Genomic DNA, 144179 nt, shown 5'->3' on the forward strand with positions numbered 1-144179 from the left:
GATCTTAATACACATGGGAAACAATGGGTGACCCTGGAATTATTATATGGAGCCAGCCAGGTGCCGCAGGTGGGGAAATGGATGGAAGATTTAGATTGGTGCATGTTTAGAGAGAGATCTGTGTATGTAGCTAGGGGTCGCCCAGGGAAATTGGAGAAATTCAGGGGTGTGTGGAATTCCTATAGGGGAGATATATGTACTCCTCCAGCTGTCAATGAAGATGCTGTAGCGATGGAATCCCATGATCCCTGAGTACAATTCTTGATGAAAATTATAAGATATGGAAATGTATGAATAACTTTTGCGATTGATTGTCCGTCACCTGATGCTTTTATTTTTTTGACTATGTTAATAAAAAAGATTTTTTTTTTAAACTAATACACACCACACTGAACATAAAAGACAGAGAAGCTTGCCTACGTGTTTACTAATAAGTAACTCAAGCGAAATTCTATAATGGCTGCATCTACGCAGTATGACGAGCTGTCGCTTGGAGGGAATTTCTTGTGCATGAGCAGATGCTATTAAAATGGCGGCTTGAAAGCTCACATGCTTGGCATCTGCTTTGATGAAACTAACACAAGCTATTTTATTAATGCTAATTCTGGGAAAGCATTAATAAATGAATGGGATTAGAGTAGAGATAGGTGGTGTACAATGAAAGCATTTATTTTTTAAATTAACATTTGTCTTTTTGACTTTTTTATTAGTGCATATTTGGGCCTTTTGTATGAGTCCAGAGTCTGTTAACCACCTGACCTCTACACATGCTTAGTGAGATTGAGCCGGAAGAGTGACGCCATCCAAGGACACAAAAGATACATACCCCGGGAACTAGCATCGAAGACTCCTGAATGAATAGACATGCATGGAAAATGTAACATTTGTTTCTAATAAGATGTGAATATGGGTGGGGATTAAATAATTTGAATAAAAAATTAAGGGGTTGGATTTATGTGAGGACGCACCTGACACGCATGCCACAGACCCCCAGACAGGCCAGTTTCCCCCTTAACTTTCTCTGTCTCCACTTCTGTATTTACATACCTTCCCAGGGTACTGTATCTTTAAGACCCCGGAACTACAGGGTCAGGTGGCAGAGTCACGTGGGCACACGGAGGCCAAAAGCGACGACGCGGAAGAAGTACATCGTTCACCAGGACCGGGAGAGGAAACCAGCGTAATATAGGAGACCCGAGTGAGGACCTTCCATGTGCTGCCACGGGACATCGGGAAAACCAAAGCAGAAGACGCAGAGGGGATCAAAGGACACCCCAATGTGGGAGGAGCTACAGGAGGAACAGACGGGCAGCCAGGCCCCACCTGGCACCGCAAAGACGCCAGCCACGGCCTCGGGCGGTCGCGGCTAACAAAGGTACGGGAACGCTTTGCGCTTCTGTGGGGCTGCACAAGTGGGGAGAGCAGAGAGGGTGGTGGTGGGGGAGAAAGCGCTAGTGCGTAACGAAGCGGAGCTTACTACCGGTGTAAACCACACAACACACTGGTGATGGTTACGGTGCACTGGCTTCCCCCCCCCACTGTCTACACCCCCTGGCTTCCTGCGACACAACCCCAGAACCTAGACCCCTGTCCTTACAACCCGTTTTTTTGTTTTCATTTCCCATTCATGTACTGAGTCACCGGCAAGACTCTGGAGCGTGCAAGGATACGACAGAAGGACCCTGTAAACCTAATGTGCCATAGGCAAGGGTAGTAACCCACCAGGGAGTAAGTATTAAATGAACATGAAAGGGAGCTTCCCCAGAGAATAGAAATTCAAACAATGAGAATCAACCAAGAACACCCGCAGAAAGGCTGTAATATTTTTAGAAAATGTATTATAAGTTGATCTTGTATGATAAAAATATTTAGACCATGATTAATAAAGGTCAGCTTCTAATATACAAAAATTCTTTAGATTACGAAGCCATAAGTAAACATTAGCCCAAATATAATAAGAACAATAAAAAAAACATGACACATCATTCTTTCATTCTAGCAATCATCCACAGGCTCTCAATCAGTCAAACCATATCTTCACACTCAATAAGAACATTAAGAACGTCATGCAGTGGGAAAAAGCGCCGACGTTTCGGACACACAAAGTTATTTAGAAAGATCCTTCATCAGGGCGCATGTATCTAATCCATGGATATATGTGGTCTTGTGAGATCCAAATTCATAATATATGGACAGTGTGAAAGTCCGTTCACAGTTTCAAATTTGGGCTGACAAAGTAAATCTCTGAATATGTTGTAGCTGACCAATCTTGGGAACACACCTATTATCAAGTACACTTCCAAATATGACCAATATTCTGAGGATGATGGCTTGCGGGCACCAAAATATCTACCATCTGTAGTAGATATAGTCACAAGCTCGAAGAATTCAAATAGGTTTTTCGTGTGGTCCAAATATATACGTGACCAGTGGGGTTAATTAGACACCTTGGAGAGTTCAGCTATTCACCTCCTGCTGTATATATAGTTGTAGATTAAGGAGGTCAGGTGTAGTTTTGATTGGTTCCCGGAGTCTTAAATGTGAAAAGAATCCACGTACTGAGATATGGGAGCTCTGCTCCTGTCGGCGTGTGGCGGTATGAATGGAAAGCAGAATGCTGGAAGTTCGTAGGTATAGTTCTGTTTCAAGTCGCGCTGTGTCCTAGTGTCTCAGGAAAACGCAGGAACTGGATAAATCCAACAGGGGTCAGCCTCCGATAGTGTCCATGGCCGAGGTAGCAAGACTCTGGAGCGTGGCAAGAACCTCCTAAGAGACTCCCAGCTGGAAGACTACAGAGAGAACAAGACCCCTACAGTTCCCACAATTCTTTTGTGTCAACCTTTAATAAACCCAAAACTCGTGAACCCTTATAACTTTGTCCTGGTCTTCTTCTCCACCGCGCCACAATTTATGAACAAAAGACTGATAGATTAAGATGAAAAATAGGCATGGTGTGATGATCTTTCCCCCTAGCCTGCCCTATCAGAGTTAGTATTTTTAGGATATTGAAACATTAATTGGAGGTACATGAAGATCGAAGAGTATAAGTGAAGTAGTCTTAGTCAGTTAGACGGAGATTTGCTGAATGCTGCAGAGCTCGAGACGCTGTTGGAGTGATGAGAGATGCTGATGAAGAATCAAATGCAAAACCATGTATCTGAACTTAATTGAATTTAGAAGAATATCGCGGAAGAATCTCGAGGAGGAAGAGAGTGTCAGAGAGGGGTGCTCCGCAAGCGTCAGTGTTAGAGAGGTCATCTATCCTGTCCTGATTCCAGTCCTGAAGCCTTGGTCACCTGAACTTTCCCGGGAGACCCTTCCCAGCTCCTTGGCAAGGTGGTTGATTTTCACCCTATCCTAGGTAATCAATATGTCTGTGAATATGTAGATGTTCTTTTCTCTATATCCTCTCCTTTCTGAGCATATGTCATTGCCAGATATAAAGTATCTGCTAGTGACAAACACATAACATAAACAAGTGCATAAAACACAGCATAAAGTTCCCTTAAACAACTTTATTTATAGGGAGGTGATTATATGCTGCTGTGCTAAAAAAGGCTGGTAGCTATTCATGCATACCATTACCTATTACCAGTGCCGACATGTTTCACTGCTATAACAATTTAAGCAGTTTCATCAGGGCTGCATTCATATGCCGCCACTCCACTTTTGGACACAAGTTCTGTGTGCACCAGAGTCAGCTAAGTTAGTCATACCAGCCGCTCCGGGATTGGAAAGGATACAGGGGTACTCCAATAGTGAGCTATCACCTTCACTTATCATTAAGTTTTCGTGTTACCGTCATGTAGACGCTTTTCCTTCTCCACCTGTGGTAAAGTTGGTTAAGGGAACTTTATGCTGTGTTTTATGCACTTGTTTATGTTATGTGTTTGTCACTAGCAGATACGTCTGCTTTCCACTGTTTGTCACAATTTTTGTTGTTTGTTTTGGACACTTCTTTCCTTTCTTCTAATTTTCTTTGAGAAACAAGTGACTACCGATGATGAGACAGGGGCTTGTCTGGAAATTACATACCAGTTACCCCGTTGGTGGTGTTTCAGTGAGGTGTCACTTGTTTCTCACACATTTTTTCTAAGGAGAATTCAGTCCAACACTACTGTGTGGACACCTGTGACTAACCTATTTAGGTCACAACACTTGTTGTTCTGTGGCACTGTCAAGGAGAATAGGTTTTTCTTTTTAATGATAACCTGGGTTGAGTGCAGTGCAGTATCTCCTTATAAATTGTATAAGAGAGCGATAGGTAGCAGTATATATTGACTGCCCTTGTTTAAGTCACTGACAAGCTTTGACACCCTTGTACTGGGTCTTTTGTTGTGCTAAATGTTGAACAGCCAGGTTTTCAGTTTCTTTCCGTACTCTTGGAGGGTGGGTGTAGCTCAAAAATGCAGAGGAAGTGTGTTCCAATATTTGGCGGCCCCCTGGGAGAAGACATGCCTGCTACTCTTGCTTTTTTGGATACAATGGTTTGGGACAGGTGGAGGAACGTGGAGAGTAGTTGTTTGGTGGGTTGGTGGAAGTTAGCTCTGTGGTTGAGGTAGGTGGGGCCCGAGTTGTGGGGCCTTTGTAGGCATTGGAGAGTAGTTTTAACTTGCACCGTTTGTTTACAAGGAGTCAGTATGGTGCTCTGAGGTGGGGGTAATGGGGGCTCATCTCGGGAGGTCGACGATGAGTCTTGCTGCTAAATTCTGTATGATCTGGAGTCTGTTCAGAAGTTGTGTGGTGATCCCTACGTAGATGGTGTTGCCATACTCCAGGCAGCTGGTGATGAGTGCCTGGGTGACTGTGCGTCAGTGGGGAGTCATATGAACATTTTCATCAGCATGTGGAGGATGTGAAAGCATGCTGAGATGGTGTTTATCTGCTTTCTCATTGAGAGCTTTCTGTCAATGGTGAAGCCTAGGTTTCTTGCTTGTTGTGTGGGTGTGGGAGAGAAGTCCCAGTTAGGTTGGCCACCAAGTTTCATTCCAGGAAGGGGTGGTGCCCTCGAAGATGAGGTCCTCCACTTTGCCTATGTTGAGCTTCAGGCACTTGTTCTGCATCCAGCTGGTGATGTCATCCAGGCATCTGTGGAAGTTTGCTTTGGTGGTAGGATGTGCAGAGAGGGACAGGATAAGCTATGTGTCGTCAGCATAGGAAATGATGTTCATCTTGTACGTTTTGACCAGGGCGGCTAGAGGGGCCATGTAAGTATTGAACAGCATTGGTCTTAGAGGTGATTCTTGGGGGAGTCCCCAGAATATGTCTTTTGGGTCGGGGGAGTGGTAGGAGCTTTGGATTCTTCCTGTGAGGAGGAAGCAATCCACTTGAGATCTTACCCTTGGATTCCCTTCTGGTGGAGGCCAAGTAAAAGGGGGGAGTGGAACACGGTGTCAAAAGCTGCAGATAGGTCAAGTAGGATCAGGGCTGTGGCTTCTCCCCTGTCCATGAGAACTCTGATATCATCATTGGCAGGGATCAGGGCCGTCTCCGTGCTGGGGTTTGTGCAGAAACCTGACTGCAAGGGGACTAGGAGTTAGTTGGTTTCCAGGTGGTTGGTTATTTGGATGTTTATAGACTTTTCTAGGACTTTGGGTGGGAAGGGGAGTACGGATATCGGCCGGTAGATATTGAGCTCTGTTGGGTCTGCAGAGGGTTGTCTTAGGAGCTGATAGACCTCTGTGTGCTTCCAGGTGGCTAAGATCTTGGCGGCGTTGATGGAGGTGTTGATGATGGTTGTGAGTTCCTTGCTGATGGCATTGACTCTCTTGTTGAACATGTGATGGGCAGGTATCTTTGGGGGCTCCTGAGTGTATGGAACCTATGTTATGTTATGTTACAGTTTTTTTAAAGCGCGCAGCTGCCCCAGCAAAGAGGCGTCCCGGGTCTGACAGATCTAACTGGCACAAAGATCTCAGAGAGCTCACTCAGCAACTATCACAGGCAGTGTTGAAGGAAAGAGGAGGGCTTCAATTGCTTTCCTGAAAACCAACAGAGCCTCCATCCCCCGGATAAGGGGCGGCAGGGAGTTCCATAGTTTGGCCGCCATGTATCTAAAGGAGCGGCCACCAATGCGGCTGAGCTTAATCCGTGGTACCGCCACCGGGTGTTGTCCTAGTGAGCGTAGGTTACGGTGAGGAACATATGGGGTCAGAAGGGTGCATAAGAGTTCTGGGCTTCCCAGTTTGACAATCTTAAACACCAGACACAAAGCTTTAAACTGAATCCGGGCGGAGATAGGGAGCCAGTGCAATCCCTTGATGGTAGATCTGACCGAACATCGGCGGGGAAGCCCTACCAACATCCTGGCTGACAGGTTTTGAACTTGTTGGAGCCGTTGAGTCACAGCTTTGTTGGCCCCTAGGAGTAGCACACTAGCGTAGTCCAATCGAGACAGAATAGTGGATTGAACAATAAGCTGTCGCAATGCTGGTTCAAAGAACTTCAAAAGAGGGTTAAGGCCTCTTAACAAGCCCATACACGTGGCAGCCACTCGCTTAGTGTGGGTCTGATAACTAAGCGAGGAATCCATCCAGACTCCTAGGTTCTTAGCTAAGGTCTTAGGTATAGGCATAGTTCCTAAGGAGTCCGGCCACCAGTGCGCATGCCATAGGGTGGTGTTTTTCCCCAGCAGCAGGACCTCTGTCTTGGTCGCATTGAGCTGAAGGCAGTTGTCTGCCATCCACTGGGCCACCGCTGTCAGCCCGTCTCTGAACCTAGTGGCCGATGTAGATGGCCCCTCAGCTAGAGTGATCACAAGCTGGGTATCGTCAGCATATGATATCATCGTTAGGTCCCAGTTCTTTGCCACAGCCGACAGTGGCTGGACATATAGGTTAAAGGTGGCAGTGGACTGGGGTGTGAGTGGGTCCCACATAAAGATGGTGGTTAGGATGTGGTAGCTGTTGATGGCCGGTCATTCGAGGATGGCTAGAGGTGGTTGGGGGTCAAAGTGTTCAGATATAGTTGCGATTTTGTTGTGGAAAAATTCTCCAAGGGAGTCGCAAAGATCCTGGGAGGGGTTGATGGTATTCTCAGTTGCTGTTGGGTTGGAGAACTCCTTGAAGATGTAGAAAAGTTCCTTGCTGCGGTTGGAGCTGCCTTCCAGTTGGGTGTTGAGGACGTCCCACTTGGCGTTCTTCAATTGTGAGTGGTAGTTTTTAACTATGTGTGTTGAATTGTTCTCTGTCAGTTTTAGATTGCTGGTGCGTCAGATCCTTTCCAGTCTTTCACAGTTCTGTTTTGAGTTCATCTGTGAACCAGTTTGTGTGGGTGTGGGGTCTGTTGGGTTGGGGGGGGTTTGAGGGGTGTGACTTTGTCAGCTCAGGTAGTGATCCAGGAGTTGAAGTATTTGATGGCTTCCTCTGGGTTGGAGGAGGGGCAAGGCAGCGAAGAGTTGAGGGTGAGTGTCCAGAGGTCTTCTGTTACTTTCCTCCAGCTCCTGTGGGGGGTGCTGAAAGGGGGCTGAGGGTGGAGGAGGTGTAGAAGTGGATGACTGAGTGGTCGGTTCAGGTGACTTCGGTGGTGTGGCTGTGCCTGATCCTGTTGCTGGCTGAAAATGTTGGGTCCAGTCTGTGTCTGAAGATGCAGGTGGGGTCGGTAACTCCCTGGGAGAGTCTGAGGATGTCCATTATATCTAGGAGGTTAGCAGTGTTTGTATTGGATCATCTTCCAGGTGGAATTTGGGATCCCATAGAAAGAGCAATTCTGTAGAGTTGATGGCAAGCGGAGTGATGACATTTACGATAGCCTTGCAGAAGGCAGGGCAAGGTATGGTATTGGGGTCTGTAGGCAAGGTTGCCTCTGATGGTGGTTTTGCAGTTGGTATTGATCTGGAAATTAAGGTGCTCCCTCATAGGGGTTGCATTGTCTGCTGTGGCAGTGCAGTTGATGCTAACTTTATGGATGATGGATATTCCACCTCCTGCTTGTAGGTGCACTTGTGGTAGATTATATTGTATCTCTGTGGTATGGCGGTGGCGAGGTCGGTGCAGATGTATTGACCATATAAATGGTTTGGAAGCTATGAAAACTTATTTAGAGACAAGACCAGCAAACTATTTGAAACATGAGATGCTGGATGAGTTTGCTGAATTTATTCTTCCCAATAATTTTTTCAGAAACCAAGATTGCCTTTACAAGCACGTTAGAGGTATGGCGATGGGGTCTCATTTTGCCCCATCATATGCAAATTTGGTCATGGGATTTGGTGAGAGAAGCTGGATGAAGACACAGGATCTGAGAGCATATGATGTTCTTTAATGTCAAATGTCAGATGCTTTTATATAACGCACTTATCACCAAAAGATGTCTCAAGGCGCTTTGCAGAAGAAAGGCATTGACCTACCAGAGTGGAGACACATCACTGGGAGGTTTTATTTGGGAAAGAGCCACATCTTTAAACCCCTTGGAAACTCCAAATGATTGGAGAGGGACTGGAGATAAGTGGGTAACTTATTCCATAGTTGGGGGGCCACATATGAGAAGGATCGACATCCGTTCCTGGACGTCCGGACTCTAGGCTGAGACAGTAAGAACTTAGAGCTGGAGCGAAGGGCTCTGGGCGGGGTATACCAGGCTAATTTTTTTGTTAAGTAAGAAGGGCAGATGCCGTGAAGGAGTTAATGAGTTAAACTCAGGATTTTAAATTGGCATCTTTGGCGCACGGGTAACCAGTGCAGTTTTTTAAGAGTAGGTTTAGAGGCAGACCTAGGAGGCAGACCCAGCACTAGTCTTGCCGCCGCGATCTGAATATTTTGTAATTTTGTCAGCAGATTCTCATTTATGGAGGCGAACATGGCGTTTCCATAATCAAGCCTACTGACGATCAGTCCCTGGACCAGGGGCTTTCTGGCTTCAGGTGGGAGCCATTTGAAGATTTTACGCAGTTGCCGAAGTATACCGAAACAGGTCCCGGCAATCTGGTTGACGTGAACCTTCATGGAAAGATCCCCGTCGAGCATGATCCCTAGGTCTCTTACGGCTTCTTTAGGCTCAGGACACGGCCCTAGATCCTGAGGCCATCAGTCCTGAGACCAAAAGGTCTTGGCCTTGCCGAATAGTAAGATTTTGGTCTTACTGCAGTTGAGTTGAAGTTTGTAATTACTCATCCAGTTCTTAATGTGGATCATACATTGTTTAAAACTGGTGCAGGTTTCCTGGGAATTAGATCTACAGGTAATGAGTACCTGAGTATCGTCTGCGCAAGACACTGTAGAGAAGCCATAGGATTTTATATTATGAGCCAGAGGGTAAAGATAAAGGTTAAATAATAAGGGACTATGGATCGAACCCTGCTGGACTCCCACAGAAAGAGGGATAGTGCCGGATATATGAGAGTTCATCCTGATATAGGAATAACGGTCCTTGAGATTGTCCGAGAACCAAGCCAAAGCATTGCCTCTGACACCAACCTCCCACAACCGGTGTTTCAAAATACTGTGGGAGATGGTGTCAAAGGCAGCGGAAAGATCCAATAATACCAGAATGGCTGATTCGCCCCTATCCAAGGAGAGTCGGATGTTATCCACTATTTCTATTACTGCGGTTTCGGTGCCATGGGCGGCACGGAAACCCGACTGTGATGAGTCAAAAAGTGCATGGGTTTCAATGTAGGAAGGCACACGTTTGTTTACCAAATATTCAAGAGCCTTGCCAAAATAAGGTAGTAGGGATATTGGTCTGTGATTGGAAGAAATAGAAGGGTCGCTATTGGGCTTTTTAAGAATTGGCCTGACCTGCTCCAATTTCCAGCTACTAGGGAAGGAGGCACTCTCAAAAGAAGCGTTAAAAATGCTGGTCAGACCGTCAGCCAGCAACGGGAATAGCTCACTGCACTTACGGGGGAGCAGGGGATCATTAGGAGATCCTGACCTAATTTTTTTGAGTGCCAATAGCACTTCTGCTGGCGAAGTGGGCTCCAATTATATCATAGATGGAAGATATGTAGTTTCAAGAGAGGGCTCAGAATTAGAGGAAGCCTCCCCACTTAAATCCACTTCTTTTTGAGGTGAGGAAGGAAATGAGGAGTATATTAGTTGGATCTTACTGTGGAAATAGGAGGACAGTGAGTTCACCCACTCCAAGGAGGGGTCAAATTCTGATTGCTCAACCTGCGGAGTGGTAAACTCCTTAACTATTTTATACAGTTCTTTGCTAGATTGGGAAGCCTTGTTTATTCTTTGCTTAATATAAAGAGATTTGGCTGCCTTTATGTGTTTCATATAGTCAGAATGGATAAATTTGTACTTCTTGCGGTTTTCAGGCGTTCTGAACTTCCGCCATAGTCTCTCCGCCGATCTACAATCCGTTTTCTCTCGTTTCAGGGTCTTGGTAAACCAAGGTGAGGCGATTCTTTTCGAATTAAATTTTGTTTCCGGAATAATTTCATCAAACGTATTTCTAATAGCCGTTTCTAATTGCATGGCCATTGATTCAGCATCATTAGGACTGTTGTCTTGCGGCTTTAAATACATCTGAAATGCCTCGGGAGTCAGTTTATGCCAAGGTCGGATAAGTATGGATTCTTTATGGGTGGCAGTCCGTGACCTGGAAGGTATAGGGAATTTAAAATGTATTAAAAAATGATCCGTCCAGATCATCTGCAGAGGGGGGGTCACAATTTAAATCAGTCATATTAGAAAATACTAAATCCAATTAATGACCAGCTTGATGGGTGGAGCCTTGAACCCGCTGAGTTAGTCCCAGGGTTTCCAAGGATGATATTAAATGGCAAGAATCCAAGTCATGTGATAGCTCAGCATGATGATTAAAATCACCTAATAAGATAAAGTTATATGTGGCCAGCACATGGGAGGCTAAAATATCCAACAGATTGTTAGTGAATTCAGATTTACCTCTTGGGGGTCTATATACCAGGGCTGCTTTGCCTACCACTGCCATGTTGTATTTTATGTTAATTATCAAAATTTCAAGCGTGTTGCTGGAAAGCGAGTAATCTCTAAGGGGGCCTTTGCGGCTACTGCGATGCCTCCCCCTCGTTTCCCAACTCTATCATGCCTAATCAGGTGGTATTCACTGGGGAATCCCTTGGCAATATCAGGGGAGACCTGGTTGTGGAGCCACGTTTCTGTAAAGAAACAGATGTCAGGTTTCTGATTTCCAGTAGACACCAAAGCTCTAAGGCATTTTTAGGGATAGATCTTGTATTGAGATAGAGAGCGGTGAGTAAATTAGGATCCGTATTTGTACTAATATTACTTAGTTCCCGCGGACACTCAGGCCTAATTTCCTCCGGGCCCCTACGCAATAGGGAGGAGACAGCCATCCAGGCCGAATCATTCCGAAAAGGGGTGGCAGTAGAACAAACTACCTGGGATTCAACTAAATTATATTGATTTAAAGAGTGCAGTTCCTACCGGTTGTAGCAGATCATGATTTGATATATACGGACCACTTAGGCACCATAAAAGTTAAAAATCAACCAGGGGTTTGGGTGGCGGTGGCTTACTGGCGCGGACGGTCGAAGACGGGCTTGCCTTTGGCGCGCCTTGGCGTGCCGCTGCGCGCGTCCGTGCTGTGTGGTGGTTTTAAGTAGGGAAGGGGTGGGCAGCTCTGATGATGCTGCTGGTGCGCCGGGTGCTTCCTGTCCCTCCGTGCAAGCGGCACAAGCCGTGGCGGAACAGGGACCAGCACAAAGAGGACAGCAGGTAGGAATTAAGTGGTTGTAGTCACGCAACACATTTAAAAATGCACATGATAAGATGTTAACGCGCTCGTGGTCACCGCAGACAATGTTTAAAATACAACAGGTAAAACAGCTTGTTGACCTTCAAGTAATTGCAAACCCCGAACCCACTCAGTAAACAGCGCTAGGGCCTCATTTATGAAAGCCTTGCGCCACCGGTGCGTCACTTTTTCCCATGTTAAAAGTGACGCACCGGCGGCGCAAGGCCTTCATAAATAAGGCCCCTAGTGCCTAACACAGCTAGGTTGGCAATCTCGCTGCGCCTTTGCAGTTTTATAGACAATGTCATTTTGATTTGGAATAGAACTATGGAGAATCTTACATTGTTTAACCAAGCACTAAATGGCAATGCTGTAAATGTTGAACTAAGTTTGATGGACAGCAAAGAGAGCATTAATTTCATAGATTGTACTCTCTTAAAAGATGGAAGACTATATTGTAAGCTATACAGAAAAGAGACTGCGACTTTTAGCAAATTGCATGCTACATCTTCATATCCTAACACATCTAATTATTAATATTTCCTATGAAGAGATGCTACGGGCAAGAAGGTTGTTCAATACGGATGACAATTATAAAAAAGTCAATGATATGAGAGAATTTTTTTTAAAGCGGCTACCCTCACTGAACACATAACAAAGTTATTAAAAGAGCAAAATAGGTCAAGAGAGAGTTTTTAATAATAAGTAAACTTGGAAAATGTGCAACGAATGTTAGAGCAAACCTTGAAGAGAATGTCAAACATCGTGGAGTTGTGGCCAAGCCATAGAGTCCAAGTAGAGGATTCCATACAAACAACGCCACCTTGTGGCCACAGTGAATGCTGTACACCTATCTAACGGGAGTTCGTGTATACACAGCACTATCTGGTGGACATAGTGAACATTGCGTTTGGATATTTGTCTAGTTAGAACATCAGTGATATATATATTTTTCCCACCAGTTAATAGTGACTGTTGTGTAAAGGGGTGCAGTAATTCAGGTGTCTACTCAACATGAGCATCCGTCTGTTGTTGTGCCTCCTTCATTTTTAATGCTACAAGGTAAACCATCCATTGGGTGGGAGGACTGGATAGAAACATTTGAGAACTATATAGTAGAATTAGGAGCTCAAACTTTTCCCCCATCAGGAAAAAGGCGTTACTACCTGGATGCTTGGGCACGGAGGGTCAGCAAATTGTTAAGTATTTGCCACAAATGTATGAAGACAATGGCCATGTGATGGAGGATGTGTACAAAGAGGCTAAGTTACGCCTACAGGTGCATTTTGCAAAGACATTAAACATAGTTTTGCAACTGCACAAGTTTTAGACGCAACCACAGAGGCCCAATGAATCCTTTGATGAGTTTGTGGCGAGGTTGAGAGAAGTGGCTATGAATTAAAATGTGGGCCCATGATGGAGGAACTAATAAGGGCCCTATTAATCGTGCATTGCAAAATTAAATGGGTCAAGGAACATTTATGGGCAGCCTCGGATCCAACTCTAAAGGATGCTATAAAAATAGCAAACATTGTTGAAGAATTGGAGAAGTGTATGATGGAGATGCAAAAACTAAGTATTGCAAGCAACATGGAGGTGTCAGGGGTTGATGATGAGTCGGAGTTGGTAGCTATGGTTAAGGAAAAAACAGCACCTTCAACCACTTCTTTCAACAAAAATTGAAGTTTTAGACTAACACTATCCTGTTCTCAGGACACCCCCGCGCCGCGCGGCCACCAGCTGTAGCGTGGGCGTTCCTCCCCGCTGCTGTCCTCAGCCTCGCTGAGCGCGCCCGATGACCCCGCCCCCTGCTGTAGTAGCGTGATTTGTGTGATTCTTGACTGCATTATTTTTCGTTATTTGGCCTTTTCTTACTGTTCCCATTCTGTTGTTGGCTGTTATCATATTGTATTGCCTCATTGTTGTTGTGTGCCGTTTCCCTCTCTGCCCCCTGTGCCCCCGCCCCGCTCTCCTCTTCCCGCCGCCGTGCGTGCGGCCACGCCCCCTTTTCCTTCTGTACCCTCCCGCTCCCGGCTGCTCCTCCCTCCCTCCCACTTTGCCATAAATGGCGACCGCGCATACGCCCAGCATTGACGTGCAGCGGGCGCGCTGATTGTGCGCCGAAGGTGCACCAAAGGCAAGCCCGTCTGCGCCCGTCCGCGCCTGGACCGCGCCCAGCGCCCAGACCCCTGGCCCACGCAGACACCAGCCCGCCCGCCGGACCTACGACGCCACCGAACTCAACGCACTCAACACCGGCCAGATCCCTGGATGCTACCGAGCCACCCCGAGGCGCACCCACGGACCATTCAGCTGCCACTCCTGCAAGTTCTCCTGCATCCGCACCTGCACCGCACCAGCACCCACCAAGCCGAGAACCAGCAGCAACCACCTGAAGTGCATCCTGCTCAACACCCGCTCCATCCACAGACATGCCGTCGAGCTCTGGAACCTCCTCGACACAACATCACCAGACGTCGCCTTCATCATGGAGACCTGGATGAACACCCCCTCAGCGCCCGACATCGCCATCGCCATCCCAGACGGTTACAAGATCATCCGGAGGGACCGCGGCAACCAGACCGGAGGTGGCATCGCCATCATCCACAGGAACACCATCCGCATCACAAACAACTCCCACGACATCCTCGCCACCGCCGAACACCTGCACTTCCAGATCCACACTGACTCCAGGACCACCCTCAGAGGCACCCTCATCTACAGACCCCCAGGACCGCGCACACAATTCAGTGAAGACATCGCCAAATTCATCAGCCCGCACGCCCTTCCCTCCACTGACTACATCCTCCTCGGGGACCTCAACTTCCACTTGGAGAACAACAACGACCGCAACACCGCCACCCTGCTGGACAACCTCGCCACCCTCGGTCTCAAGCAGCTGGTGACCACCCCAACCCACTACGCCGGACACACACTCGACCCCGTCTTCTCCTCCAGCAAGGACATCACCTTCAGCCACGCCACCGGACTCCACTGGACGGACTACAGCTGCGTCCACTTCAGCTACAGAACGAACACGATCCACCACCACCAGCAACAGGTTGCACGCAGAAGATGGAACAAGATCTCAGCCGACCAGCTCGCCGCCTCATTGAGCCAGGACCCCCCGCCAGCTCAGCGAACCCCAGCCAGGCCGCCATCAACCTCACAAAGTGGATCAGCAACTGCGCAGATGACCTCGCCCCGCTGAGGACCCCGCCCAGCAGACCCGGCAGCAAGAAAGCTCATGGTTCACCGACGAACTCAAGAGCTCCAAGAGGAACTGCCGAACCCTCGAAAGAGCCTGGCGCAGAGACCCAACACCAGACAACATGACCGCCCTCAAGCTCGCCATTCGAAAACACCACCAACTGATCCACACCACCAAGAAAACCGCATTCAAGGAACGGCTGGACAACAACGCCCACAACAGCAAGGAACTCTTCAACATCGTCAAAGAGCTCTCCAACCCCAGCGCCAGAAACAACAACATCACCCCATCACAAGACCTCTGCAACTCCCTCGCCTCCTACTTCCACAACAAGATCCCGGACATACACAACAGCTTCAGCACACAGCCAGCGCACCCCACGACAGCACCTGCACCCCCCACCACCACCCTCCGCGCCTGGACCCCGATCAACACCGAGGAAACCCTACGCACGATGAACTCCATCCACTCCGGATCTCCAACCGACCCCTGCCCTCACCACGTCTTCAACAAGGCCGACTCCGTCATCGCCCCCCACCTGCGGGACATCATCAACACCTCCTTCGACACCGCGACCTTCCCGGAGAGCTGGAAGCATGCCGAACCCAGCGCTCTACTGAAGAAACCATCAGCGGATCCCACCAAACTAAAAAACTACCGCCCCATCTCGCTCCTCCCGTTTCCGGCCAAAGTCATCGAGAAGACAGTCAACAAGCAGCTGGCCGCCTTCCTCGAGACAAATGGATCCCTCGACTACTCGCAGTCCGGCTTCCGGGCCAACCACAGCACCGAGACCGCCCTCATCGCAGCCACTGACGACATCCGAGCCCTGCTCGACAACGGGGAAACAGCGGCCCTCATCCTCCTGGACCTCTCCGCGGCTTTCGACACTGTCTGCCACCGCAACCTAGAGCAGCGCCTCAGCAACGTCGGAATCCAAGAGAAGGCACTAGAATGGATCATCTCCTTCCTCGCCGGAAGGACACAGAGAGTCCGCCTCCCCCCATTCAGATCAGAAGCCACCAAAGTCATCTGCGGCGTCCCTCAAGGCTCCTCCCTCAGCCCCACCCTCTTCAATGTCTACATGAGCCCCCTTGCGGCCATCGCACGCCAACACAACCTCAACATCATCTCTTACGCCGACGACACCCAGCTGATCCTCTCCCTCACCAACGACCCCGCCACCGCCAGAGCCAACCTACACGAGGGGATGAAAGACATAGCCGAATGGATGAAGAACAGCCGCCTGAAACTGAACTCAGACAAGACAGAAGTCCTCATCCTAGAATCTTCGCCCTCCGCCTGGGACGACACCTGGAGGCCCCCTGCCCTGGGCAGCGCACCCAAACCAACAGACCACGCACGCAACCTGGGCTTCATCCTGGACTCCTCCCTCTCCATGACCAGACAAGTCAACGCCGTCTCCTCGTCATGCTTCAACATCCTCCGCATGCTACGTAAGATCTTCCGGTGGATCCCCACCGAGACCAGGAAGACGGTCACCCAGGCCCTCCTCACCAGCCGACTGGACTACGGCAACTCCCTCTACGCCGGAACCACTGTCAAACTCCAGAAGAGACTCCAGCGAATCCAGAACGCCTCAGCAAGACTCATCCTGGACATCCCCCGACACGGCCACATCTCCGGACACCTGAGAGAATTGCACTGGCTCCCGGTCAACAAGAGGATCACGTTCCGACTCCTCACCCACGCACACAAAGCCCTACACAATCAAGGCCCAAGATACCTCAACAACCGCCTCAACTTCTACACTTCCACACGCCAGCTTCGATCAACCAACCACGCCCTCACCGCCGTCCCCCGCATCCGAAGAGCCACCACCGGAGGAAGGTCCTTCTCCTACCTCGCTGCCAAGACGTGGAACTCCCTCCCGACAGACCTCCGCCTGACCCAAGACCACCTCGCCTTCAGGAAGCAGCTCGAGACCTGGCTGTTCGAGCAGTAGCGGACCCCCCCTCCCCAAGCGCCTTGAGACCCTCTGGGTGAGTAGCGCGCTATTTAAATACTGTGATTGATTGGTTGATCCTCACAAAGCAGGTGGTCCTCACGTTATTGATACAGAAGCGGCAGCAATTTTCGTTTGGGGGATTCCAAATCCTGTTTTGAATTGGGAAAGGATTGCCATTCCTGTGGGAGAAAAGGACACTTCGCTCGAATGTTCAAAGCAAGCAAAGGAAGCGTGGCATTGGTTGAGCACCATGCTGATACTATGGAGCCCAGGATTCTTATGGTGGACTCTGGGCATGCTGAGGAGTTTTGAGGACTGGAAGATCCCAAAAGACAGTCCCGTCCTAGAGCAGACATTCTAGTGGATGGTCAGGTGATATCATTGATGGTTGACTCTGGCTCCTTGTATGCCATCATTATCAAGCACCTGTTTGATGAAGTATGGCTTGACAGATTATTGAATACCACAGATGTGGTTCTGAAGTGGTAGCAAGGAGCCAACATTGGTGTGAGGCTTTTTTTTAACATTAACTTTGATTTTCGGCAAAGGCATACAAAGGGTCAAATCTATGTAGCGAGTGAAGGGCCGCCTCTTTTAGGTTGGGTTCAAAAGTATGATTTACACCTTGTTGTGAATCCCAGCGTGTCTGAACAGGTCATGGTGGTGGATGAGGGTGATGCGAGTTAATTACTGTTGGGGTCTGCACCAATTTTCAACAAAGATTTGGGGGTAGCGAAGAAATGATTCCCGCAAAATAATCTTAAAGAAAGATGCCGTGCCAGTGAGGCACTGTTCTAGGAAGGTTCCAGTTGCCATGAGGGAGGAGGTAAAATAAATACTGGATCAAATGATTAGTGAGGGGGTTTTTGAACCTGCAGAGGCTACGCAGTGGATATCTCCGGTTGTTATTACTAAAAAGGCTGATGGGTCTCGGAGGTTTTGTGTAGACCTCTGCAGTTTGAATCAGAATGTGGTGTTGGATCGGTTTCCTCTTCCTAATATTATGGAGCTGATTTTCTTATTGACAGAGGGGAAATATTACTCTAAACTAGACCTTAAAAGTGCCAACCATCAGGCAATATTACACCCAGACTCTAAACACTTAAGTGCATTTGTCACTGCTGAGGGTGTCTTCCAATTCAACAGACTACCCTTTGAGTTGTAATCTGTGGCAAGTGTGGTTCAGATACTAATCTCTAGTGTGTTTGCAGGGGTTAAAAACTTTGTTTATTTCCAAGATGGCATTTTGCTCTTTGGAGACAGTGTTGACACACATAATGAGACGTTGTGTGTGGTGTTGGGGAAACTGTGTGAGGCTGGTTTAATGTTGTGGAAATTGAAATTAAAATTTTTGGTGATCTAGGGTATCTCATTTGAAGTGAAAGTGTCAGATCCACATTGAACTTAGTGAGTGCCCTCGTAAATACAGAAAACCCTAGCGACAAGGACAGTTTACATTTATTCCTGGGTATGGTATAATACTACGCTAAGTTTGTGAAAGATTTTGCTACAAAATCAGAGCCATTGAGAGAGCTGCTCAGGAAGGGAAGAAAATTTGAGTGGAGGCTTGCACAGCAAAGAGCGTATTATGGAATAACGGGTGAGATTATTAACGCAGAGGTTCTGGTACCATTTCATTGCAACTTTAAGACTGTTCTTACAGTAGATGCTAGCGCTGTTGGATTGGGTGCTGTTCTTTAACAGCTCCTTGGCAGGGTGAAAATAACAGTAGCCTTTCCGTTCCGCTCTTTAACTCAAACCAAAAGGAACGTTTCAGTCATTGAGCGGGGAGGCCTTGGGGCAGCTTGGGCCACTAGTAATTTTCGTACCTTCATTTGGGGCCTGAAGATAATTCTCAGGACTGCTCAAAAACCTTTACTTAAGCTGTTTGCACCCAAAGGCATTCAGATTTGTGTGGGGCGTTTGGCCAGGTTAGCAGTGAAGCTGCAGGAGTGTGATTTTACTGTGGAATATCTACCTGGGTGAAGAATAAAATTGCTGATTGTGTGTCCAGGCTACCGGACAAACTGGGTGAGGAGGGTGACCTTCAATCAATTAATCAGGAATAAGTAGTAGTAGGTGTTGATAATGTCTTCGCTGAAATGTAGAGTGTTGTATCGAGAGAGGAATGGTTGGAGTCCTTGAATGAAGATGAGGAGCTTAAAGCAGTAACAATGATGATTAGAAGGGGGTGTGAAGAGAAACTGCATAGTCTAGTGTGGCAAGGCAATATGCTAAACTGTTACAAGAACTGTCTGTAAATGAATCAGGGCTTGTTTTCAGGAGTGAAACTTTCATTTCCTCCGTAGTGGTTAGGAGCAAATTAGTATGTTTAGCACATGAAGGCCAAATGGGACAAACATTCACCCCTAAGAGGTTGAAAGAGAATTTTTGGTGGCCCAAAAAGGATGTTGATGTTGAGTGCAGTGTTGAGAAGTATGTGAAATGTATGAATTCGGAGAAGAGGTTGAAAGTTGGTGTGGGTGCCCAAGTCCCTCATATGCACATGTCCGATGCAGATGATCAGCTTGTATTTTATTGGTCCTTTCTATTTTCTGCCTGGGCATGAACAATTTGCGGCTGTGGTGATGGATGAGAAGTCAAGGTGGTTTGAGGTTGTGTTCATGAGAAATTTAAATAAAAAATCCACTATTGCAATGTTGGAGGACATTTTTAGGAGGGAAGGGATACCGGAAAAACTAGTTACGGATAATGGCACACGGCTCCCTTCAGTTGAAATGAGGACCTTCCTAGAACACTTAGGAGTGCAGAATATGTGCACCTCCTTGTTTATCCCCAGGGCAATGGTCAAGTATAGAGGAGGATAAACAGTTTGGTAAAGGGAGCCATGGAATTGGCTGGTAAGGGAGGTTTTGTTGTGCAAGTTGCGATAAACGACATGATGTGGGCATACTGTACGACACTCAATGTGAGTACAGAGAAATCTCCCTTTGAATTGATGAGGGGTAGGAAACCGGGAACAACATTGTTTTCTTCTTGGTTGTGGAAAGGGAGTGACAAGCCTACATTGAGTGCAAGGATAGGGGTGGCGTAATTGGTGTGGATGATTGAGTCAAAGTTAAGCCGGCTGGTGTGAGACCTAGTTTGTCTAAGTTTCAGGGGCCGTCCAAGATGAAGGTTCTGGGCCCAAATTGGGTAAGGTTAGACAATGGGCAAGCATGGAATATCAGGAGGGTTGCACTGTTTTAAAGCAGTGGAGAGGTGGAATCATCATGGTTCACAAGGGCAAGGCAGGTTCCAGCTTGCTAGGTTGGGATGGTGAAGAGTTCCAGGGGACTTTAGCCAATGGCAGTCAGGGTGTTCAGGAGCAGGTGCTCTGAGCGGTTTCAGATGGGAGAGCTGAGAATGGTGAACAACCAGTAGGGGCACGAGGTGTGGTGAAAAGATATTCCAGGCCTCCCAAATGGCTTGATGATTTTGTGTGTGAGTAAGTGGATAGTTTGGGGCACTTGGCTCTATGGTGTATGGTGTCTGTTGTGTGTTGTGGTTGTTTTTTCCAGTTGTTACGGCCAGTTATTTTTGTCCTGTCCCGTTGGATGTGTTTGGAGCTCCCTTCATCATTCATGTGTCCTGTCCCTGCAGTGTGTGAGTTGTGTTCCTTTTGTTACATTGAATATGTATTATACAGTAGTCTGTGTTCTATGGGTCCGTTCTGGGGGAATGTAGGGGTGGGTGACATAGGAGGGTTCCACAGCGGTTGGCAGTTAGAGCTGTGGGGTCCGGCTGTGGAGAAGCAGGTTTTCTCTGCACGAATAAAGACAACTCTTACAGCTAGCATGAGTGGATGTCTTTTATTCAAGAAGATGTACTACAGTAGAGTGATGGTTAAGTAAGTCTTATGTGGTGAATGAAGATGTAGGTTCAAGACTGACCATTGATTTGGTTTTATTTTAGTTTTACTTTGAAATTAGATATTAGATTAAAACAGCTTGTTCATGATGCAATATTGAGTTTTTAGTTGTTTAAGGTCTCTGCGGTTGAATTGTGTCACTCCTGAGTTTACTTTATAGGATTATGTTTGAGCAGTAACAAAAAAGTTACAGTAACGGTTAAGTAAGTCTTATGCGAGGAATGAAGATGTAGGTTCAAGATTGACCATTGATTTTCTTTTATTTCACATGATTTATCAACTTGGAATTTAGATGTTAGAATCAAACTATTTGTTAATTATGCTTTATTGAATTTTTACATGTTTTAATGTCTTGTGATTGAATTTTGTAATTCTTATGTTTATTTAATTATATACCTTTGCTGTGGGACAGTCCCTTTTTCCAACCATAGAGTTGTACGAAGCTGACATGCACGTGGTGACCTCAATTTTGGTATTGTCCGATTATATAAAGTTGCCATTTTGTAAGGTATTCTTTTGCTGATACACTGATGGTGGAACAGCATTATACTGGTTACCCTTCTCGTTATACTAAGTGAGGAGCAGTCTCATGGGGAGAGAATGACGTTTTAGTTCTTATGTACATTCCTTCTAGTCAGCACTTAGATTTGTTAAGGTTACTATTTATTTTATATTTTGTTTTTGATCTTATAAGTGCCTTTAATTTGGAACTTGAGTACATCACTGCTATTTGAGAAACTTTCTTTGAAAGTACAAAATTAGATAATTATTATATCATGCATTGCGGTGTGTTTGAGTGTATTTGATCAATATGGTTTTTAACCATGGCATGTATGTAACTACACATATGTCTTAAGAGGAAGCATACTAGTGTATTTGGTATGTACTGATGTATTTTTTGTAACCTTATATTTGACTATGAGTTATGCTGTGATATTTGATATATATAAAGACAGTTACATAAAGAATGTTATCAAAATAAAGCACTTTTACTGTGATACTTGATGGAAGTAAATGTAATTAATGGAAAAAACATTCTTAAAGTAAGATTTTTGAGACGTGAATTTTTGTTAGCTATATTATCTGAATGCCCTATATTTATTTAGATAGAAGAGACATTCTTGTTTTTTAATTGTGTGTTTAGACTTTTTAGCAGTCTTTTTGAATTGCTCAGCTCTCTTGTGCCATGTCTGTATATGCCGCACAGTTTGATTTAGTTGGGTGCTTGGGAGTGATATTATATATTGATGGGGAAGTGAGACCTGTTTTAGTCTCTCTTACTTTTTTGAAGTATCCATGAATTCATAAGATGTTGTATATATTTGATTTGTGACAGATTTTTACTTTGTTTTTGTCATGTACTGGACTGCTTCGACTGTTATATAGGCCATGAGGAAGCAATTTTTATTGTGAAACACGTGATGGCGGATTTGTGCTTGGAAAATACATTTTTCTTTTTGCCCCTCCCAATTCTTTCTGTGTATGAAATTATGAAACGTTAATTCATTTGTACATGCTGAGGCACGAGGCAGCAGTAGCGATAATATAGAAAACATATTTTTATGTCGCTCAGAGGTCATAGATACAGTGCTCTGTGACAGTTACTCCAATATGCACCCTCAGGTTTATCTCTTACCCAGACATCCAGGAAGAGGTTAGTGGGGAGGTGGAATTTTGACAGTGAATATCGAGGAGCAGCTTTTCATGGCTTGGTAGTTGTAGAGCTCAGTAAAGCCCTAGCCTTTACCCTTGCCGAGGACACTTCCAAGGACAAGACCAACCTCTATCTTGTCTGTATCACCTACTATTGTTCAGATCCTCAATCAAATAAGATGCCTTTTTGCCAAGAGCATTCTACCTCCTCTCCCTATCTGATTTACAAACGTTGCCATTCTTTTCAGAGTCATGAAACCCTTGTGAAAATGTTTTTATTTTCTCATAGGCTTCTCTGCCTTAGCCTGTGCTAAACAATTGTCCTATTGTGCTTAAAAAAGAATTATGACCCTTTTAATCAAAAGGTGTTATAAATATACATAATTAGAATCAAACAACATAAAAGATTATAGACTTATATTCATTAATAGTCCCAATACTATTGAAAAGAGACTGTACTTACTAATTCTTTATGTGAGCCTATACTGCTAGGCACACTGCTCTACTGGGGCCATGTAGTATTCAAAGAAGTTCAATAACTTATAGTTAAGTTGTAGCTTTAATGCAGGAAGAAAAGCACATCCATGTACTTCAGTGTCTGGTAGAAGAATGACATAAAGGTACATCATAGAATTCTAACAGTGCACTGTAGAATACAGAACTCCAGAATTCAAAAGGATACACAAGATATGAAGGCATGCAAGAACGAGACATTTAAAGGGAAATACCAGATACTAAAGGCCACTAGCGCTTTAAATCTAGGGCCATCTGTTTCTAGGCATAGGTAGTACATTGATGGTGAAGGCACAGACACAGTCATGTGTGCAAGTGTTGTCAACATCCTTGAGATGATTAGTATGAACACAAGCCTACAGCCAACTAGTTGTGCTCGCATGTAGACAGTCTGGAGTATGGGTTCCTCAGCAAGTGAAGAGTGTTCAGCAAGTCATACGCAACCTGCAGAAAAAAAATCCACAAACATCTAAAATCTGAAAGATACCTGTCACTTTAGCTCCTACAATCCACTGAGAAGACTCAGGGTATAGAACCAGAATGAGCTGCCACTACTTTATTAAGAATGCAAGAGAGTTCCTATCACTTAGATTCTAGTTAAAATGAAATGCATGATCTTAGCGACCACTGAGGTTCTCCTAGGACAATAGAATGTACAACAAGTTGCTGTCCTTTCACCGTGTGTTTATACAACATTCAGTACATAGACTCAATTTATATGAACCTGAGCCGCAATTTTTATTATGCGACACCACATACATCTGAATGGGCCTCTATCTAGTCACGCAGGACATTTTCCACAAATTACTTCTTACTCAGCCGGGAATCTTTTGATCATGCAGGATAGAAAGAGATCTATGTCGACCTCACCCTGGACCAGTAATATACAGGATTCACCAAATAGAGGGCACCGATCTCTGCCGAGTTCCTCTATAATACAGAACACAAACACTTGCTATAGTTGTCTCTGCTGGGTCACTGTGATGCCTCTATCTTACAGGATACTTCTTGCATAGAACCTACCTGTGCCTGTATCTCTATATTTGCTAAATACTACATATACACATCATCTCATCTGGGGCACTGCCTACTCTATTACACAGGATAATTGAAATACACACCACATCTATTTCTGCATTAGCAATACAAATTTAAGAGTGTGTGTTTTTAACTTAATTTGCTTTTTCCTAATTACGTGGAAATATGCAAAAAATCTGGGAAATTCCACAAATTGTAACACTGTCAGTTGGCACAGTATTTTGGTTGCAATATGTGTTTTGCACAAAAATAAAATAGCACAAAAAACACAACTGCAGTGAACTGCAGCCACTAGTATTCTGGTCATTAACATTGTTCTGGGGCACAATGGCGTAATAGCAGGAACTCCAAGTAACAATGGAACGTGACAATATTAAAGATTATAGCAGCATAATGGACATTTAGCCAGCCTAGAAAAGTTGTGAGTACCTTATAACACTGTTGATGCCCTTAAAGGCTGCTGCACAGATTTCCGGAGGGATGTTATTACAGACCTGTGGTCCTTGGAAATGAAACACCTTTTACCATTAAAAGCGAACATAAAAGCCAGAGCAAAGAGAAGTTTGCCAGCAGCTCTGATGGGACGAAGAGGCGAGTAGCAATGTACTTTGGATAAGCATGTGAGATAAAATACACACACTGCTCTGTACCCAAATCTGTACAGAAATCTTGAAATGACATTTCAGCATCGAAATTAACCTTCAGTTATATTTTTTACCTTGTTTTAAAATGAATACTGTCAGTGTTTGCTACCAACACTAACATCAGAACTTAAAAATTACCACCAATGCTGGTAAAATAGTGGTGAGGTGGCAACTCAGGGGCATATTATCAAGGGGGTTGATCTCCGCTTTTTTGGCTTTAAAAGCCAAGAAAGCGGAGATAAAATTATCTCCCTATTGCCTAGCTGTCGCTAACACCAGTTAGCGACAGCTAGTAGGAGATAGAGACCATCTTGGGCCCCGCTTTGCATGTCAGTGATATTTATCACTAATGACATGCAAAGTGGGTGTGCCAAGATGTTAGCGACTGGAAACAGTCGCTAACATCGCTATCTCCTATTACCAACTTTTGGAGATATTCGCGCTAAGCGCGAATATCTCCGAAAGCTAACACCTGCCCTGAGCAGTTCTTAGCCATGTTATCCAATGGTAGGTGGATAACATGGCTAGGAGCATTAGCTCGGTAATGCATGAATATCGCTGACTTTTCAGCGATATTCATGCATTATTGCCGATTTTTATTGCATTTGCGATAAACCTTGGTAATACCAAGGTTTATCTGCGATAAAAATCGCCGCAGCTCGGCAATAATTTTTTTATCTCTAACCAAGCAATAGCGATAATTATCGCTATTGCTTGGTAATATGCCCCTCAGTTTGGCTGTATTCAAAGAGGTTCTTTGACAGATAAAAGTGGCATCTTATATGTGCTAATTGGATAAGGCTGTTGATCAATGGCTTGCTATACAGGTTTGTTCCAGAGGCAGGTTTAAAACTTAGGGGCTGGGCAAGAGGCATTAGCCTTTCATCATTCGAAGTTTAAAAAACTTGTGGGGCTCTAGACTGAACTGCAATGGCACTCTTCCTCTTACACCACATCCCACACACACTTTCTTCTTTTGCTCCCGCTTCACCCTACCAAGTCCATTTCTCCTATTACTGATGCAGCGTAAAAGATGATCATGCTTTACCCGACACATAAACGAATCTTGACAACGAAAACATAAATATGCACTTTGCAAAAGTCTACAACATTGAAACTGAGTGAAGTTCAGCACCATAAAAATGTGCTTGACTAGTGAGATACAGTAGGATTCTTCAAATAGTGAATTTGAAATGTTTAGTGACGCAGTACCATGTAATCTTAACAAAGATATCAAGAAAATGAATGATGAAACTTAGCATTTATATAAACTTCAATTGTAGATCTCCATAACAAACATGACAGTCGAGCAATTTATGCATGCAATAAGTTAGATGATTGAAACTTTCAGTATATGTGCCTAACATTATAAAGATCATTTAGGCATAGAAAAGATTTTATTTGAATGATTTTTATAAATAGTTTATATGTTGCTACTTTTTTTAATTGTGATAGTAGGCCACAATTAGAGTTGAACATTTCCGTGTAAAAATCAATGACAATAATACAAAATGCTTATATATGACATGTGTAATGTATTTTGTTAAGCTTGAACTTAGGAGTTTATTTTGGTAAATAAGAAATGTTAACTTTAAAAAGCATTACATTGATTTTTTCATAGCTTTGTGCAATGGACTTTGATACGTTTCTTCAAATGTTTCTTTACTTGTTCTTGTTCATGCAACATTTTTTAAGCAACAAGAGTTCTTCTTATTGCACCTTTGTTATGAATGGTGGGAAGATGACATTTGGACTATATCCATGGATAGAAAAAAAGTAAATAAGTTCTTTCTCAACTACACTGTGAGGAAGGACTGGATAGTTGTTTTTCATGATGAGCATGAGAAAGTATACTGAAGTATCAATTTGAACCTGGAGAACAGAAAAATCATCACTTGATTATCAGATCATTGTGGAATGACCATAGATGTCATAATGAAATACATCTGAACTATGAAGAGTGACTTTCCTAGGAGGAGGGAGGCTTCTTGATTCCCACTTTCCTTGCAGCCTGGCTGCCAGTAAGACTTTCTCTATTATGCCCTTTGCCCTTGCTGATGAACTTGCCTGTTGGATAATTTGGAGCACTTTGGTGAGAGACTAGACTTGAACTTTCCAGATTTATGCTCAATTCCCCTTACCCATGCCTGTGGACTTGTCCCCTCTGTGGACTTTAACTTGAGCCCTTTGCCCATGCTAAGCAAACCCTTGTGAAACTACCCTCCTGCCTTTGCTGGTAGTAGGAATCACTAATGATTTGAACCATACTCTTACTGATTCCCATATTTAGCAAGAGATTTACTTTGGCTAGATGTGTGATTTTATATTTTAAGCTGTGGGACTAATGACTGAGCTTCTTAAAATGTTACTTATATGCATTGATGTTGGATCTTTAATGCAATAACCAAATTATCTAAATTAGTCTAAGACCTTTATTGTTTCATGATGCTCTTTCCACAGAAACTGTGCCTGCATTTAATTGGTTTGTAAATGCCTAATAGAGAGAGTCATGGATTATTTTCAGAGCATCCAGTTATTTTGCTCTTGTTCTGTGTAGCCGCAGGAGAACTCTTTGGTTGAATAATTCTTGTCGGACTAATCTTCTTTAGGACGTTGGGTGTTCCAATTGGATAATCTATTTCTAAAGCATGGTTCTAAGAGTAATATATTTTGAACCTTATCATCAATTTGTGAGTTGTCTACCTACTAATGGTCCTCAGTGGCTGGTGGACAGTGGGTCATCCTGATTTCTCCCCCTCACTATGACAGAGAAAGATCCATCGGTAGATCATTGCCTCAGAGGTGAAGTATAGAATCTGAGTAAAATTCCTACGCTTATGGGCCCAGTAGGAGTGTACAGTTAAATATGAGTTTATTGCTTTGGCTGCAACAAAACTAGGTAGCAGAGGACAGTTTTGTCTAGTGATGTGAAGGACACAGTGTTTCCAAAATAGATTTTCCTTGTCCAGTCCAAAAATCTCAAATCCCATGGTGCAGCTAAAGGATTCATGGAGTACTGATGGATTCGGATTACTTGTAGGAGCAAAGGAGTGTAAGTATTAATAGGGATTCATGTTGTGATTGCTTTGGCTTAGATTGCAGTGTTTAAAATGGCTGTCTGATGTTATGGAGCAAAGTTGAAAAAAATGTATTCACTATATCGCTTAATGCACAGAAGTTGAAATTGCTATCGGGTCTATTTGTGGCCTAAGATCGCAGTTGATACACCTACGTGGTGGTCTTAATGTAGAAGACACTGAGGGGGTCATTATGATTGCGGTTTTTCCGCATCCTCGGGCCGGTGGAAGCCACCGCCGGCCCAGAGGATGCGGAAAAACCGCAGCGGACTGACCAAAGACCCACCGCTACATTAGGATGGCTGGTGGGTCCTGGTTTCCGTCCGCAGCTGTTCTGCCGCGGTTGGCTTACAACCGCGGTGGAAAAGCTCTAATATGGTGACGTGTCTTCCAGACACCGTCCACCATATTAGGATGGCCTGTAAATTATGCTTTTCCGCGGCGGGTTTTCCGCCGTGGAAAAGCATACGGAACTTCACTGCGGGGGCCCGTTGCGGGCCCCCTAGGTGAAGGGGGTGGGGGGTGCACATGGGGGGTACCTATGGTACCCCCCTGCATTTGCATGCAGAAAGCGGCAGGCACCGCGCGGTGCCTCCCTCTTACTGCATGCAAATGCAATGCGTGCATTTTTAACATTGCCGCGGGTGCAGCTTGAAGCCGCACCCGCCGCAATGTTAAAAATAGAGGATGTGACCGCCAGGGTGGCGGTCACATCCTAATTGCACAGGAGGGAACTCCGCATGCCATGCGGAGGTTCCCTCCTGCTCTGGGGTCGTGGACGGACGCAAGTCCGTCCGCGATCCTAATGAGGCCCTAAGTAAGTTGTGTTGTGGTGTTTGTCATGAGAAGTTGTCAACAACATCTTACGGAATTGGGACTTCCTTTTGAGTGCTAGTGGTAAATGATTGGTATAGTTTATAGGTAGTGCACAGGAAATAACTATATCAGTTAACCCGCTGGTTGAGTTTTCATTTGAACTGAAGGGGAAAATAGGTATGAAAATAAGACTATTCCTTATTACCTTTGAGTGGCATCTTTCCTTTAGTGGAGCAGAGAGTTTTTCGTTGAAAATGCTTGCATATTGTCTTGTGTATTTGCTTAGAGAACACGCTGAAGAAAAGTAAGAATTGGTGAGCTACTGCAAGGAGCGAGATTGACATCACAGTGTGTCGCGCTGTGATTGGTCGGTTGGTGTAAAGCTGTGCTGAGGTTTACCACACAACAGAAAGTTGAACTGTTATTAGTTGTGATTGCGGAATTAGGGAATTGTGGGAGAATTTTATTTTCTGATTTTGTGGAAGACATTTGTGAAATACGAAATTGAATTAAATGAAGTTTTTCAAAGCTTTATGAAAAAGAATACAAGGAGATGTACCATACCTGTTAGAATAGGAGAAGGTGTACGGCCAGAGAGTACGCCAGGGTTCATCGTATTGATGGATAAAGGATTACATCCCTGTCTTTGACTTAAATATTAGCACAAAAGTACAGAGAAAGACGAGGCTCTACAGTTTCCTCGTTATGGGACATTTACCTTGAGAATCATTGAGAATTTGAGGAGGAAATAAACAAAACGAGACCACCTCAGAGACCAACTCAGTTTTCAGGCATTAAATACTTGGGAACACCTGGCTCATCAAAAAGAGAAAGAAAAGTATCAGGGAAGATATAGAACAACCATAAATCAGTATGCAGAAGCTAGATGGGATGCACAGCAGAGAGTATGGAGAGCAGATGCTATTCAGGCAACAAAAATGTACCCCTTAATACCTGTTGAAGGAGAGATTATGGGGAAACTGAAAAGAGATAAGGAAACTTAGTGTGACAGAAAATAGTGGCATAGATGACTATCTTTTAAATTAATTATTGTTGAATCTTCCACCAATATCCAATGAATCTCAGAGTGAGAATATGTTAAACAGAAATACAGTAAATGTAAATTGATACTTGTATAGCGCACTACTCACCCGCAAGGGTCTCAAGGCGCTTGTACGAATACCGCTGTGGAACCCATCCTGGCTTTCCCTGTGAGGCTTCCACTCCTGGGCACCCCCAAGGTGGAGGCCAGGCATCCTTTTAGCGTTGTGGGGGCCACTGTGGAGATTAAGCAAGGCACCGAGGTGAAAATTATCAGGTCTGTGGAATTTTGAGCCCAAGACCCGCCGAGGCGGGGAATTGAACCCTGGTCCCGGCCAAGACCTCTGCATCAGGGTCTGCCGCTCTAACCATTGAGCCACACTTCTACACTACAGTTAAGATTCCAAATTCCCCTGTTATGCCTGAAGTACCGAAAGAAACTACACTGTTTTTTTCTATAAAAAGGGGAACCGAAATACCAGCTCCACTGAACCTTTTTTAATTGAATGTTCCAGATGCTTTAACCATTCCTGTTACTATTGATCCTGTTGTACCTCTTCATATATCTGAGTTACAGGTAAATACTGCACATACTCTGACTATACAAGCAGGAGTAAATACTGCACATGGTATTCCATTAGATTTGACAACTAGGTCTTTGCTTCAGACACCAAAGGTTCTGACTCAAAGGAATACTACTGATATTAAGGAATCAATGTTTTAATCAGACACAATGTAATCCTAGAACGGTTCAGAGGTTGCCACCTTTTTATGTCCCCAGTAGCACATAAACCTCCTCAGATAAGTTACCATGCTACTGAAATGACTGCAACACTGGGAATTTCAGTTCCTGATAAATCCAAATTAAATACGCAACCTGGATCAAGTAGAGATTTGACTAACGGAGATTTGAATTCAAATACTATAAAAGAAACATCTGGATTTACTCCACAAGAAGTTAATGATTGGCTCAAAAGTTTTACTATAAGCCTGGGTGGAGTTCATGGAGTTCTGCTACGAGGAATACAGTGAAGTGCAAAAAAAAAACTTCTGCTGCGCTACGCGGAGCTCCGCAAGCAACAGAGTGTGTTAGATAAAGGTCGGATTTTGGCTCGCAGTCCCCAGCTTGATGTTGACAAGTGTGGGAAAAAGCTCTGCAAACTCCCCATAACACGGAGTGCAGAAAACTCCGCAAACTCCGCAAGCGTAGTGGAGTTCACCGCCCAGACTTAGTGTAGTACCCAATTAATAATCAAAGTTCTGAAACTGTTACAGTCTCAGTAAAGGGAAAACATTAGATATGGCCAAGTTAAAGGTAGAGTTAGAAGAAATGATTTTGGGAGCTCTCAGTCCATCTACGTTACATGCCTACCAAGAGGAGGAACTATTATTCCTTTGTAAACATATTACTAGGCGAGCTAGACAGACACATGAGAAGCTAGTTGAATTGGCTTAGAAATATGAAACTGATGTTCGGAAATCAAAGGTTTTGCAAAAGACAAACATATTAGACTTCAGCTACAAAGATTTTGCTAACATGAGGTCAGCTTGAATGAAATTACAGATTAAAGAACTCATGACACTGATCAAGAAGTGGAGTGAGAGAGAAAAATGGGAAAGTGTATGGTCAAAAAAGAGGGCAAATCAGAGTAGACACCTCCAGTTGTAATTGATGGAGGAGTAGGAGAAATACAAATGCTTCCTTTGAGGGAGGTACCTGGTGGAGTGTACGTGCATGTGCCATGGACTAGAGCTGATATGTTGTCATTCACAAATAAATTCCAAAATTGAGAAATAACCAGATGGAATGGTACAGACAGATTGAAAGGTTTTTGAAAATGTTCAAAAGTTCTGTGGATAGATTTGAATACTCAGATTGTCACTGTGATTCCTGGAGATCTGTGGAACAAATGTAAAATGTCTGTAGATTGGCCTGAAACAGAACCAGAGAGGAATCCTAGAATGGGTGCCCCATCTCCAGTGGTATTGAAGAAATATCAGCATGTGATTACTTTACTAAAAACCAAGACTGCTCCTAAAGAAATTCGTTAAAAATTGAGAGAACAACCCAAAAACCTAAAGAATCCGTTCATGCTTTTTCGAGAGATTGACATAAGTTTTCAGACTGTACAGTGGAATGGAAAATGTGGAAGAAAAAGGTGTGGGACATTTTGTTTACAGATTCATAAATGGTCTGTGACCTGAGATTTCTTCCATGATTTATCTGCTTTTATTATGCTGGCAGAATGGACTGATTGATAAGATCTTAACTTATGCAAAGTACTGCTAAGATGAATTAAAGGTGAAACACAAAAAGTTGAAAGAGAAATTAATGATAGAACAGATGAAAGCAGTACAAAGAGGTTGAAATCGTTTGGGTTTTGACAACACAGTCCCAGCACAGGAAGTATTTAATATGGGTTCTGTAATGCAGGGTATTAATGGTTTTGAGCAGCAGAATATCCAATTAAAAGGTAGAGGTAGAGGTATTCCTGAAGATTTTAGAAGAGGTGTTAATTTTTCAGCTTTGAAAGAAAGCAATCCTTGTCACATGTGCAGAAAATGTGGGCATTGGAAATGCAAGTGTAAATTTAATGTGAACAATTTTGGAAATCAGATACAGAATGGAGGGTATACATAATCTGAGGAAATAACATGGTCCAGACACAACAGACACAAAGACAGAGTTCAAAATCCTAATACATTCCACTCAATGCAAGTATCTCAAGTTCCGATGTTTCAACAGAACTTTCAGGTACAAAGGTACAATATGAATCAGAGTCAGCAAATACATAGAAATTATTTCCTAAGTCAAAATGCATCACAACAGTGTTTGATTCAAACAGACGATTTTGATCCGGACCCGTCAGCTTGGTGGTGCCTGATGGGGTAGGAGGATTGCGTGCTTGGCACAGCCTTAGAGGTAGACCTGAGTGGTCCATGTGAAGATGGAGAGGTCAACGGGAATCATGTCTCATTCCTTGTTGACATGGGTGCTACCCGCTCTACTGTAAGAACAGCAGAGGTTCCTAACCTACCCCTCTCAAAAGAAAGTATCCAAGTTGCAGGAGTTTCAAATAAAAAGTTTTCGACCCCAATTTTAGAACTAATTCCTGTGAAAATAGGGTCCTTAGAGGTTCGACATCAATTTGCGGTGTATGATTCAAGTCCAGTGAATCTACTTGGACCTGACTTACTGTATAAATTGAACAGTTCCATCTATTACATTCCAAAAGGTATTGCATTTTATACCAATAATGAGGTTTTAAATAAAGGAAAGTATTTGTTTTTGCAAATGTTGTGTTTAAAAAGAAAAGCTTTTTGTGTTTGTTTGAAAGTATGCAGTGGTCCTATGGATCACTAGCTAGTTCCCAGCAACCTTTTTTTTTCAATACCCAAAAGGAAGGTTTTCCCAAGGGGACCTCCTTCATTTTGTAAACTTGCTTTAGTTTCGGGTAAGTATTCAATGTTTTGCAACTGGATTTCAGTCATAGAACATATAAATGTATCATACTGATTTGGTATTTGGATTGGACATACACAACACATACAGAAAAGGTATCCATTCATAATCCAATTTTAAGAGTTGGGAAAACTTTTCTGAATCCTACATTTGGATTAATACATCTAAAAAAAGCATTTTATGGGGTATTTCCACAGTAAATTCGCTTAAAATATCTGAAACTAGATCCATAAATATGTTTCCCCAACCTACTGCAAAAGCTTGAGAGTTATGCTACATCTAGAGTGTTAGGAAATACTTTTTTTTTAACTGCTCACCCTCACATTTTTGGATTGATGCTGCTGGTTTTTCAACACTGAGAGTGTGCTAAGACCTGCTAACCAGACCTCAGTGATCTAACCTACTGCAAAATGTATGTCGAATTGTCTACCCCCGAATAGCAGAGAGTAGACTGACTTACTTATATGTACCAAATATACAGCACCCAGGGTAACTAGGGCACGTTGGGTAGTGTTGTTCACCCAGGGCCGCAGCACTTATTATGCCACCCTGTGTGTGTCAAAAGTGCAAAATGACTCCCAGTGTGCCACTGCAGACTGGAAGGACAATATTAAACTGCTAGTCTGACATTGCCATTCAAACCAATGGCAAAGCCCCCACTTCCCTTGACAATATTTTTAAGTCTCCCCTATGGAAGGCGTATCGAGCCCTAAGGCACGGAGCTGTATATTATTAAGTAAGATATGTATTTTACATGTGTGCCCTAACAACAATACTTCAAAATTGTCATTTTTCTGTAGGAGAGTTAGTAGCCCCATTGGCTAACACTGAGTTACCGGTTGACCACTTAGTCCAGCTAACTTTTTATTAGGCCTAATGAGATGAGTGCTGTAGGGTATCAAATTAATCGTGGCATTAAACCTACTTTGTGCCCAAGTCAAACTTAATGTCACTTTTATAGAAATGTAACATTTAGAAAGTTGCCACTCTGCGACCCAATGTGTCCAGTTGCCTCACATGGTCACTGACGACCAACAGCTTTCTACACTTCTGAGGAGTTTTGTGAACGACTCCCAGATTTAGGAACAGTAGCAACCTGCTGAGAGTGTTAGCCCAACAAGCGGGCTTCAAAGACTAAGCCACCTTTTGGGCAAATTGTCAGGTGTGCTCCGCAGGATCCAGTCGTTGCTAATAGAGGTCCACCTCCTGACGTTACCAACACCCTGAAGTGTAAACACAGGGTGTTCGAACCATCAAGCGAGGGAAAGGAAATGGAAGGGGACAGCAGGGAAAAGGATCTGAAACAACACAAATGCAATATTATAGACAGAGCAGACATAAATGACTACACTCATGTGGTCTCACTAGAATAGGCAGTACCTGTTGTGTGTCCTATGGACCTCTTAAAACACCAGAGCATCCAAGACAGACCTTCTCCCAGGACAAAATCTGTAAACATATGAAACGTATAGGTAATCTGAACAATGACCTGTCTGTGCTTACTTATAATACTCAATATGTGCACCACATTCTCACATACCATACATGATAAGACTGCTACCAGGGAATTGTTATCCACGAAGAATAACTCATAAATCAAGGGATACCCTGTAGCATGCTGTTTGACTCCTTTACCCTAATAGAAGTCATCACCAAGCAATGCATCTTAACCTGAGTCTCCAATGGAACACAGAAATGTTTGAAAAGGAAATAATAAATGTAACAAATGAAACCAGGAACTCCTGCTCAGTCTCGAAATGAAAGGTATCAAGAAAACACGGCAGTGTGTGGTAATCTACCACTACGATCCGCCGATGAACACTGAGCAAATTAGAAGTTTGGTTAGGTAGAAAATACAGTAGCGCGTGGTTGAGTCCTCACCATGGAGCTCTGCTTCAACAAAGTAAAATATCACAAAGACTAAGTTGGTGGCTACACGGTAACGCGTGGTTTGAACTATACCACTGCACTCCGCATATTAACAATCCTGGACAAGTAAGGCAAATGGTAGCGCGTGGTTTTCCCATTCACCACCACGCTCCGCTGCACAAGTACTCTCATGAATGGCCACTTAAAATATCAGCGAACACGCGTGGTCGGAATGACCCCACCGCATTTCGATAGGTATAAATCAGAATGAAGGTTAGGAGAATTCGGGACAGAGTACGGCAGCGCGTGGCCAACCGACACCCAGCGCTCCGCACAATAACAGTGTCCTACTCTCGATGAAGATGACGTCCTCTCTGCTCTCCAGCTGAAGAGACCGTATCACTAAGGCACAGCAAGGCTCTGCACGAATGAAAGCTGACTGCTCGTCAGCGACTCCGGAAACCAGAATCAGAATTACGCGTGTCAGTCCTAGCGCGACTTAGTCTTAAGTACCTCCCCTCTGAGAAGGAATCAGGGACTTGCAGTTTATACATTAGGCAGGCGCGCATGAACCAAAACCTAACACAAATGGTCATCGCACGCTTGAGGGATTTCCCTTTGTTCAGGTAGACAGGCTGACGGCAGGAACAGAGAGGAAAGACCAGTGCCCAAGCCAGTTTTCCTGTGGGCTTGTAGCTGACAGGTAGCCACACCTCTAGGTTGGGCTACCAAATTCCCAACATCTGAGAAAGTGTTCAGACATCTTGAGAATGGGCAGAATAGTGCACTCTGGGATTGCTAGATGCCACATACAGCTGTAAAGTCCTCACAGAGTGGGAAAGGACCTGGTAGTTCATTGACTAGTGAACGTATAATACCCCCAGGGTACTTTTTGGGCATACATATGGCACCGTTATGCACCCTGAACCTCAGACCATGCCAGAACAGGAGAAAGAATCAAAGGAAGACTGGTATGCTGACCACTGGACTTGGCAAGGGGAGCCTGCACAGTCTGCTGGACTACACCTGTTGCACCTTGGATAGCTCAGACAGGACTGTGACTGTGATTCCTGGCTTGGGGCAAAACATTTCTCCAAAGTCCCAGCCCAAAGAAGTGACTAAGGATCAGTTGGCTGACCCCCTGAAACCAGGGCCATCAAAGCTGAAGTAGCCCAACTCTGCAAGTCAGTCGAAACCTCTGTGGAATAGAATAGAATAGACTAGAAGGATTTTTATATAGCGCATGGCTACCCAGGAGCATCCCAGCGCTGTAGTGGTCACCAGAGATGGACCTGCCTTTTAAGGAAAGAGCCAGGTTTTTAGTTGTTTCCTGAATGCTAGATGGTGGGGTTGTATCCGCAAATGGCACAGCAGGCCGTTCCACAGTTTAAAGGCACTGTATGAAAAACGCCGGCTGCCACTTCTGGCCTTTTTTATCCTTGGAACCACTGCTAGGTACATCTCATCTGAGCGAAGGCTTCTGTTGGCCTTGTAAGGGCAAATCATGGATTTGATAATAGGAGGCCCATTTCCTCCTAGGGACTCATGGGCAACACAGAGGGCCTTAAAATTAATTCTCTCCTGTACCAGTAACCGGTGGAGTATACGTAATGCCGGCTTAGCTGAGCAGTGGTTCTGGGTTCCTGTGAGCGGTCTTGCAGCTGAATTTTAAACAAACTGCAGTTTTGTAATGACTGCATTAGGGGTACTGCCATAATCTATCCTAGAAAAGATGAGCACCTGGACCAGCATTTTTTTAGCTTGGTCCGGTAGGAGTGGCAGCACTTTACAGATCATTCTTAACATGCCATAACACAGAGCAGCGGTTTTCCTGGCTTAGACTTTAAATGAGAGATCTTAGTCCAACCAGACACCTAGGCTTTTATCTTGGTTTATGGGCTCCGATCCCATGCAGGCTGGCCACTTAGTATTGGATTTGAAGTTTAACTGGTTGCCAAGCAACATAAGCTCAGTTTTTTCACCGTTAAGTTTTAAGTGGGACAGGCTCATCCATTTAGTGAACTTCCTTCAAACAGGCTTGGAGTCCAGAGGGGATGTGATCGGCCTGGGTCAGTGCCACCACCCACTGAGTGTCAAAGGCATATGGGACTATATGAATACCAAAAGGGCAACAGTATCCATCAATGAATGCATGTAGACATTAAAAAGGGGTGGGCTCAAAGATGAGCCCTGTGGGACTCCACACCTAAGGGGGACCAGTTTAGAGAAGATGTCACCTTCAAACACCTGGAAACACCTTTCCTCCAAAAAGGATTGGAGCCACAATAACGCCTTGCCCGACTCTCCTATATTCCTGAGACGGTGCCGTACAGAAGGCAGCAGTTAGGTCGAGGAGTATTATGGCTAACCTGCCTCCCGAATCAAGAATTTTTCTCGCTTCCTCCACCACCCCCATTAAGGCGGTCCTGGTACCTTGATGAGGGTGGAAGCCTGTTTGTGAGGGGTGGAGCAGGTTATTGAACTCGAGAAACATGTAAAGTGTATAGTTAACATGTTTCTCAGCAATTTTGCCCATTACAGGAAGGAGCGAGATAGGACGATAATTGCCTAAATCTGCCAGGTTCAGGTTAGGTTTTATTAGCAGAGCTTTTACCAATCTCCAATGAAAGAGAGGAATTGGTCAGGCTGGTCATAATGGGGGCCACTGTGGGTACTACCAGTTTTAAAATGTTGGGTGGTGCAGGGTCCAATGGTGATCCCAATTTGAGCGAAGTTAGAGTGGCTAAGAATGACTCCTGAGTGAATGGACTAAAAGACTCCAGATGGTGTTTATTTCCATACTGGCCTGTGGTGGTCGGCTCAGGTGTGTCATTGTCTCTTTGTGGGAGATGCCTGAGAATATTATGGACTTTGGTGGCAAAGTATTCCGCAAGTTTGTTACAGCGGTATCCCAAAGGATTGGGTGCTGCTGGGGGATCGGGTACTTTGAGAAGTTTTTTTGCAATCAGAAAGGTCTCTCTGGAGGAGTTGGCTGCTAATATAATCTTTTCCTCATAATAAGTGGCCTGGGCTTGTTTTATTTCAGCCTTATAGTTTCCAATTGCTGCACTATATTCCTGTTTCTTAATAGTTGGAAATCTTTCCTCCATGTCCTCTCTAGTCATTTACATTGATGTATTAAGATACGTATCTCTGGGGAGAACCATGCGGACTTGTTGTAAACCGCTTTCTTCAGGATTGATTTGTTTGGGAGCACTGTGTTCAGTGACTAGTCAATCCAGTGTGAATTTCTGATATTCTGTGACTGGGTTGAGTTCCAGATTCGGTTTGGAATTTTCCATTTCCTGGATCCAACCTGCCACTGTGAGTTTGGGCCAGGGACGGATTATATTCGGGTTGACTGTGTGTGCAGGACAGGGGGCGGTGTGGGCCATATTAAAAGAATTAGGAAATGGTCTGACCATGGTATGGGGATGGGGACTTTACCTTTTAGTTCCGCCAGGTTAGAAAAAATTAAATCAATTGGGACTAGAGAATGCTTTAGTGGCCAGGTAACTATCCACATACTCCTTCCTGGCCCTCCAAACCTTCTCTCTATTGGACTTGGTCACCCAAGTCGAGCCGGAGAAGCTGAACACAACTCTTACATAGTTTTCAAACGTTTACAAACGTTATGGTTACCAACGCCTGTTTGCTGTTAAACTGAGATTTAATTTTTTTTTATTTACTTCCTATCTCAAGAAAGCTCTATGAATTCTACTCATCTTAGAATCTAGAAATTCCTAAAAATCTGTTTTTAAAAATTGTTGATGGATTTCTTTCGCGTTGTGTGGTTTTCTTCTTTTGCTGTTTAGTACTCTTTTTTTTACTTTATTTTTTTTTATTGTTCAGTTAATTAAAACCTTAACAAAATTTTCTTATCGGTCTTACGCATAATTAAAATGTGATCAATGAATAAGAACAAATACTACACATTTCCATTATCATTTCACTTAAATTAAAATTTTGATCATTGAGTTTGGTCTTCTATTTAAAACCTAATAATTATATTTGAACGAATAATTGAAAATATTAAAGAAATAAAACAAACACTTAGTATTTACATTGCCTTCACAAGTTTTACGAAAGTCCTCATGAACTTTACAGTCTTGCAATTTGATTGTGGTGACGTTGCGTCCAAACAACCACTTACAGCAGTCCTACAAGTACGTAGTTTCCTTGCTAGGAATATGTTCCTTAAAAAGCGCCTTCGCTCCATTGTCAACGGTTTACAGATACATATTATATGAATAAGATCTTCTTTTTCATACCCACAGAGGCGGCAGGAGACGGATTCTGTATGTTTCCAGGCAGGCTCGTCGGCCAATGTTGGAAATTTACCGAACCTCAATGCCATCAGCTTTTTTTTAATAAAGATTGAGTATGTTGCATCCAAATAAGCCGCTGGGGTTAATAATCTGTAGCTATTGATCAGGATCCAAGAATGTGAACGGTGCGAAAAAATGGCTTTGTCGATAATCAAAGAGTGAAATTTTGCGGCCTTATTTAGTGCTATTTTGAATGCTGAAAATGGCAGGTTTTTGTCCCAAATTTTAGCGGTGCAAGTTATCTCCAATGCTCTAGTCAGATATTTGTTTGCTTCTGATTTTTTTTGAGTTTCTAATTCCTGCCATAGATATTTGTTCAAATTATTAGCTGCTGCTCTCTTTTTAATCCGATACCACTCCTTTATGCATGAATAAAGCCGTCCCAAGCTTTCATTCTTTAGTCCAAACTCTAGACGAATTTGCGCTGGTGAAGCAGAGTTCGGCAATTGTAATACCCGTTTGTAAATTTTGGTAATTAAACTGTTTAGGAGAACAGAATCCTTGCCATTCATTGCTACACTACTGTAGGCTAGCGTTGGAAGAGCTTTATTGGCTATCACCGTAAGTAAGGGTTTTAAAGAGGGACCTTCTAGCTTTTTCGATAAAGTGCTAAGTGCAGATGTTAGTGCTGTTGATCTATTAGTTAAATAGGTTTTCTGGGCCTTTAAGGTGAGCTTATCATCGATGTAATATCCCAAGTATTGGTAACTTGTCACCCTTTCCAACTGTTGTCCTTCTAGCCAAACATTGTGTGAAGTTATATGCCGATTAGTAATTAGCATAGTTTTAGATTTTGAAAAATTAAGAGCCAAGTTGTTTGCAGACAGAAAAGCAGATAGCACCGATAGCTGTCTTGATCAGCCAACCTTTGTCTGACTCATGAGGACGATATCGTCAGCGTAAGCCAGATGTGTCAATTGTAAGTTGCCTAATTTTGGCGGGTGGGCGTTACATCCATTTAACTTTGCTGAGAGGTCCGAAATGAATAAATTAAACAGATGTGGGGCCAGGACACATCCCTGTTTTAAGCCAGATGTTGTGCGCACTTTTTTTGATAGTCGTGACCCGTCTCCTAGGGATATATGATGTTACAACGCTGACTTTTACTCCGCATACCGTTACAACGCGGTTTTTACAACGCGGATACTGTAACAACGCATATATTAACAACGCATTTTTTTACAACGCAGGTACCTTTACAACGCAGACCATTACAACGTAAGTCTTGGTAAGTATATGTTAATATTAATAATATAATAGTAACTTAATTTTAAAAATATAATTTAATGTAATTTTAAATAATTTAATTTCCGTTAATTATTTTAAATTTAAATTAATATTACTTTATTTTTACCATGTACCCCTGTACCCCAGAAACTGAAAACTGACCCTAAACCCCAAAAATAAATTAAAGTAATTTTATGAAATATAATTTAAATTAATTATTGAAAATTAAAAAAAAAATAACTTTATTTTTACCCTGTAACCCTGTACCCCAAAAACTCAAAACTGACCCTCAACCCCAAAAATAATACAATGTAATTTAATTTAATTTATTTACTATTAAATAATTTAATTTAAAATTAAATTTAATTTATTTTTACCCAGTACCCCAAAAACTGAAAACTGACCCTGAACCCTAAAAATACCCCTTTACCCAAAAACTGAAAACTGACCCTGAACCCTAAAAATACCCCTTTACCCAAAAACTGAAAACTGACCCTGAACCCTAAAAATACCCCTTTACCCAAAAACTGAAAACTGACCCTGAACCCTAAAAATACCCCTTTACCCAAAAACTGAAAACTGACCCTGAACTCTAAAAATACCCCTTTACCCAAAAACTGAAAACTGACCCTGAACCCTAAAAATACCCCTTTACCCAAAAACTGAAAACTGACCCTGAACCCTAAAAATACCCCTTTACCCAAAAACTAAAAACTGACCCTGAACCCTAAAAATACCCCTTTACCCAAAAACTGAAAACTGACCCTGAACACTAAAAATACCCCTTTACCCTAAAACCCAAAACTGACCCTAACCCCTAAAAATACCCCTTTACCCCAAACATATAACATTTAAAAAATAACTATATACTTACCAATACTTACGTTGTAATGGTATGCGTTGTAAAGGTACCTGCGTTGTAAAAAAATGCGTTGTAAAAACATGAGTTGTAACAGTATCAGCGTTGTAATGGATGCGTTGTAACAGTAGTGCGTTGTAAAAAATGCGTCGTAACAGGTGCACACCGTCTCCTAGCCTTACTTGCGTCCAGGTGTCAGAGTAGAATAGCAGCAGACCCCTTAATAAGTTTTCTGGAATCATCCAGGCTCTTAATTTCGCCCATAATAGGTTCCTATCCACGCTGTCGAAGGCTGCTTGGAGGTCAATGAAGCACAAGTTCAGATCTTGTTTAATGCGCTTACATTTATCCGCGATCATGGAGATGGATAAAATATTTGTTATAGTCCCGATCCCTTCTCTAAATCCTGTTTGATTTAGTGGGATCAGGTCCCTCTCTCCTGACCACTTTACCAGATCAGCTAATAATAGCGATGCAAAGTATTTGGCTTCGACGTCCTGCAGGGCAATTAATCTGTAATTTGCAGGGTTGGATCTCTCACCGCCCTTGTATATTGGCATTGTGATAGAACCGCGCCAGCTTTCAGGCACAAGATTGTATGTTTGGATGTCTGAAAAGAGTTTCTCAAGTAATGTGCTCCAGTATTCCGGTGCATCTTTGAAAACAGCTGGCGGTATGCCGTTTGGCCCGGGGGCCCCATTACTTTTGCCCTTTTTAATTATTTTCATTATCTCCTCAACTGATTTTTTTTCCATGTAATGCGACAGAAGTAGGATATTTAGGCTGGCTAGTGATTAGTGTTTGACTGGTGCTGGCTTCTTCCAATGTTTAGTACTCTTAAATGCTTTACACTAGTTCCTTTGCTGCTCGAAGCCATAGCTACACAGGGTTAAGCTTAAGGTTTTGCAAACGAGCCGAAATGGGCCCACAGTTTTTGCGAGTGTAGTGCAGAATAAGGCCCCATACCATACCATATAGTACAGCCAAACCCTCACATAGAGTTGAAAAACGCTCACTTTAAATTTATGACAGCATCACTAACAAGATCTTCAAACTTAACCTTGATGAACAATTCAAATGCTAAAAAACCTGCCACACAAGATGTGTCTTGTCACTTAGCCAAAGAGAGATAGCAAAGAAATGGTGTGTGCATGTCCTCACACGTATGTCAATGCTTTTCGCGCTGCATTCCAAAGTGGATGTACAAATAATGTTCGTGCTGAATATGTTTCATTTCCATATATTGCTTGGAAATGTGAGTTTGTCATTGCTATAAGAAATGATGCATGATGGTTTTTAATGAATGGCACAAGGGGAATATTGAAAAGAAGACTAACATGCAATGTCAAACCATTAGGTCTGGCTACAACAATATGGAAGCTGGAAGTAGGGCCTCTTTGTTGAACAGACTGCATTAGCAAAGTTCAAATTTACTCTCCAAGGAAAGTATTATGAGAAGGAGTCGGCGAACATAAAAAGTCTAAACAGCGAAGTAATGCATAGTAGATAGTAGCTACATACAGCCAGTAAACGTATTGAATCTTTAAGAAAGCCTATTTATGCACATGTCTTCACTTTGTGAACCAAAAAGGCTGCATTTTGAAGAACATGTCATCATGAGAGCAAAGTACAGAAGACATGAATGATAAGGGGCGATTAATGGTGTGCACTGTGACTTTATGACAGGCTAAGACATCCAAACAGCAAACTCTTGCTAAACAAAAATGCCACAAGTCCCCGACTTAAAATGTAAAATGTGAGCAAAATTACTACATCAAAGAGAACACACTGGCTTTTGATTAGATGCTACAAGTCGTGCCATATCTGCAGTCTAACAAAATGACGAATTCATTGCATATTACTGAAACATAATGCGAAAGTAAACGGGACAATATAACCACCCTTGCAGTATAATAACCTTGATGTATAGCCCATCCAAGCAACAGCCAACCATGAATACCCATAAAAACCTTTGGCTGAATCGGGCTGACCCATTTCCTATTGCACATGTTTGAAGAATTAACAAAATATGGCGTATGAAGTGGGGACTAAAGAGTGGTTATTAGTGACATGAGTTGCCAGGCCTTTCCTTCAAAGTCTAAAACTACTAAAGGGACAGAAACTGCAGGGTCAGCAACTAACAAAGCTAGAAATGCCTCACGGCCTGGTTTGTGGGTTTACAGGGCGCAGCATGTGAACAGGAGTATTAGAACCAGATGTGTGTTGTGGGGTAAAAATAAGAGCTGTCACTTGGCCAAGCCACGCTCAGTCAGCACATTAGAAGGCAGGGCTCTCTGGAAATAGCAGCCAAGACCATGAAACGGGGCACAGGCGAAGCTTTCTGTTTTTCCGCACAGCCGCGTGCAACCACATCAGTGGCCCTTCCCGCCGGTGATTTACTTATGATTCCAGCTTCTGCCGGACTCAACCTCGCCCCACTCCAACACACGCACAAAACACGTCTGCGGGGTCCTGGTCGGAATATGAGCGCCCTCTGCGTGGGATTCCCGGCATCTCTGTGACAATGGAATAGCACGCCTCCAACGTGTGCTTTCTTCTGCTGTGAAAAGCGATGCCACACTTTCAGCATCCATACGACCCCAACAATAATCTTTTCTTCATACAGGTGAAAATAGGTCCTAATCAGCAACTAGCGTGGACCCTTAAAACCTGAACACATCGCCTCACTAGAATTGACGAGAGTAAGGGAAGAGGAAGCAACCATGTTGAAAGAAATAAAAAACAGGATGATCACGCCTATTTCACAGGGGTTTTTCACATTCTCTTTGCTTTTGGTAATGACGAATCCTCTGGCAGCCTTAAAATGAGAAGTGGGGAGTTGTCAGGGAGGAACCAGAGATAGGCCAGGGTTTGGGGGAGTTTAAATGCACATCTGCCCTGGACACTTGACAGCACGGTTTCATTTAACCTTGGATATGAATTCAGTCACTGGTTTCTCAGAAGTGAAGCTTCGTGGAATAAAATATCCGACACTTCAAAACATGATGATTAAACTGGAGAAGCACTTAAGTGGGTGGAAGTTTGACCTTGGGTAGAGAGTCAATCAGTCATGTTGCTGTGTCGTCTCCTTGTGTGCCGTTCTCACAAACTCTGAAAGTCTCAAACACGAGAAGGTCACGTTCTTGGCGTCCATTGAACTTCGGCAGCAATTTGCTGTAACGAGGTTGGTGATGAGTACGAAAATCGCAATACTTTACTTTTTTTAAAGTTATTGTACTTACATTGGTATGCATGTAGAACGGTGCGTTTCTGCTCTTCTGTTACATTGACCAACTTTTTTTTCTTCTCTATTAGTGTTCTCTTCCTCCTTTGAAGCTGACAAAGTTCCTAAGTTCTTTGCTCAACTCCAGCCAAATACCAGGGCTGCCAACATGTAATTCCACCATTATGCGTCTTTCTTCCACCACCGCGCACTTTGTCTCCTTATCTCTCTGTTGCAGTTTCGAAGTAATTCCTGCTATCTTTCTTTGTCACTGCTACCCTAGATTTTGCTTCCTCCTCCCTTGTTTCTCGCTATCTCTGTCTCTGGCTCGGCATCTGATGATGAAGATTAAGCCCAGTCCTCTGAAATGAGTGTCCGTGCCCACGACCTGCACAAACGGAGCACTGCTTCTGCTACATTCGTGCCACACCCTGGTTCTCTATGATCATCAGACCATCACACTGGTCTCTATGGTCTCTTCCATTGCAGCAATGGCATAGCATGTCTTGCTATGAGTATACACATTAGAGCACAGCATTTCTTTTTCATTTTTACACCGTCCACCAAAAAGTAAATATATGTTACAGAAATGTTCTACTGTGGTCAAAGAAAATATGTGAGGATGGCCAGAGAAGAGGTTTGAGCACCGAAGTGCCAGGAGATTATATGTAGATATCCTGTAAGATGACACTTTTGTTTTCAATTTGAGTTTGCAAACCCTTTTGCTATTTTTCTTTCATTAAGAACATGGAAAATATGAGAAGGATGACCAGCACTGCTGGGGCTGGGTGGATGGCAGTACATATAAAAAAGAACTAGACTTCCATTGAAGCGTACATGTATTTAATTTGAGATTTTCAACACATGTGGAATGCACCACCGACACCAAGAAAGAATATGTCCAGCCACTGTTGATAGTATAGTGATCCTATATGGAAGCTGAACCTTCCTGGATCCAGGGACAGCTGACAAAGAAAAGGCTACTGTGCCCCATCAAAACGAAAACAGGACCGTTCGTGTTCGCGTCCTCTTCTGAAGAGGACACGAACACGAGCGGTCCTGTTTTCGTTTTGATGCGGCACAGTAGCCTTTACTTTCTCAGCTGTCCCTGGATCTAGGAGGGTACAGCTTCCATATAGGTGGATCCAGGAGGGTACAGCTTCCATATAGGACCATTACAGTCTCCGACTGTAGATGATCAGGCTTATTTGCGCAGCCCCGATGAAGTCCACACCTGGTGGCTGTTTGGCTGTTACTTTATTGAACTGGAAGAATAAAGAAACTGTTGATATACTATCAACAGTGGATGGACATATTCTTTCTTGGTGTCGGTGGTGCATTCCACATTTGTTGTGAATTTGGACCTTGGTCTTGGAGACTGCTCCTTGGAGGCAGCAGGAGCACTGGATATGCACACCATTTGAGCAAAAAGACTCACAATTTGAGACTTCTTTTTGGGCGATTGCTGTGTGGGGAGGTGCGTCACAAGTGGTGGGTTCGTCTTGGCTTTCTGTTTCAAGTTGGGTAGTGTATTAATAGGAGATTTTGTTGAACCATTCTCTTGCAGAAATGAATAGGTGCACCTTTACCGTAGCACTAAAGTCTTCCTGGCTTTGTGGGTGACATCAGCCCTGGGATGTGGGGAGGGTCTCACACTCGCTCGTCCACCAGCCATGCTTCTGTGAGCCACGGCTGCAGAGACAGTTCAAAAACTCCGACATTGATGTGCCCAAATTGCATTCAAGCATCACTCTGCCCAAACTGCATGGCACAATAGGTTCATAGCTGGTACATGGGGGTGCATTAATGAGGCCATGTAACAAAATAACATCGGGATAAAGAAATTGGGTCTCCCGCTCAAAATTTAGAGTAATGGCATTCATTAGAATACGTTTATAAATTTCACCTCCAAGGCTGGTGGGAAATGTTGAAGGGTACGCCGTTCACAAAATGCACTTTTTCACATAACAGCCACTTTGGTCATGTGCGCCACTAATAGCAATTTACACAACAGAACAGCCTCTTTCTTACCTTTTAAGGAACTGAAAGCATTATCAGGACAGAATGGAAGTGGAATGGTGTGTCAGAGAAGAGGATGACAGAATGGAAGTGGATTAGTGCGTCAGAGATGAAGATGAGAGAATGGAAGTGGAATAGTGTGTCAGAGATGAGGATGACCAAATGGAATTGGAATAGTGTGTTACAGATGAGGATGACAGGATGGAAGTGGAATAGTGCGTCAGAGAAGAGGATGACAGAATGGAAGTGGAATACTGCGGTAAAGATGAGCATGACAGGATGGAAGTGGAATAGTGTGTTAAAGATGAGGAAGACAGAACGGAAGAGGAATAGTGCGTTAGAGATGAGGATGACAGAATGGAAATGGAATAGTGCGTTAGAGATGAGGATGACAGAATGGAAGTGGAATGGTGTGTCAGAAAAGAGGATGACAGAATGGAAGTGGAAAAGTGCATCAGAAAAGGGGATGACAGAATGGAAATGGAATAGTGCGTTAGAGATGAGGATGACAGAATGGAAGTGGAATGGTGTGTCAGAAAAGAGGATGACAGAATGGAAGTGGAATAGTGAGTCAGAGAAGAGGATAACAGAATGGAAGTGGAATACTGCAATAAAGATGAGGATGACAGAATGGAAATGGAATAGTGCGTTAAAGATGAGGATGACAGAATGGAAGTGGAATAGTGTGTTAAAGATGAGGAAGACAGAACGGAAGTGGAATAGTGCGTTAGAGATGAGGATGACAGAATGGAAGTGGAATAGTGCGTTAGAGCAGAGGATGACAGAAGGGATATGGAATAGTGCGTTAGAGATGAGGATGACAGAATGGAAGTGGAATAGTGAGTCAGAGAAGAGGATAACAGAATGGAAGTGGAATGGTGTGTCAGAAAAGAGGATGACAGAATGGAAGTGGAATAGTGAGTCAGAGAAGAGGATAACAGAATGGAAGTGGAATACTGCATTAAAGATGAGGATGACAGAATGGAAATGGAATAGTGCGTTAAAGATGAGGATGACAGAATTGAAGTGGAATAGTGCGTCAGAGAAGAGGATGACAGAATGGGAGTGGAATAGTGCGTCAGAGAAGAAGATGACAGAATGGGAGTGGAATAGGGCGACAGAGAAGAGGATGACAGAATGGAAGTGGAATAGTGCGTCAGAGATGAGGATGACAAAATGGAAGTGGAATACTGCGTTAAAGATGAAGATGACAGAATGGAAGTGGAATAGTGCGTCAGAGATGAGGATGACAGAATGGAAGTGGAAAAGTGCATCAGAAAAGGGGATGACAGAATGGAAGTGGAATACTGCGTTAAAAATGAGGATGACAGAATGGAAGTGGAATAGTGCGTCAGAGAAGAGGATGACAGAATGGAAGTGGAATACTGCATTAAAGATGAGGATGACAGAATGGAAGTGGAATAGTGCGTCAGAGAAGAGGATGACAGAATGGAAGTGGAATACTGCGTTAAAGATGAGGATCACAGAATGGAATTGGAATAGTGCGTCAGAGAAGAGGATGACAGAATGGAAGTGGAATAGTGCGTTAGAAATGAGGATGACAGATTGGAAGTGGAATAGTGCGTTAGAGATGTGGATGACAGAATGGAAATGGAATAGTGCATTAGAGATGAGGATGACAGAATGGAAGTGGAATGGTGCGTTACAGAAGAGGATGACAGAATGGAAGTGGAATGGTGTGTCAGAGATGAGGATGACAGAATGGAAATGGAATAGTGCGTGAGAGAGGAGGATGACAGAATGGAAGTGGAATGGTGTGTCAGAGATGAGGATGACAGAATGGAAGTGGAATAGTGCGTCAGAAAAGGGGATGACAGAATGGGAGTGGAATAGTGCGTCAGAGAAGAGGATGACAGAAGGGAAGTGGAATAGTGCGTTAGAGAAGAGGATGACAGAATGGAAGTGGAATAGTGCGTTAAAGATGAGGAAGACAGAACGGAAGTGGAATAGTGCGTTAGAGATGGGGAAGACAGAATGGAAGTGGAATAGTGCGTCAGAAAAGGGGATGACAGAATGGGAGTGGAATAGTGCGTCAGAGAAGAGGATGACAGAATGTAAGTGCAACAGTGTGTCAGAGAAGAGGATGACAGAATAGAAATGAAATAGTGCATCAGAGAAGAGGATGACAGAATGGAAGTGGAATAGAGCGTCAGAGAAGAGGATGACAAAATGGAAGTGGAATACTGCGTTAAAGATGAGGATGACAGAATGGAAGTGGAATAGTGCGTCAGAGAAGAGGATGACAGAATGGAAGTGGAGTAGTGCGTCAGAGAAAATGATGACAGAATGAAAGTGGAATACTGCGTTAAAGATGAGGATCACAGAATGGAATTGGAATAGTGCGTCAGAAAAGGGATGACATAATGGAAGTGGAATAGTGCGTTCGAGATGAGGATGACAGAATAGAAATGGAATCCTGCATTAAAGATGAGGATGACAGAATGGAAATGGAAGAGTGCATTAAAGATGAGGATGACAGAATGGAAGTGGAATAGTGCGTCAGAGATGAGGATGACAAAATGAAAGTGGCATAGTGCGTTCGAGATGAGGATGACAGAATGGAAGTGGAATAGTGCGTCAGAGATGAGGATGACAAAATGGAAGTGGAATAGTGCGTTCGAGATGAGGATGACAGAATAGAAATGGAATCCTGCATTAAAGATGAGGATGACAGAATGGAAGTGGAATCCTGCATTAAAGATGAGGATGACAGAATGGAAGTGGAATACTGCGTTAAAGATGAGGATGACAGAATGAAAGTGGAATAGTGCGTCAGAGAAGAGGATGACAGAATGGAAGTGGAATACTGCGTTAAAGATGAGGATCACAGAATGGAATTGGAATAGTGCGTCAGAAAAGGGGATGACAGAATGGAAGTAGAATAGTGCGTCAGAGATGAGGATGACAGAATGGAAGTAGAATAGTGTGTCAGAGATGAGGATGACAGAATGGAAGTGGAATACTGCATTAAAGATGAGGATGACAGAATGGAAGTGGAAAAGTGCGTTAGAGATGAGGATGACAGAATGGAAGTAGAATTGTGCGTCAGAGATGAGGATGACAGAATGGAAGTGGAATACTGCATTAAAGATGAGGATGACAGAATGGAAGTGGAAAAGTGCGTTAGAGATGAGGATGACAGATTGGAAGTGGAATAGTGCGTCAGAAATGAGGATGACAGAATGGAAATGGAATAGTGTGTCAGAGACCAGGAATGCCTGTGCTAATATCGTACCTCCATAAGAAGCTTTAGTAAATTCCTGCTGACTGATTTAACATCTTTCCTCCCAAAAAATTGACAGACAACTGTCACCTACACATCGACATAGTTAAAACAGGCATACAGAGGTGCAAAATGCAGATGTAGACACACAAACCTACAGCCCCCATGCACCCAGATCGATAGAAAAACAAGGCCCTTCAGACACAGATCTTCAGGCACCTATGCAAATAGACCACATGACATGCAGGCGCCCACGCACACAGACAAAGAGACACGGTATGTTGCTTTCTGTTCTCATAAAGCAATTATGGTGCTTTAAGAACGTTTCAAATCAGCAGATCTGAGAGAAGAGGAGGGAACAAGACAGAGGAAATGAGGAAAAGGGCTTGCAAATCTAGTGCAGTTCCCAAAAATTGATCAGTAGCTATTATCGGACCTTAGGAGTCTAGTCAGCAAGGAAAGGGCAAGACAGCAACATCGGATTCAGGAGAGAGAAGGATGGAAGAAGAAATGGTATGAGCTATACATCAAGACAGACAAACTATACACTCTCTCCGGGCCGCCATGGAGTTAAATAATGGCAGACTGTTCGAGAAAGGTTCTTGGCAATCCAGGGAGCAGCAGGTAACCCATTACACAGACCAAAAGAGAGGGTGGCACATACAGAGAGCATACCAGCACATTTAGAATCCCACGCAACACGGATATACTCACAGCCAATGAACAGAGGGGTGGATGGATATATGTGTACAGGTTTAATGACAACCTCTTCTTCATACTCTGATGAAATCTGATATGAGGAAGAGGAAAGAATGGCCTTAATTTCTATTGAACCCTTGGCTCCTCCTTCGACAATCCGCTGGGTGATAGAATGCCTTAATCGTTATGCCCATTCAATCATTGCCCTCTTTGGGATGATTGTCTTTCGGTAACAAGGCAGTGCTCTCTGCACACCTTTTTCATCCTAGGAATCTTTGCTTCAATTCTACACGTGGAGCACCTCAATTCAGTATCTTCACTTCTTTAATCCTAACATATGGCATGTTTAGGTTTGCCACATTGCTTTACGTACACCAAACGTTGCACCCTAGTCAAAGAAGATTTACAGTACCACGTAGGCTTACTTTTTATCTGCAATTCAGAAAACCTTTCAAGGTTATGAGTGGGGTAGTGCGCCAGACACAGGTTTCAGAGCATATTCTTTGGAACGCTTTCTATTTCTGGTTTTATTGTCGCACTTGTTTTTGGACAGTGCACAACTGCATTCAGGGTGCAACTGCACATTATCAATTGAACCTCGACCTTCTGTACACGAGAAAGCCAATCGCCATTCCTTAGCCATGGTGCTTGCACAGCTCTCCCTCTCTCTCTCTCAACAGTCACAAGTTATACTAAAAAAAAATACAAATAATTGTGCAAGCCCCATTAAGTGAAATCCAAAAAATAGAAAAGAATGCACTCAGTGCTCAACAGATGGTGGGTAAAGAATGTACACTATGCGTTGTAATGATAAACACAGCAGTTTGCCCCTCAACTTTTGCATCAGTTTAGTAGGTAAAACTGTTTCTTCAGGAGAGTCCCATTTTTTAAACCAAGGTATGACATGTTTTTCCCTTTCTGTTGTGTATTTGTGCCCCGAGCATAAAGCACCGTGATAAACACTAATTGAAGTGCATGGCATATTTATATTCATGCTAATAGATTTATTTCTGCTGCACTTTTTGCCCAGGTTGGGAAAGGAGCTGTTGGCATACTGGAATAACAGGCCAATCAGCTTCCCTGTGCCACATAAACAAAGTGGTAAGCAACAGGTTATTAGTTCGAGTCCATGGGCCGTATCGTGATGCTGGTATCAGTGCTCAGTGAAGAAGGGTCCAGTCAGTGCACTTCTTTTTGGCATCTTCAGTGTTACATTAACTTGAAAAACCTTCAAGTTAATGCATACTTTGCTGGCAACATAGCTCAGAAACACAAAGAGGCATTTCTTGCCCTCTGTTTTTGAACTCCACTGCCAGCAAAATGGGCATTCCGTGGCAGTCGGTGAAATATAAAATGGACAAGCGGTACATACATAAAAACAAATACATACATTATGAAAGCACGTTACATTAAAAATGACAAGAAAGAAAAAAAGAAAAATGTCTCTTACCTTCTCCTGCAGCACGTCCTCGATGCTCTTTCCCTGACTCCAGACAACTCAGAGCGAGATGTGACGTCACACAGCCAACTATTTCTCCAATCCAAATGCTGCTTTCATGCTGTGAAGCAGCATGAGTGAACAGCAGCAGGATTGGATGGAGCAGGCTGCCTCAGTGCTCCAAAAGGCACTAGAGTTCTTTGCCTGCTCTTCAACCCAGCTGTCTAAGACAGCTAGGTTGGAGAGGTTTGAGTTGTGCATTCAGGTTGGCCGTCAGGCCGGACTGGCCCTACCGGGCACCAGGCGTTTCCCCGGTAGCCCGCGAGGGTGGAGGTCAGTTTTGGCCCGTGGGGTCCGTTTTGTTACCGGGGGTAGGCAATATCGGCCCCCTGTAACAGAATCGGCCGAAACCGGCCCTCGCAAACTGCTCCGCTGCACTCCCCCTCAACCTAGGGGAGGGCCTGCTGAGCAGTTTGCCAGGGCCGGTTTCTGTTCCCAGTCCGGCTCTGTTGGCCGTATTAAAATAGCAGGCCAAACTTAGATGCACAGTTCAAACAAAGGGGCCAGTCCTCATTGCTGCCACGCAGCAGCAATGGCTCGCTTGCCCCGTCCTCACACTCCATTCAGCAGAGAATAGAAATTAAATGGTAATAAACTCATTTATTAGCATTTTCTTTTCCATGTTTTCTGCAGCAGTGGGAGGGGGCGCTCCTCCGCTCCCATGGAGGAACCACTGCTGCATGCATTAACTCTGAGATTATCCTGAACCAGGATGTGAAGCTTCCACTAGATTTGTGGTACCCAGCCAGGATCCTGGGGTGTCACGCTGGGGACTGAGAATCCAGTCCAAGTTAATGCATGCAGTGAATATGCCAAAAGGAAGCACAGACCCCTTCTGTTTTTGCTGCAGAACAGAAAATGGCGTCCTGATATGGCCCCCAGCCTTGCCAATTCGGGTTTCTTCACTCCTGAAGCTCTGAAAATGAACACCATAAATTTGGTAATGCTAACTGGAAGAAACTGGATTATTGTCAGGGTGAACCCTCAAAGTCCCTAAATTAACCTGAGCTCAACGCCCTGGTAGCTATGACATGCAGACATGCTTAACTTAGGGCCACATGTTAAGTATTTATACAGTACCAAAACAGTAATAAAGCAGAAAGTCAAAATGATAAAAATCCCAAAATTCATTTGAAAAATAGTCATGTTTAACAAACAAAGTGACACTGAAATGACAATAATCCAATAAAGGAGAACTGGTGATGTGAGTTTTTTTTAAACATTTTTAACTAGAAATAGCACCAAAAACAATAAAATACTGATGAAAGTGAAGGGTTACAGAAGACCGGGATCTAGTTGAAATTTGAGGCTGACCACAGTGAGGGCAGGTCAGATACACAACCAGGTTTGTCCTGGTCAAAGATTTTACCTTCTATCTTTTGTGTTTTAAGTCCCAATCCTCCACAAGAATACACGTCTAAAGTCCCCCAGGTACTCAGGGAAGGCACTTTGAGACTTACAAGGTGTCAGGCCGAGGATAACCCAAGTCCAGTTGCACCTGATCAGCTGTGCAGCTCCAGGAGAGGCCTCTTGTACCTTTCTGCATCCTAGTAGTTTGAATAGGAGGTCAGGCTTATGCCTCTTGGAATCCATCCCTGTGTCCTGGGTACAAGAGAGAGCAGGTCCAGCAATTCAGGCTCTTCTCAGGTCGCAGGCAGCAGGTTCAGTCCTCTTCTGAACATTCCCAGGCCCAGGAGTGCTCTGAAGTGGATGCCTACAGGTGTCACCGTTATGCCTGAGAAGGAACAGTTGGGAATGACTATGGATATGCGCCAACCAATGGGCTAAAAGTTCCCAGGGACCAATCACAGCCACTTTGGACATTTTCAAGATGGATAAAGTCTTCAGCCACACTAAACTCTGGCTCAGAGGGCTTGGTGGGGGTGTACTGTGATCATTCTAGTGTTCTCCCATAACTAACACCAAAATCCAGCTTGGGGCAGTCACTGTACCACAATAAAACCAGAGGCAAGAGTCTGGTAGAAGAAAAATACAATTAAAACAACTAGCCAGTGGATAAACAAGAATTGTTTTTGCATCCTGTTTCGTTACTTACTTTTCAAATGTGTCCCAAAGTTTTACTTGTAATCCCAGCAGACCTGTCAAGCAGGATATGCCATTCAAGCATGATTTAACAGTAATGTCATAAAGGATGCTTACAGTACCCAAAAAGCAAATTATAGGAGGTTCAGAGAAGTTATCTCTGCCTATGCAGGTCAGCCTATTGTTTGCTCCTGGGAGGCATATTGCACTTTTTCACACTTATTTAAATGCTAAATACTGGCTGGCAGAAGGGAGAGAGCAAATGCAAATTTAGCCCCCAGAAAACCGGGGGGGGGGGGGGAGGGGTGTAGCTTTGTAAAATGTACTTTTCTGCAATATTCATTAAAGAAAATCACCATTGAATTGGATCTTAATAACTATTAAAATCGGTTTTTAACTATTTTTCTAGCTAGTCCCATTCCAGAGATAAATTATTACAATTGTCATTTGTACTATGATTTTCTACATAGGACAGCTAGCCCACCACAGTGAAAAATAGATTTTGGGAGCCGTTCACTGTAAGGACATGTTAACATTAACATTTCTCATGTCCTACATTTAAATACTATGTACACTGCCCTGTGGACTACAAAGCCTACATATGGGTGACATATTAATGTTTAAAAGAAACGTTCTGATCTGTCAAAAAGTTTTTTTTTACATGTCAAACTGCAGTGTTTAAACTGCCATAGTCAGGCTATAATGGTAGGCCTAAAGTCATGTTTTTTCATCTTCACTGTAGTGTATGGCACATTAGGTGCTTCATTTTGTACCATATACTAGCAGTTGCGGTTGCTCCAGTGAAACAGTAGTGGAGTGGGGTGGGGGGAATGGCGGGAATCACTTACCTGCCAGCCAACACCGCCTCTTTTCCATCCTCTTCCTGGCTTCTGTTTGAACAGGAAGCAGGATAGGCTCCCCTAAGCCAATCACAACACTGCAATGCAGCTTTGTGATTGGTCTGAGCGCCGTGGTTTGGCGCTCAGATGGGGAATGTGAGTCTGGGCATGGTATCCACCCAGGCTGAAAGCATGCAAAGTGTGCATGAATGTTTGACCGGTCCCAGAGGGCCGGCCAAACATTAATGCGCACTTAGGACTGTGCCTCCCCCTGCACAATCTAGACCCGCCCAACAAAACTGCCCCAGCACAGAAACATAAAATGATAATAACATTGCTGTATTATTGTTTAATTTTTCATTTTTTGCTGCATCGAAAGACAGTGGGGTGAAGCTTAGCTCCTTAGCGGAGGAGACACCCCTGTATACTAGGAATTAGAGATAGGTTAAATATACCAATTAAGAGAAAGCCAATTCAACCATGTTTAATGGAGGAGTACAGGTACTTTACCACTGGTTAGCAAGTTAACAGTGCACAGAGCTCAAAACCAGCAAAAATATAGGGTCCAACAAAAGTTTTAAAAAACAGGGGTGGCCACGCACAAAAAGCAGATTTCCTACATTAGTTATCAGTGGAATTGCTGTAAAAGGAAAACAAAAAACAAGTTATTGGAATTTTACTCAGACCATGTGGCCGTATGAACCTGTTTTTTGAGCTGCTTGGCGCAGAAGGGATCTGTGAATTTCTTTATGGCATTTTTAATGGATACATTATCTCAAAATATCTCCGGGTAAGTGTTTTTGTTTTAACTGACAACAATCTTGGAAACACTAAGAGGCAATTCATGCCCTGTTTTAACAAGCTTTGCTGTCCATAAAAGATACTCTATCTCAGAGATATTTTAATGTAATGCATGAGCTAAAGATGCCACAAAGAAATGCTCTGATTCTTTCTGTGCTGGAGCAGCACCGAAAAAGGGGTTTATGCCACTACCCTGATAGAGTGGAAATCTTATTTGATTTGTAAGACAGGGAACGCTGTGTGTGTGGGACGTATGTGAATCATCTATGGAGCCTTATGTACAGGGGTTAACTATACAGATTCGGGTGACCCACGCTGGTCAAGGGTCATCGCATGTGAATGTTATTGAGTGGTTGAATTCTATCAATCCTTTTAGATGGCAGACAATTAGGGATGTAAGATGACTGTGTGAGTAAATGCGTATGATGACATTATGAAGGAGGTTGTGCCGCTGCGAGGAATCAGAGTGATGTCAAAGTGTCTTGTGCTGCGATAGGTCAGTTGGTGTAACGTGATGCTATGATTGTTTCGTCGTAACTTGGGAAACAACAAATTGCAATTAGGAATCATGCAATGTTTTACAGTGTTGTGGGATCTTTTCAAGGTTGATGAAGGTGTTGTTACTCATGTGGGCCTAGAGGCCCCACACCAGCACACTACATGGCAATGAAAGTTGGGCACCACACTATAATTTGGCTTCAAAATCAACATAAAATCACTGAAAAGGAGGGTGGATTGTCATTTCCACACGTTTGTTCATTTCGGCTGAACCTATTGAATCAGCCTAGAAGAGCAATGTTTGCACTGCAACCTTTTCCTAGACCAACACAGTTTGAAGCGTTAGATGCATGGATTTGTGCACCTCATACCAAGCAGAGGGAGATAAAATCAAGAGAGAATGAGGAAAACTGTGAGGGCATAGCAGGATGAACAGTGGGATGCGAAGCTTAAAAGGTGGAGAGTGGATACCATTGAAGAAGAAAGGTTTTACCCAGTGCTTGTAGAAGATGGAGAATCACAGGATAGGAGCAGGATGCCAAATGGGAGTGACAGTAACGACAATAAAGACAGCTTGTTGAATGGTTGGTTAGTTGAACGTCCTCCACCTTACAGTCCACAATCAGGGGAAGTGGGGCGGGACTCAGGAAGCACAGACAATGTCGGAGGTGTTTATTTAAACAAAGGAGGGACTGGATTAGACATTATTTTACGGGGTCCAGTGTACTGGTCCAGTAACTGATAGCACAAGAAAGGTACAAGGTTCTCCGGGAAGAGTGATAGAAAGGAGGATTGTGTGTGCTAGTGAGAGGGGGGATTCCCCTAGTTGGAACTAAAACCCTCACACACCCAGCAAGCTAGGTGTCATGCTTCATCATATGGGTTCTGCTCCTCGTCAGACTGGCGCTGCAATGTCTGACGGGCTCCCGAAACCCGGGCTCTTTATCAGAGATCTTTTGTTCCGGCCATATGGTGCATGCGTGTGAGAGGGCAGGGGGAGTGTGGTCGTGACGTGAAAGTGAAGTTAAAAAAGGTGAGTCAATCCACAACCTAGTTTATTCTCGTGGTAGACTCCCTTGGTTAAAAGGGTGAGAGGGGAGGTAAAATGCCCCGGAACTATCCGAACAATATTAACTGCTACCCTCAAGTATGGTCAACATGTTTCATGCCTGATGGCAATTCTTCAGGACCTCAACAGATATTACCACACAGTGAAAATTATGGTGAAGGATAAAACTTGCAATTAGGGTATACAACCTTCTATTGGTCAGTTATACCGGGGTGCAGGCCAATAGGTCCTGCTGCAGTGTTGTAACCTGTGAAGATGAAAATGAAAAACAATTCACGAAATGGCAGCGTCAGTGAAGTTTTCAAGTGAAAAAGGATTTAACTCAGCTGTACACACACACACAAAAAACGTAGTGAAAGATTAAAATCCGAGCATATAGCATAACAAGTTGGTGTTAGATTCATGTGACCAACCAGTTTATGTCAAGACATGCAACGATGAATTCGATGAAGGCAAAAAAGGTGCTGCATGTAAGGAAACAGGACTGGTAGAAAGGCTTACCCCAGAAGATTCCCTGAGGTACCTCGCAGTCTGCTCCCGTGGGACCGGCTGGGAAGGTATGGTACCTAACAAGGGGGAATCATTGTACAGTCAAATGGCAATGCGTTGGGTTTTGGCTGTTGGTAGCGGAGGGGCAAGTGGGCTCCCCACCTTCAAGGGGTGCCATTGTGAGTTTGGCAGACCACCTCTTGTTTCGTGTGGCTGAGTAACCCGTAGCAACCCTCGCTCACCGGCTCAGTAAAGGCCGGTCTGCCGGAGGGTCGCCCTGGGTCAGTGCGCGCCGAGCCAGGCGCCCGCAGTGCCCGCGCCGCATCCCCGATAATTAAATCAGCGAGCCGCAGCCCGGAACAGCGCGTTAGCCCCGCTCAGCGCACCCCCACCAGACAACCCCAACAAACCACCAATACCTCAGCAATGTCGCATCGGATTTTTCTGAGACCCGGACTCACGAAAACCGGAGGAACGGCCATCAAGGCTCACCAAATCGGGACGGTGGATGGTGGGCATCACATAGGGGGTGGATCTCACCTTGTCGGCATCCGGTCCTGACCGATGCACCTACCCCACGATCGGCGCCCGAGGCTGGACGCAGAGCAGCTGGTAACGAATGCCTCAATGAGTCAATGTTTATGTATCCAGCTTCTCCATGACCGGTCGCGTACTGACGCCGTAGTCCCGCCCCCGCCCGTCACCGCGCATGCGCGTCAGTTGAAGGAGTATAGTGTTAGGGCCGTCTGTTGACACGGCGGCCATATTGGAAGGGAGGGATGGGTGGTCCTGGGAGAGCCAACAGGGAAGTATTCGCTAATTCCCTATGAGGGTGTATGTGATCGCCCAGATCAATCTTTACCATAATGTTTGTGCCGTTTAACTTCACTTTCACGTCACGACCACACTCCCCCTGCCCTCTCACACGCATGCACCATATGGCCGGAACAAAAGATCTCCGATAAAGAGCCCCGGTTTCGGGAGCCCGTCAGACATTGCAGCGCCAGTCTGACGAGGAGCAGAACCCATATGATGAAGCATGACACCTAGCTTGCTGGGTGTGTGAGGGTTTTAGTTCCAACTAGGGGATTCCCCCCTCTCACTAGCACACACAATCCTCCTTTCTATCACTCTTCCCGGGGAACCTTGTACCTTTCTTGTGCTATCAATGTCGGAGGTGTAGCAGCTCCAGTGACTTCAGATCTGGGGTCGTGGGAAGGATATCAGCAGAAGTAGGGGGACAGGAGTGTCTACCTTGGGAGGTGTGGATCCAAATGGTGTTAATGCTGCTTTGTGGTTGCCGGAAGCTCTTACATTACCCGTTACTATTGGTCCTGTTGTTCCTCCTTATGACCCGAGCTCAGTGGGAAGCTTTAGTCAAAAATATATATATATGCTGAAGGGACCAGATTGGGAAGAGTAGAGCGACTGAATTGGAATTGTTCTTATTTAGTGCCTGTGGAACTTCGTACCCCTTTAGCGACCACTGCTCAAGTATGCATTGGCTCCAGTGCTATACAGTCTATACCCATGGTAAGCACTAGTTGAGATCTATGGATGTGGGAAACTCCTGTGAGAGGACCAAGTGGTGAGACTTTAGAAGCAAGCACAGGTCAGAGAGCCTCTAAAAACCGACATGTCCTACACGTTGTGGACTTGGAGTCCTAGTTGAGAAACCATAACAGCCTCATGATCCAACAGCACCTAATTTATTGGCAAAACAAATCCATGGATGAAATCCTATGGTACGCCAGGCACTGCAGTGATGAGGTGAATTCTAAACATAACAGGATAAAGGAGAAACAGATGCTGGTTCAAATGCAAAATGCCCAGAAGGAAGAACAGGTGCAGGCAATGATGGGAACTATAGCTTGTGGCCAAGGAAATGTCCAAAGAAGGCGTCCAAGTGACATCAGTCGCAGGGTTGATGGGATGAGGAAGAGGTGTTCCCATAGATCAAAAGACAGGGATCGATGTTGCAATTCTGAAGAAAACCACTGCCTGTCATTTTTGTCACAAGATCGGGACTGGAAGCGCGAGTGTTGCCTTAACCCTGTGAATCAAATGAAGGAAGGAGAACTCATGCAGGTGGCAGATGGAGTAAATCAGTTACCGACAGTGACTAGGCCAAGATATCTTAATGCAGGAGGGAATCGGAACCAGTTAGTAAAAGTGTCCCAGCCTCCAAGAATCTTGAAGGGCAACCAAACTTATCATCAGATGCCCATAATTGAAGCTCTGGACAGATTTGATCTGGACCTATCCTTATGACGGCACCTAAGGGGAGGATCCTGTACACTTGGCGCAGTCATAGAGCACTCACTTTCACAGGAAAGAGACAGTGAAGTTTCCTAAGTGAGTCCCACAATATATCAAGTTACCACTGATGGTGCACATTAGATCACTGTGGTGGTATAAGTATACGAAATAAATTGGAATATGGGCACAGTAGTTGAGAGTTGAATAGGATGCATGTATGTGAGTTAACCCAAAGTTATGGGATATAGTAGTGCCACTACACACAGACCAGTGGTGGCTGGTGACATTTGAAAGTAGTGGGGCGTAAAAGTTGGGCATGACTTTGGAGGTTGTGGGAGCGTAGTTGGTATTCTTGACGAGATCAAATCATGCGAGGGGAACTGTTGTTGACAGCGTCAAGTACCAACAATGATCACTTGGAAAACTCCAGAGCAGTATCTGGCATCAACTGCATCATTGACTCCAGCTTGGCAGTAAATGCCTGAAGGTTAACTTACAAAGAAGGTTACCTCTGCAGTGACTTCTACTCTGACTCCACCCAATGCTGCAGGATGATAACCACCTCCATGAACATAAAAGGCGAGCTGATCAACGCGCTGGACGTGTGCTGGGTCTGTGTGCTGATCTTTCTCACTATGCATTATTCGTTCTCGGTCATCACAACAAGCTTCAAATGCGCCTTCAACATCTTGATGTGTCAGACAAACAGCCCTCCACTGGTTCATCCCCTCCCTGTTCGGCTTGTCTCATCAGGTGCGACTGGCCGCCTTCCTGTACCTGTGTACAAACAACATCTGAAGAGTCCCATTTGGGGATTGCTGTGTCAAACCCAACTCTATGAGGATTATATGATCCCGCTGTCCAATATCCTTGGCAAAGGACTTGGGATCCCATATAATAGAAGGTGCCATCCAGATACACATCAGTGTTACCAACAAACCTAGAAAGGCCAAATCCCTATGTATTGTATATCACACAACAAAAGTTGGATGCACAATAACTAACCGTGACCATGCGCCTCCAGGAACCATGCCCTTCTAGTGTGGAACAGAGATCAAGCCCCCCTCATTCTCCACTGTCCATCCCCTTTGAGCATCCAACACCTCCTTCCTGAAAACATTCACTGGGTGGCTGTCATCTTGGACTCAAGCCTGTCGCTGCTGGCTCGGGTGTATAACGTCATCTACTTCCCAGCTGCTCTTATGTCCTCAGTCCACGGGCCTCAAACGGCTGCCCTTCTCCCAGCCCTTTCCGGAAGTGATTACTATAAAATGATCTGGAGAGGTTCCAGGCAAGCTGGCAGCTAAGCTACAGAGTGTACAACCAGCCACGCCCTTGGCCTCAATAGCGGAGGGCGAGTTTCCCTCGCCATGCATTTCTCAACTGGCTGAAAACAAAACAAAATGTTGCACTCTTGCTACCACTCCAGCCTGATGACCTCCCTACCTACGAGGTGACGTGAGGCAACCAATCAGATACTCATGTTTGGAAACACATTATGTCCGCCTGTCTGTTTGCATCTCTGTATTCTTAATTGACCCCTCTATTTTTGTATGTCTCCCTCCTCAGTTCCTGGCCATATCTGTCCCTTGATCACTATGTTTGTATCTTTCTTTGTTTCAACCTCCGCCTCGTATTTTATGTTCCACTTTTTTGCCAAGATCTGTTCGCCATTCTCACCCATTTCCCTCTCCATATTGCCCTCATGTGAAAAGGGGTTCGTTTTCGGAGCGGTTGTCAAGTCTTAGTGTAATTCGTGCCTTGCCGGTCTCACTCCGGAAGTCTCCCAGTCACCGGGCCTCTTTGTGACTTACAGCTTTCGGTCGCCTCATACATACTAACACTGGCGACCCTCACACATCCCACATCCCTTCTTCAATGGCAAACACGGATTGATGAAAATAAGTCCCAGCGCCCAGCAAAGAGTGCTGGTGAGCCACCTGCAAGTAAGCACTGCCACTTTGCCAGTTATGCAATAAAATTTTCCCTATTTTTGTTGTAAGTACATTTTGGGTTTTGTGTGAGATGTAATGTGTCAGTTTTGGACTGGTCACTCGGCCATGCTGGCTTTTGCCCAGTGAGATGCAGGTTCAGGGGCTTCTGAGAGCAGGACTGGCTACCATGACACACCAATGCTGACCCCTTTAGTGGCTGCCTCCTACAGTGTGGGGCGGGTTTGAACACTTTTGCCTGGGCTGTTTCTAAAATTTATTCTAGCCCCTCAACACAATGCTCAAGGCTCCTACGGATAAATGCAAAACTCCCACCCCTCCATCCACTTGGAATCAAACTTTCCCAGATTACGGACATTTCTGAAGACCCATCTGTCTTGACTGGCTTTTTAATACATCAAAGCTGACTGTTCCCTGAATAAATGCTATACATATATAAGTAAACTTAACTTACCGTCCAGGCGTCCAGCAGACTCCAGAGACTACTTCCCGATTCCCGCCTTCCTCGCTTTCAAGTCCTGCAGGCAGCACCAGCACGTCATCAGAAAGGCGGCGCAGCAGGCAGCCTCCCTCTCCACTGCCACGTTTTTCATCGGTGCGGCCGGCTGCCCCAGGCTACGTAATTTTCGCTCTGTATGCTGCTGCTGCAGCATACAGAGAGAAAAGGGAGAGTTACTCGAGGGCAGGGGGGAGTGGCTTGGGGGAGTGGCTTTCCCCCTGTTGGTAATACTGTCTGTTTGGGCGGCCTCAGGCTGCCCAAACAGACAGTATTAACAGCAGTGGGCAAGCCACTCCCCCAAGCCACCCCCCCCTGCCCTCGAGTAACTCCAAACCAGGAAGTTCTGCTTTCTCGCCATGCGAGAAGGCAGAAACAATGGTAGTTATATAATATGATAACTACCATTGTTCTGCCTTCTAGCACGGCGAGAAAGCAGGGGGGGGCGGCGCCCAAACGCCCCGATAAGAGAACCGCCACTGACACAGACTGAAAATCAAGTTTACTGCATGATGATAGAGCTGTTTTTTTTTAAAAAAAAGAACAATATATTGTTGTTTTAATTGCCTGTTTTTGTTGTTGGAAATATTTTAATGTTAGAATATTTTATAAAATATATGATTGCTTAGCAAATATTGAAGAGGATTGGGTATATATGGTACTTGTTTTTTTCCTATGTTCAGGCACCCAGTACTCTTTTTTAAATAAAAAAAGAGAGAGCTATTGCTGTAGTCCTGAGAAAGATGGTGTAAACCAATGGGAAACCATCAAAATGAGTTGATGTAATAAAGCTTAATTTGTAGAATGTATGGGCACAATAGATGAAAAAATGGGAATTGATCATGTGCCTAACTTGATTGAATTTCTACACAGATTGGCGGTTCTTGATGACAAAGTATATTGTCTTATGTATTCTCGCTTTAATTTTTTATTGATTTTAGTGTGTCATTTATTGATAATATTGATGTATTAATGTCATATTGTTTTGTGATTACGGTATGAACTGGCTTACAAATCAATGTACCAGGAAAGGAGTACTTTGACTTAAAAAAAAATTATTAATAACATTTCTAATAAAAGCACTATATACATCATATATATATATATAAAGGCTTTAAACACATATGTGGGGTTATATTAGAGGATGAATGGAAGTATGATGCATGTGTGTTAGGGTGAATATAGTTGCTAGAGGGAATATGCATATCTTCTCATTTTTATACAGAACACTATCCCTTAGTCTGAAAAGGGTTCTTTAACTTTATATTTCTCTGTCTATACTAAGTACAATAATTGGGTCATCGAATCAAAAAATGCAAGAGGAAGGTGTCTCCGTGAAGAGTAGAGGCGAGCATGAAAATGAATCCGCCCAGTAACAATAAAGTGGTCGGGATGTTCTTGGGAGTGGTTGGCTGCTGCCGACAGTGGATTCCCAATTTCTCCTTCATTGCGAAGCCGTTAAAGATGCTGCCCCACAAGGATGCATGTGATCTGGTACCTTGGGATAATGACTGTCTGCTTGCTTTACTAGAGTTGAAGGAGTGCCTGTGTCGCGCTCCGGCTTTAGGAATACTTGATTACAAATAGGGCTCCCTGTTTTTATGGTATTTATTTTTTAACAATTTCCGTCTGTATTTATCCATATTTATTTTTTGCTAATTTTATCTGTATTTTTCCATATTTATTTTTGGTTTTGTGGAAACATTAAGCTGAAATCAGTTTATTTCCACGTTTATTTTAACCAATGAATATGTAGTAATGCTTGAATGTTTGCCTGGTTTCAGTGCTGCAAACACTGAAGAAGATAAATCAGTGCACTTATTTGAAAATATGTAAATTTCTGTATCAACCATGTGCATATCTACTGCTTTTATAGCCTCTTTACTAAAATTCCTTTCTTTTTTAACCCCCTTATCTATCAGTCCACACATCTAGTGGCCAGGCAGTCATGGCAGTCAGCATTTAGAATTACTCAAAAAGCAACCCAATTTCCGTTTTTATCCACATTTAAAAATAAATACAGACAAAAATTTGAATGTTTTCTGTCTGTATTTATCTGTAAAAATCAGTAAAAATGGAAAACAGGGAGCCTTAATTACAAACAAAGCATTCTCACTGTTCTGTCATGAATGAGAAGGTTGTGCTCTATCTGTATTCACCCAGGCACATAGAGGTGCCCTTAGACCAGTGGCCTATATCTCAGCTAGCCTAGATCCTTTAGCTTCAGTGTTGCCCGGATGTCTCAAAACCTTTGAGGCAACAGGTGTCAGAATTGAATGATGTGAAAGCATTGTGATGGGTCATTCCTTTACAGTATATTTACCTCATTTAGTTGAGCTCCTGATGAGGAGAACCAAACTGCAACATTTGACAAATAACAGGCTGACAAGGTATGAGCAACTGTTACTTGCTGCCATAAATGTCACTCTGAAATGAGGTTTAGTGGTACATCCTGTGGAAAGTCAGCCCAATTTACTACCGATGCCCAGGCTGCTGGCGCAAGACGCCTCTTAGTTCCCATTCTGAATAGTTACCAAATAAAGAGACGGGCGCTGGAAGCAGGAACACAAGAACAGAGTTTTATTACTCATGAGGAGAGCCTGTCATTTCGGACACGAAACACAGTGTCTTTCGGGAGGTGCTCTAACAAGTTCTCTGAGACATCGCCTTTTATACATCACAAACATTCCTTATTACAATAATAACATTGTGAAGCAAGGAAAAGACATCCCCGACCCCTCCCCGTTCTAGCGCAATCCAACACGTGGCTACAGTACAGGTCCTCACACCATACAATGGGAGGGGGCTATTGCTCAGCTGAGTGTTCCGCTGATTTCTTTGGAATGTGTGCGCCTGATCGATTCTTGGAGGGGTGGGGAGGTCATGATCAATAGTAGCTCTTTTGAAGAGGGACGAGTGCATACAGTGGTGGGCAATGAACTGTATCCTCAGGCGAAAGAGATGACCAGTGGTCCGTGCGGACAATCGGGCTCAGTGGAGGGGTCATCAAGGGAGGGGTATTCATAGGAAGAAGGGGGGTGATGGTCAGGCACGAGGTGTGATGCCCAGGGACAGAGTCGCACAGAGAGAGAGGTCTTATGACCAGTACATGAGAGAACGGGGGCAGTCAGGTACAGCTGGGGGGGGTTATGTCAGCTGAGGTGAAGGATGCTTCTTCGAGAGAAAATGGGGGGGTCTGCGTGGGTCAAGCAGGAGGGTTGCTTTTCAGAGCAGGGTCGCGCAGAGGGAGAGGGTTTTATGGCCTATGCATGTGAGAGGGGGGGTGTTCAAATACGCACAGGAGGGAAGCCGGGGATTCCAAATGAGCGGGCAAAAAGGCCATGGTGCCTAAAATGGCTGTCATGTACATATGGGCACGGGCTTTTACTGGCGGAATGATGCGGTCAATATTTCACGGTATTCATGGTGCTTACAGGGAGGGGAATGGGAAAAAGGCAAATGAACGCTGCTTAGGTACATTAATTTTGCTAATTTCCACAGTCGCCGCTTTTACCATAAGCTAGTTCATTTCCTAATTAACGGGGGTACATATAAACATGTATGGTTGATGAAAACTTATCGATACTAGCAGATTGCATATAACCATGAGCAGTCGATGTGATTGGCAGAATGCAATACATCCTAGGGTGCAGCATACTACACAGTATACATGCTTCTGACTTTCTCATCTCTAAAGGTGACCGACAAACATTTTGAAAACAATACCAAGTGGTTGAGGGAGGAGTTCAGTCCAACATATCTTCGTCACAGTGTAACTGGCAGGAGAAGACATTTATGCATGAGAATTCCTCCCTCAATCTTACGCACTTGGGAGATACCTTCATCGGTCACAGTCAGAAGTCTATTACCATGCAGTGTATATGTCGGCATTCCTACTGAGTTCATGCCAATTTTATTCATCGTCTATTCATGACCCAAATGGAGAGAAATTAGACTCCTATCAACTGCGCATTTCATCAAATTCAACATTTCGGAACCTCCAGCCGAAGCTTGTCTTTCTAACCCGAGCCTTAACAGTCTAACATTTCCCTTCAGAGCTGGTTAACCCTTTCAAACAGGGCGGGGGTGCTATCATCGAGAGAGGGGGGGTAAACAGACTTTCATTGAGGAGCGACGATTAATCAAGGTCATCAGTTATACTTCGGGGGTAGCTGATATGGAGCAGGGGTCAATGGGAGAAGCGGGTATGCTTTGAACATTCGTGCTTGAGTACATAAGGGTGGGGCAACCTGGACATTGGGGATCAATCTGGGCATTGGGGATCGTATTTCTAATGAACTGAAGAATAAGAAGCCATTGACATGTAATCCCCCCTATAAAAGGCCAGATTGGGGGATACCAGTCGTCTTACCTGCCCTTTCTTTCTTAGCCAATTCAAGTTAATTTATTTTGCAGAAAGGAGAGGTAGTAATATGGCAAGTCACAATTGTTTTAGTTTCTGTCAATTTTGCTGAACACCTTTGCGTTCAAAAAAGGAACCCAATTAGGCTGGTGCCGACTAAGCATGGGCGGAAAATCCGTTACGCTCGCGGATTTTGCGGATTTTTGGGAAATTCGCAATCCGCGAGATTTGCGAATTTCCCGCAAAATCCGCGCGCGGCGTTGGTGATACAATTTTTGCGGCACGCGGCGTTTATCATCGTTTGCCGAGTTGTTTTTCTCGATAGTTTGCGAGTGCTGCGCCATTTTGGGTCTTGCTGTGTGATCCCGCGGGAATTGGCGAGCGCGATTACGTCATCGCGGCTTGCCAGCGATAGTTTGTCAACGCGAGTACGGCGAGATCACGTCTCGCGGTACTTCGCAATTGCGAGATTTGAGATGCGGCGAGCGAAAATATAAAATTTGCAATTCTGCACAAGAAATCCACCAGCAAGCAGCATAAACCTTCTAGAAATGATGATTTTTATCTGAATAACTCCTTAGTTTGACATTTGCCTGCACTTTTTTAGCGAGGGGTCCATTTTGGGGAGGGGGGCAGGGGGGTGGGAGGAAGGAAGTGCCCCACAGTCTTCAACTTCCTGTTCCTGTTCAGCAGGCTCCTCCCAGTGCTTTGTCCATCTCCTGGTCACTTTTCATTTGGGTCTGGAGCTGGAAGGATTAATTTTTGTGGATGCTGCTGGATATTTGGATTTGAGGCCTTTTTGACTTTCTTTGGATCACTGTTGGATTAGAAATTTTACAAGTAAGTTTGTTTGGGGCATTACAGTTGCTGCAATAAAAATTTTGGAATTTTCGATTTTTGGGCTGTTTTGGGGCCTTTTGCCCAGGGGTACTCAGTGGTGGGTGGACTGAGTCTTTCTGTGGGTTGTCTTGAACTTAAACATCATGGAGGCCATGGATGGATTGGGATTGTGCTGATTTTTCAGTGATTTTCGTTTTTTGGGGCTGTACTTGTTGCCTTTTCACCAGGGGTATTTGAGTCTAGCATGGGCCTAGTCTTTCTGTAGGTTGTCTTGAATTTAAACATCATGGAGGGCACGGATGGAATGGGATTGTGCTGATTTTACAGTGTTTTTCGATTTTTGGGGGTGTTCATGGGGAGGGACAGGCCATGTGGCTGGTGGCCATTTTGAGTGCAGCTACAGGCACTGGCCATGTGCTGGCAGGCAAGTGGCCATTTTGAATGCAGGCTTTGTTGTTAGGCCTCCAACCATTTTGCCTACTTTTCAACCTTTATTTATGCCCAGGGGTAGTGAGTCTTGCATGGGCCTAGTCTTTCTGTGGGTTGTCTTGAATTTAAACATCATGGAGGCCATGGATGGAATGGGATTGTGCTGATTTTGCAGTGTTTTTCGATTTTTGGGGGTGTTCATGGGGAGGGACAGGCCATGTGGCTGGTGGCCATTTTGAGTGCAGCTACAGGCACTGGCCATGTGCTGGCAGGCAAGTGGCCATTTTGAATGCAGGCTTTGTTGTTAGGCCTCCAACCATTTTGCCTACTTTTCAACCTTTATTTATGCCCAGGGGTAGTGAGTCTTGCATGGGCCTAGTCTTTCTGTGGGTTGTCTTGAATTTAAACATCATGGAGGCCATGGATGGAATGGGATTGTGCTGATTTTTCAGTGATTTTCGTTTTTTGGGCCTGTACTTGTGGCCTTTTCACCAGGGGTATTTGAGTCTAGCATGGGCCTAGTCTTTCTGTGGGCTGTCTTGAACTTAAACATCATGGAGGGCATGGATGGAATGGGATTGTGCTGATTTTGCAGTGTTTTTCGATTTTTGGGGGTGTTCATGGGGAGGGACAGGCCATGTGGCTGGTGGCCATTTTGAGTGCAGCTACAGGCACTGGCCATGTGCTGGTAGGCAAGTGGCCATTTTGAATGCAGGCTTTGTTGTTAGGCCTCCAACCATTTTGCCTACTTTTCAACCTTTATTTATGCCCAGGGGTAGTGAGTCTTGCATGGGCCTAGTCTTTCTGTGGGTTGTCTTGAATTTAAACATCATGGAGGCCATGGATGGAATGGGATTGTGCTGATTTTTCAGTGATTTTCGTTTTTTGGGCCTGTACTTGTGGCCTTTTCACCAGGGGTATTTGAGTCTAGCATGGGCCTAGACTTTCTGTAGGCTGTCTTGAACTTAAACATCATGGAGGGCATGGATGGAATGGGATTGTGCTGATTTTGCAGTGTTTTTCGATTTTTGGGGGTGTTCATGGGGAGGGACAGGCCATGTGGCTGGTGGCCATTTTGAGTGCAGCTACAGGCACTGGCCATGTGCTGGCAGGGAAGTGGCCATTTTGAATGCAGGCTTTGTTGTTAGGCCTCCAACCATTTTGCCTACTTTTCAACCTTTATTTATGCCCAGGGGTAGTGAGTCTTGCATGGGCCTAGTCTTTCTGTGGGTTGTCTTGAATTTAAACATCATGGAGGCCATGGATGGAATGGGATTGTGCTGATTTTTCAGTGATTTTCGTTTTTTGGGCCTGTACTTGTGGCCTTTTCACCAGGGGTATTTGAGTCTAGCATGGGCCTAGTCTTTCTGTGGGCTGTCTTGAACTTAAACATCATGGAGGGCATGGATGGAATGGGATTGTGCTGATTTTGCAGTGTTTTTCGATTTTTGGGGGTGTTCATGGGGAGGGACAGGCCATGTGGCTGGTGGCCATTTTGAGTGCAGCTACAGGCACTGGCCATGTGCTGGCAGGCAAGTGGCCATTTTGAATGCAGGCTTTGTTGTTAGGCCTCCAACCATTTTGCCTACTTTTCAACCTTTATTTATGACCAGGGGTAGTGAGTCTTGCATGGGCCTAGTCTTTCTGTGGGTTGTCTTGAATTTAAACATCATGGAGGCCATGGATGGAATGGGATTGTGCTGATTTTTCAGTGATTTTCGTTTTTTGGGCCTGTACTTGTGGCCTTTTCACCAGGGGTATTTGAGTCTAGCATGGGCCTAGTCTTTCTGTGGGCTGTCTTGAACTTAAACATCATGGAGGGCATGGATGGAATGGGATTGTGCTGATTTTGCAGTGTTTTTCGATTTTTGGGGGTGTTCATGGGGAGGGACAGGCCATGTGGCTGGTGGCCATTTTGAGTGCAGCTACAGGCACTGGCCATGTGCTGGCAGGCAAGTGGCCATTTTGAATGCAGGCTTTGTTGTTAGGCCTCCAACCATTTTGCCTACTTTTCAACCTTTATTTATGCCCAGGGGTAGTGAGTCTAGCATGGGCCTAGTCTTTCTGTGGGATGTCTTGAACTTAAACATCATGGAGGGCATGGATGGAATGGGATTGTGCTGATTTTGCAGTGTTTTTCGATTTTTGGGGGTGTTCATGGGGAGGGACAGGCCATGTGGCTGGTGGCCATTTTGAGTGCAGCTACAGGCACTGGCCATGTGCTGGCAGGCAAGTGGCCATTTTTAATGCAGGCTTTGTTGTTAGGCCTCCAACCATTTTGCCTACTTTTCAACCTTTATTTATGCCCAGGGGTAGTGAGTCTTGCATGGGCCTAGTCTTTCTGTGGGTTGTCTTGAATTTAAACATTATGGAGGGCATGGATGGATTGGGATTGTGCTGATTTTGCAGTGTTTTTCGATCTTTTTGTGCTGTATAACTGAACTGATGTTCCTCTGTCTTTCATTTTTTTTAGGTGCACAAGACTCAAGAGAACCACCAGTGCCAGGAAGAAGTCCTGCAGCGGTGTGTGTGTGCAGCATAACGTCACGCGACGTCACGTCTGGCCTCAGACAACTCTACAATTCGTGCAACTGCCGCCTGCTGTCTGACCTGCTCTGAAGAAGATGGCCCCAAAGAAAGGTCTCCGTAGCTCCTCTAGCAAGAAAGTTGCTAGTAAGGAGCAGAAGAAGCAAGTTACCAAGGAGGCTGGTGTGCCACCCGCCACGTTTTTTGGGAGAAAAAAAAAAAGTACGCCTGCAGCAGCAGGATCTGCTGGGGACCAAGCTGGGAGCAGCACCCCTGCTCCATTGGGTTCAGTGCCTCCACCACCACGCCAACTTAAGTCAAAGCCCTTGAGTGCTTCAGAGGCAGTCAGTGTACTTCTCCAATCACCATCGACCAGTGATGTTGGCTCATCGCAAGAAAGTAGCAGCAATGTCCCTGAATCAACACAGGTTGTTGTAACTCATCTGACAAGTGTTGAACAACCACAGCCGCAACAACAACACCATGTGCAAGTACACGCCCAAGTACATGTGGAAGGAGAGGCAGCAAAAGGAGATGCGCAAGCAAAGGTGCATGGAGGTTCACAAGTGCCCACAATAGTTGTTCCTCCCGAAGTAGGGGCACATCAGGAAATCGACAATGAAGCCGAGGTATCATTGGAAGCCACTCCTCCTGATGATCATTCATTGTCTTCCACATCCCTAGCAAGGAAAAGATCAAGGGGGGTGTCTACATCTTCTTCAAGCCCACCTCGTTCTGATGCAAGTGATCTGTCTTGGGAACCACAACTGCGGTCTGACAGTGAGGCACACCATGATCTGACACCGGTACCTAAGCGTAAAAGGAAGGTCGTCCAAAAACTCAAACCTATGGAGTGTGATGAGGCTCAACAAGAAGTGACAGATACTGCTGGTGATGAAGCCTCTCACGATGACGACGAGCCAGTCATCACAAAGGTCACTGCAGCCCCACCGGGCATGCAGCAAAGAGACATTTTGACCCTATCCCGAGAAGCTGCTGAGCGTGATGATGATGTCGGCGAGGAGGCAATGGAAATGGAATCATTAGATTTGGAGTTAAGTAGTACACCAAAACCTACCGCTTCCATATTTCTTCCTCGCAAGAAGGTACCCACCTCGTCCTCGACCTCAATTCGTGGTGGTGAAAGTGCAAAACGTACTGAAGTTCGGCAATCCACATCCTCCACTTCATCTGGCATTAGCAGCAGGACCACCACCACCAGTATCGCCGCCTCCTCCGGCCCCCAAAGACATTTCAAGTCTCCAGTTTGGGACTTCTTTAGTGTTTGCCCAAAAATGGAAAACGTAGCCATTTGTAGCCTTTGTAAGGTTTGAGTTGGTCGTGGTAAGCTTGGTTCTAACTATGGTACCGGAGGTCAGAGAGGTCATCTTAAGAGAACGCACCCTGTCCAATGGCTTCCGCACCTAGAGGCGTTTATGCAAGCCAGAATTGCACGTAATGAAAACGTTGATTTTTCATCTGATGATGACGAGGAGGAAGAAGACGATTCAAACACTTCACTTACACCCAGCACCTCTGTCAGCAGCACACCCCATGTGAGCCACACTAAGAGTGTGGGAGAGAGTGAGACATCAATGCGGAAAAGTACATCAGCGAGCGTAACTGGGTCGAAGAGATCATCATCATCCCGTAAATCCTTGGTCCAGGGCAACATTAAAAAGATGTTGTTTACAGAAGCGCAATATGAACGCAACCACCCAATGACGCGTCTGTATAACACTAAGCTGGCTAAAATGCTAGCTCTGGACCTTCTCCCTTTTTCTTTTGTAGAAGGGGTTGGTTTTCTAGAATTAGTGGCAGCGCTCTGCCCTAAATGGAAGGTTCCTAGCCGGTTCTATTTTGCCCGAGTTGCGGTTCCAGCACTACATGAAGATGTTCTGAAGGTGATTGGGGCAGCTTTGCAGAAGAGTGCTGTTCACACTATACATCTGACAACAGACATGTGGACCAGTGGCGCAGGCGCTGATTACATGTGCATCACTGCACACTGGGTCTCTTTTTCAGGGGCTAAAGCAAAGCTAAACGCAGGTGTTGACACGGACATTGTTTTTAAAGCTGCTCGGAAACATGCAACACTAGCCATGTTTGGTTTGGAGAAACGTCACACAGCAGAAAACATTTTGGATGTCTTTAACACAAAGGTCCTTAACTGGCTGTCCCCACTAAAATGCCAGGTTGGTTATGTTTCCACGGACAATGGCGCCAATATAGTTAAGGCCATGAGGGACGGTTACTATTTCAGAGTGCCGTGTTTGGCGCACTGTATAAACCTGGTTGTCCAAAAATTCTTGGCTAATAAAGCCAGTGCAGCGTACAGTGTATTGGACACCTGCCGAAAAATGTGCAAGCATTTCAGCCATTCTTTTAAGGCCCGGAAGCAGCTGAGGAGCCTGCTATATCAACGTAAAATGCCAGTGAAAGCACTCATCCAGGAGGTGGTAACACGTTGGAACTCAACCTTCTACATGCTTGAGCGTCTGTATGAGCAGTATATGGAACTCAATCAATATTTCCTTACAGAGTGTACAGAGGAGCTGAGGATGGGTGGGACGCAATGGAACATAGTTCAAGGCCTGACACGCATGCTTCGTCCTTTTGAGTTCTTCACGCGTGCAGTCAGCAAGGAGGACTCTAATTTGGGAAAAGCTATCCCATTGTTGTACATGCTGGAGGACCAACTGAAGGAGGTGTGTTCTGTGTTTGAAAAAGATGACAAAAACCAAGACTCTTTGCTTCTGGCTGAGCAATTATTAGAGCTCCTACAAGGTGATGAACGTCTTAAAAAGATCCACTCAGAACAGCATTACATTTGTGCTACTATTCTGGATCCACGCTACAAAAAGGCGCTGGCAGGCCAAGCATTCTTTCCTTTTGATGATGAACATGTTCCAAAGTACAAACGTTGGCTAGCCTTGTCAGCCAAGAAGTTTGAAACAGAACGGCTGAAAATTGAAGGAAATGGCAGTACATCAGCAGGCCATCCCCAGTCAAAACAATCCACTTCTGCACCTGTGGCTGTGGCACAAGTGACCTCTCAGCCGTTAAAGACACCGGCAACCGGATCATCTGCACGAGACACAACAGAAACATTGGAGGCTGAAGAGGATTGGCTAGCTCTGCGTGGGTTTGGTTCTCAAAAGGTCAGAGGCACAGCAAGAGCTAAGCAAAGTGGAGGAACCTTGGAAGAGGACCTTGAGTCGATGGTGAAGGACTATCTGAATGACTCAACAGAGGTCTATGTTAATTCTGACCCATTGGCGTATTGGCATGGGAAAAAAGAATTGTGGCCACAGCTCACCAACCTGGCTTTAAACTACTTGTCTTGCCCACTCGCAAGCGTGTCTTCTGAACGGGTTTTCAGTGCTGCTGGTGGCATTGTAACTCCCAAACGGAGCCGCCTCTCGCCCAAAAATGTGGAGAGGTTAACAATGATCAAGATGAATCAGCACCTCATACCACCAGATTTCAGAGTACGAGAAAGCGTGCCGGATGAAGAGGAGGTGGCCAGCAACATAGATGAGGGAATTTCTACTCTGTCAAGTGACACTGAGCTCACCCTGCCTGAATTCGCAGAGTATGATGACGAAGCCTTATTCTTATTCCTGGACCGTGATACCGAGCCCTGAAAATGAGACAACGAATCAATAACTTTCTTTTTCGTCCCTATTCACTTTTATTCCTGTCTGTCTGTCTTTCTTTGTTGTGCACAGTTAATATATTACAAACTTTAATCAGATAATCACAAAATCAAGCCCATCAGCAGAACTGTCTTCACTGGTTTGCTAATTGATTTGAAGTTGCCGCAGTCTGCATTCCTCAGGTTCACAATTTCAGAAGAACATGCTCCTCTATCCTCCTCCTCCAGACTCCTATTTCCATCAAACCAGAGGGCTGGTTTACGCCCAATGAAGAAAGACTCAGCACTTGTGGGGGTGTTGTTGTACCTCTTTGCAGGTGAGTTGACGGCTCTGGGGCCATTGCTGGGAAGCTCTAATACCGGATAAAAGTGTTTTGGACCAAATCCCAGGCGGGAAATTATTTGTGTTTTTGATGACTTGCTTGCCTTTGAGGTGCTCTTAGGGGGGCTTCCTGGTGTTTGCAGGTGAGTTTCGTGGTCTGGGAGCACTGCTGGGACACTCTAATCTTGATTGCATTTGCTTTTCAGGAAATCCGTCGTGGCAACCCCGACTTATGGCCTAGCTACGCAGCGCGTTTGGACCGAAGGCCGAGAAATATTGCAAGTATGAGATTTTGCTTTTGGCCTGTTTGGGGTGTTATGCTTCTTGGCGGGTGGGTTGGCGGGTCTTGGGGCATTCCTGGGAAGGTCTAATACCGGGTAGAAGTGGTTGGGACAAAATCCAGGCCGATTTTTTTTTTTGGCTATTTCTGACATTTTGCTCAATGTAGCCTTTTCGGGGGCCTGTTTGGGGGGCTTCCTGGTGTTTGTGGGTTAGTTTAGTGCTCTGGAAGCACTGCTGGGACACTCTAATCTTGATTGCATTTGCTTTTCAGGAAATCCGTCGTGGCAACCCCGACTTATGGCCTAGCTACGCAGCGCGTTTGGACCGAAGGCCGAGAAATATTGCAAGTATGAGATTTTGCTTTTGGCCTGTTTGGGGGTGTTATGCTTCTTGGCGGGTGGGTTGGCGGGTCTTGGGGCATTCCTGGGAAGGTCTAATACCGGGTAGAAGTGGTTGGGACAAAATCCAGGCCGATTTTTTTTTGGCTATTTCTGACATTTTGCTCAATGTGGCCTTTTCGGGGGCCTGTTTGGGGGGCTTCCTGGTGTTTGTGGGTGAGTTTCGGGGTCTGGGAGCACTGCTGGGACACTCTAATCTTGATTGCATTTGCTTTTCAGGAAATCCGTCGTGGCAACCCCGACTTATGGCCTAGCTACGCAGCGCGTTTGGACCGAAGGCCGAGAAATATTGCAAGTATGAGATTTTGCTTTTGGCCTGTTTGGGGGTGTTATGCTTCTTGGCGGGTGGGTTGGCGGGTCTTGGGGCATTCCTGGGATGGTCTAATACCGGGTAGAAGTGGTTGGGACAAAATCCAGGCCGAATTTTTTTTGGGCTATTTCTGACATTTTGCTCAATGTAGCTATTTCGGGGGCCTGTTTGGGGGGCTTCCTGGTGTTTGTGGGTGTGTTTCGGGGTCTGGGCTCACTGCTGGCTATATATACTTTACTTTGCAAGAGGTTTGAAGCAAATCCATGGTGGCAGAGGGGAGTTAGGGCCTAGCTGCAGAGCGCGCGCGGAGTGATTTGGGAAATTTGTGAAAAATTGACTAAGTCCCCATTTTTGTACTTTTGCTCTTTGGCTGTTTGGGGGTCTTCTACTAGTTTTCGCCTGGGTTGACGGCTCTGGGGCCATTGCTGGGAAGCTCTAATACCGGATAAAAGTGTTTTTGACCAAATCCCAGGCGGAAAATTTTTAGTGTTTTTGATGACTTGCTTGCCTTTGAGGTGCTCTTAGGGGGGGGTCCGTCTGTTTGTGGGTGAGTTTCGTGCTCTGGAAGCACTGCTGGGACACTCTAATCTTGATTGCATTTGCTTTTCAGGAAATCCGCCGTGGCAACCCCGACTTATGGCCTAGCTACGCAGCGCGTTTGGACCGAAGGCCGAGAAATATTGCAAGTATGAAATTTTGTTTTTGGCCTGTTTGGGGGTGTTATGCTTCTTGGCGGGTGGGTTGGCGGGTCTTGGGGCATTCCTGGGAAGGTCTAATACCGGGTAGAAGTGGTTGGGACAAAATCCAGGCCGATTTTTTTTTGGCTATTTCTGACATTTTGCTCAATGTGGCCTTTTCGGGGGCCTGTTTGGGGGGCTTCCTGGTGTTTGTGGGTGAGTTTCGGGGTCTGGGAGCACTGCTGGGACACTCTAATCTTGATTGCATTTGCTTTTCAGGAAATCCGTCGTGGCAACCCCGACTTATGGCCTAGCTACGCAGCGCGTTTGGACCGAAGTCCGAGAAATATTGCAAGTATGAGATTTTGCTTTTGGCCTGTTTGGGGGTGTTATGCTTCTTGGCGGCTGGGTTGGCGGGTCTTGGGGCATTCCTGGGAAGGTCTAATACCGGGTAGAAGTGGTTGGGACAAAATCCAGGCCGATTTTTTTGGGGCTATTTCTGACATTTTGCTCAATGTGGCCTTTTCGGGGGCCTGTTTGGGGGGCTTCCTGGTGTTTGTGGGTGAGTTTCGGGGTCTGGGAGCACTGCTGGGACACTCTAATCTTGATTGCATTTGCTTTTCAGGAAATCCGTCGTGGCAACCCCGACTTATGGCCTAGCTACGCAGCGCGTTTGGACCGAAGGCCGAGAAATATTGTAAGTATGAGATTTTGCTTTTGGCCTGTTTGGGGGTGTTATGCTTCTTGGCGGGTGGGTTGGCGGGTCTTGGGGCATTCCTGGGATGGTCTAATACCGGGTAGAAGTGGTTGGGACAAAATCCAGGCCGAATTTTTTTTTGGCTATTTCTGACATTTTGCTCAATGTAGCGTTTTCGGGGGCCTGTTTGGGGGGCTTCCTGGTGTTTGTGGGTGTGTTTCGGGGTCTGGGCTCACTGCTGGCTATATATACTTTACTTTGCAAGAGGTTTGAAGCAAATCCATGGTGGCAGAGGGGAGTTAGGGCCTAACTGCAGAGCGCGCGCGGAGTGATTTGGGAAATTTGTGAAAAATTAACTAAGTCCCCATTTTTGTACTTTTGCTCTTTGGCTGTTTCGGGGTCTTCTACTAGTTTTCGCCTGGGTTGACGGCTCTGGGGCCATTGCTGGGAAGCTCTAATACCGGATAAAAGTGTTTTTGACCAAATCCCAGGCGGAACATTTTTAGTGTTTTTGATGACTTGCTTGCCTTTGAGGTGCTCTTAGGGGGGGTTCCGTCTGTTTGTGGGTGAGTTTCGTGCTCTGGAAGCACTGCTGGGACACTCTAATCTTGATTGCATTTGCTTTTCAGGAAATCCGTTGTGGCAACCCCGACTTATGGCCTAGCTACGCAGCGCGTTTGGACCGAAGGCCGAGAAATATTGCAAGTATGAGATTTTGCTTTTGGCCTGTTTGGGGGTGTTATGCTTCTTGGCGGGTGGGTTGGCGGGTCTTGGGGCATTCCTGGGAAGGTCTAATACCGGGTAGAAGTGGTTGGGACAAAATCCAGGCCGATTTTTTTTTGGCTATTTCTGACATTTTGCTCAATGTGGCCTTTTCCGGGGCCTGTTTGGGGGGCTTCCTGGTGTTTGTGGGTGAGTTTCGGGGTCTGGGAGCACTGCTGGGACACTCTAATCTTGATTGCATTTGCTTTTCAGGAAATCCGTTGTGGCAACCCCGACTTATGGCCTAGCTACGCAGCGCGTTTGGACCGAAGGCCGAGAAATATTGCAAGTATGAGATTTTGCTTTTGGCCTGTTTGGGGGTGTTATGCTTCTTGGCGGGTGGGTTGGCGGGTCTTGGGGCATTCCTGGGAAGGTCTAATACCGGGTAGAAGTGGTTGGGACAAAATCCAGGCGGAAAAGCCTTTTGGCACTTTTTGTAACTTAGGGTTCGTTAGGGTTAGCCCTAGCAGCAGGATTGCATGTGTTTCGGGGTGTTCTAGATTTTTGCAACTGAGTTCTGGGGTCTTAGAGCACTCGTGAGAATGTGTAATTTTGGTTGCAAGTCATTTGAAGAAAATCCATGGTGGGAAAGGGGGGATTTGGCATAGTTAAAGAAAGCCTTTGCCACTATTCTTAACTTAGGGTTCGTTAGGGTTAGCAGTATTTCTATTGCATGTGTTTGAGTGGGGGGGATTTCGAGTCTTGGAGCGATGCTGGCTATGGCTACTTTTGCTTGGTTGCTTGCAAGTGGTTTGAATGCAATCCACGGTGGGTAAGGGGTAATTAGGAAGGGGGTACTTCGGCCTACTGTTACTTTCAAAGTAAGTTTTGTCACCTGTTTTCTGCTAGGCCTCGTTTTTTGAGATTTGATTGGGGGTCTTCTACATTTTTGCGACTGGCTTTAGTAAGGGTCTGGGTGGGAGCACTGCTAGGAAGATCTAATTTTGTTCTAAAAAACACTTTACAGTACACCTAGCTTGAGGGTAAAGATCCGCTACATTAATTTGCCCATACTTATTTATCCTTCAAAAGGTGACTCAGACAGAGTACGCACTTTCAAAAATATTGTACTGTCTACTAGGAAAATCAAATTGTGACTTTTTGCACTCCACAGCCTACATACCTTATATTTATTTATCAGTGGTGTTGTAATATTATATCACTTCCTGTTTTTCGTTGAATAATTACAGGCCGGGTTTCAGTCTCTGTAATGGGGAAAAAAGGATGGAGTCAGGCTTCACAGTAGCGAGCCACAATTCAGCATCAGGCAGGCAGTGGACAGGGTGTCTTCTGGTGACCAACATCGATGGACGAAGCGTCGGCTGCAATGGAGGAGTGCCGCTAATAGGAGGATTTTTTTTCTGCAGGCAACTTACTTACCACTTCCAACAGGACCACTACAACCACATAGATACAGTATCCCTTGCCTTTTTCTCTGACTGTGACTGCATTTCTTGGATCTCTCTCTGCTTCTAAATTGATCCCTTAACACATCACTTAGTCCACTCCACTATCACATCTGCACCACACATAGTCATTTGTAAGTGCTCCTACGTAATTCGCAAGTCGCAGCACGCCCCAGGCCGTAGAGGACTGGGATGGCCCCAATGATGAAGCATGTCACCAAGGGGCAACCCTGGTGAGTGAGGGGACACCTAGAAAACAAGCAATTTCTCCTTTTCTATCTACTATACCTTCCAGACCAACCCCACTGAGTGTTGTTGTGAATGGATTTATAGTGACCAGCAAGGCTCTCGGGTATCTGGCTAAGTACAGAGACCTTATGTTGAATATCGTTATCAATAATTCCACACAGGCCCTGTACTGTCGCATTCTTTCTTCCACAGTTGTCGAATGTACTACTTACTTTTCACTGACATGCATGCAGTAGTGCATGCACTTTCAAAGATTGATGGATAGGTTTGTACCCAAAGAATTGTTTATGTTCCATTGTTTGTCTATGCTGTGCTTTTTTTTACAGGGTGTCTTCTGGTGACCAACATCGATGGACGAAGCGTCGGCTGCAATGGAGGAGTGCCGCTAAAAGGAGGATTTTTTTTCTGCAGACAACTTACTTACCACTTCCAACAGGACCACTACAACCACATAGATACAGTATCCCTTGCCTTTTTCTCTGACTGTGACTGCATTTCTTGGATCTCTCTCTGCTTCTAAATTGATCCCTTAACACATCACTTAGTCCACTCCACTATCACATCTGCACCACACATAGTCATTTGTAAGTGCTCCTACTTAATTCGCAAGTCGCAGCACGCCCCAGGCCGTAGAGGACTGGGATGGCCCCAATGATGAAGCATGTCACCAAGGGGCAACCCTGGTGAGTGAGGGGACACCTAGAAAAAAAGCAATTTCTCCTTTTCTATCTACTATACCTTCCAGACCAACCCCATTGAGTGTTGTTGTGAATGGATTTATAGTGACCAGCAAGGCTCTCGGGTATCTGGCTACAGAGACCTTATGTTGAATATCGTTATCAATAATTCCACACAGGCCCTGTACTGTCGCATTCTTTCTTCCACAGTTGTCGAATGTACTACTTACTTTTCACTGACATGTATGCAGTAGTGCATGCACTTTCAAAGATTGATGGATAGGTTTGTACCCAAAGATTTGTTTATGTTCACAATTGTTTGTCTATGCTGTGCTATTTTTTCTTGTCTCCCAAACCCTTTCCCAAAAACCCCCGTACCCATCCATTTTTCAAACCCTAACCCTCTTCCCCCGGGCTGTGTGGTTTTGATTGATGTGTGACTAAATGACAGCAATAAATCCACACACTTGCTGGGGAGGATAAGGTGATAGCAACAGGCTGGTGAAGAAATCCGAGGATATATTCTTACTCTGCTTGACACAGAACCATTGCTAATGTGAAAGAACTTCAACCGAATTAGTAGTTATACTTTACCATTTGTTAGGCTACAATGTGGCACTGTTCTGCTGTACTTCTGTCACCTGCTATATTCTCAGTTGTACCGTTGAATTGCTCAGGACAAATCAGATTTCATTTTCTTTTTTTTCATAGGCATGCAACTGCCACTGTGTCACACCACTAGTACCACCGCTATGAGGAAATTTTATCCGACCAAGATCGCCAACCATATTCGCTGTTTCCCGTGGAGCCAGCCCTGGGTCTAGCCCTACTTTCAAACACAAATTACAGGTAAGATAAGCGTTTGGTGGTTTGGGGGTATAATGGAGTATTAGTACGAGAGACGAGAGACTGAAGGTAGTACTACTAAAGTCCTAGGACTCTTGGATTCACTTCGTCTGTGAGAGGCACTTAGTGTTGAAAACATTTGGGCATTTACACTTAAAGGAAGAAAATGGAACTAAACTTTCAGGAAAACAAAGTCAACGTTAAACCCCCACCCACCAGGCAAGCAGTAAGAAACGGGTATGCTCAGATAAAGTTTGAAAAAGTATATTTATATCCCTAACAAAATAATCTCCCGCAAGACCCTCCCTAACCCCAACGATTGTCCTTCAAAAGTCCCCAAAAACCCAACTCCCAATTCCCACCGCCCAAAAGTCTCTAAAAAAGGGGCAAGGGACACTATGGGTGGATGCTGTCAACTTTTTGGGCCAGGGCATCATGCTCCTGGCGGAGCAAGGCGTGCTCTACGCGGAGCCCCTCCAACTGGTTGGAAAAGTGGTGGAGCTCCTGCTGGAGGCGGGACACCATCAGGGTACTGCGGCGCAGGCGTGCCTTCAATGCCTTGTAGGTGCAACGGCTGTGAGAGGAAGCTGTAGCTGTTGTCCTTGCTACTCAGCGGTGGCGTTTGGCTTTGGCAGCCCGGCTCAGTCTGGGTGGACCACTGTGCTGGGTGGCACTGGCATCCCGTGGGGGAACGGAGGCCGATGCAGACGACGTAGTTGTTGTGGTCGACTGCACACTTTCTTCATCCTCCAGGGCCACCAGCCGCCGATATTCGGCCACAGTGGCATCGATCCTCCGTTGCCGGGCCGCTCTAGCCAGCTCCTTCCTCCTTGTTCGTTTGGAAGGAGAACCTATATGAAGAAAGAAAGACATAGTCTGTAACCAATGCTCCTTAAGATTAACTCAATCATTCAGCAGAAATTTGTGTTGCACTACAACTAGCAACTTGCAAACGCATTACATAACTATTGAGGCCAGTATCTATCTAACCTCACACTTCTTCATCCTTGCTCTAACATTAGTGGGAGTTTAAGGAACAAATTCTACGAGCACTATGAACTTCCATTGGAGTCGACTATGAAAGTACACCAGTCTTATTCTTCTTCTTGTCTCTTGTTTTGGAAAATTGGTACGTTATCTTCTGCAAGCCGGCATAATGCCAGCGCAGTAAACTTGCACCCGAGAAAAAGAGACGCACGCCATGAGGAGTGACCTAGACTTGCGTTGCGTTACTGTACCCGTCCAGTACATGCAGGTGGTGAAGCTCTTACTTTTCTATTACGGGTGGCACTGAGAATACTCTGTTACAACTCAAGGGCTACTGCTTAATTAATTTAACTTTCACCCTACAGTGGAAATGAGTACTAGAAATGGAAAATTGAAGAAGATAAATAATCTGATTATCTATCACTTCACATGGGATGTTTTTGCTTATATATGGGATGACTTTAGGTGCTTTGCTTTTTATTGAGTGACCAGTGATACATCCACACATGAATGACTGAGTACTACTAAACTTATTAAGAGAGGTAGGGAGTGGCCACCGTAATAACCGGATCTATGCAGTGCTTGCAATACAAACTACTGCTACTATTGATGGTAGTATTTGGACAAAATTAAAAGTTATTTTCCTTGCCTTTCCTACACTGGAACGGACGTGCGGGTGCAGTGTTACATGCTCTTCAAAGTTACACCTAGTTCATCCACTGACCGTCTACTCTCTCTAGATCATGGGTACTCACAAACTTTCTCTCAGGGGCTACATTTACAGTGTAGTTTGGGGCCGAGGGCCGCACTGGTGGGGGCGGAGTCAGAGGGGGCGGGGCTAAAGCAAAACGATAACTTGTGACCATGAGGTTGCACACAGGTCCCTGCAGCAGATGCCCTCACCCACTGAGCCACCAGACCCAGCATTTACATACATCTCTCTCCCTCCTGCTCTCCCTCCTGCCCTCCCTCTCCATCTCTCTCTCCCTCCTGCCCTCCCTCTACCTCCCCCTCTGTCATCTCACTGTGTGTGTGTCTATCTGTGTCAGCCTTCAGCCCGGGTTGAGACCGCTTCCTCAACGCGCACACACAGACAACAACACCAAAGTACTTAACAGGTCTTTAAAAGACCATTAACATATTATTGAGGCTTTGTTTGTTGTAGCGCCCCTGCTTCTCCACCCTGACAATCACTGCTTGCCCGGCCCCACAGAGGCTTTGTTCTATTTCACCTCTTTGTGGCCTTGCATCTCCACTCTGCTCTGTGGGGGCCGGGGGAGCAGTGATTGTCAGAGTGGAGATGCAGGGGCGCTAACAGGTGAAATACAAAAAAGCCTCTGCTCTGTGGGGGCCGGGGGAGCAGTGATTGTCTGCAAGGTCTGCGCACCGCCAAGGAAGGCTTGCCGGGCCACCACCGGCCCGCGGGCCGTACTATGAGTACCCCTGCTCTAGATACACATATGCTATCTAAGAGTCAGATAGTAGCATGATCCAGGTATATGGACACATACAGTTTCTGTGTCACCCACCCAGGCTGTTGTCCTTCCACCCATCATTGCTTCATCATTCACCCAGCCATGCATCTCATATTCTTGCCTTCCCAGCTAGTCTTCAATCTCAATAAGTAAGGAATATATAAGAGCTTACCTCTGGCCGCCACCACCACCGTCTCAACTCTCACAGCCGCCGCCTCCTCCCCTGAAGAATCGCCCTCCGCCTCCGTGTCGAGCACCACCACCTCCACACTGGCCCCGCCACCAGATGTTCCACCTACAAAGTACATTTAAGAATGTTAGAATAAAGCACTCACTAGTCTTTGGTCTAGGAATGAAGACATGTGAAAACAATGTAATTTGTGACTGTCTACGTTAAAGTTAAAAAAAATGTCCCTTTTTCCAGGGAAGGTTGTCTTGCTGCACTTTTTGGTACAACTGATGAAGGCTGTTTTTTTAACACGCACCATTTTTCTCCACACAGACAGAAGATGGACTTCTAACAACAAGATCAAGTTGAAACCAGGTGAGAGCTCGGCTCGACCACAAGAAATGTCTTCAATTAATCGTCAGCACTAACCACTTTTCCATTATCAGTTAAACGTTTAGTTTTATTATGACTTCATTTTAATAAATGTGTTTACTTTTAATAAAGCTTTTAAACTTAAATACAATCTGTGTATTTTGGTCCAGACTAGAGTGACTGAGCGAAAGGTTTTGCAATTTTTGCAAGCATGAGTCCAGATAGAACACTTCAAAAGACATTATGGACAATCCCAGAGGACTGCACTAAGTTGATAGAGCTATTGCTGATTACAATCATGGGAGTTTCGCCAACCGTGCAATCTTAGTTAGCTACACAGACAGACTAATAAGAATAATCTAGTAATACCACAGGGAGTCATAGTAGAGGCAGGATAAGAATTTAGATACAGTCTACAAGAAGAGCAAAGACAATTTTGAAAAAAGTCAAATGAGGAACGCTAGGAAAAATAGGTACTAGTCTAAAATGAAAACTTACTGGGGCCAGCAGAGGAGCCCTCGCCTGCCCGATCCTGGCCCTGTTGAACAGCATCCGCCGCCTGCTGCTCCTGTGTCCTCCTCTCGCCCCTGGGGGGAGCTGACGTACAACATGAAAGAAAGAACAGAAAACATGGATGATTGTTGCTTGTCAATGTCAACCAAATCAAACATTTCAAAAGAACAATAAAAAAATATTTCCGCGAAATTATATTGATTAGGGTTAGTTTTCATTTATTTGCGGACCTGTGACTTCGAAAGTCACGTAACTCACTAAACAAAGTACTGAAACGTTCACCTAGGACTGGCAGGTAGGCATGAGCGGATTTTGCGGATTGGCAATCCGCGAATTTGCGGATTTGCAAACTCGCAATCCGCAAAATCCGCGAATTCCCGCGAATTTGCGGATTTTTTTTTTTTTTGTGTTCGCCCGTGTTTCTGCCAGTTCGCGAGGGTTTTTACAATTTCGCAATTTGCGAACTTACCTGTCGGGTCGCAAGTTTTGCGAACTTGTTGTTTCTACGTGTCCAACCTGTTTGGGACACTCTTCTTCATCACTGCCACTCTCTGTCACCACTGCCACTCTCTGACTACTCATGCCACCCTCTGGCCCACCCATGCCACCCTCTGTTTCATCACCACACCCTCTGGTTGTCCAGTGTACATTATTTTCGGCAAAGCAAAGCACACCTTCCCTGCCTCAAGTGACCTGAATTAATTTGGGGCTGATTAATGTGTCACAGAATATTTTTTTAGCTGGCACCTGCTTCCTTAGTGCGCCCTGATTAGTGATCTTTTGCACTTGCTAAGTGCTTTCATTGTTGCAAAATTAGTTACAACACCTGCCCTGCCCCAACTGACAATAATGAATTAGGGGCTGATTAATGGATTTTAACTTCCAGCCTGGCTCCTGCTTGTCTCCCTTAGCTGTAATTCAGGACCTTTGTGGCATATGTGTAACTATTCTGAGGTTCAGAGCAGGGTCACATAATAGTTGCAACTGGCAACTGAACTCTGGAGGGGCCCCTCAGGAAGCACTACAGGAAATGGCTACTAATGATGTGCCTGAACTTTTGAACCTGGTAAGTAGTTACTTTCAGTTTTGCTTAGATCATATTTCTGCAATTTCGCACTTATTCGCGGGGCGCGAACTCACGCGAACAGTGCGAGCAGTGCGAGCAAAATCCGCTGCTCGCGGATTTGCGGATTTTTCAGGAAATTCGCAAATCTCGCGGATTGCGGATTTCCCGAAAATCCGCAAAATCCGCGAGCGGAACGGATTTTCCGCCCATGCCTACTGGCAGGCAGCAGTCCGCAGGCAAGACGCAAAGTGACAGACAAACTCCATTGTGATTTCAGTCAGATCAGTGACAACACTAACAGTTGCCTGCTACATTACCAGTCATTTAAATAGTCAAACTATCAATCCACCGCCACTATTTTTCTTATTGTCAGGGGTACAAAGGAAGGGGCAGATTTAAGCCCCTTGCGGCTCTTTTGCGCCGTTCTTGCGTGACTTTTGTGACGCAGCAGCTAAACAAAAAAGGGCGCCATGGTGCGGCGTATAATATTATAACAACCTGACGCATTTGGGAGATGCATCCCGTTATAAAGCCCTGCGCCATCAGGGGGCGTTCCGGCGCAAGGGAGGGCATTTCTGCGCTGGAACACATCCTAATAGTGGCTGAGGGAAATCTACAAAATTTCAATCAGTCACCTTTAGGACAATGATGCGTCACACAAACCCTGCACCTGCTTGAAGCAGACATACGGCTTGACCCAGCATTGGGGAGATAGGGTACCCCAGAGCATTGCTGGAGCTGCGCCATCGTTGCGACGCAACTCCAGCAGTAAAGCTTCGGTGACGTTTTGGGCCCATGGTGCGCCGCATTGCAAATACGGCGCACCATGTTTGGTGGTGGTAGCGGGCTGCACAATTAATGGCGCATCCCTGCTACTTTGCAGGGATGCGACGGTAATTGCAATTCTGCCCCTTAGGGGCATACTTACTTACGCGTTCTGGCGCATCTCCAGAGATGCGCCAGATCAAATGCGTCACGCAAAACTACCCTTGCGACACGGCAGATGCGCCTCATTTACAATGCGGCGCACCCTGGCGCAAGGGTAGGCACTTGCGTGACGCATCTCGTCACGTAAGAGCGGCGCATCGCTGGAGTCACGTCGCCAACGCAATGCAACTCCAGTAATGCTCAGGGCCACCCAATACTTAACATGCTGTGTCAGTCCTTTCGCCTGCTTCGAGCAAACATAAGGAATTGAATTGACGTAGCAGCGTTGTAGAAGTGCCTGCGTTAAATCTTGTAGATTTCACGCAGGCCATTTTGCGAGGCGCACAGCCGCCGGACCGCCCACCCTGCGTACTAGGAACGCACCCATTGTGGTGCAGGCCCATGGCTTTATAACGTGACGCATCTCCCTAGATGCGTCATGTCGTAAATGACTCGCAGGGATGCGGCACGTTTACGCCGCTGTTGCGTCACGCAAGGCAACGTAAACGTGGCGCAAGGGGCTTGTAAATGTAATCTGCCCCCTAGTGTCTAGCATTACGCAGTTCTGTAAAGTACACTCATACATAATAGTTACTCAGGCCAATGAGACCACGAAATAGAAAACAAATAAGCATAGTAGCAACGCCACTGAGAAGGAGAGCAGTGCACCTGAAATGCACAGAAGATTTTGAAATATAATTTAACTACAATGTAATCGTCATCAGCGGCATTATTGGCTTGCTCCATGTAAAAAACAAATATTTGCAATACAACAACACAGAGCAGGAGAAAACATCATAGTAGTGAGTGATTAAATGGCTACTACTACTCACCAAGCCCGGGGATCTCCAAGCCGAGCTGGTCCAGCAGGTCGCGCTCACGGTCCAGGAGGTCCGTCCAGCGATGGGTGACCTGGCTGTAGGTGCGCTGGACCCCGTAGAGGTGGGATATGGCCCAGCACACCTTCTCCCACCGCTTCCGGCGCTCCCGCATGTTGTAGCCGCCGGCCGCGATCCTGCCGCCTCCCGCGATGGTCCTGGGCAGGCGGCGCTGGACGAAGTAGACCAGCGCGCCCACTTCCTCCGGGCTGAATATCTCCCGTCGCGTCACCTGCTCCCCCCTCAATCTCCCGCATGCTGTCCTGGCACTGGGTCCAGCACTACTCCCCGCCGCCGCTGCGGCCCTCAAGTGCCTGGGCAGCTTCACGGCGCCTGGCTTGACCATGGTCTGGGCAGGTAAGGTAGGAAGAAGTAGAAAATTAAGAAAGAATAGGATAGGGAAGAAGAAAAGAAAAGAGTTTAAAAAAGTAGTTTAAAAGTAAAGAAAAATAGCAGAAAAGACAAAAATATACAGCTAGGAAAAGAGAGGGATAGATAAGAAGCAAAATCGTAAAAAAAAAAACTGAAAACAAGCAAAGGATGGCAAAGATACCAAGAGGATTAAACACCATGCCCAGACACAGGAAATGAATGAAAAACAAGATGGCCGGCGCCCGTTCACGAGCGCGAAAGTAAGTTCGCGCGAGATTTTCCTCGCGATCTCGTGCGAACCTCTAGATTTCCCGCGCGATCTCGTGCGAACCTCTACTCGCAATGCGCTTACTGCGCGAGATTATACATAGCGGGCGGAAACGGAAATACGTCACGCAAACAAAATGGCCGCGCCCGTAATCGACCTTGGGGTAAATTTGCGTGTTGCGCTGCAAGCGGCTCGCGAATACTGCAAAAAAACTCGCGAAACAACAAGCCGCAAAAAAATAAAATGCTCATTTGCACGAATTGGCGGCTTCCGCGGTCGGTTTCGCACGACGCCGCGCCCCGCGAATAGCCCGAAAAAAACGAAAAACGATTTCAGCAAAAGCAAAAGCAATGAGCAGGTGCAAAAGGTCAACCTCATGATTTGTAACGATTCTCTGTAGTGCTTCCTGAGGGGGCCCTCCAGAATTCGGTTGCCTGCTTGCAACTATTGTGTGACCCTGCTCTGACCTTAACTGTATGCCACAAAGGTCCTGATTTACAGCTAAAGGAGCAGACAAGCAGGTGCCAGGCTGGAACTTGAAATTCTTTCAGTGACACATTAACTAGCCCCTAATTCATTATTGTCAGTTGGGGCAGGGCAGGTGTTGTTAATAAACTAACCCCAAATTAATTCATGTCAGTTCAAGCAGGGCAGGTGGGCTTGCTTTCCCCCCCCCCCCATCTTCTACAGTGATGATGAACCAGAGGGTGGCATTGATGTAACAGAGGGTGGCATGGGTCAAAGAGAGGGTGCCAGTGGTGAAACAGAGGGTGCTGGGAGGCTGTGATGATGAACCAGACGTAGAAACAACATAGTCGCGACCGTTGCGAGCCGACAAGTAAGTTCGCAATTGCGAACTAGTACCAAATCCTCGCGAACTGGTAGAAACACTTGCGAACACAAAAAAAAAAAAATCCGCAAATTCGCGAGAATTCGCGGATTTTGCGGATTGCCAATTCGCAAATCCGCAAAATTCGCGAACGCGAGATTCGCAAAATTCGCCCATGCTTAGTGCCGACGGGGCACAATTTTACCGCGAAAGGGAAGAGGGAATAGGGAGACTCTCATAGAGAGTGAGAGTCGTCCGCAACCTAAACGAGCCATTCAGTACACGTATGACATGTAGAGAGAGAGAGAGAGACGTGTACAGTAATGGGTCATTTAATGCGCTCACACCACAGAACAGCAGGGGTCAGGTAACACAGAGACGCGAACAGAGGGGAGACATAAACCCATACATTACATACACACAAACTCAGTCAAAGGAAGACAGTACATGTAGTACATACAAAAAAGGTTCATGACAAAACATAAAACAGTTATTGGCCAAAAAGATCTCTTTCTGCATGCTGCGTATCTTTTTAGTATCCTATTTGTCTACGTGCTGAGCTCTTTTTACCTTTTCCTCCTTTTTCTTTCGTTTGCTATCTTTGCGAGCGTTCTCGATCGCTAATACTTACACCTCGGTCAGTTGGTCAGGAATTAACCTGGTCGGGCTATTGCCCATGGTTGGATCTTGAACCACTTTTTTTTTTTTTGTTTCTGTCAATTGGCAAGAAGTTCTCCAGGCTGAGGCAACGGAGGGCATTAATCGGGAGAACAGTCGGACAGCTTGGCTATCTCTATAAGAGTGCGAGAATATATTTTGAACATCAACATCATTCCTACTTTTCCAGACGGGTGGTGCCTAGGTAAACCTTACCCCGGAACTTTCCTTGTCCTTTCCCTATCTAGTAAATTGTCATAGTTGCACTATCTGGTGTGCTGGTTCGAGTCGAATTCTGTCATACAGTACTAACCCGTCAAGTTTCTATGTCAGTCCATCCTCCCAGTCGCTACGTTCTAGGAGGCATAGTCATATCTAAATCTGCACCTTTCAAAGCTCGTTAGCATAAGTACTATGCTCAGATCCCCTTTTTCCCCTTCTGTCGGTCGCTCGATCATCACTCTTCCATACTTCAGCCGATGTTCCGGCGCAACCTGCAGAAGGGAGGAGAAAGAAGGGGGTGGGGGCAGCATTCAAGACACATCAGCGCGCAATAATATGAAAATGTTTTTACCTACCACATACTCGACCCATCTCCACGGGGTGCATCCTCTACCATCTCGGCGTTTAAGCCCAGAGGGACCAGTATCGTTAGATAGATAATCATCGATGGTCTGCGTATCTACATGAATCACTTGATCGTGGTCTTTTAGGCCATGTGCAAGGGTGGTGGTCAGGTGGCATTTCTTCGGTATCGCTTAAGGGCGTTTAAAACACTTTTCCGGCTGCCTGTGACACATAATGTAGCTGCTAAGTATCGGGCCTTTTTAACCTTCAACCTTATTCATGCTGCATGTATTTTACTTATATCGGTGACAGTAGCCATACATTTCGAAAATCATCAATCCAAACGCTACAATTATATTTGCCTGTTCAAAAAACCCTTTAATAATAAAAAATGTTGGCACACAAATACGGGCCTACAACCCAGTGGGCCGGCTACGGAGCAGACTGGAACTGTACATAAGAGGAACGAAGTCGGAGGCCATTTATTTCATAATATAAAGTGCACCAGTGTAATAAAATCGTATCGAAATTCATTGGGAGCAAGCATCATAAATGTCGAAAATTCGAACTTTCAATAACCATTAGTTTCAAACTTTACATCATCTCATTGTCCAACTATTCACTCAGTACCTATTGTGCATTAATCCATTGAAAAATCACGTAACCAGTATTCATCTTATGCTGAATTCATTGTTGAAATACATGATCAATACCCATCTCATATCTGTTCATTATCCATCCACATAATTGGTACCCACCCCATATCAGTTCATTGTCCCAACAAATAATCAATACCCATCTCACATCGCTTTCTTTTCCAAACACATAATCAATATCCATTTTATCTATTTTCATTGTCCAAAAACTGCATATATATCTTGGAACATCAAGGCTGAGCAATCAGGGTGCAACAAGGAGTTGAAAGTTTCATTTTGTATCAGCGCCATTTTGGGCGAGGTCAGGCAAGTCCCAGTATAGTCAGATTGTCTCTACTGACTCGTGGTTGGACCAGAACCTTCTTTTGGCAGTTCAAAAAGTCTTTCGTAATAGGGTAACAGACTAGCGATATGAGCCATCAGTCAAGAAGTGGGGAGGGATGCAACAATCTTTCCTACCGGGTCATTCTGGTGTTCCACCGGAACTGAACAAATCTGTATCTTCGCAGGATTTTTGGTCATTTCCAAACTGAGGCTGGCGCCGGCAGGAATGCGCCGACGCCTCGTGGCTCCATCGGAGGACGGGGGCGGGGGGCGCTGTGTGGAGAGTTCGCCCCCCCCCCGGCTCTTTTAGAATCTTCAAGGTCGAGGAGCGCAGGGCGCGCGCCAGTCCTGGGCAAAAACCCACCTTTTTGATATGGACCCTCTTTGAGCAGGAGCGTTGGGGTGTCGCTGGAAGCCTCCACCTGGAGGGGGGTGGGGGAGGCTCGTTCGCGCCGCCTCCCCCTTCCAGCGACCCCGCGCCGTTTCTTTGGCTCCACCACTTTGGTATGGCCGTACCAGGCAATGAAGAGCGGCCAGACCAGGCGGGACTACCTGCAACTCTGAGGCGTCGCCGCTGAAGGGGCTACCTGCAACTCTCCAGTGTTATCGCTCACGGGGCTACCTGCTTTGGCCCCCGTTTTGCTGACGGCCGGAGCAGGCGATAGAGAGCGGGGGGGTCGGTGGCTGAGGCAAGACATCCCCCCCGTGGCCCTCAGGGCAGAAGGAAAGAAGGGAATGGGGAGACCATAACAACCTTCGGGCCGTCCGCCCCACAGCCTCCCCTTCCGATGGCGGCCAGCCGAGCCCTGCTCTACACGCGCTGAGGCCTCGCCTTCCGGATGGGCGTAACCGCGGACCTGTTGCACTTCGGGAGCTTCCGGAATGGGGGTAGGTATCTGCTGATTTGTATCTATTTCATGTTACCGTTATTTGGGCGTGGCGGGCTGTGGGACAGACATGCTTTGGATAGCGAGGGGGCGGCGGGGCCTAGCTACCTTGTGGCTGTCTTGGCGTCAAGCTTGGCTTCTTTCGCCATTTTATAATTCTTATTACGGACTATTTCTAACGTTTTCTTATTTTTGATGAAGTCGGAAACTCATCAGTGGGCTACTGGCTTGGCTCGACTTCTTTTCCTTCCTTTTCTAGTGTGTGTTTCATGCTAAAGTTTCTGTTAACAGGATTCGGTGATCACATCATATTTTATATGTCCTTTTATCAGGGATACCCTCCGGTCGAACCGGATGATCTACCTCCAATAAATGGTCCGGGTGGAACTAGTTTACCAATCAGTGGGGAGAAGATAGGCATGACGGATTACAACGGGGACAAAAGTCTGCACTACCTATCTTATCACGGCGGGCAAAGACTAGACCATGGGTACTCACAAACTTTCTCTCGGGGGCCAAATTTACAGTGTGGTTTGCGTCCGAGGGCCGCACCGGTGGGGGCGGGGTCAGTGGGGGTGGGGCGGGGCTAGAGCAACAAAAAAAAACTGTGACCATGAGGTTGAACACAGGTCCCTGCAGCAGACGCCTTCCTCCACTGAGCTACAAGACCCGGCATACACACCTCTCTCTCTCCCTCTCCATCCCTTTATCTCTCTCTCTCTCTGCCTCCCTCCCTCCATCCCTCTATTTCCCTCTCTCCCTCCCCGGTCTCCCTCTGTCTGACTCACTCTGACTGTATCACTCCCTCTCCCTATCTCCTTCCTTCTCCCTCCCTCCCTCCCTCTCCCTCCCACCCTCCCCCTTCCCTCCCTCACTCCCCTTCCCCCTATTCCCTCTCCCTCCCTCACTCCCCTTTCCTCACCCCACTCCCTCCCCTCACTCCCCTTCCCTCCCTCACTCCCCTACCTCCCTCCCTTCTTCCCCTTCCCTCCCTCCCCTTTCCTCCCTCACTACCCTTCCCTCACTCCCTTCCTTTCCCTCACTCCCCTTCCCTCATTACCTCCCCTCACTCCCTTCCCTCTCTCCCTTCCCTCTCTCCCTTCCCTCCCTCCTCTTCCCTGCCTCCCCTTCCCTCCCTTCCCTTCCTCACTCCCTTCCTCACCCCCTCGCCTCACTCCCCTTCCCTCACCCCCTTCCCTCCCTTCTCTCCCCTTCCCTAACTCCCCTCCCCTCACTCCCTCCCCTCACTCCCCTTCCCTCACCCATTTCCCTCCTTTGCCTCCCCTTCCCTCACTCCCCTTCCCTCACTCCCCTTCCCTCACTCTCCTTCCCTCACTCCCCTTCCCTCACTCCCCTTCCCTCACTCCCCTTCCCTCACTCCCTTCCCTCACTCCCTTCCCTCACTCCCTTCCCTCACTCCCTTCCCTCACTCTCCTCACTCCCTTCCCTCCCTCCCTCACCCCCCTTCCCTCACTCCCCTCACTCCCTTCCCTCACTCCCCTCTCTCCCTTCCCTCACTCCCTTCACTCCCTCCCCTTCCCTCACTCCCTCCCCTTCCCTCACTCCCTCCCCTTCCCTCACTCCCTCCCCTTCCCTCACTCCCTTCCCTCACTCCCCTCTCTCCCTTCCCTCACTCCCCTCTCTCCCTTCCCTCACTCCCTTCACTCCCTCCCCTTCCCTCACTCCCTCCCCTTCCCTCACCTTCCCTCACTCCCTTCCCTCCCTTCCATCACTCCCCTTCCCTCACTGCCTTCCCTCACTCCCCTCACTCCCTTCCCTCAATCCCCTCTCTCCCTTCCCTCACTCCCTTCGCTCACTCCCTCCCCTTCCCTCACTCCCTTCCCTCACTCCCTTCCCTCACTCCCTTCCCTCACTCCCTTCCCTCCCTCACTTCCCTCCCTCACTTCCCTCCCTCCCTCACTTCCCTCCCTCCCTCACTTCCCTCCCCCACTTCCCTCCCTCCCTCCCCTTCCCTCACTCCTTCCCTCACTCCTTCCCTCATTCCCTCCCCTTCCCTCACTCCTTCCCTCACTCCCCCCCTGCCCTCACTCCTTCCCTCACTCCCTTCCCTCACTCTCTCCCCTCCCTCACTTCCCTCACTCCCCTTCCCTCACTCCCTTCCCTCATTCCCTTCCCTCCCTCCCTCCCCCTCCCTCACTCCTTCCCTCACTCCCTCCCCTTCCCTCACACCCTCTCCTTCCCTCACTCCCTCCCCTTCCCTCACACCCTCTCCTTCCCTCACTCCCTCCCCTTCCCTCACACCCTCCCCTTCCCTCACACCCTCCCCTTCCCTCACTCCCCTCACTCCCTTCCCTCACTCCCCTCCCTCACTCCCTTCCCTCACTCCCTTCCCTCACTCCCTTCCCTCACTCCCTTCCCTCACTCCCTTCCCTCACTTCCTCCCCTTCCCTCGCTCCCTTCCCTCACTCCCTTCCCTCCCTCACTCCCTTCCCTCCCTCACTTCCCTCCCTCCCTCCCCTTCCCTCCCTACCTCCCCTTCCCTCACTCCCTCCCCTCCCCTTCCTCCCCTTTCCTCACTCCCTTCCCTCACTCCCCTTCCTCACATGTTTTGAGATCTACTACTTATATGTAATCGGAAGCGGGTACAAAATCACCTCTGTACATTTGAGCTATAGTTCCCAGTGGCTGCTGGCATCTACCGGGCAGGGGAGGTGGGCAAATAAAATAATTTATGCATGCAGCATGTTAGCAGCGCCCTGATTGGAGGGAGTGACTCACTCGGCGCTCCACAGCTGCCTAGAGGCGTGTACTTACTCTCAGCCCAGCTACCTTAATGCAGCTGGGTTGAGAGGTTTAAAGTGCGCATGTCTGGCTGGCTGTAGCATGATGGCCAGTCTAAAAGACATGTGCACTTTGAACAGTGCATAGGCAGCTTTCTGCCCACCACTCCTCCCTGCTGTCACTCAGCAGGTCCTGTGCTGTCCTAACGCTTTGTTCAGCACGGGACAATGAAAAATAAAATGGTAATGAATTTCCATTTTATTTTTTATCAGGGGGAACTTGGCGGGCATTTAAGTGGGGTGACGCTCCTACACTCCAATGGAGGAGCACCCCCTGAAAGTTCCCCGTTCTGAAAATCCAATACTATACCATCAGCTACTCACCGGTCATAAATGATGTCTTTAGTGGTTCAGAGCTAGAGCAGAATGAAGAACCAGCAATCAGGGACATATTTTCTAATCTTTATGAACCTCTCTCTGGTGTTACCAGGAGATGCGGTGGGAACACCTGAAGCCATCGTGGTATCATGGCACGCTGCACAGTACTTTTGGGAGATATCGTGCAGCATTTTGCGGTCAGGATGCGCCTCTCGAGGAGAGTGCCCTGATTGTTTTTCTCGGCTCCAAAACTCATCTGCCGAGTGGACAAGATTACCTGTGAAATCATGCCTCAAACATTTGTATTTTCTCATATTCAGCAAGAAATCTGTGTGCTTGGACTCTTAATGATCAAGAGAATAGATTGGCTCTTTAAATCCCCTTCCAGGCCTGGAGCCGGTGGCAGGCAGCGCTGCAGCTATTCACTGAAAGCGCTATTCTGAACTGAGCTCTGTGATAAATATTCGGAATTGGGTTGGAATGTAATGGGCTGCCACTCCTGCACCACTCACCCTGCCTGTGTGCCTTCCTCCCCCCCCCCCCCTCCCAGGCTGTGACAGCTTCCAGGCGCGCACAAACAGCCGCACACAAGCATTTCACAGGTCTTTAAAAGACCATTAGCATGTTAATGAGGCTATTTTCACCTCTCAGCGCCCCTGCAGCCCCACTCTGACTACGGCGGAAATCACCGGCCCCCACAGGCAGCAGAGTCTCGGAATCGAGCTCTGGTTGCAGGCAGCCTTTAAAAATAAAAATAAAACTCGGGTCCGATGTCTGAAAGGTCCGCGGGCCGCCAGGGAAGGCTTGCCGGGCCGCCACTGGCCCGCGGGCCGTACTATGAGTACCCCTGGACTAGACAGAATATTTCTATTCTTCGTTGTTTGCAGACGGTGAATACCTCAAAAAGAACCAATATCGAACAATCAATGTTCGGTCAATCAAACAATCAATGGGGAGAATGAGTAGGTACGACGTGTTAAAGGTTTGCGTTACTTACCCTTTCGCTACCTGCAAAGAGAGAACCTGTTCTTCCCCGTTTTCAGGCAGAGAATCTCCAGAGAACAGTCCGCGAACAACAGTTCGGGCCACAATCAATCAATGGGGAGAATAAGTAGGTACGACGTGTTAAAGGTTTGCGTTACCTACACTTTCGCTACCTGCAAAGAGAGAACGTGGGGAGCGGCTGATGTCTCTGCCCTGCACACTGAAAGAAGAGAAGGAGTCCTGTCAACAAATTGCTCCAGGGCTGTACTTGCCTTCTACAATGCTGGCTCCACCTCCTGTGGGGCATCTGATGGTTCTGTTCTGCACTGTGAAAGGAAGGGAGAAGTCTGGTTAACAAAGTGCTCAGGAACTGGTTTGGCAAAGGCCCCTCTCCCCTCAGAGAACAAAGGGTTTTGGGGTATAAGTATTGGGACCCTGCTCCCATGAAATTAGATCACTTTTGAACTACAAGAAGAAACCTTTACTGAGGAGAGGAACCTGAAGAAACTGAGGAGAGACTATTCCCAAGCTGAAGTGCTGCTTGGGGGATTGGCCTACAGTGGTTGCCTTACTGCCAAAGGAAGGAGAAATGAACTTTGTAACATTGCTTTCAACTTGTGAAGGATCTCCAAGGGCTTGGGGATAACAGACTTCACCCCCCATGCCCCCAGAGTTCTTTTGGAAGTGCCTGCTGCTGTTTTAGGCCTTCTGAGGAACTGCGTGTCGCAAGGAGCTGGAAGCATGACACAACGAAGAGGAAGCGTGTCGCCGTCGCTGCTGCTGCCGTCATTGCAACTCCGAAGAAGGAGGGTGTCGCCGCTGTGGTTGTCGCACTGCACCGCATCGTAGCGTGTCGCCGTTGCTGTGCCTGCCGTCGCAACTCTGGAGAAGGAGGGTGTCACCGCTGGGACTGTCGCACGGCCCCGCATCGACCATGAGACAGACTTGGTTCAATCTGAGGTTTCGAGTGATTGCAGAAGCTGTCTGTCATCAGTGTGCCACATGTCAACAAATGAATGCAGGGAAAAGCCTGTTGTTGCTTTGAGACAGAATGGCAGATCAGGAGGTCCCTTTAATCGGACCCAAAAGGATTTTGTTGAGATGCCGGTGTGTAATGGGTTGAGATACATCCAGGTTGTTGTGTGCATCTTTTCTTGATGGGTCAAGCCTATTGTAAAACCGCCCTATTACCTGGTTACCAGTTCCAGCTAAAATTCTGGAGAAAAATCTGAATTTTCACCTCAGTTCGTTTTTTGGGGAGCACCAGCTGCTTGATGGTTTGCAGCATGGTTTTAAAAGTAATCACAGCACGAAGACAGCACTAACCTCAGTAATCAATAACATCCATGTTCAGGTTGATGCAGGGTACACAACGCGGTGAACAGCCATGACAACGCAGGGATTACCCCGCACTGCCATTGCAACGCAGGAATTACAACGAAAGTCGTTACGACTTTCGCTGGAGGGCGATCTTGGATAGGGAATAGTTTAATTTTCTATCCAACTCCTTCCCTACTGTCAACGTGGGCTGGAGTTGGAATAGAAAATTTAACTATTCCACTATCCAGCGCCCTCCAGCGAAAGTCGTTGTAATGACTTTCGTTGTAATTCCTGTGTTGTAATGGCACGCGTGTTAATGCCACGCGTTGTCATGCCATACAACCCCCCACGCTGTTGATTCATCTTGACCTTACCGCAGCCTTTGACACTCTATCTCCCATGAGACTGGTGGAACGGCTCAAGGAGATAGGGGTTGGGGGCACTGCCCTCATGCTATTTACCCCCCTTCCTTATTGATCAGGCACAAATTATGAAAATGGGTCAATTTTATTCGTCTCCCAACCATCTGTTATGTGGAGACCCTCTTCAACATTTATGTTACCCCAATAGACAGGGTTGCGAGATCCTTTGGATTGGAGGTGGTGTCCTATGCCGACGACACGCAAATCATGGTGTCTATTACCCACAGCATCAGGGAATCAGCCACTAACTTCAAAAGCTGTATGCAGGCAGTCTCCTCTTGGATGGTTGAGAACTGTCTTAAACTCGACGGGGACAATACAGAGGTCTTGATCTTTGGGAACCAACTGGATGTTTGGTCCAATGAATTGTGGCCAGATATGCTTGGTTCTTGTGCTTGTCCTGTATCACATGGAAAGAATCTAGGGGTCATAGTGGACAATTCTCTCTCTCTGAGCCTTCAGATTAAGAGAACGATGTACACCTGCTTTGGGATTATTAGGATTCTCAGGAAAATCTCCCATTTCCTTTTCTTCGCCTCCCGAAAGCAGGCAGTTATTGCCTTAGTGCAGTCCAGACTGGACTATTGTAATGCCCTTTATTTTGGGCATAATTAGGTCCATGAGTGTTGTCTGAAGCTAGTGCAGAATGCAGCAGCCAGGCTGGTGATGGACCTTCCTAAATACCGGTTAGTATCGGTTTCTCTCAGCAAGCTGCACTGGCTCCCTTCAAATCAAAGAATTTTGTTCAAGGTTCTTTGTCTTACTCAAAAGGCTTTTTTTGACCTAGGCTCAGATGGTATAAAAGGACTTTTTTGGCACTATGTTCCCTCTAAACAGCTTAGATCAGCTAGTAAATATCTGCTGATAGTGCCTAGGTTTAAGAGAGTTAGATGGGGAGGCAGACCTTTCTCCATCGCTGCTGCCAGGCTCTGGAATTCCTTCCCTGCTGATATTTCTGGACAAGTGTCTCACTCTCTGCTCCGCAAAACTCTTAAGACCTGGCTTTTTACAGGTACTCCAGGCTGAGCCCTACTTTCACTTCTGTCCGTCAGCCCCTCCTGCAGCACCTTGACGCCTCCGGTCAAAGTTTGCACTTTAGAAAACTGATATTCATTCAAGCTTATCCGACTAGAAGTTGTGATAGTTTCACAGTCACAAAGTTGTTGTTGTGAGGGAACTTGTTCCTAGATTCGGATTTCCAACTACATTAGAATCGGATTGAGGTACACACTTCCATAATGAAGTCATGAAGTTGCTGTGCACCGCCTTGAGTGTGGATCAGAGACTGCGTTGTAGTTGCAGGCCAGAAGCATCGGGAATGGTGGAGCCGATCATCGGTACCTTGAAAGTGAGGTTGGCTAAGGCACATGCTGCGACATCTCTGAAGTGGCCTTATGCATTGCCTTTAGTGCTGAGTCTGAGCAGCATTCATGACAGGAGAACTGGATTGTCACCTCATACGATCCTTATGGGTAGAGCAATGCATTTGCCTGCTGTGCATGCTACTGAATTAGTGAACATCACAGATAATTTGGTCCTTGACTACTGTAAAGGATTAGCTGACGTGGTTCATTCTGTGTCTCATGAGGTTGAAGCAGCAACTGCACAGGCTTCAAAAGACCTCTGCCATGACCTGAGCCCAGGAGATTCTGTTCTCATCGGAAAAAACATCAGGAAAAACTGTCTTGACTCTCTATGGTATGAACTATATCAAATGATGCTGGTGACTAACAGTGCTATGAAGTGTGGAAGAGTGACAAATTGGATCCACGCTTCTGATACCAGACAAGTTACAGGTCCCTCTGATGAAACATCTTCCTCTCCCAGAGGTATTTCCAACCGTGACCGAGGGGTCACCCGAAGAGACAAGCCAAGCTGTAGAGGTACCTGAAGAGGCTGGATACACACCAGATCGATCTGAGGCGGTTCAAGTTACACAAGACCCTGCTATAGACTCTGTCTGAGGGAAATTAATGAATCTTCAGAGTCTGAACTGAGAAAAATTGAGCAAAACACAGAAGGTATGAGAAGGTCCAGGAGAGATTGAGTGCTGTGTCAGAGATATTCCTCTCCCAAGTGGATTTATCTGGTTACAAATGCTGGGGAGAGCGAGGTCTGAGATTTCAATACTGGTTGTCGAGATTTTGCTGAGAGTTCCTGGCATTGAAGCTAATGCACTTCTGTCACTGACTGTACCTTTCCCGCCAAGGTTGAGTGGATTACGGACTCCGATTCCCAAGCTTCGGAGTTCCACAATCTCCTCAAGAGATTGCAGCATTGACAGCTGAGCTGTTACAAGTTATTGAGGATGTTGGCTCTGATCTCATAAGGGATGTAAATTTACCTGTGAACTGTAAATAATTGTTTAAAGAAGATAACCTAGGCCCGAATAGAAAAATAATAAAAATAGGGATTTTCATCTAGAAGAAGGAAGAGGGTTAGGGAAGTCTTCCAAGCTGTGTAAATACTGTACAAGAGACTATTGAAAAGATTTTTTCACGACTTCGAAGGGAGAGTTGCTCCTGAACATTGTTACACGTGAATAAGAGTTGGAGAAGACAGACTCTGTGGGGTTGATATTCTTACGAGCTGTGATCCGAGCTACTTTAAAAATGGAGTCTGGACATTTGAATCGTAGGCACAGATGTATTATAGGTACACCAATTGTACGGATTAACTATAGTAATAGCTGTAGTCATTACTGAGTCAGTTGTAAGCGCACACAAAGGTGAGGAACATGGAGTGGGGGTACATGGGACATCCACACCTACCAATGCTGCCTCAAAAGAGGGTACATTAGGATCTGAAAAAGGCTTAACAGAGCAAACTAGTCGCTTTCTTCATGTAGATTTGTCCAAGGGTGATTATACATTGAATGTTTATGCTAAGTTGTTGTATGAGTAAGTTGACGCTTTGGAATAAGAGACTTATGTATGCAGGCAATTACCGGCTTCGGTTGAGGAGGGAATCTGTTACTACCACTTACCCTTCACTTATAGTATTAGTTGTAGTTTACTCCTTAGTATGTTCTATGGATAGGCCATTATGAGTACTACTTCTTGAATTATGATGTGGTACTCCCAGAAATACCAGTTTATAAACATGTGAACATATATGATTATTATAAGCAAACAGAGAGAATGGAAAATTACTTCGCACCAACAGTAACACTAGACACTACTTACGCGCATAGACATAACCTAACTTCAACAGTAACAGATATAGAAAAGAAATTCATAGATCAAGTAGAAGACAGACATAGGGGATTAGTTGTTAAGTCTGATAATGAGGACAAGAACTCAGAGTGGACCAAGGAAGACTTACCTCACAATGCTAAGAGAAGTTCTGGTCCCATAACTTTAGATTGAGAAAAACGAGGCAAGCTTTGTGTGCGCCAAGTTCAGAGTTGGTGTGATGCTGCATTTGTGGGACAGAGTGTATGTGATCATATTTTTCTAATAAGTGCTCCTTGGAATTTGTTTTTGCAAAAGTCAATTCGAATAGTGCCACAAGTGTATTTTGTGTTTGGTAAAAATATATATGTTCGACTTCCAAGCAAATGTTATTTGGCCGTTGTGTTTCCAAAGACATATCATGTTGAAGATCTGGAGGGTTTGGAAGGAAAATAAAACAGTAGGAAAAAATGTGGTCTGAGTGCTGGTAAGGTTGTGGGAGATACATTTGTAGCGTTGATACCTAGCCTAGAAGTGGTACTGAATGACATCAAGATTAGAAGGCTGTCTACCATAGTGACTAAATTATCTGTTAACACTGCTCAGTCCCTGCTGCTCATAGATGTAGAGATGGGCATGATAAGGGTGATGGTGATACAGACTGGCTTGCTTTAGACATGTTACTGGCAAAATAAGGCAGAGTCTGTCAGATGCTGAAGGTCCAACAGTTGTGTACTTATATTCCTGATAGAAGTAGGGATCTGAGGGGATATATTAACAACATCACTGATATACATCATGAGATACAAGATCTGACAGCCGAAGGAGTTTGGACAAGGTAGTCACGAGATTGGAAAATGATTTGGTGAAGTTGGTTTGCAAACTAAGGAAATATTTGGATAAATCTTGAAGCTGATAATTTTTGTGATCTGTGTCCTTATCTTAGTTGGGATGATAAGGGCATATAAGTGGCACAAAGCAAGATAAGTGGCTAACTCCTTGAGGGAAATAGAGAGAAGGGTGGACAGACTGCAGGACAGTCATTATGAGAATTTGAAGTGAATGGAGAAGTTCAGACAGAGGAGATTAGCTATGACAACTGTCTAGATTGGTCTACTCTACAGGGATGTTTTGGAGGGTTTTGTGATGGCTCAACATCATCACTGATAGAGTTGAAATCTTGTTTTCATTTGTAGGGCTACATCATAATCACATGTAGAGCATACTCACAAATAACCCTTTGCTGTATTAAATTGAAGTGTTAGAATTGTGAAAATGTAGTAACATGAATATGTGAAGTATTTAGGCCATTGACGAGCAGCATGGAAAATAAATGTAATTAGCAGAAAACATTAACATGAAGAATTTGTGTTGTGCACTGACAAATATTTGAGCATTAAATGTGTTTATTAATCATGTAATTTCATATGTAGGTAAATGTATTAGTTGAAATTGCATTAATGTTCTTCCATGATACTTGCTTATGTTATCTGGAATTTGCTGGCCTGAAATGCGAGTCCCTAAAAATGTTCGCTTAAGAATTTACAGTTTGAATTTCATGTGTGCTGTTAAATCTGTTATTTCTTACATTTTGTGTTGCAGGTGAAGAAACGCCCTTTTAGGTAGAATAATGTCTCTGTTTTACTAGTTAAGCAAGGAGAGAAGAAGTTACAATTATGTGGCTTGAATCGATAAATGAAGGGCGTAACACTTCAATAAGAGATGGGGTGTGAACCAAAGACAAACTGTTGTGAGCTTGGTACACGGTCAACATTGTGAAAAAATACTTTCAGTATTGTACCCAGAGAGGATGGCATGACTCGAACTGCATCAAGGGAGTGCCCCACTTCAAGGGAATGTGCCACTTCTTTCTTGCCTTCAGAGGGAGAGCATCCCATAACAAGTTGCCTTTGTGATGGTAGCTTTATGCTACTTGATGCACTGATAGTGGGGAGACTTCTAAGGAAGACTTCATGCACTGACACGTTTTATCAGTCCTTTTGAAAAAGCGTATGTAGGGGTGTCACCTTAGTGTTAGAGTAGTGATAACATTAATGCGTTTCACTCACCAACCCTCAAAGCAGGGAAATTTGGACTCATGCTTCCTGATTTTCTGTATCCTACTTCTAGAACTAACTGTGTTGTTCATGCTGCACCCTCTACACTGGATGTGCAGTTATGGCTTCATGCTAATTCCTTTGTATATCTATACCCCCATATTGAGGAGTATTTATGTTCAGTTATTTTTGACTTTGTAATAAACCCTAACTAACCTTAATTAGTTGTGTGTGGGTTATTATGTATGAAGGAGAATTATTGGCCAATTGACTGTGTTCCTAACAACTTTTCTCCCCTTTACACTTTAATGCTGTGAAAAAGAACGATCCGATTGCGACTCTAAAACAGGTCTAGAACTGTTGGGACCGGTCCTCTCAGTCCCATGTCCGTTGCAGCAGTGTGGGTAAATAAGGGCGGCATGCTGGTGAGCAGATGCAAAACAGCCCAGAGCGGTGTGACCAGTCATACGAGGATGTGGGCAGTAGTAGCCTGCATCAGGAGTTTGTGGGGCACAAGTCTAAACCAGGCAGCTGTACTAGTGGTGGAGCAAACCATGCACTCTCAATCATCCACGGCCACTTATAGGCCAGCCCCTGATGAGTGAAGTCATCGCAACCCGGAAGCAAGGAGGGAAGCGGCTCCGGATGGAGAGGAGGCATCATCGCAGGAGAGCAGGCGAAACAAGACGGCGGAAGGCAGAACCATGGAACGAGGAGCAAAGAGGAAGAGGACACAAATCTCAGTGAGATGGGCGGACCGGCCGAGACAAGTGAAGCGGAGCAGTGACAGTCGGCAGAAGAACTCTGCCAGGCTGCCCCGGGTCGCCGAAGGGGGCCACCTATGAGGGCGGCCACCCTTAGTGCCACATGATGGCAAAGACCCCTATGAGCGGTCTAGTCTGGGGGACCTGGAGGGTCCCCAGTGATGTCACTTCCGGCGGGGGCCGAGGGTATAAGGCCTGGGGTCGCGGGCCTGGCGCCCTCTTTCACCCTGGTCGGCCACGTGGAAAGACCCTCCCCTCCCTTTGACCTTGACGAGCGGTGCTGAGCGGATGCTGCTTTAAGGTGAGTGGTCGCTCCCTGCCCCCTAAAAACCCCCCTCTCCCCCCTCCATCCTCCAATGTTCTCTCCCGTGTCCCGGTTGCCATGTGTTGGTGCCGGGGCAGATGCGGGTGGGCTGGGGTCGCCTGGCTTGGGACCGGGGCAGGTAGTCTGCTCGGTGCCTTAGCGGGGGGAGGAATGGGGGGTGGGCCTGAACCTCACCTGATCTTGGGCCGGAGCTCCGCCAGCCAGGGGGGTGCGGCGCGTCTAGGGCGGTGTGCGCATGATGGGCCATGTCGACGTTGTGCCTGCTTGCTCGGCTGGGGGGCTCACTACGGTGCTTCTACGGTGGGGATCAGGACAGGCCGCTCGTTGTCGCGGCATTTCCAAGCAGGGGAGGGGGACGGATGATTTCAGGGCGCATGCATCAGCGGAGGATGCCGGAGCACGTGCGAGCTGTAGCAAGGTTAGGTAGATGCAGTAACTGGCAGACACTCGAGCGCAAAAGCAAACATGACGTAGCAGGGTTATTTAAATATGCTGTGATCAGCGGGAGCATTACCTGAAGGTGCACGAGCGCCTCTCAGAAGGAACAGTTATGACTCCTCATGTGACTAGTGAAGTGTTCACCAGTTGACTCGCTGTGAGACACCGGAAAAGCTTACCTGAAGCCGCCGCAACACACAGGACGCCACAGCTTGCTAGGCGCCATTACCTACGCCGCCACCGCCGAGAGTCACCTTCACTGGCCTCAGACAGCGCCGCCGCTCCGGGACTACGAATCCCGGCAGCCTACGCGGCGGCGCACGCAGTGACACCGCGAGGGCGCCAGGGGAGGTGCACAAAAGCGCACCAGGAACGGCGGAGCTTCGGGAGACACCGGAAAAGCTTACCTGAAGCCGCCGCAACACACAGGACGCCAAAGCTTGCTAGGCGCCATTACCTACGCCGCCACCGCCGAGAGTCACCTTCACTGGCCTCAGACAGCGCCGCCGCTCCGGGACTACGAATCCCGGCAGCCTACGCGGCAGCGCACGCAGTGACACCGCGAGGGCGCCAGGGGAGGTGCACAAAAGCGCACCAGGAACGGCGGAGCTTCGGGAGACACCGGAAAAGCTTACCTGAAGCCGCCGCAACACACAGGACGCCACAGCTTGCTAGGCGCCATTACCTACGCCGCCACCGCCGAGAGTCACCTTCACTGGCCTCAGACAGCGCCGCCGCTCCGGGACTACGAATCCCGGCAGCCTACGCGGCGGCGCACGCAGTGACACCGCTAGGGCGCCAGGGGAGGTGCACAAAAGCGCACCAGGACCAGCTCCGCGGGACGCGAGCGGGACGCCCGGGGCGAAGCCCGGGCAAAGGGCGGGCCCTCTACGGCCCTCATCGGCACGAGGAGGCAGGGCTGGGCCAGAAACTCTACAGGACTGATACCAAGTAAGCCATATAGTGGTGTTAACCATATACTACGTATTTAAAGTTTTAAACGTTGGCTGTGAATACATTGAAAAGTATGCCTGCAAAAACCAAGGAAGCCCCACAGAAGACCCTTGATAATTTTCTTGTTCAGACTGTTAGGAAAATTAATATGCAAAGGAGAGATTCTCTTGGTCTAAGCCAATCCCCAGACCTTCGCTGCTTGTCACCTACAGCTTCCACCATGATTGATGACACCATTTTGCAAGAATCTAGTCAGGAGAATGTAATCAGCGGCCCCATTCTCCTGGATGTAAGCAGTTCACCAGACAATGCAGACATGGCTATTGAGTCTTCTCATACACAGGCTGAGGGTGGTACTGTTTCTGACACTGACTCTGATTTAGAGACACACGCACAGGCTGCACCCAAGGAGATGACACCTAAAGGGCATGCTACAAGACCTAGACGCTTATGCACAAAGATCCCCCCAAAACTGAGTGGCCCGCGTATAGGGGCTAGAAAGAAAAGGATTACTACCCCAAAGACTAAACAAGCAAATGTCATTGAGGACAATCAGTGTCATAATTTGGAGGACGTTCTTTTTGAAAGGATCTCTGACTTTCTTGAGCATAAAATCAATGCCATTGTCAAACCTTTAATATCTAAGTTAGACAAATTGCATGCAGAGGTCAAGAGGTTGGGTGGTTTAAGCTCCAAGGTAGTAGATGGGGTGGATAATATCACCAAGATAGTCACTACCATGCCCAACAACATAGGGGGAGATGTGATTAATGAAGTCTTTCGTGAAAATGAAGGGATCCAGTTACCTGTTGATAATTCATTGCCCCAGCCATTAATATCTTTGTCTACCACTTCTGAGGGCCCTCTTCTGGTTCCCATACCAACAGAGGTCCCCCCTTCTGTTGGACCACCCCCGGCAAATATCCAAACAATGGTCCCTCACCAATTTCTAGTTGAGGCCACCCCTGTGGTTCTGGTGCTTGCAAACGTACCCCCTCTGGAAGGGGGAATAGTCGAAAGCCCTACCTCCCTTACTAGTAAGGCTCTGCACTGGCTAACCAACAATATGCGGTTAGCCCCTGGGGGAAAACATCATTTAGCAAATGTTATCACGTCTGCAACCAGGGTCCCTTGGTTGGGAAACCGCCCGAAAAAGTTTAAGGGGGACTGCGTGGCAGTGACCCTTTCGAATCAAGACGTTCTCCCTAACATCCTGGCCAATCTTTTCCCCCCTCAACGCAGAAAGGGCACAGTTGTTCCTCTTACTTTGAAGTTTTTCTATGGGGAGCAACAAAATGTCACCTATCCAAGGACTCCAGCGCTGGGGTGGGACAGACCCTGGGATTCCAACCCCAGACAAGGGCAGGTTATAAGACATAATTCTGTAGCTCAATATCCCTTCCTATCACGGCAAAATTCTTTTGTTGAACCTCTCCAGTTATTTAACCGCTATGCCCCATTGTCCTTCATGGACCAGAATGATTGACTCGCTCCTACAGTAGATACCAATAAGAAGGATTTTTTACCTGTTTCTTTTACTGTCCCTGAACATCTAGATTTAAAAAATAAAAGTAACAGGGTGTGTAGTATCTTGAGCTGGAACATTGCTGGTATTAATTCAAAAATTGGTAATAAGGACTGGCTGGAAATGGTTAGGTCCTATGACATTCTTGTTTTTCAGGAGACCTGGGAGACGTCCGACGGACTTGTTCTAGACGGCTTTTCCCAGTTCTCTGTACCTGCCATTCCTAGCACATCTGGAAGGGCAAAGGGAGGCTTGGCTATTTATATTTCCTTAAACATTCAGGGAAAGCCAAGACGAATTAATTTTAACTCAACAAATATACTAGCAGTTGAATTAACTACTTTTAACTCACAGCCTATCCTATTAGTAAATTTTTATAATTCTCCTGTCAGTCAATTGCTCAACGAGCATTTGGAAACCTTAGAGGATTTTTTGTCTTCCCACAGCGAAAATAGTGCTCACGGCTTTGACGTGATTCTCATGGGTGACTACAATATCCACCCATGCGACAGGGATTGCCGCGAGGAATATGAAGATTTTCCCCCTTATCTCTGTATTCCGCACTTTGAACACTCACCGCGTGGGGAGGCACTGGAATCACTTTTAGCAACTCTTAATCTTTATGAATTCTCTAGTAGTAATAGAGATTTGAGGTTACCGACATTTGTGGGAAACAACTCTGGCACAATAGTAGATTATATTTTTTTGTCGTCTGGTATTATGTCTGAGGTTTCAACCTATAAGGTGGAAACCTCAGTTTTTAGTGATCATAACCCACTAATTTTAGAGATTTTATCCCAGGGAGTATTTGGAAAGAGAGAAGCTACAGCCTCATGTGCGACTAACTTAGTCTTGGAAGATCAGAACCGCAGGCTGAAGTGGGATCAAGTCACTCCGATCACTTTTATACAGGATACCCTGTCCAAAGTTGAGAGTGAGGTTGCAATCTGCCTAGAAAAAAACAACCCGTCTTCTAGCTTGATAGAGGCTTTTAATATCATCTGCAACCAGATTGACCTGGATCTGACCGTAAGGATTAAGGGTCAGGCACATAGAGGTAAAAAATGGTTTAACACAGGTTGTTCAAAGGCCCATTCAATTCTCTTAAAGGCTTTAAAAGCGGAGCCAAGAGATAAAATACAGATAGCGATGTTAAGGAAAAATTACAACGACGCCATCAAGAAGAGAAAATTAGAGATTAAAACTGAGGCCTGGAACGATTTGCTTTCGCCCGAAATCCAGAGAGACAGCTCAAAATTTTGGGCGATAATAAATCATCCCTTTTTTGTCGATTCAGACAAGCAGAGAGCAGATTGCACCATCCCGGATGACCAATGGTTCACCCACTTCAGCAATATCTATAGTTGTCCTGATAACACCTCAGGCTGTGGACTACAATCCACACAAGCAGTTCCTCGCATTTCTCCCTTCAGTATAGAAGAGGTAAAAAAAGCTATCAGCGACACACATTCTAAAAAGGCTCCAGGGCCTGACGGGGTTCCTGCTGACTTTTTTAAGAGCGCCCCCGAATTAAGCGCCAAGATTCTTTCCAATATTTTTAATGCCACAAGAGATTTTGTCTTTCCTAGTAGCTGGTCAAAGTCCACCATAATACCTATTTTTAAAAAGGGACAAAGAACAGACCCAGCCTGTTATAGGCCAATCTCCCTAATCGACTCAAGCGTCAAGATTCTGGGAAGAGTTCTCTTAGGCAGATTGACCTTGCTTCTAGAAGAAAAGGGCATTTTATCGAATGCACAATACGGCTTCAGAGCAAAAAGGGGAACCCTGGATCAGTGTCTGAATTTAGAATTGATTATTAGTAAGTATGTGGCAGCCAAGGGGGGCTCCTTGTACATGGCCTTTATGGACCTCTCCTCAGCTTTTGACCTGGTCAACAGGGCTAAGCTGTGGGGGGTCCTTTTGGCCATGGGCTTTGATGCCCCTTTAGTGGGTTACTTGGCAGAGTTACATAGAGATCTCAAGACGTCTGTCAGAGTGACCAGAGAAGGGAGATGTACCTGTCACTTTGATTCAGGGAGACGGGTTAGGCAGGGATGCATCCTTGCACCCCTTCTTTTTACACTCTATATAAATGGTCTAGAGGCAGTTTTGGCAGCGTCCCACATGGATATTCCACGCGCAGGAGAAATAAAGATTCCTGTTCTCCTGTACGTGGATGACGCCGTCCTTTTAGCTCGATCAGGAGTGGCACTAAGCAAATTACTGTCAGCTTTTGGGGATTTTATGTCCTCACTGGACATGAAAACCAATGTAGAAAAATCCCACGTAATGATAGTAGGAGCCGCAGGCAGGAAAAAAAGGTCTAAAACTTTCTTTTGCTCAGGGAAGGAGGTCAGGAGAGTTCCATCTTTCCCCTACCTGGGTGTGATCTTTGACGAAAAAGGCAAGTGGGGCCCCCAGCTTTTGGCTAAAAGCAACGCAGTAGCAAGAGCGGCTGCTGGGCTGCTTGGATTTGCTAAAAAGCTGGGTGCTCGCCCGATGGAGAGCATTATAAAGGTTTACAAATCTAAATGTATATCGGTTGCCCAATACGGCTCTGTCATCTGGGGGCACACTAATCATGAGCATGATAAAATTCAAAAAGTTGAAAATAAATTCTTGAGAACTCTGCTCTCAGTCCCCCAGTCAACTTCTACTTATATAATACATACAGAGCTCGGCCTGGGCTACATTACTGACACCCTGAAGGTAGCCCCAGTTATTGGTTGGTTGAAAGTGTGGCTCAATCAGGATCTCACTCTAAACCATCATATTTTTAAAGATTGCTTAGCCTTGGATAATGTTCATAACATTCCTTGGTTAAAATACGTCAAGACACAGTTAACTCTAGTTGGCCGATCTGAACTTTTTTCCTCCCCACATCTGATAAATCTAGAAGACATAAAGACAGTCAAAAATCTTTTGACTGAGCTTTATGTCTTGGAGAGGGAAGCCACAGAGTTGAACAAACATATGGTTAGGAAACACTGTATGATAACAACAGTCCCAGGTATGGAACCATATCTCTGTTTGGTACATAAACCTTACCATCGTTTCCTCCTAACAAGATTCCGCCTTGATTTAATTCCTTTTATACTGGGCAATTTTAAAAAGTGGTCTAGACCTGAATATGCCGATCCTTGTGATTGTGATCAATTTTCTATCCAAGACACAACGCACTTTATCCTGTTCTGTGGTCATTACAAAGAGTGCAGAAAAAAATTCCTGCTGCCTATACTGTGCAATATGGGTTTTACTCAAGTTAAACCTGCTATGTTGTTTCTGCAACTTTTATCCAGTTTAAAAGTGGCATTTCATGTTGCTAGTTTTTTGGTTGCTGGCGCACGTATAAATAAGCATCGCTTCAACGCCAGGCACTGTGTCCTTGATCAATGATTACCATCTATAATTAAATGAATTTTTTAGATTATGGTACAATTTTACTCTTGTATAATGTGTTTTTAGGGTTTTTAAAAAAAAAAAACTTTTTTAAAAAATTTTGTACATTTATAAATTTTTGTGTATATATTACTATGTGTCATGATGAAATGTTACCGTGTATTGCTCGTTCTTCTTTTATGATTTTAATTAATCGAATAAAGAAATTTTGACTGACTGACTGACTCGCTGTGTGCTCCACATGGTCTGGGTTCGAATCCAGGCAGGGCGACTTAAATCGTCCAAGTTGGGTACGTGAGCCAGTTACTGTATGCCGAGAGCGGTGGGAGTTGCACTGATGCCTACGACTATGACCGCCATTGTGAATCAATGTCCCTAGTACGCTCCGCATCGTGCGTCACGCCCCGGACTGAAGTGTCCGCGAGGCGCGTCCTATCCTGAAGTCGCATTCCCATTAAACCAGCCGCGAGGCGCGTGAGCATCAGAAGGGTCTTTTCGTTTCCACCCGATCGAAGCGCACGAAGTGTATAGCAGCGCGACAAAGCGTGCAGGAGCGCTACGAAGGGCACAGCAGTGAAAGGCATTGCAAATGAAATCAGAACTGAACATTGCCTTTTTAAATAGGGAGTTCCATTACCAGCATTCAGCGTTATTGTACAGGGGTGGGAAATGCCCTGAAGTGGTTAGAGTGCGGACATTACCCGAAGGGGTCAGAGCGCTTCACAATAGGAACAGAACTGATGCAGGAGGAGAACTTTGCAAGGGAATGCATTACATAGGCATATGTGAGGTTACTTGAGGCAAGATGACAATTGTGACAAACAATATACAAGAGGTAGCAAACAATGCATTACAAGAAAGAGAAGGGGCATGTGTGCAGGTTACTAAGGCGTACTTAGTACAAGGAGAGGTATAATACTGCAGTAAAAGGCAGACGCTCGAGCACAAGAGCGAACGTTACGTAGCGTTGTTCTTTAAATACGTTTGTAATTAGCGTGAACATCACCCAAAGGTGTACGATCGCCTCATAGAATTACCAGTTTCAAGTCGGGTAAGCCATGTTACTGCCTCCCTCAATGTTTTGGCAGGAATTGTGGCTAATTCTTGTTAAATACGAGTGGTTATAGCGCAAACTTTACCCGAAGGTGGCAGAAGCGCTTCACACAGAATTGTGGATTCATGAGGCAATAGGTCGAATGTTATGATAGAGTTGCTTATGGACAAGAGGCTAGGGGAAGTGCTTCTATTGACACTTGCAAGGTGAATGCTAATTTAGGTGTGCATTGTAAGACCTGTGTACAAGCCTTCTGGCTCACTTCTTGTAGGTACTAGGTCACGCGGCGGTTATAAGTGCCATGGCCCAAACCATGTGATCAGTTCGCGTGCATTTTCCTCTAGCCCCCCCAGGGCCGGGTGCGATGTCTATGTTGGGCGGGGTTGGGGCTAATTTCACGTTTTGTTCAGAAATGGATGCTGGGGCATGCCTCGTTGGAAGTCACGGGAGTGACCATGGGTAAACCGGTATCGGCACACTGGGGTCAGTGGGCCCGAGGTGACGGACAACAGGTTTAATTTTTCTAATTACAGATGGTCCGTTGGCATATTATTAGACGACAAAGAGGACGTGGGATTTGATTTGGAACAGGTATTGTTGGACACGCAGTGTGGAATGTGGTTGGTTGGCAGCGGGAGGGGCCGAGCCCGGGGCTCTACAACCTGCCTGTTTCTGGCGGCGAGTGGGCGTTGCTAACCTTGCTTTCATCTTTATTCAGACTTGTCGCGCCGGAGAATCTTTGTCAGTCAGTGTTTACAGTCGCTGTACCTTTTTAAGTTTTAGTTGTTAATGCAGCAGTAAGTCATTTAAGGGATATTAAGGTTTATTTCTAAGGCGAAATAACATTGTGGTGGGCCTAGTAATGAATTTAGCGCGATGGGTAATTAAGGTAGTGCATGAGGGTCCATATTTATTTATTATTTATTTATTTTTTACATTTGTACATTGACATGTACATTTGTATGGCGCACAGCTGCCCATAAGATCGTGAATATCCCAACGGTCCACATATGTTAGGAATAATAACTTCAGTAATGTGTGGCAAACTCACTGCTTCCTTTTGGCTACAATTTAAGGCCTGGGGAAGTTATTTTTTTTCCATAATCTTCAAAGTGTGCACTTATATTCAATTTACTTTCATTATTGGCTGGTTCCATCACCGGGCAGGATGTATTAGTGGTTTAATGCATCCTCTAATGGGGGCCCATGTGCGACCTCTTGTCACGGATTCAACTCCCAGCAGGGTAGCAACCTTTTGAGTCCCTGTGGTTCTAGTGGGGTAGTTGTCTAAGCTACCCCCAGGAATATGTAACATGTTAAACCGCAGCATGGGGAGAGAGCATGGTGTGGGATTTATTGGCCAATTAACGGTGACCGTATAGAACTTTTCCTTCATTTAGTGGTTTGTAGAGTTATTTGTTCACCCATGGACAGGCACCGTGGACAATTTGACTCGGATCAAACAATACAAGAGGTTGCAAACGGTGCATTACAGGAGGAAAGGTGACATGTTTGCAAGTTACAAAAGTGTACAAAGTACAAGTAGAGGTATAATACTACAGTAAATGAAGGACACTCAAACACAAGAACAAACGTTACATGGCAATGGTGGCACTTGTGCAAGTACCGGAACCAAACACAATGTAAGAGGTAGCAATCAGTGTATTACAAGAGAAAAGTGCCGTGGGCATGTTACAAGAGAGTAACAAATCCGTCAGACAAGAGAGGGCATGAATTAAATTTGGAGGTGTCTTTGAAGGAGGAGAACTTGGAGGTCAGTTTTGAAGGCTTGTGAGGAGGAGGTGTTTCTGAGAAGAATAGTAAGGGGACGAGTTAGGTTGCGACTGTAAATCACACACTCCATAGTGCAGTGGTCAGTATCAGACTTAGCATGTGAATAATTGACTTAGTTGCTAGACACTACACTGCTGTAGCAGGTGCTGGAGGTACGCATGTATGTGCCCCACCCAACTCCATACAAGAATGTATTGTGGGCAAACTAGTTCTCCGATCTGACAAACGAGCTTTGCCTAGGTGGCATGGGGGGCATTGATAGCCCTGTCTCACTGCAGAGAATCCATTTTGCTATACCGAGGGGGGCAGGGCTTCTAATAGATGTTTTATGTCTCAAATGCAGGAACCCTGCTGGAGAACCGCCCTAATCACATGGGGTCCACCTAATATCAACAGGCATAAGGGTCATAGCACGCTGGGGCAGTGTGCTCGGGTCTTGGACACCCAGGTACTCCCCAGGTGTCAGGACTGTCCCTGTTGTGGGCACACAGGTTACACCCCAGGGAAGTATGAAATTCATAGTCACTGGTGAATCTGAACTTAGCTGGTAGCTCCTGTACAATAATTGGATGTTTTCTCTTGTGAAACATCGGATGAACCTGGGCAATTTGTTGATTTATTGGGCAATAAGTGGGGTGTTCTCTCGGTAAGCAGTGGGAGACTGTGGACAAATCATGCATGCCCTGTGACAAAAAGTGAAAGGTATTTTCTTTTACACATGTGATGTGTCCGGGCTTATCTTGCAGCCCATGTGCAATAAGGGAATGTGTGCTTTTGTACAGCAACTGTTGCGCAAGGAAGGGGCTCTGATCCTGGCCATCGAGTTAGCAATCTAGTTCTTGTAACCAACAAAGAGACTCTGCCTGGTAGCGTGGGGGGCAGTGATGGCCCCTGTCTCATTGCAGAGAATCCATTTAGTATGTAAGGAGGGCATGGCTTCTAATGGATGTTTTATGTCTCAAATGCAGGAAACGCGCTGGAGAACCGCCCTACTCACATGGGGGGCCACCTGAACTATCAACAGGTAGAAGGGTCATAGCACACTGGGGGCAGTGTGCTAGGGTCTGGGATTCCCAGTTTTCTCCACAGGTGTCTTTACTGTCCCTATTGTGGGGAGCACAGGTTACACCCCATGGAAGTATTACATTGGTAGTTAACGGGTGAGTCTACATAGTAATGGGGCCCAATCATGCATTCCCTGTGACAAAAACAACTGGTGTATCTGGACATATCAGGCATCCCCATGTGCAGTAAGGGAATGTGTTCTTTTGTACAGCAACTGGTTCGCAAGTAAGGGGTTCTGTTCCTGGCAATCGAGCGAGCAATATGCTTACTGGTCTATGCTAGTGAGGGGCTGTTTGCATGGATTTGTTATTTCTTCCAGAAACGCACAGGTTTCGTTCTATAATGGTCAAACCAGGCCTAGCAGGCTGGCCTGCCTGGGCCCAGAGCAGGAGCAGGGGAAGTACACACTGGGGCAAGGTGACAACCCGGTTCTGACTTCTGGTAGGGGAGATTAGAGGCAGGGTTAAGTGTAGCGGTTGTGCAATTACCATGCCCCCCTTACACATCAGCCCCAGTTGTGCTCAGGTACCGTATGCAACTGCTGGCCTCAGCTCATAGGTGACAGGAGGGGTAACCACAAGAGTAGATGGGCAGAAGACTGGTATGGTTTTCATTAGGGGGGTGCCCAGGGGTCTTCTCCAGAACTTTTCTGAAGGTCAGTACTTGTGTCACACCATAGGGTTTGCACACAGCAGAGGAGAGGGCCTGTCCAGGTGGTCAGGGGCAACTGTGTTGTCAAGTCTGGTTTTCTGTAAGGGCGGCTAGGGCCCGCCAGGATCATTAGGGACATGGCTTCGGCCCAGGGCATCCTGTTAGCCGTAAGGAGGCCTGGTTTGCTTCGTTTGAAACGCTGCGGTGGGATACAAATGTGTCATTTCTGTGGGGCGTATGCTGCGTTGGGTAGGGCTCCTCCGATTAAGGCGGGTGCAGCATGGGCCTGGGGTAGCCAGCTCAGGCTTGCTCCTGGGTTTGTAAAGTTGATGTGATGGGCCAAGGGGTGCTGCACCAGGTGGAAATGATATAGTACATCATCTAGTTTACCAGCTCTGTATGGGATCATCATTAGCAACAGCAGCTGCTTATATGGAGCAGTATAGCCTCTTTTAGTTCGCCCAGGTTTGGGGCGGGCTATGTCAGCAGCTTGACAGCCGGAAATGGAGTAGAGAAAACTCCGGACGGAGCAATGTGCACTCGGCAGTCAAGCAAACTATGTTTCAACAGAACCCTGATACACTGTCGGGAATATATGCAATGTTATGGGCTACGCATGAATTAGGCCTTTCTGGGTGCAGGGGGCGCGAATAAGCCATTCCTAGGAAGGTGCGATTTGCCTTGACAGTGCTGAAATGGAGGGGATGGAGCACTAACAGGGACATCTCCAGAACACAGTTGGCGGAAATAGTTGAGAGGTTCTGGGACATTACTGATACAGTTCACAGTCCTGTGGAGTGGCAGAACTGCTAGGGGATTTTGATTTCCGCATCTTTATTTACCAGGTAAAACGGTCTGGGTGACGGGAGATTCGGGAGTCCTGAGGGTTTCTCAGTGGGCTGATGCGAATAATAGAAGCACTGGGTCACAGCAACAGGATAATTTGGCTGTGAACATCCGACATGCATTGGAATAGCTTGAAGAAAAAGATTCTTCAGAGACTGGGTGGGGGGTATCACCTCCTGATTCATTAGTAATACACCTAGGTGGTGTTGATCTGGTTCACCTAGGGCGCAGGGACCTGCTGCACATCAAGATTCACACATTGTGTGAACTGAGCAACATGCTGGGGGCCTGTGAGATATGGTGGTCTGAAATTATGCCAAGGCTGTTTTGGCGGGGCACACGTTCAGGGGACGCCATGGAGACCTCTCGCAGGCGTGTGAATAGCGCAATGCGCAAATTCATGGGGCAAAGAGAATTTGGTTTTGTCAGGCATGGGTTGCTACTTGCGAAATGCACAGGGTGCTTTGATGACGATGGCTTACACTTATCCAAAGTGGAGATGGACCTATTCCTGCTAGATGTGGCTAGATGTGGCAGAGGCTTTGGTAACAGCGCCCTCTTTGGTTCCTGGTTGGCAGCTCACCAACCGATTTATTGGTAATACACCTAGGAGGTGTTGAGTTGATTCACCTGGGGCGCAGGGGCCTGCTGCACTTGATGAGGAGCACTTTGGGGCAGATTGAGCAACTTGCGGGGGATCTGTGAGATATGGTGGTCTTAAATTACCCAGAGGCTATCCTGGCGGGGTGCAAGGTCAGGGGGGGCAATGGAGGCCTCGCGCAGGCGGGTGAACAGCGCAATGCACACATTCATTGAGCAAAGAGGAGTTGGTTTTGTCAGGCTTGGGTTGCTACATGCAAGATGCACAGGGTGCTTTGAGGAAGATGGCATACACCTATCCTAAGTGGGGACGGACCTCTTCTGGCTTGATTTAGCGGAAGCGTTGGTAGCGTCAAGTTATAAATAAAAGAACTATAGAAGGTGGGGGGCTCTGGGGCGGTGGTTGCCACACCCAGAGCCATGGCGGAGTTACAGGGCGATCCAACGCTGGAAGGTACAGAAAGGTACCCTCTACAGGAGCACAGTAAGGGTGCGAGAGCCAATTATCCCCAGGGTGACCCTCGGTGGGATCCTGGAGGAGCGACGGCGCACCGTTAGTGCTTCGGGCGGTTGTGGACCTGAGCAACCGGGGGTTGCCTGCAATGCTCCACCCCAGTAGGGGGAGGTGCGTGAGTAAGGGGTGGACTGGCAGTCCGCCGGGGGGAGGGGATAGCCCTTCCCCCAATATTGACAACACCCCCGCGGTTAACACCACAGGGGGTTTATGGCTCATCAGGTGGGCAGATTGCGAGGGGCGGCCTGACCCTGGCTCGCCCGTAAGATAACCCAATATGTTGGCATAATGTTTATGCAAATAAAGCTGCAACAACTTTCTCCAAGAAAACATTGTGTAGTGTTGGTTATTGGGGAAATTGTTGTGAGCGGGATGGGGTATGGGCTGATGTTGGCACTATGCCAAGGCTGCCCCGGGTCACCGAAGGGGGCCACCTACGAGGGTGGCCACCCTTAGTGCCACATGATGGCAAAGACCCTTATGAGGGGTCTAGTCGGGGGGACCTGGAGGGTCCCCAGTGATGTCACTTCCGGCGGGGGCCAAGGGTATAAGGCATGGGGTTCTGGGCCTGGCGCCCTCTTTGACCCTGGTCGGCCGCGTGGAAAGACACTCCCCTTCCTTAATCCTTGACGAGCGGTGCTGCCTGGACGCTGTTTTCCCTCCCTACCACGAACCCGGTGGTCGAGCAGCAGGGGGGGGGGCAATTATCTAATATTATTTTGCTTTGTGTTGCAGGCGGAGTTACAGGGCAATCCAACGCTGGAAGGTACAGAAGTGTACCTTCTACAGGAGCACAGTAAGGGTGCGAGAGCCAATTATCCCCAGGGAGATCCTGGGTGGGATCCTGGAGGAGCGACTGCGCCCCGTTAGTCCTTCGGGCAGTTGTGGACCTGAGCAACCGGGGGTTGCCTGCAATGCTTTGCCCCCCATAGGGGGAGGGGCGTGAGTAAGGGGTAGACTGGCGGTCCGCCGGGGGGAGGGGATAGCCCTTCCCCCAATATTGACAACACCCCCGCGGTTAACACCACAGGGGCTTTGTGGCTCATCAGATGGGCAGGTTGCGAGGGGCGGCCTGACCCTGGATCGCCCGTAAGATAACCTAATATGTAGGCATAATGTTTATGCAAATAAAGCTGCAACAACTTTCTCCAACAAAGCATTGTGTGGTGTCGGTTATTGCGGAAATTGTTGTGAGCGGGATGGGGTATGGGCCGATGTTGGCACTAAACCAGACCACAGGGAAAGGCAAAAAGACTACTGTGACTCACGGACAGAGTCATGACCCTTGTCGTATAGCGACAGGAGGTTCTCACTGTGTCGTCTCTTGGGCACAGGCGTGGGGTGCACTAATGTGGGTGGGAACGGAGTCACAAGAGGGGGGCTTGTTGGCACCGGCCGCTCAGACTTATCAATCACAGCACTACTCAAGGGGTTAGGGGCACACGGGTGACTGAGTATTAGGGCCAGCGGGGCAAGAAATGCCCGTTTTCTTCCTTTCTTTATACTTGATCTACTGGATGGAGAAAAGCAAAGAGTGAGTGACCCTTGCACTATACACACTAAATCCTCCGGATAACCTGCACGGTGTAGTGGCGATTATATGGAATAACAAAAGGCCTGATTTCGAACAGTCTCTCCTGTATATGTTTTCCCCGAGGACTAATTCCACCGTACCAGGAAGGAATAGACGCCATCCATCAGTAACCAACCCGGAGGAACAACCAAGTACGCGACTTCGAATACAATATTCCTTGTCTCTATGACTGCCTCGGCATTTAATATGCTAATAAACCTTGTCATACGGCTTCCATCTGGTCTGAGTCATCATTGTAACCCCGTTACAAGCGGGGTTGTCGAGAGGTATGCAGCAGTGCACTCAGCTATACAGATTGTTTTGGTTACTGCAGCACTGGCAGAAGAAGAACAGTGCGCTTTGTGTTACAAAAAGGTTAGCAAAACAGTATGCGTTGCACAGAACAGAGACGATAAAACACTTTACTGAAGCAAAAAGAGACAATAAAAGGCACTGAATTCTACCCTGCAAGGAAAATAAAGACGCCACTGCTGCACAGTGATTTAATCTGCTTTTTAAGCATTTTGTGACTTTTTTTCAGAATTTTGTTGCAAAACAAAAGAGAACAGAGACACAAATTATCATTTTTAATTAATTCTGAACGAAGTACAATCAAGTGTAAATCGAATATTCACATGGTAAAGCTCTCTTTCATTCCCAATTAAAAAATAATGAGCGCAGGAAGATTTTCTATGGAGTGGAAGGTCGTAAAACCGAATTTAGAAAAATAAAAGAGCCAAGTTAGAAAATATACAGTGTCGCCTGTTGGATTAAGCCTGGTCCGCGCCATTAGAGCTCAAAGGCTCTAAATATGGCGAGTTTGGAGCCCTTTCAGAACGCTGCTCACGCACTGGCTTCTCTGATCCAATCGCATCTAAGGGGTGAGCTAGGGGAGGCAATGAGTCAGATGGTGCAAGCCACCTTTCGTGACGTCACTCCCTGCCGTGACGTCAGCATCCCCCCACTTCTTTTTTTAGGACTTGTGCCCTGGAAACAATACATGTACCTCATTGGGAGTCATCTCCTTCAGGGTAAGGAAATAACAGACACAGCCTTCTGTCCACCAGTCGACTCTCAAACAGGGAAAACCAACAACCCTGAGAGTAAGTATGACAACATGGTGTTGTCCAGTGCTCATTGGCCAGCAATCCTGTACAAATAAGGCGAAAGTCCACGGAAGAAGGCACACAGTTATAAAAGTTGTTAATTTTCGGGCCCACATAAAAATCATCCTCCCCCTGTTCTTTTGCTCTGGAGGGGAAGCATTTCCAGGACTAAAAATGTCCGAAGTGCACTACCTGGGGGTTGGAAAGGCAGCCCCGTGCATCACACATGCCACCTTCATGGATGCCTGGGGTGAAACACAGGATCAGGAATGGACTGCCTGGCCTGAGTTCTATGCGTGCAAAGGGCTTTTAGTGGCAATACTGGGCACAGGAGGAGGAGCCACAGTTCTGGAAAAGGAGTGTCTGGAATTCCTGGAGTAAGTCTGTCCTATTACCTACCTATAAGCCTTGTCAAGAAATCACACAAGACAAGTGCATTAAGGAACCCGATAGATTTAGTAAATGACTTCTGTGGAAAGTCCTAAGGCACAAGTGGATTTGCATCTGTTAGACCTGGCATCCTTGGCATGGTCCCCCCTAACTTTTTACATTCTGACCTCCTGTATTTGACAGTTTTTCTTTACTGCTGGCCAGTGCTAAAGTGCCTGTCCTCTATATAAAAAATTTGATAACCAATGGCTTATCCCTGATATATGGAATCCCCTAATATGGTTTGCCTAGAAGTCGCTAGTACAGCGCATTACATGTGCCCAAGGACCTATAAATCAAATGCTACTGGTGGGCCTGCAGCACTGATTGTACCACCCACATAAGAAGCCCTTTAAACATGTCTCAGGCCTGCCACTGCAGAGCCTGCATGTGCAGTTTTAAACGGCCATGTCAACATGGCAAGTTAACCTACTTTAACCTACTTGCCAGGGTAAAACCTTCCTTTTTAATACACATAAGTCACCCCTAGAGTAGGCCCTGGACTGCCAATGGGAAGGACGCAGTGTACTTAAAAGGTAGGGCATGTACATTTAAGTTTTACATGTCCTGGAAGTGAAATACTTTTACATTTGTGTTTCACTTCTGCAAAGGCTGTTGCTCCAATATGTTAAAATTGGAGCTGCCTTGTAGTTTTTATAAGTGTAGCGTCCCATTAGGAGAAAGATAGGAAAGTCAAATTTGGTGTCTCTGAACTTCTAATTCTGAAAATGCCACTTTAAGAGAGTTGGCATTTTCTTACTTAAATCATTTCATGCCTTCTGCCTGTCTCTCAAATACACGTCCCGCTTGGGTGACAGCTGAATTCCCTTCTGACAGCCACTCACAAGGGAAGGGTAGGTGTGCCTGAGTGGTCATCTGCATGTTGATGTGTCTACCAGAGCAGGATAAGGGAAAGGAGCTGACACTTCAGCCTGAAAGGGCTATGTCCGGTCCCCACACAAACAGTTACATAGCCCCCTGCAGTTAATCTGGAGCGAAGGCAAGGTCTTGGGCACTACTAAGACCGTTCATTGTAGTCTCCTACTACCTGCTTCAAAGGCTAACATTGGTAGACGTACTATGACGCCATGTACTTGCAACACTGCTGGAACTAAGGGCATTCTGCCAGGAAGAATAGCTGCTGGACTGTACGAAGGCCTGCCATTTTGCTACCCATTTTATGTGTTGGCCTGCTGCCTTAAGCTTCTTGCCTGGAAGTGAGACAAACTAGACCTGCTCTCCTCATCCTAACAACTTTTTTTTCCAAGGGTTTGTTGGCATGCCTCCTGCTGCTGATATCTTAGGGAAACCGAACACTTCACCTTTCAACTTCATCCCTGAACCTGGACTTTACTTGCTGTAAGTCTTGCTCTGCCAAGTGGTGCCAATCCAGTCCAGGGCCCTTGGATGGGAGTTTAATGTGCTACATTTGACCAGAATCAGCGTTTCAACATCTCTGCGCCGATCAGACACTGATGTCTCGCCTACTGTGACAATGGGATCCATGCATCACCACTACTGCAAGTTCTGGACCTGGCGTATGGCCCTCGGCACCACCGCATCTCTGGAATCACTTCTTTAGGCATCAATGCAGCGCCACCAGCATGTGGAGAAGATCAACACATCTACTCCAGCATGATTAACCGGTGCATCTCCCTTGCATTCCAGTTCATGACATTCAATCCACGGAACAGACGCCTCAACACTACTGCATTTCATTCTGCAACAAGGATTAAGGTACTTGGCTCCTAGGGCCCTGCGTAGGTGCTCTAACTGGCCTGCGTTCCATCACGGGCAGCCTGAACTCTTGACTGCGTCCCAGTCCAGCACCATCTACAGTAACCCCAAAGTGCTTCACTTACTCTTTGAAAATTCATATCTTGTCTTGTACTTATAGGGCTTTCGTCTTAATGGTCTTGTTTTGTTCAGAATATAATATTATATTTCTCTAAACTGGTGTGGAGTCTTTTTGTGATGTTTTCCCTTTTTTTACTGTGTGTGCACAAATACTTTATATATTGCCCATTTATATTAGACTGTCTGCTCTGTGCCAAGCTACAAGAGGGTGAGCACTGGTGATCTTTTCGCGTACCTCACTTACCCTGATTAGGATTGTGGTTCCTGCTTGGACAGGCTGCATAACTCTAAAAACCAGAAACCCAATTTCTAACAGCACCCATCCTACAAATTTAAATGTAAGCAACAGTGTTTAACTAGCTATCTAGCAATATCCCACTTTTGTCTCATTGCCTTTCTCTACCTATCTTGCTCTTTCACTTTTACTCTGTCTCTCTGTGACTGGTGCTTGTCTTTCTTTCTCCACGTCTCTTGTAGTCTTTTTCCCTTTTCATTTTTTTCTGTACCTCCAGCTTCCTCTATGCTTTACTCTGTCTCTTTCACTTTCTACCAAACATACTGCCCTTTTCGCATACTTTTTCTCCATGTCTTTCTGTCCCGTTCTCTTTTTTATTGAGTTCTCTTTCTCTGAATTTGTCTCGTTCTGTCATTCTCTCCCTGACTGCCAATCCACTTTTTTTCTCTTCCTGTTTTTTGTGGTTTGGGCCCATTCTGATACAGTATCTGCTGAGCCAACGGAGCCAGAAATCAATTGTGGACCTAATGTGATCCAGAACGTGCTGGGACTTAAGTGCGTTGTGGGCCAATCCTTTACCCAAATCAGCATTTATAGGCGTATCAGTTATTTTTTTGGGCTCTTGAAAATTGAAAAATTCCCATATTTTGTCTTATGAAAGTTTTGGGAAATTCCTTGATATTTCATCATCAAAAATTTTTGAGACACATTCCTACACATAATAAACAACCTGGTTCCATATCGGGATCTAGCTGGCCACCCTCCAATATGAATGATTACTAAAGAATACATTAGTCAGTACTACCCCAGTTGGAAACTGGCATTGTCATTATGTATGTCTGATTACTGTACCAAAAACACACAAAAGCAAGGTCATCAGACCACCATCTCCACAGAAAACAGCAATTGAACTAACATATTTGGTGCCCAGACTCCACTAGTGAGTGAGTATCATGAGTAAATGTTAGAAGTGGGCTATACACATGTTCATAATGAAACAATATATATAGAGCTGTGCACTCCTTGTCTTTTATATTATTCAGAATTTATAGATGAAAATTAGCACCCTTGTTGACAGCTAAACATCTACAACTCTATACAAGCTGAATAAGAAGGCTTAGATGCAATTAAAACTGAGGTGCAAAGTCTGGTGATAAATGTTGAATCACTGAAAAACTTAAACTTCATACCATTTGCTATGTGAGTGCTACTCTGAGTTAAGAAGACATAGGTACCTTGTCAAATGATGTGCCCAAGAGTTTGCCATGTGCTACAGTTTCCCAATAGCGGCTGGTGTCAGGGAAAAGTGGTGAGGCAGCATGGGAGAAGGATGGCGACAATAACGCAAAATCTAACAAACTAAAAAGATCTTTCCTGCCGCCCACCCAGTCTCCCAGACTTCCCTACGACCAATTCAGATGCTGCTCTCATGCTGCTGGCAGCATGAGAGAAGCTCCGGGATTGGGTTGAGTGGCCTGGATTTGCACTCTAGAAAGACTGAGAGCCTGTGTCTGCTCTCTCCAACCCAGCAACGCAGCTCGGGATGGAGACATCTCAGGGGTGGGCGGAATTTGCGTAGTCGCGCTATGCAAAGCTCTGTGAAATGGTAAGAAATCTCTGCGAGCACGCAGAGTTTGGGGAACACGCGGAATTGCTTGTTCCGCCCGTTCGCGGTGCTTTTTTTCTGTTCGCAATTGCTGTTTGCATGGTTGGGGGGAAATATCTTGTGAACACGCATTTTGAAAGCGCAAACAAGCAAAAATTTCTGCGAAGCCGCGAATCGCAATATTTTTGGCAATTCTGTATTCTCCGCTGAACGCAAAATTACCCAAATTCTGCAAGCGGAACGGAATTTACAGCCCAGGCCTAATCTCAGTGAGCATGTTGGTTTGGCCGTCCTAAAACGGCTGACCAAATTCACATGCACACTTGTAGCATAATTTGCCTTTTCTTGCCACATAATCTAGTCAACCTTGCCACATAAATCTAGTGGCCCTGTTTATGGTATTCGCACCACCCCAGATGAAGTTTACCTATATGACATTCGACTGAAAAAAATTATATACCAGTTTTGAGACATTTATTAATTCTCACAACTAAGCTGGGCAGTGAGGTATTCCTTTGGTAAACTGAGTGAGGAATTCAGGATGTTCTGGACGGCCGGTCGATACAAAAACTTTGAACGTATTGTGCGGTTCATTCAATGAGTTTATTTATATTGGAGCAAGAGATTGAATTGAGCCCTGCTGTATAAATCCGTCTTATGCTCAGATAAACGTTACTAATATGACAATGAATATAATTCAGAATTTACAAGACATCGAGCGGTGACTAACGAATGTTTGAATTTCTGCTAAATGGGGGCGGCTGATGACAAATTGGTCAAATATAGGATGCCTAATGTTTTTAGACATCATTGTATTATTTTTATATGTTTAGGTTACATATTCTGAAATAACTTTTACCTAGAGAAAGAGAATTTGATGTGCACTTAAAAATTGGAAAAATAACTACCAGGCTGATAATTCTATATTGTACTCTCTAGAAACTGTTTTTACTCTGTTGAGCACGTTCGGTTGCACTGCACTCAATCACACATCTAGGCCTTGTTTCTATGTACTGTACTATGTCAGTACCATTGGAGATTCATGCGAGCAGAGGCACTGATGTCAGAGACTGCTTGGAAGATACACCCTCACTCTGTCGCATGGGCTGTATCACATGACAACAGTACTGCATCCCCTACCGTATACCTCCCAAGCTTGGTGAGACAACCGATTCTGGCCGGAGAGACTCGACATTTTTCCCCTTAATATGACACTGTTTTTTCAGCTGTGCATGTTTCAAGCACAGTGCATAAAGATGCAAGTGTGATGGGGCATTTAACGAAGTAGTAGCATTTACATACTTGTTATGCAGGACTCTTTTCCCACCTGTGAACCTGTCAGACCGCCGAGGGGATAGCTCAGTGAGCTGAACGTTCATCACTGGAACAAAGTGGTCATCAAGACTAGTGAATCCAGGCATGCTAGCTAATTTGCGGCATCATGAATTGGGTGAGATAGTGACATGTGTTATTTTCAGTGCATGAAGTGTCAAGTTATTATTCTTGCATATAAACTCTTAACAGCCCCTGATGTGAACAATGTGGCTAAAGAAGGAAAGCTGGTGGGTGAGCAGGTGCAAGACCCTAAATCTGGGTGAATTTCAGAGGTGTGATCAAACCACCACCTTGCAATACAGGTACCAAGGGGAGTTCAGAATTGTAAATATATATTTACCAGGACTTCAATATACTGTATGCAGCCGCTCGGAAACTGTCATGCATCGCCTACACTGCAGCACAATGTGCCTCTCTCTCTCTACTCTCTATATCTATATACCTTTCTTTTCTCTTCACGCCACCAGGGGAGCGAAAAGACAATCAGACAGTCTGTAAGGGGGACGGTGGAAGCCTGAGGGTTTGGCGAGAAGAAGAAGAAGCAAGCATGAGTACATGAACAAACAGACACATGCCAATCGAGACAATGCTTGCCCCCCCCCGGGCGCGCTTTTTCCCTTCCCCCATGTGTTATACTCTGTACCATGTAAATATGCTTTTTATTTTCAATAAAAATTACTGAAATAAAGGCAGCATTTAATTGCATTACCATTCAGATTGTGCACGCCACTACGCATTTCGTGACATTTTTCCCAAATGTCAGGAACTATTGCCTGTGACTCCGGGCTGCAAAGGTTAATTTTTCAGAGCGCACTCTGGCTGCCGTGCCTGCCACCTTGATCCTTGTACTGTTCCATTTAACTCATGTAAAGTATCCTGACACTTTGGTTCATGAATATCATGAATAAATTATCATAAGTAATGACACGAGCAACAGTGTGCTGTGCTGATGATTGTGTCACTGAAACGCCAAGACTGCTGACTCTTTCTGCACCTGAATGCTGCTTCTTCCTACAGTGCAGTCAGCTCAAACGTATGGCACTGTATGATTTAAATGCACGTGCATCAACACAACTCACATTTTATATTTTTACGGAACCCCTTCCGCTCAGGGGACAAGTGCTAATGTAGTATTTCCTTTTACACTTCATATTAAAATTAATGTTGATGAGCTTGGTAAAATGTGTCCTACTCATTTTTAGGTCGAAGCCTACCAGACAGCACAACTGTTTTTTGTGCTGTCTAGTTTGCTAAAGACATAGTGCAGACATTCAGAAAGCTGACCTAGTAATGCTTACCATTGGCTTTGTGGTTTATAACTCACATTTTCAGGCTTTGTATTTGCTGGCTTTATTTGTTTCAAGCTGTCCAGTTTGTATTTGTTCCTCCCGTTGCCAAAACCTTGTTTACTGTCATCTTCCACAAACTGGCTTTCTGTAAACAGGTCTTTAAACCTTGTTCTTATCTTGTCACATTTGCTGTGCATTCAAATACGGATGTCAAACGTGAAGCTCTCTCTACCAAGGGGACTGAATATTTACTTTTTTTTATCTGACTTCAAAGTGAAAGAATGTATGTGACAATCCTGCTGAGTATGCATGTAAGAGGAAAGGGTGTAGTTTTTTTTTAGAGCAGCAACAAATGAACTGTGCTGATGTTTCAAAATATATCCGAATTAGTACAAATGAAGCACTTTCTTGATAATTCTGAAGTGTCGGGTAAACAAATATTTGAATATGATCAAAAAACATCAATACACTAGGGGCCCGATGTAGGTAGCCCTTTACCGATCGGAATCTGCCGAAAATAACGATTTTGGGCCGTTTCCGATCGGTAAAGGGCTATCGAGATGTAGGGGCACATTTTCGGTAATTTTACGGAATCGTTATCATTACCGAATCGGTAAATTTACCGAATCGGTAATATTTACCGATTCGGTAATGATAACGATTCGGTAAAATTACCGAAAATGCAATGTAGGTAGCCAATGTTCCATCAGCACATGGCTTACAGATTCGGTATTTTACCATGGAATACAAATCCATGGTAAAATACCGATTCCTGTGTACATGCACATCTGTGCATGTACACATGTGCCATGTGACAGACAGACGTGCCCTTAGGGCATGTCTGTGTGCCACATTGCACACATGCCCGTTTTGGGGGTGCTAGAGGGTGTCAAAGTGACACCCCCTGCACCCTTGCCAAATTCGGTATTTACCGATTCCGTATTTGACTTTAACCCCTTCTGTGCTGATGACGAGCCCAGGCTCGTCATGCAGCATGGTACTCGTGTGCTGGTGACGAGCCTGGGCTCGTCATGAGCCGTGGAACGCTCACACGCGGGGCTAATTTCCCCGCTGTGCTGAGCGTTCCATTGCGCGGGCGTGGTCATGACGAGCCCAGGCTCGTCACCAGCACACGAGCACCGTGCTGCATGATGAGCCTGGGCTCGTCATGAGCACAGCGGTGCCGTGCGCGGCGACCCTCCCCCCGCGCCGTGGGGAAATTAGCCCCGCAGCGAAGGGGTTAATCCTATGGGCTTCAAAGGCCCATAGGATTCAATAGCAAATACCGATTCGGTATTTACCGAATCGGTAAATACCGAATTTGTAAGGAATCGGTAACGATTCCAGATGTTGGGACCTACATCCCATTTACCGATTTTGAAATACCGAATCGGTAAAATTCGGTATTTCAAATTCGGTAAATGGGATTTACCTACATCGGGCCCTAGGTAATGACATTTGCACACATCATTTGTGTGCAGTAAAACCGTATTTAGGTGCAAATGTAATGGTCATATCAATTTAAAATGTGCTGGCTGTAATGGCAGTGCACTACAACAGAAAGCAAACTCCATACTACAACACTCCACTCCATGCCCTTCCACTATGTGCCACGCCACCCCACTCCACTCCACTCCACTTCATACCACTTGTTCCACTCTACACTACCCCACTCCTCTCCATTGTACCCCAATCTACCCCAGTCTACTCTACTCCAATCTACCCTACTCAATGAACTCCACTCTAGCCCACCCCCATCTACACCACCCCAATATACTCACCCAACCCCAATCTACCCCACCCCTTTCCAATCTACCCCACTCTAACCCAATCTACCCCACTCTAACCCAATCTACACCACGCCACTCCAATCTACCCCAATCCACTCTACTACGATCCAATCTAACTAATCCATTGCAGTCTACCCCAGCCACTCCAATCAACTCTGCCCCACTTCAATCTACTCCACTTTGTTCAAATCTACCCAGTCTACCCTTCTCCACTCCAATCTACCCTTCTCCACTCCACTCTAATTTACCACAATCCAACCCACTCCACTCTACCTGACTCCACTTCAATCTACCCCACTGCACTCCGCTCTACCCCACTCCATTTCAATTTACCCCACTCCACTGCAATTCCAATGCCTCTCCAGTCTAATCTACCCCGGTCCACCACAATCTACTCCACTTTACCACAATCTAACCCACTTCATCACAATCAACCCCAATTCAATCTACCGCAATCTATCCCACTCCAATCGACCGAATCTACCTAACTCCACTCTATCCCACTCCACTTCAATCAATCTACACCACTCCAATCTATAGAACCCACACCACTCCAATCATCACCATACCATTTCCCCAATCTACCCCACTCTACCACAATCTAACCTAATCCACTCTACCCCAATCTACCTCACTCTACCCTAATCTAACCCACTACATAACATTCTACCCTACTATAATCCACCCAATCTACCCCACTCCAATCTAACTCGCTCTACTCCAGTCTACCCCACTACACTCCAATCTACCAGACTCTACTCCACTCCACACTTCCCCAATCTACCCACTCTAATCTCCACCAAAATATATCACATTCCACACCAATATACCCCACTTTACCCCAATCTACCCCACTCCACCCCAATCGACCACGCCAATCTACCCATCTCCCCCACTCCAATCTACCTAGAGCCACTCAACTCCATTCTGCCCCACTCCACGCCAATATACTCCACTCTAATCTACCCCACTCCAATCTACCCCGCCCCACTCCACGGCACCAATTTTAGCCATGCTGAACAGCAGCCACACTGGTGTACATAATGTCTAAAATACATTGCCAAAGTCAATAGCTCTCGCATACATGAGACCTGCTGGCTTTGCCAATGCTTGTTTTATTTATTTCTATAGGACCGATGCTGCACTGTGGGTCTGATGTACTATTATTCTATTCACAAAATGTGGTTACATTGTGCGTGCTGACATTGAGAACAGATTAGTATTTTGGGAACCGACTTATGTACTAATAGGTTGGGACACAAATGACTGAATTGCAGGGGGCAGGGTGCAATATGAAACCCTCTATGACTGGCTGCACTCCAATAGACGATGGCCTGCAAAGCACAACAGATCACTATGCCAATAACGACATTCCAAATTGGAAAACCTTTTTTTTTAAACAGCAGCTCGAGTTCATTAGAGGATCCTGTGCAGCTTAATTTTTTTATGTCTGTTTTGAAAAATTTCAGGCAAAATAGGCATTGGTCCCTTGGGCTGCTGGCTTCTCCCTCCATGGCTGCAAACACGATTCCCCAGGAGGAAGTGGTTTTAAGGGACCCCTTCCTCTTTGTGAATGAGCTGCCACCCCAACTTGGGGTAGGTAACTCTTCAATGGTTTCTACCACAACTACCCCAATGTCCACTAATACATTCCTTTCGAAAATAGGAGAGGGGTTCCCCTTTTACACTCCTCCTTTTGTCGATTCAGAATGGATCACAAAAGTCCTTTATGAAAGGTACTTTTGTACATAAAGAAAAGACTTTCCTGCAGAGGCGGCTCTAGGCTCATGGAGGCCCTGGGCAGGGAACGTAGGTAGGGGGCCCCGGAAGAGGCGTCCGGGCGGGGCGGAGCTCGGAGGCCAGTGAAGAAGGGGGGGTCAGGGTGTTTGGAAGTGGAACAGAAGGGGCCGCCAAATCCCTGCCACGGGCCGACATGCAAATATGTATCCATCCTCAGAGGATTATTATATTAACCCCTTGCATGCTGGTGACGGCTCCCGTCCGTCATGGCACACAGTGCTCGTGTGCTGATGACGGGCGGGAGCCGTCACGACCACGCCCGCCATCGGAATGTGCCGCACAGGAGCGGAATTCCGACCGCAGTCAAGGGGTTAAAGATTTATATTCGCATGGTGGCCCCTGGGGTTTGATGGACCTGTGCAGGTGCACAGCTTGCACATGCCTAAGGCCGCCCCTGTTTCCTGCGATCCCTAACCCTATGATTTTGAGAATCATAGTTACCAAAAGGGCCATGTACATAAGGCCCTTAATCTCCTCTTCAACAGAATATAAATTAACATCAAATAAAGCAATGAAACGAGGAGGAAACAGTATTCTTTAGTTATGCGGTCTAACTATAGCCTGGCCTTTATCTATTCAGTGGACTATGACCATCATGTTAAATGGATTCTTAGGTCACACTTGCTTCGATGATTTACTTATACAAAATAAAAATGACAGTTCCAGCATTTTCCACCAATAGCTTGCTCGGTGGCAAATATGGCTGTGCTCTGGTATGACTCTAAATGGATACAATTTGTTGGATAAACAGCAAACAAATCAGCCAAATAAATGTAAACCTTTTTGTGAATAATGTATATTGACATTCGATCTATTGGTAAAAAGTGCAAATAATTTCTAATTTGATATGATTTATACAGCATACCAAGGGAGTTCTTTTGTGAGAATATAGATTGTCAAGGATGGGTTGGAATTCAAAAGCATCTTGTTGAAAAGGAGAACTGATGTTAAATTCCTAGTGTTCTGAAATTAATTTAGCTAAATAATATAATAAATCGGACAAGTACCGAACAGAATCGAATTTTTATTGTTTGACTCTCCACCAATTTGCAACATCTGTTGTTACAGTGGTTATTTGGGATTTGGCAAATAGGGTTGTTTTTAGGGAACTGTCAACCGTGTGGATTGAGTCGAGCAAGGTCACAGGTACTCTACAATTCCCAGATTTTGAATTGAGATGGCTGCGGCTTTGCCTGAGAACAAGTTTTACAGGGTACGAAAACGCAGCAAGTAAAACCCATTGCACTATTACTTTCAGCAGTTGAAAAAATATACATAGTAAGAGCTTAGAAATGGGAAATCGCTTTTGGAAATAAGCCCGTTAATTCTGGGACCAGTTCTGACCCAGTAAACTCATAATGGCTGGTGATGGAGATACCTGCCCCAAACCTGTCTCCAATTTCTGGCCAATTTGTAATGAGGCCCGTAAAGTGATATTCTGTAGAGTGAGAATCCAGTTTAAGAAATACCCTGGTGCAGAAGGATTGCACAAAGCAATCTCTCTCCACCAACTGAGGTGTTCAATGTGGGCCCGATGTCTGGTCTATAGATGCGGTTCAAATTAATGGAAGGCAGTGCAAATGTAGACCACACGTGGGTATTTGTATTAATACCCATAGAAACCTGCAGCCAAATCAGAGACGTACAAGAGGAATAGTAGCAGCCCCCAGTGACACCACCAGGTTTAAGATCAGTCTTTTGCGAAGGTGCTTCTGGCCTACCTTAAACCTGAAAGTCCACCTTAAACCTGAAATTTGGAGACCCATTCTGTTAGGGTAGAATTCAGAGAGAAGTGCTCTCCGTAATTTGCGTATTATACACAAAGCTACCAATGGAATCTCCTTTCTAATGTGACAGCATAGGCATCCATTTTAGGTTGGCCACCAACATTCCAATCCTAAATTAGTCACATGCTTTGACGAAGATGAAACACTGTGTTTCGCAACTGGTTCATTTAAAGACCTGCGTCCATCTGCTTAGGGGTCAAAGATCAGCTGCATCTGTGACCTGCTAGGCTCTTGGGAGCTTCATTTTCACTATCAAACAGTAATGGGGGGAGAGTGAGGAAGAGATGAGGGATGTCTCTATCCCCAAGTAGTATCAGCAAACAATGTGGATGTACCCAGAATTAGAGTAGAGAAATATCGGACTCACTGTAGGTACTTGTAGTGGCAAAAAACCATGAGGTATTTCACTCCTAGCAACACCAGAAACAAAAAGGAATTCTCAAGTATGTTTCTCCAAATGCAACTTTAAACCCATCAACAGATCCATAGTTCGTTAATGGTGCTCCATCCGGCAAGCAGCTTGACACGAACTCTAACCGAGCAAATGAGACCAAGAAAAATGTCATGCAAAGGGACACAGAAAGACTGTAAAAGACAACTAAGCCTGCCTTGACAGGATGATCTGGCATGTCGGAAAGAGGGGCAACAGCAGAGGATGGCAGCTGATCCAAAGAAGTAGGAGCCAAGACACCCAGCCTACTACAGGAAGAGATAGGAGTGGGGACACCCTACCAAACTGTGGAGGCAAGAGGTGACATGCCCACCTGAAAAGAAGAGCAAGCAGGATCTAGAATTACTAGCCAATCCTCCTCTGAGGAAGAAGAATCTGTTACATCCAGCCACAGTACAGGGAGCCAGAGAAATAGAGAAAAGACACTCTAGCAGACTTCCTTCAACCAGGGAAATAAATAAAATATCATTTTTATGAAGTGCTTTGGTGGAAAAGAGATTAAAAAAGAGGCTTAAGGGGTCAAGGCTCTCTAGCATATCCTGTTTGAATTGCAGGAGATGACAAGGGGCATTTAGGAGGTATGATTTAAAATGTAAGATTGCTGCCAAGCCTTTGCAATCAAGAAAACACACATTAACATCACTAGGAGGGCAGGGTACGCTAGAGGGGTACTCATTTGGATTAGGCCGGCCAACCCCTTCCGCCAGTTTGCCACTGAGGGGGACCCGGAGGGGCATTATGTCCTTGTTGAGGGAGCTTTGGATGGCAATTTGGCATTGTTGGGGTGCAATCATCTGCCAAATACCAGTCTATTTCAATTTTTAGATAACCTTTCAGTCTACCTGGCTCGTTGGGCTCACTTACCCTGCATAACTAGAGGGGATTGTAGTTGTACCTTGATGCAGCTCTTGATCTCTTACATCAACCCCTTTCCCAATCCCCCACACTCCGTGCCACCGCTTACCTATTGCAGTGGGTCACTCACTGGCCCCTAGTTTACAGCTGGATAGCTCTACTTCCTGACACGAGGGAATACTCTTTCTACTCTCCTACCACATGACCTCTATGTCCAATTGCATCTCTTCCTATGTCACCCAGCCACACAGTTGCTAGTCACAGATGTGAAGTACCTGGGTCAGACACTCTCTGAGAACAATCCCCTCTTATGACGGCTAACATGGGGGAGGCTATACACTAGCAGCCCCCACATGGCGGTTACAGACTACTGCACTGGAGGGTCAGGTATTCCAAGCGACGCAAAGCCATCACAAATTATATTGCAGAAAACAGCAACACCATCTCCACACGCGTAATAGACTGGCATGCACTGAAAACGGTGGTACGGAGGCATTGCATACATGCAATCCTAGGAGCAAGAGATACATTGCAGTGCAAGGTGGAGCAAAAGTGGATTCATTACAGGGTGGGGAGAGACCTGCGGTAGAGGATGACGATGGCCGTGCTTCCCTTGTTGAGGATCGCAAGCGCCATGCTTGTTTACTTGAGCCACTGTGGTGCTTGGACTGTAGAGCATACCAAACCAAAATTCACGGAGAGCGAGACAAGCCCATTCTCCTACTGGCGCTAGTGTGACTCTTCAGGAGTGAGTTGGCTAGTGTACCCATGACTGTCATACACATTACCCCTGACTCCACTGCTTATTCTCAAAAGGCAATGCACACGGCATTCTGCACACACAACCACGCGCTGTATAGCCCAGAGTTTGGACATAAGCCGGCACATGCTTGGGGCAGTCCTCTCTGTGGTCACACTTCCAGCGATGACGGCGAAGCAGAGGTATGCTTTAAGTGGCCCAATAACAGAATAAGCAATCCGTTGTGCCATAAGCAACTCTTCTTCATGGAAAACTCTGGGGCAAGATGGCTTCACAATTGAGTATCATAAAAAGTATGGAGACCATCTGGCCCCGAAGTTGGCGAAGTTGTACACTACAGCATTGGCCTCCGGGCTTCTACCATGCTCTGTGCATGAGGTGCATTAGTTTCCCTTCTGACACCCAGCAGGGATCCTCTGGAGGTCACTTCCAATAGGCTCTAGCCATGATTGGAAGTGATTACAACATTTTTAGAAAAATACTGGTGATACGTCTGCTAGAACACATGCTCACATTAGTCCACAAAGTACAACCTGGATTCACCTAGCAGACCCAAGTTCTCTCAATCTGCGGTGGCTGCACCAACTTCTTGAAAAAGCTCCATCACAATAAAAAGGCCTTTGACATGCTGAACTAGGACTACATGTTTGTGGTCCTCTGGCAGATGGGTATGGGAGGCGAGAGGTTGTGCCTGATTACATTTTGGACCCGAAGACGACGGCCAGTGTTAAAATTGGCCAGCTGATCTCCGCCCTTTTCCCAGTGGGTAGCGGTATGTGCCAGGGTTGTCCACTCTCACCACTGCTTTCTGCATTGGCACAGCTTCTGGAGCAACTGGAGCAACGTGGTGTGTGCGTCTTTGGGGTGAAATGCATGTAGTATCCCTGTATGCGGACGATGTTCTCATTTATGTCAGGGACATACGAACCGAAATGGATGACATATCTCGCACATTAAGCACCTTCAAGTGGCCTTGTGCTTGGATATAATTTGGTCTAAAACCTGCCTGTGTATGCTATGCTCTGAAGGTCCGGTTCATGGCGCAACTGTCTAATCTCATCATATCAAATGGGAGGATCATACATTCCGCTCCCTGGGCATAAATATATGCCATGCTCTACTTAATCTCCTTGACAGTAATCTGATAGAATCAATTTCCTCCCTTTGGCCTTAAATTGCCTACTGGTGCTCACTGCGTAGGGCCAGGTGGCGCTCTACAAGATGGTGATGCTACAGAGACTGCTTTATCACTGGGTAAGAGCAGTTTCCCTGCACGCACTAGCGCAGGTAGGGAAACAAGTTTGCTCCCACCTTGCAGGAGCATTTTTAAATCTCCCACTAATTGGGAGAAAACATGCCTTCCCTGCCTGCAACAGTCTGCTCCCAGTCAGCGCTAGATTTAAACATGCTCCTGCCAGCTGGGAGCAGACTTCTGGTCTGTGTCAGGGGAAAATACATTGATACCTCCCGGAGGGAGCAAGCCAAGATAACTGCTCTCTCCAGGCAGGAGCAATGGCAGCTCCCACACCATGTGGGGATGCGACTAGGGCCTCAGGGGACCTGGGCTGCCCTTGTGGCTCCCAAAGTGTGTATTGTTGGTGCCCCGGATGCGCCCCCATCTCTGGCCCTAGAGGATGGTGGTCACAGGGCTTGAAGCCTCCCCTTTCTAACTGAAATTGGCAACGGAAAATGGTGTCCCTGGGGGCCCAATGAGGATAGTGGAGGGGGGGCAGAGGGGCCTCTCCCTTTTTTAATTGAATTAGGCCCTGAGCATGGGGTCCCCTTTGCCAAATGAAGCATCAGGACGGGCACCATGTCCTCCCTTCTCTTAATATAAGTGTTGCTTGGTGGGTACCCTGGGTGGGCACCATCCTATAATTTAGAGGCCCTAGACGATGGGGTCCCGGGGCCACAAATAGCTGTGCAGCTCCCTTCCTGTTTTTGTTGTAATTTCGCAGTGGAAGATGGAATCCCCAGCTGCATATCCCCCTCCCCTTTTAATTAGATTTCAGGTCTGAGGGATGGGGGTCCTGGGGGCTTAAGAAGGCTCAGGGAGGGAGCCCCTGCCGCCCCCTCCCCATTTTTGTTCAACTCAGCCCTTGGGCATGGAGTCCCTGTGGTCTAATAAGGCTCAGGGATGGGAGCTGTGCATCCCCTCCCCTTAATATATATGTTTTGGTCCTGGGGATTGGGTCACTGGGTCCACAATTGTCTTGGGGAGGGGGCAAGTAGGGCCCCTCCCCCTAACATATATGGGTTGGCCCTAAATTTTGAGATCCAGGGGTGCCACTACAGGCTCAGGGATGGGGCTGTGCACAGGCCACGCTCTGCTGCCAACACCCTGCACCACTGTAGGCCATGCGCAGCGTAGGTTGGCTGCCTGCGGGGTGTGGTTTGTCTCACCTTTCCTTTTGATTTTGTGTGTATGGCAATGCTGTGTGCTACAGGGCTAAATGAAAATATAAGAGAATTGCATGGGACACTGATGTACCCAGGCCAGTGGCGTAACAAAAGTTGAAGGGGCCCCACTCAAGATTTAATCCAGAGCTCTCAGTCCTAAATACTGTGCTGAGGGGGCCACCTGCAGCTCGGGGCCCCCCTCGCACCGCGATGACTGCAGGGCCTGTGTTATGCCACTGACCCAAGCGTGTGGGGTACTTGACATAAGGGTGGCTGACAGAGGGGCAGAATAGTGGTAAGCAGAATAGGTGTAAGAATGCACTCCATAGATGAGAAGTTTTAAAGACCAGTAGAAAGTCAGGTTACTAGAGATAAAGGTCTGAAGATATTTTGACAAATGGATATCTGAATAGTCAAACTGAAACACAGGAAATACAGCCATTCAAATGGAAAGGCCTCTAGCCAATTTTAGAGGTTGGTGTAACCGGCGTAATTTGCTGTAGTGTTATTATTACACAAAATTACAGCAAGATTACACAGAATTAGGCTAGGAGCATAACGGCGTCTAATGCTGTTTTCTTAGCACAAAATGCACCCTCTGGTCCACGATGGACCTGATGATGAATTTGGTGCCAAGAAAATAGCGCTAAATGGAACAGAGCGATACAAAAGGGGGTGATGGACGGAGCGTTTGAGCAAATCAAACACTCACCCCAGTCAACTGTTCTGGGTTTAATCCATCACCATTCTTTAGCTCACTCAGCCACCCCAGTTCAGACATGGCCATATGCAAATCAGTCTGACACTGTGCCTCATGGGAACAGTCCAGCCCGAACTGCCAAGCCATGTCTTCCCTGGACCGGAAACAAGCATCCTGGGACCCGTTTCGGATTCATAATCCTCATCAGCCAGGCTATCTTGAATGCAGTGGCCAAGTGAGCAAGGGACTCACATCTGAGCATACCCTGCCAATTTAGGGCGAACAAAGCGATACAAAAGGGGATGATGGACGGAGCGTTTGAGCAAATCAAACACTCACCCCCAGTCAACTGATCTGGGTTTAATCCATCACCATTCTTTAGCTCACTCAGCCACCCCAGTTCAGACATGGCCATATGCTAATCAGTCTGACCCTGTGCCTCATGGGAACAGTCCAGCCCGAACTGCCAAGCCATGTCTTCCCTGGACCAGAAACAAGCATCCTGGGACTGGTTTCGGATTCATAATCCTCATCAGCCAGGCTATCTTGAATCCAGTGGCCAAGTGAGCAAGGGACTCACGTCTGAGCATACATGCTCAGACGTGAGTCCCTTGCTCACTTGGCCACTGGATGTCTGAGCATACATGCTCAGACGTGAGTCCCTTGCTCACTTGGCCACTGGAATCAAGATAGCCTGGCTGATGAGGATTATGAATTCGAAACCGGTCCCAGGATGCTTGTTTCCGGTCCAGGGAAGACACGGCTTGGCAGTTCGGGCTGGACTGTTCCCATGAGGCACAGGGTCAGACTGATTTGCATATGCATATGGCCATGTCTGAACTGGGGTGGCTGAGTGAGCTAAAGAATGGTGATGGATTAAACCCAGATCAGTTGACTGGGGGTGAGTGTTTTGATTTGATCATCCCCTTTTGTATCGCTAAATGGAACAGAACATGAATATCAGCAGCGCGTGTGCTTTGTTGCTGTAGGAATGTTGGTCAAATTATGCTAGGAAATGTTGGTCAAAATTATGTGAACTGTTGGAATTGTGCATTTTTTGATAATTTCATGTGAAAAGAGTAACAAGAAGAAATTACTGAAATTACTCTGATTACTCCAGTATAATTACAATTCTGACATAATTAAAATTAACAGGATAGCGGATGGTAGGCAGATGTTTTTCCGAAGATAAAAAGATCAAACAATTAAACACCAGATTTGAATATCAATTCAACAAAGTGTTACGCACTTCTCGCAAAAACTGACATTTCGCTATTGTCTCAAACAATTACTGCCAATTGAATTTCAGCGGCCTCATAACTATCTACCCGCCAACATTTGCCAAAAGAATGCCATTACCATGTCCATTTCTATATCGAGACAAGAGAGCAGGCTTCACAGAAGGCCCCTGACTGACAGAGGCTAGATCAGTGGAGCCTCCGCCGACATACGGCGTGCGCCTGTTTCCATTGGTTCGCCTGCTCCTATGTATTTTTAAAGATGATATTTTTCAAATGTAAAATCATTTTTTGTATTTGGGAGACGTTTTTGAACTTGTGGTTAATAAAAATAGACGGTTTCTGACTCATATGCAAATCGAAGCTCTCAACTTTAAAATTAAGAGGGTGCATTCCAGTTAGTACACACCTGGAAGTGATTACATATTCAGTTGCTAAGTGACATTTACGTGCTTCCATATGCAAAAAAATATCAGTGAAAAGAAGAGTATCAAGGGTATTAACGGAGAACATACTATTGCAGAAGATGGAATGACGTCTCTCTATTAGCCAATCAAACATGTTCTTCCACGACAGGGGAATGGATATCAGTGGTGCCGCAGGTGCAGTGATACCAGGGCCGAGAGCCTGAGGTGCCCACTGAACCCCGATTGTTGCTTTATTTTACCCCTACTCAAATCGGGGGGGGGGGGCATTTTGCTTGCTTGCACTAGGGCTCATGGCACCTTTCTTGCACCGCTTCTCCTCTATCGTTCTCAATCCAAATAACTGACTGACAGCCACCACTCAAATTACTTTCATATTTTCACTATACTAATTCATTACTAATCCATTATGGGTTCCGGAGTACCGTGCTGCTCGCCGAAAAAGCACTTCACCACCATATCAGGGGTTGTAAGCGCTATATAAATGCAAACCTTTTTTCCCTCTTTTATCCCTCCACTGTGCTTCTTAATCCAAATAAATGACTAACATATCCACCACTCAAATTACTTTCATATGTCACTATACTATTCACCTCTAATTCTTTATGAGTTCCGGAGTAGCGTGCTACTCGCAGAAAAAGCACTTCACCACCATATCAGGGGTAGTAAGCGCTATATAAATGCAAACCCTTTTCCCTCTTTTATCCCTCCACTAGGCTTTTCAATCCAAATAAATGACTAACATATCCACCACTCAAATTTCTTTCATATGTCACTATACTATTCACTACTAATCCTTTATGGGTTCCGGAGTAGCGTGCTACTCGCAGAAAAAGCGCTTCAACGCCTTGTCAGGGGTAGTAAGTGCTATATAAATGCAAACCCTTTTTCCTCTTTTATCTCCCCACTGTGCTTCTTAATCCAAATAAATGACTAACATATCCACCACTCAAATTTCTTTCATATGTCACTATACTATTCACCTCTAATCCTTTATAGGTTCCGGAGTAGCGAGCTACTTGCAGAAAAAGCACTTCACCACCATATCAGGGGTAGTAAGCGCTATATAAATGCAAACCCTTTTTCCTCTTTTATCTCCCCACTGTGCTTCTTAATCCAAATAAATGACTAACATATCCACCACTCAAATTTCTTTCATATGTCACTATACTATTCACTACTAATCCTTTATGGGTTCCGGAGTAGCGTGCTACTCGCAGAAAAGCGCTTCAACGCCTTGTCAGGGGTAGTAAGTGCTATATAAATGCAAACCCTTTTTCCTCTTTTATCTCCCCACTGTGCTTCTTAATCCAAATAAATGACTAACATATCCACCACTCAAATTACTTTTATATGTCACTATACTATTCACCTCTAATCCTTTATGAGTTCCGGAGTAGCGAGCTACTCGCAGAAAAACTACTTCACCACCATAGCAGGGGTTGTAAGCGCTATATAAATGCAAACCCTTTTTCCCCTCTTTTATCCCTCCACTATGCTTTTCAATCCACATAAATGACTAACATATCCACCACTCAAATTACTTTCACATGTCACTATACTATTCACTACTAATCCTTTATGGGTTCCGGAGTAGCGTGCTACTCCCAGAAAAAGCGCTTCAACGCCTTGTCAGGGCTAGTAAGTGCGATATAAATGCATACCCTTTTTCCTCTTTTATCTCCCCACTATTCTTCTTAATCCAAATAAATGACTAACATATCCACCACTCAAATTTCTTTCATATGTCACTATACTATTCACTACTAATCCTTTATGGGTTCCGGAGTAGCGTGCTACTCCCAGAAAAAGCGCCTCAACGCCTTGTCAGGGCTAGTAAGTGCGATATAAATGCATACCCTTTTTCCTCTTTTATCTCCCCACTATGCTTCTTAATCCAAATAAATGACTAACATATCCACCACTCAAATGACTTTCATATGTCACTATACTATTCACTACTAATCCTTTATGGGTTCCGGAGTAGCGTGCTACTCGCATAAAAGCGCTTCAGCGCCTTGTCAGGGGTAGTAAGCGAAATATAAATGCAATTACATTACAAGATGACAAATTAAGTCTAGATGTTTTCGAGGCCAGCAACATACACATTACACAGAAGATCCCTTTGGTCCGGCAGCAGCCGCAGGTTCTTAATGAATTTGACCAAATAAAGTAAAAACATAAAACATGGAACCCAATGACGATGTTCTAAAATAAGTTACACATTCCCCAGCGGTCTCCCTGCAGTGGCAGCGCATAAAAATAGTCCATCATAAGAAGGCAGAGAATCAGAGCTTGGCGAGCACAATGCATAATACGAAGAAGATGGAAGGAGATGAAACCCCATTTATGGCCCATAAGAATCAAAGCCCAATTGAGTGAAATTACAAATGAGTCCCTTCACAGAGCTGAGCAAATACGGCAGAGTGGCATTTGATAGCAGGCAAGGCGGTGTTTTCAATGCTCAGGGGCGACACTCAAGGCTGCAGCCCCCCCTTTATTTATGATTATATTTGATCAAACGACTTTCAGAGATGCGCCCGCGCCTGGGTTTTCCTAGCTGCGAGCAGAGGGAAATGAGACAATATAGCATGAAATAAAATGGTCAGGATGTGTGAAGCCTCCATCAGTGCTTGCCTGGCTGGATTTTATGCAGACCCATCTACAAGCCTTCTTATCTGTTAACCATTTACAGCTTAATTTCTCACTTTCGCAGCTCATGCCTGGTGAGCTAAGAAGCTGTCTTTATATGTGCGCCTGTGCTTTCATTTTTGGCCTGCCAGTTAATAACTCAAGACCGTCTTTCTCAGACACAAGGAGCAGTTCAATACCTTGACCTTAACAGGTAAGCAACCCTTTCTGATTTAGTGAAAGTGTTTTTGGTGTGTTTGAGCGGCTTTCAATTTAGCGCAGGTCTTGAATTTGGTGCAGGCTTTTTTTTTTAAAATTGAAAGATCCTAAAGAAGAAAACATGTGGTATTAGACCCGGGTGAAATTTCCATGAGGCCAGTGTAACCTCGTCAAAAATTGCGCTTGCTACGAGACGTTCCCAAAATTGCTCTAATACACTATCAGGCACATGCATCAGAGCTTTTTGCGATCGCAAACGGTGCTAATCGCAAAAATCGGCCGTTTGCGATCGCAAAATCAGCTTTTGGTATGCCTGAAGGGTGAAGGCCCTTGCAATTTGAGAATTTGCAAATATTTGCGAATTCTCAAATTGCGATTGCATTTAAGGAATCCCATTTTGCGATGTCTTAAATGCAATGCATCACACTTTAAAAAATAGCGACTTCGCACTTAGGGGGAGCAAATTACCATGAGGTTGAACCTCATGGTAATTTGCGAAAACTTTGAAAAATGCACTTTTGTGCATTTTTCAAAGTTTCATGTTGTGCACACACATGCCCTTAGGGCATGTGTGTGCACAACATATGTGCACAGATTGAGGCTCAGTGACCCACGGGTCTTATTTATGCCCTTAGCTTGGCGCCGCGCCCATAACGACTGCCTTAAAGGTCTTCACTATTCAGTTGTGCAGAAAACCTTTTTAGCCTAAAATAGAGGTAGGAATGTTTTCCTTTACCCCTTGAGAATCGGTTCTCCCTAGCAATAGAATAATTTTGCGCAAGCCAAATCACTGAGCCTCAATCACTACCCACCAACACGCTCATCATGAGCCATAATCATTGCTAGTGCACAGCCATAATCCCAAGACACCATCAGTTCTGTTAAGAAGCAATTCAGTCACTGTCACCGCACAGTCCATATCGCAGCATACCACGCATGTCACTGCGATTCCGAATATTGTCAAAATAGTACATCATGTCTTTACTACCTGGCACGAACACCCTGCACCTATCACACACTGCGATTCCGGATGTGTTACAGAGATGACAGACATGTGTAAGCTACTCCTTAGGTTTAAACTCTTATATCTTCTTTGTTTCTCCTAACAGGCTTTTTACATTCAGGCATATTTTATTTCTAAGTCCTGATGATGATCCCATTTATTTAGTTGAGCAATAGGGATCGAAACGTCGACACCCATGAGTGGGGATACATTCACGATATTGTTAATAAGATTGTGTATGTTCTACTCCAGGCGATACTGTCATTACTTTCTAATTTACTCACAGTACCCTGTTTTGCTCCTTTCTTTTGCCTGAAGAACACCCTTTTCACTCTACTATCGTTCTTCCTTCTCCTTTTCGGTACGGCACAGGCTTGTGTCATGCTATTCTTTGTAATAATATAATGTATATTTGACATTGTTTCTTGGAAATAAATTCCTTGCCCGGCTGGGCAAGGAAACCGTAACGTATAGTATTCCATTGTGTCCTATACTGTATTGTGTTGAATTTGAATGAGCTAGGAACCTTTGTTTTCTATAACGCAGTTATACCCATGGTCCTTAGCTATCCTCTGGGTTCCCCTTGTTTCTAAAAAAACATATCAAAGGCTATGTAGCCTTTGAAGTTCACAGCCATCATGTTCCACTTGACTAGCCTGCCTAGGAGGGAGGTGTGACCTCCTTCCTGCCCAGGCCTTTGTTCCAGACTCCTGGGAGTGCTCACACTACCTGGCAGAATGTGAGAATCCTGTCTTGGTAGCAACCAGAGCAGGGTTTCAGCCAGAGCATAAAGAAGCTGGGGCAACCAGATAGGCAAACTCTAAGGAAGTCACCTGGGTGCATTCCACATCACCCTCAACTCGAGATTCATGTCAGGGCTGAGAAGGCGCATTGCTTGACACCAAACAAAATATATTTAGGCAGCACCATAATGGAGATGCTAACCTCGGGTTTGCCCGTGTGCCCGCCCATGTTATTCTATAAACCGTCTATCACTCTTAATAGAACTAAACAGTAGACCACTATAGGGACATATAAGCCTGTACTTACATGCTCACACCCTTAAAATACTGCACCCTGCCTTCTGAGCTTAGGAGGCCTTCTTTAGGGATGACTGGTGTATATTAAAATCAGTGCATTGACTTTCCCACACTGATGAGGGCAAAATTGAAATAGAGCAGTTTGCACTGGTCCTACATTCTGCAAAATCAGACCTGCTGTCAGTAGTTTACGTGGCTCACTCAGAGTGGCAAAAACAGTCCTGCAAGCCCAGTGGATGCCTTTACCACCCATTCCCTTGGTATCACTGGTGCCATATACTAGGGGCTTATAAGGGGGGGTAAAGTCCTTGCTAATTGGGTTGCCAATTACATACATCAGTTTTAGGGAGAGAGCATTGGCACTGGGGCCTGGTTAGCAGACTCCAGTGCATTGTCAGAGTCGAAAACCAGCCTCTAGGAGTCCAACTGGGGGCAAAAAGTGTGGGACATCTGTAAAAAGGGCCTATTTTTTCTACATTCGGAGTTAAAACATCAAGAATAGAGTTGTTCCTTGGCAAAGATGGCGGCCGCTAGTCGGACGTGCGAGCGATGAGCTTCTCACTGAGCTCCCCTTCTTCGATAGTCTTCACTGCGGAAAGCTTCAGCAGTATACTGTAGATTTCACCACAAATTGCGAAAAAATTCAAAATCCTCTCACGAAGAAAATAAACCATCCAATGGCACAGGACGGTAACCAAAGGTGACGGCTTCGGCAGCGATAACTCCGCATTCCATTTGCCTGAGTTACTGCTCACCAACAAGGAGGAGGAGGCGGTCTAGAGTCTGGCCCGGAGAACGCTCGACAGATGTCCCAGCTGCCGGCAGGCAAAGCCCGTAACTGACTGTTTCGGGGGAGAA

This window comes from Lissotriton vulgaris, chromosome 12 (genome assembly GCF_964263255.1).
Source record: "Lissotriton vulgaris chromosome 12, aLisVul1.2, whole genome shotgun sequence".
NCBI classification, from domain to species: Eukaryota; Metazoa; Chordata; class Amphibia; order Caudata; family Salamandridae; genus Lissotriton; species Lissotriton vulgaris.